The sequence below is a fragment of the Vanellus vanellus genome, assembly GCF_965231255.1.
Source record: "Vanellus vanellus genome assembly, chromosome: 2".
Lineage (NCBI taxonomy): Eukaryota > Metazoa > Chordata > Aves > Charadriiformes > Charadriidae > Vanellus > Vanellus vanellus.
Genome location: NC_138906.1, coordinates 38,276,074 through 38,414,813, shown reverse-complemented (window position 1 = coordinate 38,414,813; position 138,740 = coordinate 38,276,074). Strand labels below are relative to the sequence as shown.

The following is a 138,740-nucleotide window of genomic DNA, read 5'->3' as shown; positions in this document are numbered from 1 at the left end:
GTAAAACAAAACAGAAAAGTGAGATTGTTCGTGAGACAGAAGTCAGGATCGTTCCCATTTTCACTGTAACCACATGAAATACCTCCAGCACGTTTTCTAGAGCTGAAACAGAAAAAAATAACACAGAGTGAAGCGATCTTCTGAGACCTTGCTCCATAAAGATTATTCCGTGTCCCACACTCCGGGTGAAATCAATTACATTATTTTCGAGCACACCTTATTTATAGGAGGTGGCAGTTTGAAAGTTTGGGTAGACTGAAATAGGTAGGTCCATATGTAGTATGCGTCTGAGGATTTTTAGGACGATTTTTATTCCTGAGAGAAATACAGCATTAAGCTCTTCTCAAATCTTCTCGGACTTTTCGCCTTCTGCATTTGCTTGTACAAATTCTTCTTATTTTGTAATTATCTCTGCCCCCCCCAGCACGCAGTGGGAGGGAGAGAGTTAAGATGTCCTGCGAACCCCGCTCGTAAAGCTGCTTACTTCCATTAGAAACACATGAATATCCTGAAATACAAAGTGTCTTTAAAACGGACTCAGGAATGTTTATCTCAACCCTTGGTGCTTTAGAAATTGTGGAAGAAAACAGCGGTGACAGTACTGCTCCAAAATAACCTTCTGGCAGGTAAATTTCATTTGCTCATGAAAATCAAATTCGATTAAGGCTCTTGCTCCTGCTATCACTTTACTCCCGCGTCTTCCAAGACTCCTGGGCTCTGAAAGACGGAGATTATCATTAGTAACTAGCCCCTCCATTATCAGCTGAGATCTTTTAGCGGGTTTAGAGGGTTTTAACTCTGTGACGAACATATATTTCCAACAATCAGCCACGATGTTTTTTTTTCCCTTCATGCTCATTAATTAGCTCTAAGCAGTGGATGGAAAAGTAAGAGTGGATTTCCTTGGGCGACAGTTTTTCTTCTGTATTTGTACGATCGTGATTATTCTACAAGGAATCAGAGTAGCCCTCAGTCGGGCATTCCCGCGGCGGGGCTCCGGAGGGTGCGTGAGTGTGTTATCGCACAAAGACTGGCTTGGGGGGAAAAAAAAAAAAAAAAAAAAAAAAAAAAGCCTTCTAGATCCTCTGCCGACAAACACCGTATTTGCAAAACTTGACATTCAGCTGAAAGAACTTTTGGTTTCTCTAAGAAAAAAGAAATCTTAAGGCCTCTTCAGGAAAATGAATGGCCATGTTCTTATCACATGGGGAGATTTACAAATAATTTATATTTTCTCGTTTAAGGCCAAAATCCTGCAGTCCTCACTGTGGCAAGACTATCTTTGGCTTCATGGCGTCAGGACCACACAGTGACTTGGTTCAAAACACTTGTAAAGGCCAAATTCTACACTTGCTTACACCTGCAACGTGGGTTAAATGTATCTGACCACTCTCAGTGCAGCCGAAGGAAGAAAATGCCACCGAAGGATTTTGTAATACCTGAGGTGGGCATGGCCGTGCACTGCGAGGGCTGACTGCCGCTGAATTGGAAAACCAGTTAGAAATTGCCTGGCTCTGAAAAGATTCAGCACCTTTTAAAATCCTCCTACTGATCATGGTTGTTCATCCTCTTGGTCCCTAAGGAATTAATACTCGGTTTAGAGGAAACGATTTAACAGATGTATTTCTCCCCAAGATGTTTTACACGCTATATAAACGTAAAGCAGTTCAGAGGTTTGTAACAGGTCTCTTGGAAAACGCTGAGACTTTGTCATATACTTATATTTGCTGTATCCCAACTTTGTTTCGCACAAAAAAAGAAAAGGCAAAAAAGTTTGGAAGAAGATTCGATTGGTCTACCGGTTGCATACATGGAAGCATTCAATTACCAGTTTTCAAAAATGAACCTTTTGTAGAGAAAGGCCAAATCAATCAGTGGCTTCAAGTAAACTCTTTCTTAGTTTTGGTTAATTTATCCAGCGCATCCCAAGCCTTACTTTGCGAAAAATAAAAGCTCTTCCACAATTGGTTAGGGAATGGTATATGTTCAAGGCGAGGGGATAGGCTTGGGCATATTTTATTCCTGGTGTTCCTTACAGGGTCCATGATTTTCGAAGAACATCTGTTCTGCTCGATGTCTTCAGCTCTCACGGTTCCTTTCTAATATTTAATGGCAGATACCCATTAAGGCAGGAAGGAATTATAGCTGGGGAATGAATGAAAACTGGGTACCGGGGGGTGTGCGTGTGTGTGAAATAGTTGACGATGCTTTTCTCCTCTCTCGGCGACAATAATTTATTAAAAGTCAGACAAATTCGGAAAGCAAAACAAAGGCTGAAACTCCCGGGTCCGACAATAACTGTTTTTCTGGTGCTGCATACGCACCCTGCAGATGCCATTTTGCCTATTTTGAGGAAACGGTCCTGTTCCCTGACTCCCACCCACGTAATGGCAAACGGGGGAAGGGGACAGTTGTATCACCGCTCTTATCAGCAGTGAAAAGCACGGCCCTCTTTCCTCATGATTAAATAGAGCTCTAGAGCGAGGGAGAGATGCAGAGAAGGAAGAAGAGAGCTCTTTAATCTCCCTTCTCCCTTTCGCACGCAGGACTGAACAGCCCCAAGTGGGTAAACAAAACAAAAAAACAACCACCAAAACTCAGCAGACCGGATGTCCCCCCCTTTGCTCCCCCCTCGCCCCAACCCTCCACCACTTGTACAGTTTGCACCGGGGCTGAAAGCTACGGTTTCACATGGCTTCTCCCTCCTTACGGAAAGGGGCTTGAAAAGTAGAGGCAGATAAGCGAGAAACGCTCCGCGGCTGAGGGAGAGGAGAGTCTGGAGAGGGGGGAGGGTTGGAGGGGGGGGGGGGTCAGAGAGACGAGCTGGGGAGATTAGTGTTCTCATGGATACCCGCTTTTTAACAAATCACACAGATCTTCGGGCTGTGAATGACAGTTCTCACATTGGCTAGACTGCAACTTTCAACTTGACCTTGGCCTCTAGCCGTGTCTAACCCGTATGTAAAACAGCGCTGCCCCTTCGAGCTGCCTTCCCTTCCCCCTTCCCGCCCCCCCCCCCCCTTTCGCCCCGCTGCAATGCGATTTTCAGAAGCAGCCTCGAGAAAACAGAGGGAAAGAAACCGACCCAATTCATGCCAGTCAAGCAATGTTTGGCCGGGGGAATCCACAGGTTTCAAAACTGGAGCCTGAAAGAAAAGGAAAAATATGCGGGGAATAAATATTTGCTTTTGGCCATGAGGAAGAATGCGGAAAAGAGTATGCGAAGTCAAAATGGGAACTCTTTATTGGCTACAATGAAGAAAAAAAGCGGCTAAAACTCTGCCAAATTAGCAGGGGAATGACAGCGACTTCAGGTATCCCAACCCATCGCACGGAAAAAGCACCTTAAAAAAAATCCCTGGGTGCCAAAGGGCTATTTCTCATGGCTGGCAGCTCTGCGCTAGGCAAGGAAAAGCCTGCTCGGTAACAATGTACGTCCCGGGACCGCTCTGCGCTTGTAGCCATGCGGGCAAAACAATGCTACAACGTCAATGGGAAGCACAATAGGATAATAAATACGCCGAGCTGTCAGGCGCAAAACAAAGCAACATGCAATTGCAAAAATAAATTAAAAAAAAAAAATAGTTTTCAGGATGGGAGTATTTGAGGGTGTTTTGACCACACGCGTGAGGGCTGCGAGCTGTTAACGATGAGATGAACGCTCCTTTAGGTCAAGTTTATTGATAGCTCAGGGATGGAGCGTTTTGAGTTCAAGGTTGTACGCGAATAACTGAATGCTGAGGGGAAACGCATCCACGCCGGTGGGAGATGAGGGGAATATTAAAAATGGAAATTATTTTGCCCTACGAAAAATTCTAACATTTATGATGAGAAGGGAATGCGATTTTTTTCCCTAGCTTTCGCTTGCAGAGAGGTACGACCTTCAAAAAAAAAAAAAAAAAAAAACAAAACAGAAAATTTTAAGCCAATAAACCATTTTTCCCAGTACAAAAAAGCACCATGGGCCCGTGCACACACTGTATAAGCCGAAGTGATATTTTACAGCCAAAGAAGATTCAAGCCGTATTGTAGGCCCCGGGTTTTATTATTACAGCAATAATACAGCGGAATCGCGACGGACATCCAGTTAACCCTCCCGCTCCCCGAACCCATCCTAAAAGATAAAAACAAATAAAATCGTGATTTCCTGGTCTGTTCCTCTTATCTGACTTTTGAGACTTTGTGGCGAAAGGAACGAGATGGGTCTTGGGCTTTCGACGGGAGGGAAGGAAGGAAGGAAGGAGGGAAGGAAGGAAGGAAGGAAGGAAGAAGGAAGGAAGGAAGGAAAGAAGGAAGGAAGGAAGGAGGAAAACACCCAGAAAGGACCCCGGGAGGCTCCGCTTCGAGAGCCTTATCTGGCCTGGTGTGCACCCGGGGAACGCTTCTCCGCCCGCAGCTTGCGGCGGGTTCCCCACACCGCCCGTCCGGGGCCCCGCCGGCACTCCCCGGGGAGAGGCGGCAGTTCAGACCGGGGCAGGAAGGGGGTCGAAGGGGTGCGGCTCATCTCCCCCTCGGAGTTGAGGGGAGGCCTCTGGGGCTTCCGCGGCCCTCGGGGCCGGGAGGGCCCAAGGAAACCGGCGCAGGGGCGAAATCAGGCGGGGGTGTCCGGGGGGAGCCCCGCACCTCGGGGAACGCGCCGCGGCAACAACGGGGCCAAAATGCTCACGCCTCGGTGGAGAGGGGAGGGAGGGCCGGAGGGAGGAAGGAGGGAGGAGGGAAGGAGAGAAAGAGGGAGGGAGGACGGACGGACGGACGGGCGGGCTCCCCCCCCCGCCCCCCCGCGGCGCCCGCGCCCCGCGCGGCGGCGGCAGGACCGCGCCGTGCCCGCGCCCGTGCCCGCGCCCCCGGGCCGGGACCCGGCCCCGCGCGGTTATTGCGTTATTTAATTATCTCCACTTTATTCCTTCAGATGTTTATCAGCTGCTTTGCATATCACGTGGGGGCGGGCGGCCCAATGAGGGCCGGCCTGGCGCGACACTGGCGCGTCAGCCTTGGTCAAGTCCCGGAGATTGAGTATCTCTTTTTTCAGTCTTTGGGGCTTTTAAAAAAGAGCCACTAGTCTCAATGCGGAGCGGGCTATGACAGCCTCCGTGCTCCTCCACCCCCGCTGGATCGAGCCCGTCATGTTCCTCTACGACAACAGCCTGGATGAGATCAATAAGAACATGGACGGGTTTCACGCCGGCAGCAACTTCGCGGCGGCGGCGGCGGCCAACCCCTGCCGCAACCTGATGGCTCACCCCGCGCCCCTGGCCGCCCCCAGCGCCGCCGCCTACACCTCCAGCGAGGCCCCCGCCGCCGGCATGGCCGAGCCCGCTGTCAAGCAGTGCAGCCCCTGCTCGGCCGCCGTGCAGAGCTCCTCCGGCGCCGCGCTGCCCTACGGCTACTTCGGCAGCGGCTACTACCCCTGCCGCATGACCCACCACAACGCCATCAAGTCCTGCGCCCAGCCCGCCTCCACCTTCGCCGACAAGTACATGGACACCTCCGTCTCCGGCGAGGAGTTCACGTCGCGGGCCAAGGAGTTCGCCTTCTACCAGGGCTACGCCGCCGGGCCCTACCAGCCGGTGCCCGGCTATCTGGATATGCCGGTGGTGCCCGCCATCGGCGGCCCCGGCGAGCCGCGCCACGACCCTCTGCTCCCCATGGACAGCTACCAGCCTTGGGCCATCACCAATGGGTGGAACGGGCAAGTGTACTGCCCCAAGGAGCAGAGCCAGCCGCCTCACCTCTGGAAATCCACCCTCCCGGGTAATACACCTGCATGGCTCCCCCTGCCCACCCGTCCCCCCCCGTCCCCCCGCCTTCCCCCGCTCGCCCCTCCCGGGTATCCCGCCGGCAGGGCTTCGGGATCACCCCCGGGCTGACCCTTCCCCGCCCCGCCCGCGCTCCCCGGCCCCAGCCCGCCCCAGCCCGCACATGCCCCGGCCCCGCCGGAGCGGCCCCGGTGCCGCCCCCTGCCCCCCGCCGGCGTACGGCGCATCCCGCCTCGCCCGCCCGGCCCCGCCGCCGGCACCGGGAGAGGAAACAGCTGAACAGGGCCGCGGGAAGGTCTGCGGTGTTATTTTCCATAATCCCCGCAGCACGCAGGCTGGGTAAATCGCTTCACCCCAGCGCGATTCTTCCCGGAGTCCCTCGCCGGGCTCCGTGAGGTTTGTTGTTATTATTACTTGTCTGCCTGACAGAAGCGAGCCTTTCCCTGCCTAAGAGCTGTCTGCGGCGGCCAGGAAAGAGGAATCCCAAATGCTGAGCCGGGTTTTAGTAGCTAAGCTGGAGCGGGGCAGGCGGAGGAGTGCGCTGTAACTCTAACCCCTGTACCACTTGAAGATGTCCTAAGCGGTTCGAGCGATTTTCTAACGCTTGCCTGCATCGTTTTTCTGTTCCAGACGTCGTTTCGCATCCCTCCGATGCGAACTCGTACAGACGTGGGAGAAAGAAACGAGTGCCTTACACAAAGGTCCAGTTAAAAGAACTCGAAAGGGAATATGCTACAAATAAATTCATAACCAAAGACAAACGGAGGAGGATATCGGCAACTACAAATCTGTCAGAGAGACAGGTCACAATCTGGTTCCAAAACAGAAGGGTCAAAGAGAAAAAAGTGATCAACAAATTGAAGACTACCAGTTAATGGATTAAAAATGGAGAAGCAGCAACTCAAAAGTTTCAGAACTTTTTTTTTCGTGTTCAGATTAAAATAATTATTAATAATAATTAAAAAGAGAAAAGACAATGAACCTCTTCTTTCAGAACAAGAGATCTGTATCTTTGGATTTATAGCTTTTCTTTTTTCTTTTTTTTTTTTTCCTTTTTTTTTTTTAATGTTGCTGTAGCAAAATGGTTAAAACTGACAGTTCTCCTGAAATCCCAAGCAGCCAGCCAGTATCACTGACAGACTGTAAAGCCCACGCGCCCAGCCCCGAGAGATACACTTTCAATTAAGACACAACGTTTTCTGAGAAAGTTGTAAGTACTTCTACGACCTTACTATTTGAAAAGACTCTTCGTGACCACGATGCGAGAGGTGGTTAACGTGAGGAGGTCGATGTGGACACATAAGCTGGTTTTCTTCCATTGCAATCCAAACTGTATGTTGAATGACTGCTCAGGTAAACCATAGTGAAAAAAAAAATGTACAATTACTGTATGTTTTTAAGCAATGCATTTAATGTCAAAAAAGTAATAATAAACCTTGAAGGTACTGAATAAGGATTTCAGAGACATCAGTAATGAAGGAAGCTCTGTGGAGGATCTATCTTGATAGCGAATTAAAACCATCGCAAACTAGTGGGGATAGAAAGGAAAGTATTTGCTTGGAGATGTCTTTTGGTTTTATTTTTTATTTTCAAAAGATGATTTGTCATCTGAAGTAGGGGGGAGGTTTGTTGTTTATTTTTTCTCCTGCAGACCGTAAAATAGATTCTGTTTTAAAGGACTCTGACTATTTTAAACCTAAAATAATCTTCAAGGATTAATATTCTAAGTCCCCGGAAATTTTTAAATATTGACTCTGGGTGGATACAAAAGATGCGAACATTGGCATTTCTTTACAATACAAAAAAAAACCCGCCCCACTCCCCCAAACCAAAAAAAAAAATCCCACCACCACCACCACCACCAAAACCTTCCTGGAAAAAATATCCAAGAACTATGAACTGAAATACATTTCCCCCCAGAATTATTTTGATTTATATAATCTATATTTTGATCTATAAGTAATTAGTCGTTTCTCCTTGTTTATTGTCTGTTATGAGGCCGCAGTAGAACGTTTAGGGATTCTTCTTACAGCACCTTTTAATCCAATCAGTTATTTCAACCAGCACATTATTTTGTTTTTATTCACTATAAGAAGCTATCTTGTAAATAAAAAAAAAAAATCAGCGCACTGTGAAAATGTACTTGTGCACCCTCATTTTTTTTTTTATATTTCTACTGAAAAAATGAAAACCCAAGACGTGTAGATAGGTATAGTAGTATTAATACTGTTAATAAAATAGTCACTGTAACAAAACCCGAAAGAAATACTCTTTATTTTTCGATACCTACGTGCATTTCTTAAGCAATAATATAATGTATATGTCTTGGAATTGTAATATTGTTGTCTTCCATTATGTAGCTTAAGTATATATGGTGGGCTTTTTTGTTTGGGTGTTTTTTGTTTTGTTTTGTTTTGTTTTCTGGGCAGTATTTCTCTGGGGGCAGGCACGCCTGACAACCGGCGTTCCTAAACGATAAATGTTTCGGTAATGTTAAACAGTGGTTTTCCAGCGAGGCTGGGGGCCAGGGGGAGGAAGAGCAGGATGATACCGGTGCAGCGCTGCAGCCCTCGCTGGCAAATGGAGTCTGGCGGCCGGCTCCTGGGGACGGGGGGGACGCTGCCCAGCCCGGCCATGCCTCGGCGGGAAGTTGGAGGGGAGGGAAGGGGGGGTGGGCTGCGTGGCGATGACAGGACGGGGAAGGCCTGAAACCTTGACCTTGAGGGGCAAAAAAAAAAACGATTTGTGACCTTGACTTTTGACAGCTCCCAGTGCCGGCGGCATCCGCGGGCCGACAGCGCCACCTGGTGGCCGCCGCCGCGCCCCGCCCGCACCTGGCCGCCCCTGCGCCCGCGCCCGCACCCGCGCAGCATCCTCCCCGCCGGCGGGCGCGCACACGCGTGGGACCCGCGCCGCACCGCCGCACAGCCGTACATATATGTATACAGCACGTCTTGAACTGGCAAGGCAGAGCGCGCAGCAGGTTGTGCTCCGCTTATCTCTTCTGGAGGTGGCGGGGGACCGGCGAGGCCGCGGCTGGGGGATAAAAGTCGGTGTTCAGCCGGTGCCCGGCCAGGGGATGCCGGTGCCCGGCTGGGTAGTGGCGGTACGAGGAGCCGCCGGCCGGCCGGTGCTGTGAGTGGCGGAGTGAGTTTGGTCGGGCACAAAGAGAGGTTTGCTTTTGCCGCCTGTCTCCTGCGGTGGTCTGCAGCTCTAATTAGAGCTATTGGGGGACCTTTACGGTACATTTAGAGGGTATCATATACCGCGCTAACCGTGCGCTTCTAGCCTTACATTTCTGAAATTCAAAAGGACCCACCTCTGCAGGGATCAGCGCCGAGCGCTTTCCGCTGCTCAGATCTCACTGTAACGCATTCGTGCAATAACTTACATGAAAAGTACCTGCAGGAGCAGGATCTGTTTTCCAGGAGGCTGTCGTGTCGGGGGCCTTTGCGCTCCGTGCGGGATTTTAGCCTTCCCGCGATGTGCGGGCGCGTTATCCGCCCGCCGATCGCGGCTTTCGGGGCCGCGGAGCGCTGTGATTTTTCAGGCCGCGGGTGTCACCGCGGCCGCGGAGAGTGGGAACACCGGGTGCATCCCTTCGGAGGCCGGACAGGGAGTTTCTGAGCGAGATTTCCCCCATACCGCCGCGAAAATAGCCGGGAAGAGGTATATAAATTGCAGCCGCCTTCCAGGCCGGGCGGTCGGGCTGTGCTTTGGGGTGACAGCATGTCCCCGTGAAGTGAGGGAGCCCCTATGACAAGGACGCGGCCTGCCCGCGGCCTGCGACACCGGGCGAGGGACCACGGGCAAAGACCCACGGGCGCAACACCGCCCGAGTGGGCAATAACCCGTCCCCGGCGGGCAGGGCTTTGGGCTGCCCACGGGTGAGGGGAGACGGGTGGGAACCAGCAAAGCCTCCACGATCCCCGGCAGGAACTCCACGGCCTGGGATTTTCAGCAGAGCTGGAGCAGGCAGCAAACACCCCCGCTGGGGCTGCCGGAGCCGCGGGCAGCTGCTCCTCCCGGTTGCACCCTGCGCGGAGGTCGGGGGCTGCGGGCTGGCCAAGGGGACCGCTCCCCCACCCACGGTACCTGCCGCCCGTGGGCACATACCCACCGGTTTGCCTCGGCTGCAGGCACCGGACAGCCGCCTTTCCTCTCTCTCATTGCAACGCTTTTTCCTGAAGGCGCTAAATTGCCTGCAGAAAGCCACTTGTGAATTACACTTGTTCTCGCTCTGAGTGAATAATTCAATTTATTCCGTTATATTTCGCAACCTGTATAATTATTGCATGAGGCACGCCGCAAATTACATGTATTGCAGGTCGGAGATGAGGGTGATAGGCAGGATTCGAGTCCCGTGTATCGTAGGCAGGATCTTCTATTTTCACACCGTGCCCCAGAGCGATATAATTCAGGGGCGCCTTGAAAGAAACCCACTACGAGAATATGGCCGACATTAGTAAAATAACAACTTTTTTTTTTTTTTTTAAAGGTAACTTTTAATCGGAGCTAGCGTTTGAAGATTATGTTTTCACACTGAACTACCCACCGTTCAAATCTGCTAAGCATTTCTAGACTGACCGTGGATTAGCGAATTTAAATTCCCACTACTGTTCAAATAGCTCTGCCGCATATATATTTCACAGGATAAAAAGGGGAGCGATCGCTGGCAGGAGTAAGGTAACATTTTGGATCGGACCCCTGCTACCATGTAAGTCAGCGTCGAGGCTCTCGCAGGCTTCAGCGGGAGGAGCGGGTGGCGTTTCCCGGCCCAGCGGCGATCACCGGGCGGGGGAGCAGGATCAGGCCCGCGGAGGACCGGCGGCGGAGCTCCCCCTCCCCGCCGGGGTGACCCCCCCCTCGGACACCCGGGCGTGCGGCGGCCGCTCCGGCGGCTCCGCGCCCGGTCCCGCGGGGCCGGAGGCTCCTCACGGACGGGCTGCCTCCTCCTCGGGCCCGGCTGGAAGCCCACGCTCGGAAAACGGCCCCCGGGGGCGAGTGGCTTGGTCAGGTGAGTAAAGGCCGGGAGCTCCATTACTTGCTCACCGGGGCACCCCGAAGGGGGAGCTGCGGGGACCGGCGGTGCCCGGCGGAGCCCTACGCCCGGCGGCCGTGCGGAGACTCCGGGCACCGAGACGGGGGTGGGGGATCTGCGGTTTTCCGAGTGGCGAAAGATTCCCTGTCCGCCGGGCTGGTGTGCCCACCCGCCCCCGCATCGGTCCTCCCGCGTCTCTCCCTGCCCACGGCTGCGCCCACGCAGCCCTCCGCGCCCCTCGTCCCTCCATCCCTCCGCCGGGTAGATGTGGCCTCGGAGCGCGGGGGAGAGCGGGTGTGTAGGTGTGTGTGTTCGTGTTATTTATTACCTTCATTTACCGTCCAAAAGCTGTTGGCACATACATTTTCAAGTACAAATTGCTGTTGTATTACATATTCCCCTCTCACCAATCTGCCGCCAACGTCCTAAAATACATCCCTAGTATGTTTTACAAGTAAATATATCACCAACGAAAATAATTAAGCAACGTGATACATTACTTCACGACGTCCGTTCCTGCACGCGGTTCGGAGATAATTATTATTTATATTCCCCGCGTTACCGAGAATGTTTTAAAATGGTGGTGGGGAACTTATTGTGTCTGGCTTGCTGTGTAGAGTTATAAGTGCGAGGAGTTTTATTTGCAGACGTTAAAAAAAATGTGCCGGAAGAAGGATTTCAAAGGAAAACAAACACAAAATTAAAAAACAACGCGTACATAAACAAAGTAGGGTCTCTATTTTCTCAGGTCTCCTAGAAATAAAAAAGTTAGATATAACATTTTAGCGGATGTGCAGAGGGACGCAAGGGACAGTGGGAGCAAGTTATTACTGTATATTTAAAGTATTTATTGAAACATTAATGTCAGAGCAGTATTTCATTCTCAGTGTAAAACGCAAAACATAATTAAAGACAAAAAATATTAGTTCAGTTTCACTTTAAGTAACTCTTGCGGGATCCAGCGACATATATTTTAATTCCCAGTGTCTGGATATGTTGGTTTATAATCACCGAATTCTGGGCGTCCATGGTCCTTCAGGTTTGCAATTCCCATGGACAGAAAGTGGCCTTACGTCTTTGACGCGGACGAACGGCTACTGCAAATGTTTTGTATTTTTTCTCACCAAGAGAATAATCCAGTATTTAATCTATCCCCGCCTCGAGCTCTTGGCAGTAGCAAAGATGGTTTGCTATGGGAAATAAACCTTGACAGCAGCATATTTCCGAAAAAGAATGATAAGTAGAACTGCAAAGCTATATCTTTTTCGGCCGCCTTTTGCTCAGAAAGACTCCCGCTTAAAACCCCTTGCGAGCTGAGAAGGCCTCTGAAGCAAACGGAAAAAATATGGTGCTGAATATCGAAATGCTCAGAAAAGAAAATCGCCCATTGCTTCCACAGCAGCCACTTTATTTCGTATGCGTCTGAACGAACGGGCGAGCATCTCGGCCTTTAGCCTATAAATTAAAGTTATTTTAAAAAAAAAATGGCTATGGCTTAAATAAAACCCCATTCCTGGTGCATTTCAGCATTCTCCGTGAGCAGCGTTAGCAATAAAATCAAGACAGCATTAAATAATAAAAAAAAATACTGGCAGGCGCTAAAAGGCCGTTTGTTGCCATTCATAACTTTTAGATGCGTTTTAATGCACTTTAATGGTGATTTGAAGAGATGGCCTTGCGCTTTCTCGGCCGGTAAAGGCGTCCAAAGAGAAGGGGGGGACCAGGGGGTGCCTTTTCACCGTGGACCGGTGGGTGCCGGGCCGAACAGACGCGCCCCGGCCGCGGGGGTCCGTCCGTGGGTGTTTTAACCACGCCATGAGCCCTTCCTTGCCCCCCGGGCCCCCTCCCCCTTGAATGCAGTTGATTCAGGAACGATGGTACGAAATGCAAATGTTCATTAAGTCTTTCCGACCTCCCTCCTCCCTCCGACCTCCCTCCCGCCTCCGCACCCCCTTCAAAAAAAAAAAAAAAAAAAAAGGATTTTTTTTTTGCTCCAGTAAATAGCTTCAACATGGCGTGCTGAAAGGCAGAAGCTTTGCCCGTTCCTAGATCTGAACTGCGATTAAACATCCCCAAAGAGAGCATCTCTCTTCCTCCCGCCGCTCCCCCCTCCTTTCCCTCCCCGTAGCGTAGAGGAAAGCGCCCTCTTCTACGTAGGAAAGGTCAAGTCCTACAACGCACAACCCACGGTCATTACTGTACTGTGACCCGGGGTGTACTGGGGAGGAACGGCCGGGTGTCCCGTGATCAAAAACACTGGGACTTCTTTTTTTTCTTTTTTTTTTTTTTTCCTCTTACGATGGGAATCCGTGGAATTAGACAGCATTTTAGCCTCCTGCAATCACCTTGTGTGCAAACCACCATCGGAAATCCTAGGGGACCAGGAGAGACAGAGAGGAAAAAATAAATAGCAATAATAGTAGTAATAATAACAGCAATAATCGTCATTAGCCTGTGATATTGCTGCATTTTGCCTGAAGCTGGCAGGAAGGACGATGTGCCCTAGTGGCTAGATTTCTCTGCGTCTAAAGACAGACCAACAACAACTTGAACAAACAAACAAAAAAATATAAACCCCCAAATCAACAGCAACCCAAGTCTCTGAGAGATCGAGAAGGAATGTTCTGTGGACCGGGTATATTTAATCTATAAGGGAGGAGACCAAAAAATGTGCAATCCATCCTCACTGATCTGGAGATCTGCAGCCCAGCGCGGGATCCTAGCTGTCAGTCACCGTGGGGATATATTTTTGCACAGGCGAGAGACTTCTGGATGCTGGGGTAAGATTTTCATGTTCTTCCTGGAAGCGGCTGAATGTTTCTCCTCTCCCCCTGCTCGGTGGTGAATTAAGCAAACAAGCCAACAACAAACACCCACCCGATCCCCTCCCAAAGCCCCCTGCATGACTGGAGCAAAGTCATTCGGAAGGCCTTTGTGGAGGGTTTCCCAGGCCCCCGCTCTCCCCCCCCAGCCCACCCACCCATCCCGCTCCTTTTCTCCCACGGTGTATGAGGCCGAAATGCCGCTTCTGCTGCGGGGACCTGGCTGAAGAAGGCTGTCTGGGCTGATGCTAATAGAGCCGAAGAGCCCGTTCAGAAAAGTAAGAATGCTTCGCCTAGCTTGGGCGCTGGCTCCACCTTTCCCGGAGATGCTGCTTCCCAGCCTAGCATAGGTGGAAAGCAAAGAAGGCTGTTGGCAGGAAAGTGGGCCAGGAGAACCTGGGGTCAGAGCCCAAGATGCGGGCAGACTTGCAGATAGAGCTGCTGGTTTGTTTGGCTTTGTGCTGCGCCGGGTTGTCTTGGGTCAGGCTGCATGGAAAAGCGGCTCTTGGTTTTTTATTCCCGGTTGTTTTATTCCCGTCTGTTCGCCTTTGGAATTACTTTAATCGTTCGAGAGCCGGGGAGGAGGGTGGCCGGCTCTGTGTGGAAGAAAGCAGGGGAAGGATGTTTAACCTGTCTGCTTTTCGCCATCGCTGTGTGTATCTAGAGAGAAAAAATGCCAGCCGGGCGTTGTAACCTGCCAGTTTAAATTAATCTGAACTTCGTCGTAATCGCCTTGATTTGAACGCACCGAGCAAAGTGCTTTTATTTATTCCTGATCGTATAAATCGGCCTCCCTAGTCGGCTTGGGCGAGAAGTAATGGAAAAGCAAGGTATTTTAAGTCTGGGGTTTAGCCATCGAGGTGCACTCGGGTAGGCATAAAAAAATGATGGATTTTAATACAAAGCCATCTTGGACGGGCTTTGTCTCCAGCTAGGGGTTGGTTTATGTTTAAATATGTGAAGGTTTGTAAAATTAAAATACCGTGCTGTATGGACACTTGGTGGGAAGATAAAACCGAAAGAGAAAGGACGAGTAAGCCACCCACTCCGCCTGGTCTGATTCGGGGGATTTTGCGCAAATTTTGCTGAGCTCTGCGGTGTTGATCTGACGTGCTGATGCGCCCCGATTTCTGTACGAAGTGATATTAATATCGGCGTTTGCTGAAGAGTCGGGAAATGGAAATAAGCGGGACCGTGAGCGGGTTTCCACCCCGGCGTAAGCAAGAGCAGCCATATTAGGCTTATAGGGAGAGCTATTTTTACGGGTATCTTTGCGTGACATTTGAGAGAACAGACAAGAAACCGTCCTTATAGAGCCTTCTGAGATGTACGTAGGCATATGGTTGCATCCTCAACTGCAGTGCGTATTTTAAGCTCGTGTTAGACAAATAGCTCCCTAAAAAGGTTACGCTAGTACAGGTATGTTCATTATAATGCAGTTCTGAGACTCCATCAAAATATGAAGTTGGGGCTTTGAAGTCGTTGATTTGACAGCCCCAGTATAGTGATACTTCCTGTACCCGCCCCCAGAAACAATCCTTGATGAAGAAATGTCTTTACTTCGGTGGGTTTCACGATACGTGAATAAGGATCTCCTATAAAGTTAGCAGTGTGGTACAGTAAACCCCGATGTGTTTCTTGGCGAGTTGGGCAAAATAAATAATAAAAAAAAATATTTGAAATACCTTTATAAATCACTGTTAAAATTCAATGTGCGTTAGAGAGAACCTTATATCCTATAAAACTCAATTTAGCTGGGAATCCCAGTCGATTACCTTGACTTGAATTTCTGTGGCAAAGTGTGGACCTTGGCATCACAAGAACAGTTTAGCTACGACGAGCTTGTCTCGGCGTTGAGGCATTTAACTTTCCGTAGCTTTCTGCTCTTAATCTAGAGGGCACATTATATATCTCATAACTTTGGTGTGTTGCTTGCATCCTGAATTTGTAGGCAGAAAAATACTCGTTTGTCAGAGCCAACGCAGTGGGATTTTTTTTCCTCTCACTGAATATATTTCCTGGATTAACAAATCTAAGGTCAAGTTCAAGGCATCAGTTGTAGCAATACTTTTAAATGTAAGTCGACATGGGAATGTTTTGGCGGACTTTTTTTTTTTTTTTTTTTTAATGTATTGGGTAGAGCGGCATTCCGGGCTGCGGGTGAACTTTGCATGGGAACATCGCCTGAGATGTGGCCGTCCGTAGGGATAACCGCGTCGTTTAATAGCACCGCACTTTCAAGGGATTGCTGGGGACATACACTAAAGCGGCTCTGATTAATTCCACATAAAATACGTCGGCATGAAAAAGGACTGAAACCTGCTCACTACAAACGGCGCTAGTGACCCAGTTCTTTGTGGGTCTGGGTGAGAGTCGGTGGAAAGTGCCTGGTTTTCTATATCAGATTATAATAAGGGAAATTTGCTTTCGCGCTCGTTTTAAAGCCCACCGCTTGGTCTAGAAACCACTCTCCCGCACCCTGTTTTGCCAGGAGTCTCTTGCACCTGTATCTGGATAAACCAGAGGAAAAATGAATGACTGGATGTGCGTCTTCATGTGTCGGGAAAGTCTCGCAGAGCGTTCACGGGGAGAAAAGGAGACATTTATGGTAGCATCATCAGTCAATCAATTTCTGATATACTTGGCCGTTTGAGAAAATACCTTCTTATGTACCCCTTATTGCCAAATTTGCCTCTATTCTCTTTCAGGAGCAAGGTACAAGCAATAAACATAACCAAAATTTTAGAGGGATTCGGCGTCCCGGAGCCTGGGGCGCGTAGGGCTGGAAGAAGCGGGGGGTGAGGAGAACCGGCGTTATGGGAAACTCCCCGCGCTTGCGAAGGCGCCGGGAGTCGGTTACAGCAGCAAATCCTTTGGCTGCAAAAGGGCACGAAAATAGCTGTCGAAAAAGAGAAGTTATCTGTCTGGAATAAGCCTCCTCTTTGAAAAAAAAAAAAAAAAAAATAAAGCCCTCGATATTTCGGCTTGTTGCAGCTGTGAGAGACAGCGTCTGCCTTCAGATAGAGCCCTCGGATGTTCATCAGCGCAAAGGGATGCAAAATAACATGGTTGGTCGCCAACGGTTAGATCTCTGTAGGTCCGTAGCTGTTTAATCCTAATGGTCAAACTGAACTGGAGGGTTGGGAGGAGGAAAAAACCGTCCACCCCCTGAAGCTTTTCCATCTCAGCGACTTAAATAGACAGAGAAGGTGACAGAGAAAAGGAAAGGATTTCGGTAATCGATATTAAAAAACAATCTAAAATATTCTGCGTCCACATGAGCGCAGCTTTTTGAGATGTTTAAGCCTCTGAAATAATGTAATGCGATTAAATATAACAACAACAAAAAATCAGAATAACCTTGACTTGAATCCTGTTTACATCTGTCCTTTCTCTTTACACATATTCTGCAGTTTCCTAGCAAAATCACAACCGTACTGCTTCAGGTTTTGGACAATAAATAGTCCGTCCCCATCACAGCACGGGGCTTCCACTTTGCCCATATCAAAAATCACCTATTATTTGAATTGTTTGAAAAGTCTTTGCTAACTATTGCAACACTTCCTTCTGCTACAGTGTTAAGGGAACACATGAACACATTTACTTAAAAAAAAAAAAAAAAAAAAAAAAAGAAAGGATGACTATGTATATCTCCTTTCCACAACGGACCAAAAAAAAAAAAAAAAAGGCAAAAAGAGAAGAAACGCCAGTTAAGAACTTCTGAGCCCGAAATATTTTAAATCCAAACAATATTCCTGGCAAATTTTGCGAAGAATTATCGCCTTCTGGCCTTATTTTCATTGGAAAAGATGGGAAGGGTTTGCGCTTTTCGTTGGCAACGACGTTGCAAATTCCCTAATACTACGTTTTTCTAACAAGCCTTTGTAGACTTAATCAACCCGCAAGTTTACAAAACACTGTCCTAATTCCTGAGATATTTTCTCCTGCTCGAGCCGTAACACCCCTCACCCTTCCTATGCGAGAGGAGCAGCAGCGATTGAAGCCAGCAATCGTGTAATATTTTAATTAGCTCCCCTTGACGCAAATTCCTTTTAGCACACGTTTCTCCTGTTAATTACAGGCACCCACCCTACTGGCAAGGTAAATGGTCGGCTTCAAATTTTTTTTTCAAGCAAAACAGGGTACAAAAAGGCAACAATTTAGATACTATAGAACTTGACCTTTTGGAGACAAGCGGTAGTAAGTTAAACAGTTCCCTTTGCACGCCATCTGTATATATAAAAGCTAGGCTATCGAGGCGTCCTAGCTCTGTTTATATTCCTCCAAAGAAGAGATGTAGCTTTTTTTTTTTTTTTTCTCCTCGCTTTGTTTAGCTTAGCAATGGGTAAATGTGCTCTCAGCTCTCCCCACCTCTTGGCCACGCTTGTCCTTGCAAAAACGTCCTGCAGCAGAGCTCCCAAATTCAGAGCGGTTTTACCCTCTCTAATCCGGCCGAAATACACGGGAAGGCGTAACGAATGCATTTTGCTTCTCCAAACGAAATGCCTGCCTTTGTTTATGTTGTTTTCAGTGAGGTTAGCGAGGGGAAAGCTCGATTTTCCCCCTTCCTCAACGCGGAAGTCCCAATTACTGTATTAAAAGAGCAATTCAACATTAGACCAAATAATCAACATTGATAATTGTGCTGAACACAGCAACTTAACAGCAGGCTCCCTGCAATTACCCACACATTCCGGGGCTTTAAGCGTACATTATCTCTGTTTCACTTAACAGCAAATAAAGCAGAGAACAGCCTGTGCCTTGGGTGTCTACTCGCTCCCAGACGAGCTGCACCCCTCGTAGCCTTCCCCATCACCCTCCCCGCTTGTCCTGCAGGCGGAACAGGGAGGTATTTTGGGGTCCCCTTGCCTTGCAAACCCGCATGAAAAAATAGGCTGCTTGGTTTGGGGGGGGGGGGGGGGGGGAGGACAGCACGAACGGTTCAAAAGTAGGCATCGGGGCTGCGCGTGTGCATGCTGTACAAGCACACGTATGCCCAGACACACGCACACACACTCACACCCACGCACAGGCACACACACGCCTATTTGCAGTTGCCTTCTCGCCCTTCTTGCCTTAATTTCCCTTTGTTTCCCAGAGGCAGCCCCGACCTCTGGCACGGCGGAGCCTCGCACGGCGCCGCAGCCCCGGCTGCCGAGAGGAGCGGGAAAGAGCCCCATACAAACCTGTGCCAGCTCTGCTCCCCATTTCTAGCCCCAAGGTTTGAAATTTATTGAAAGGCAAGAGGGGGGCTGCAGTGAGTCCGAGGAGGTGGCGTCCCGCGATTAAGCGTTGGGCAGCTCTGTCATGTCTGCTCTGACACAAGCTGAAGTTGACTGCCAAAGTGCTATAAAACCGCAGGTCAGTCTAGAACTGTTTTCGGTTCTCCTAGACGCGCCGTGTTCAATTATAGCCTTAAAAGCCCTAATACAAGTGCAAGAATTTGTTTGCCATCACACAGAGGCGGGGCGAGGCTCTGCAATGGTGGCGCCTTTGTTATCTCAAAGTCACTGAAATCCTTATACATTCCTTTTTGTTTGAAGGGAGGGGTGTCTGCGTGTGTGCAGGGTGTGGGGAGAGGTTTTTCGTCGACGGAATTGAAGCGGGGGGGACACAGGGAAAATAAACAGTGCCTGGATACCAAAAGAGGGCTTCCGACCCCCACCCCCCCACCCCCCCACTATACCACCCCCCTGCAAAAGCTGGGGGGGGGGGGGGGGGGGGTAAATGCGAGCAAAAGTATAGCGTTAAGGAAAAGGCCAACCAGAGCTCTTGCACCCCCCACCCCAAAATAATAATAAAAAAAGATAGTGAGGGAAAACCCCCAAACCCTTTTACAATCCCTAAACGACACTGCAGTCTTCTGCTAACGGTTTTGACGACATGCAATCTCTTTCCATCCACTTTCTAGCAAATATGTCAAGCAGGAAGATTAATTCATTAATTTCAAGTTCAGCTCGCAGACATGCAGTAGGCATAAGAAGTTCTTGCAGCAAACCAAAATAAAGAGTTCATTACAGGGATACGTCCAGAGCATTTGATTTGTGAACGGTAACCCTTGTAAAATAAGAAAAAGGCATATAAACATTAATGCTAATAAATTAGTTTACTCCACTACAAAGTAATTACTTGATAATATTGAATTTACAGCTTGAATTCAAACGCAATAGTTAACTATAATGTAGGGAAAATACATAATGAGAATATTTTCTCTGTGCACAACATGATTAGATTTGTTATTGAGTCAGTTACGATAAGCTAAGCAATAAATAAACAAATCGATGTTGACATTTAAATACCGAAGATCTCCAGAATTTACTAGAGAACTTTCTCCGGATATATAAATACTTCTACAGCACTGCAGAGGAAGAGGGGGGAAAATCCAAATATTCTTTTCCTAACATTGTCGTTTCCCTTCCATTAGCCTCCAAAGTCCACGGGGGCATGAATCTTGAACTACGTCTAATTTCCTAAGAGCACCGACTTCACAATAGCCTTTTGCCATTCTGTTTTTCTATTTTGATGAAATCCAGCCGGAACCCAAATATTTCTTTTCTGAAATCGAGCATCAGAATAGCAAGAAAATATTTTTTCCGAGAGCCTAGGGATGTCCGTGCCTCAAAAGGTGCTGTATTCTTTGGCGTATTTCTCTGTTTTCTTTGGCTCTGCTCATTCGGTGGGGTGTGCATTTTTATTGGCAGAGAAGTACTTTTTAGTCTCTGCCCTGTACAATCCGCTTTCTATATCATCCCTTTCATGCAACAATAGTAAAAGTTTAACCACGTTTTTAAAATAGGTCTCCCTGGGTCTCAGCCTTCAGCGACGGTACGAAGCAAAAAGTATCTCGGTACGGCGAGTTTGTTCCTAGGGGTTAACAGTATGTCAAATAATTTTAACTAGGCTTCTGGCAATTAAACTCGGAGTATTTGTCAAGCCGGAGTAGCCCAACATCCACTGGTTTTCCAAGTATTTAGCGGCAGCGTTGAGGCGGAGACATCAGCAAACACTCTTTAGCTCCGTGGTCTGCGATCTAAAGGGTTTTCTGGCGTCGCGTCTAAGGCAAGGGACGGTTTGGAGGGGGGTGAGGAGAGGGAACCTGCGTCCTGGGAACCCGACATTGTTAACTACCTCCAGCAAAGCTTGGCTGAAGCCGCGCGGGGTATTTGAGGTTAATATGTAAGTAAGGGAAGGAAGACACTAAGCGCTTCGGAAGTGAACATGAATGCAAGCATGTAATCTATTCACCATGAAAATCAGTACAGACTTGACCCTGGCACATTCTTCCTAGTAACGTTTCTAGAAAAACCCTGCGGGGCGAGGGCTTTTTCTTTTTTTTTTTTTCTTTTCTTTCTTTTTTTCAAGGGAGGGGGGAAGCCCAAACCGAACCAAAACAAACTAAAAAAAAAAAAAAAAAAAAAAAAAAAGAAAAAGAAAAGGAAAAAAAAAAGCCCGGCCGATTTCTTCAGGAGCGTTTCCTGCTCGGAAGCAGCTTTCCAGAAGAAACCGTGCCTGCACCTCTCCTGTGCCCTCCTTCTCGGAGCCTGCCAGCGAGCCGCCGACCGCCGCAGCAAGCACACAGACAAACAGAAAGGTCTCACCTAACCCTGGGGGGATTGCTAAGCCTCTCTGCTCCAGAGCCGGCGGGTGCCATGGGCCGGGCGGCTCGGTCTGGGGCAGTGGCAAGGCGGCTTTGTGTCCTCTAAGGCTACCCCCCGGCCAACCTGCGCTCGGCTCGCCCTTAGGCGCTGGCGACGAGCTGTTGCTTCCCCCCGCGATGGCCACAAAGGGAGCGGGGCCCGGACCCGCCGCTCGTCAATGTCAACGTCGGGCCACGTGACCGCACCTCCCTGCCGCCGCCGGGGAGAGCTTTCCACGTCAGCTTACGTCTCCCCATCTCTTACTTCACGGATCTGCTTCAAAGAGGCAGCTGCGTTAGAGAATCATGTTAAGCTCAGCTAATGCGGAGAAGCCGAGGTAGCCCTAATGATGGATTTTGATGAGCGTGTTCCTTGTTCCTCTAACATGTATTTGCCAAGTTGTACTTACTACGTCTCGGGTCCTGATTTTTCCAGCCTCCCTTCTTTTTTGCCCCAGACCCCGTCTTCTCGCCCTATGACATACTCCTACTCCTCCAACCTACCCCAGGTCCAACCTGTGAGAGAAGTTACCTTCAGGGAATATGCCATTGATCCCTCCAGTAAATGGCACCCCAGGAACAATCTGCCCCACTGCTACTCCGCAGAGGAGATCATGCACAGAGACTGCTTGCCTGCCACCAACACTGCTAGCATGGGCGAGATGTTCGGCAAAAACACAGCTAACGTCTACCACCCCAGCACCAACGTCTCCTCCAATTTCTATAGCACGGTGGGCAGGAACGGGGTCCTACCCCAGGCTTTCGACCAGTTTTTCGAGACGGCTTATGGCACGGCGGAAAACCTGGCCTCGGCGGACTACCCGGTAGACAAGAGTGGCGAGAAGGCGCCCGCGGCCGCCGGGGCGGCGGCGGCGGCGGCAACTTCAAGTTCGGAGGGAGGCTGCGGCAGGGCGGCGGCGGCGGCGGCGGCGGCGGCGGAGAAGGAGAGGCGGAGGCGGCCGGAGAGCAGCAGCAGCCCCGAGTCATCTTCCGGCAACAATGAGGAGAAATCCGGCAGCTCCAGTACGTATAAAGGCAGCGCCCGAGCGCTTTTAGGAAAGGCAGCTTGAAATCTAGCGCACCGCCGCTGTTAAATTTTTATATGCTGTTTTATAAGCATATAAGGTTTATGAAGGGCCTTTAGATTTCCCCCAACAAAACTTTGTTATAAAAGGCGAGATCACGTGTTTAGTGCTGAAATTGGCCGTGAAATACCCACCGGGCAATGGATGACTTAAAAAAAATTTTCTTTCTCCTTCCTCTTTTTCTTCTTCTTTTTTTTTTTTTTTTAATAATAATAAAAAAGAGCTCTGTGGTCAACTCTCGAAAATATAATAAGGTACGTTCGGTGCCTGTAAATTCGGCAAAAAAAGGAGATCCCGACTCCTTTGATATCAATGTAATCCAGTGATTTTATAAAAGCCATGTGTTGCACCAGGAGTCTAGTTAGGAGCTGAATTCAAAGCCTTCGCCGTTTTAACGATTGTACTAGAATAGCGTTTAACAGATAAAGTAGCCGCCTGAACTGTAGCAATATATTAAAAGAAACAAATTAACCTAAAGCTGGCCTTTTTGTCTAAAGGAAGCCATTTTACTAAGGCACTGTGGCAATTACGTGTTGCCTTCTGTCCAACAGTTTGTTACTTACAATTGTTATTCAATCTGTCAAAGTCTGATTTTTTTATGTGGGCTTTTTAAAAGGCAAAGCTAGTATACGGCTCGGGGAAAAAATACCTCGACAATGAACTGTACCAGAAAAGGAAGTTTTTAAAAGGATAGCAGCTACGTTTAATGTAAAGAGCTCCTGAACCTTGAAACCTTTTATATTCTGCTTAATGAACTTTAAAACCGTAATGGCTAATCGAGAGGAGAATACCTCGATGCGGTGGCGAGCGTGCTTTAAAAAAGCCGTCTGGGGGAGAGTGAGGCGCCTTAGCCCTGGGCTCTGGGGCTTTTTTCCTCTGCTGGAGACGTAGAGCCGGGAATAGTCTGGGGAATGAGGGCGAGATCCGAGCGGGTCCGGGCTCGGGGAGGGCTGGGCGCGGGGTCCCCCTGCCCGATGCCGCGCTGCCTTGCTGCAGGCAGCCAGGTGATGGGCTGCTCCCGGGGCAAGCTCCCTGTGCCTGGCGCCCGGCGGAGCTGCTTACAAAGGCTTTCCTCCAGCTCGTGAAATCCGCAGGAACCCCCCGCCACCACCCCTTCCTCCGGCCGCCCTCCCCGCAGAGGCAGCGAGGCCGGATCCCCGCGTCTCGGCGGGGGTTTCGCCCTGCCCGCTGCCCCGGGGCCGCGGCGGGTCCCGGCGGGTCCCGGTCCCGAGCTGCCCGCGCCCGCCAAGGCGGAGGATTGGCGCCCAGCCTCGGACCTGCCAACGGAGGCCGGAGCGGGCTAAACGCGTCTTTTCCATATTAATGTTTTGCCTGAGTGTGTGTCCCACACACACACACACACACCCTCCCCAGCCCCCGCCGGGTCTCAAACGCCTCTGCCTTTTCTCACTCCACAGGTGGACAACGTACCCGTAAAAAGAGATGCCCATACACCAAATATCAGATTAGAGAGTTAGAAAGGGAATTCTTCTTCAGTGTCTACATAAACAAAGAGAAACGCCTCCAGCTCTCCCGAATGCTCAATCTGACCGACCGCCAAGTGAAAATATGGTTTCAGAACAGAAGAATGAAAGAAAAAAAAATTAACAGGGACCGATTACAATATTACTCAGCTAATCCACTACTTTAAAACTCATAGCGTTTTTCAAGACGAGATTAAATTCAGATTTCGCCCTTGACAAGGTCAAGCCACGGGGTTACGTGGAGGAAGGAGGTGTGTATCTGACGGGACTAGAAGAATCCAAGGTTTTACATACATGTAAATCTACTCTGGAACTTCAATGATGATTTTTATATATATATATTTACATATCAACTGGAATCGATTTGATTTTGACACACATGGCATCCATTTCTAAAACGTGCACGTCACCTCTGAGTGCAAAATCCATACCTCTTACCTTTCCAGGCACTGCGGCTCACCCTGCTACCGCTTTCGGCAGGCACAGGCGGGGACGGCACCCCTCCGTCCCCCGACTCGCCCACCCCCGGCCCTCCCTCGCCCCTGTGCCGCTGCGGAACAGCTGTCTGGAGATTGCCAGGTCGAGATCACGCAACCAGGACCACTGCAGAATATAAACTCTGAGAGATAATCTTTTGTTCTTCCTGAGCGGAAAATGTCTAGGTTAGAGGCAGTGCTCCATTTCCCATGGGTTTGAAAGCAGAATTTAACCGGGGGGTTGGGGGTGGGGGTTAGGGTATACACACAAAAATAAAGGGGGGGGAGATGACATGGCTACACCTTCACGAGGCCAACCGCGAGCAGCTGTAATATGGATATAGTGATGGGTATAATAGTGTTTCCTTTGGGGGTGTTGGGGAGGGAGGAGGTAGGGGGAAGAAAGAAGTAAATGAAAGACTTAATTATTTACTAAAAAAATCAGGTATAAATTCGCCATATATCGTAAAGAAACAATCACTGAGAGAAAAAAAAGATTTAGCAAATTTTAACTAGCTCGCATTTTATTTATGACAACTGACTATGCGTTGCCATCTTTTCGGAGACAAATCATATTTAAATACTAAAAATAAAACAGCAAAAAAGTGTGAATTTCAGCTTTTTAAAAGAAACAACTCCATAAAGGAAACTAACCTTCTGGCTTCTGGCTCACAAACTTTCTTCAGGAAATACCTGTGGAGAACGACAGTTTAGCAAATACCACACAACACTTAATTGAAACTTGGAGTTGTGCAATGCACTAACATGGGATCATTAAAATAACTCGATTGCATGTTCGTTTAAAGGTGACTAGTGAGGAGTTTAAACAGAAGCCAAACAATGTAAATATGGTAATTTTGTTGTTGTCTACTTTAAATGTCACGAGCTCTACTTCGTCGCCCAGTCGACATATGCAAAGAATGGAGAGTTGTTCGGAGTTATTTTAAATATCTATAAATATATATATTTCCCTGCAGGAACCAAAGCGTGAAGAAAAGAGCAATTTAGAAAAATAAAAAGATTAAAAAAAAAAAAAAAGAAAATATTTAAAATTCTATATCAGTTTACAAAGGATACGGTGTTCTATCGTTGAGGTAATTTGCTGTTGAGAATATCTGAATGTATATTTCATACAGGAACGGTGTTTTACAAGACTTGTAAATAATAAAAAAAAAAAGAACCCATGACCTATTTTGTTCGAATGCCTTTTTTTTTTTTTTTTTGTTCCTTTGGGGCTAAAGGGTGTGGGATTTCTTTACATGTGCAACAAAGTGGTGATAAGAATGTTTTTTGATTAATAAATTTAGCAAATGGATGTAATTTCTTTGTCACGGTTCACAAAATGCAATATCTTTATATGACATCACTGTTTTCAGTATGTATCATCTATATGTATATACAGTTTTCTTTTAATATGCGAAAGTATTTGGTTGCATGTATACAGTGGAACAGCGCACAAGGAAAATAAAAAAATGGAAACTTTATATTTTTACTCTGGTGTTACGTTACTGCATGTTCTTTTATCCGATGTAACTCTGGGACCCGAAATTCCTCATGAACTTGTTCAGTCATTTGGGGCGAATTACTCTTCTTTTGTGAACTTCGCCGTTAGATCTTATACTCCGCAGTTAACAAGTGAACCTAGGCGTGTTCAAGCATCGTTTCAGCGGGTCTCAGGGAAATGAAGTATGTTCATAGCCCACTACGTGTTAGGCCTTTTCCTTATCCTGCCAACGCGGGCAGGGCAAGGTCCTATGCTTGAGGGTTTGATGTGACATTGCTGTTTGCTCCCCGCCACATGTGTCCAGGAGAACTGCTCCGGAAATATTTGCGGTGCCGGTAGCGTTTGGGGCGGTTTTTATAAGCCCGGCACCAAAGGGAAGGTCCAAGCCAACCGATGGATGTGGCCAGAAGCCTGAGAGCCCTAAGAAAATTGTTGTCTTTGAAAAAAAAAAAAAAAATATCCGCATGGCAGTGTGTTGGAAATGGACTGTTTGAAATTGTCCTTGATCTCCAAGGAAGGGAGGGGGTGGGCTGAGGGGGGTGTGTGGGGGGTGGGGTGGGGGAAGGCGACGGGGAGAAGGGCTGGAGGGAGAAAGTTGAGGACGGGGGGATGGGGGAGAAAACCCCAAACCCCAAACGATATCTGAGATAGGAATGTGTTTTGGGAAGAGTGTTTGAATCTTTCATGTTGACCCTAATCTTACTCAGCAAAAGAAAGTACATTCTGTTTTCGCATTGTTTACTGGCTTTGAACTTCTGTATTGCTTGGACATCACCCATAACCTTGAGGTGAAGGACCTACTGACTTTGGGCCTTTGTTGACAACCGCCACCCAGCCAGACATCGTCTACCCAAAGGAAATGTTAAAAAGTGAGGGGGGAAAAGGAGACTTTGTTTGTTTGTTTGTTTGTCTAGCATGCAAGGGGGAATGCCAGTTAAAAGGAGACGGACAGATGGACGGGCGGTGGGAGAGGGACAGAGGGACGGATGGAGAGCTGAATGGCAATGAAAGTTAAGCCAGCAAGCTTCCTTTCCTGGTTAAAAATTAACTGGCATTCATAGCCAATCCCAGAGACAGTTAAACCAGGGAGGTTTCTCTGGTCGGGGTTTTGATTTCCTTAGCCCAATAAAATCGCATCCTCTGTGTTGCTGTGACAATGTGGCCATAAAAAGTGTCCGTGACTTGTCCGCTCGACTCTACGAAATACATCGCTATAAAGGCACCGGGAGGTGAACGGACGCTACCCTCCGCCGCCTCCGCCGCCGCCGTCCGCCCGCCCGTCCGCCCGCCCGCCCGCCGTCCTGCCGCGGCCGCGGCAGGACGGCGGGCGGACGGCGGCGGCGGTTTAGGGCCTGCTTTGCCACAAGATGGCGATCTTCAGATCAATGTCAAAGCCGCCTGGGGCGAGGGGAGCAGCCCTGGAAGGAAAAAAAAAAAAAAAATCTTGGCCTTTGTTCATTTTGCATCCCTGGAGCCGCAAGGGTAATTATTGCACTTACCGGGGCTCCGCGTTTACAAAAAGCCGCTCGGGATGGCGGGGTGGGGAGCCGCTGGGGCTTCTCGGTGCGGTTAAAGTTTCCTAAAAATTAGGAAAAGCGCGAAGGTAAGTGTTTTGATACATCTAGCCTGCGTGGAGAAGGGCGAGGAGTGTGCGGTAATCGGAGTGGTACCTTTGCGAGTTGGGGTGGCCCCTGTCCCGACCACTGAGCACCGCGGAAAAGAGACGTAAGGAGGGGAAGCGATGCAAAAAGTTGGTGATTACGATGTGAAATGGTATAGAAGGGACTTTCTAAGTTGCCGTTGACCTTTTATTTTCTCTTCGTAAAGTTTTGGACAGCCGCGTGGAAAATCCACGTTATCTGGAAATATTTTTTCAGAATAACTTGTAGCTTTCTTCCAGTTATAAAAAAAATTGTAGCACTGGAAATATTATGAAACTTGACATTTATGTGTGGAACAGTAGGTGTCTTCAATCAAATAGATCTATGGCAACACAGACTGCAAATGACAGACAATTCTGACGATCTTATTGGACTTGAACTGTAGTTTAGTTAGGGTCGTTTGGTAACTTTAAAGGGTAGTCTGCTTCCTCGCAGCTAGACACAGATTGTGGTAAACAAGTTTTGACACACTTATGCTAAAAAGTATTCATGTAATTGCATATTAAGTCAATGTTCATGCAAGACCAGATTTGGATTTTCTATATCTATTTATTTAACTCTCTCTCTCTTTCTAAACCAGCACATGTGCTGTAAACAAACAATAGTCACACATTCTCATGTGCTCAGGGCTGCTCTGGGTTGTAGCTTTGAAACTCTATCCCCGCTACGAGTATCCCTAACTCCAGGTTACTTTTCTCGCCCATAAAAGTTTCACATGCTTTTGTTATGTCTCCATTTGAGAAAGGCGGGAGGGAAGGTGGTATTATACGGAGGAGATACTGGTTTGGCTACATGTGTTTCTTAGGAAAGGCTATACAATTTTTAAATATCTGTCCGAAAAAAAAATAAAGAAGGAAAACAAACAACAAAAAAAGGATGATTATGTCGTTGCTCTCGTATGTAAAGTAATGCTACTTGCTTGTAGTACTTTTCAAGAAAGAGCCCTTTGAAATTGTGTTTCCAGGGAATTCTTGCAAGTGCAGTTAAAAGCACATCCCCACTCGGCACAGAACATTTTTTGATGATTATCGGAACCTATCGATTTCATTAAAGATGTTCCATTAAAAGCTGGGGGATGTTGATCTCTTTTGACCTCCCCTCGGCAACGCCAGAACGTGAGAAGCCACGTCTCGGGAAGGAGCAGGGCGATTTGAGGGTCCCTTTGCAACATTTCATTTTATACCAGTCGAGTTAAACTCAGCATATTTGATCAAATATTTATTTTTCCCCTTGTTGTTTCCCTGCCCCATTCAATACTCGGCTGAATAAATCAAAGGGACCCCAGCAGCAGTTAAAGCGCCCTCTGGTTACGAATTGTTTACTGACGGCCGCGGTCATAGGATAATATTTAAAAAAAACAAGCTTGTTTCTTACAATAACTGTTTATTATTTCACATGATTTGGGTTTGCATGTTTTGGAGGGACGAGGCGAAGCCAACTCAGTGTCTACACTGTGTTTAATTAATCGTGTACTCAACTTCAGCGCACATACCACATCCAAACCCCTGGGAGGCTTTTTCATAAGCTCTTTGGGTTTGTGTTTTGTTGTCTTTTTTTTTTTTTTTTTTTCGTCACAATCTTTTCATTAAATGCTCTGAAATCGAAACTTCAGGGCAAACGTGTGTGTCTGAAAGCCAAGCTACACCGCAACCAAAAAAGATATTTGTATATGCATCCAGATCTTATTTAAAGGAAAGACAGCTACAAAAAGAGAAGGGATACAGTTTCAAATGCTTAATACAGCTGTGCGGCCCATCTCTCGCAATAGAAGGGGTACACTTAAAAGACGGACTTGGGTATGTAAGATTTTCCCGACACATATATAACCCGATACCGTTGTTACTTCTGCATGGTTTTTTGGGGGCTCTCCGGACAATAGAAAGCCCCGTTGTTCTCGTCAGTGCCGGAGGAATGGCGAGGAGATAAAGCCCTAATGAATTGGTTTGGCTGTATTTTGTCCTACCGCACACTAGAATTCGGAGCTCGTCAGAATTACTTGCAAAATATCTTCCTAATCCAAATGAGTAAAACGATACACATATAGTATAAAACATAGTTATAAGAACAAGCCGTCGGATGGCTGGAATAAAATTAAATATCAGCCTAATTTTTAACGGGATAATCCGCCAAAAGAAGCCAACACCCCACACCCCATACCCCTCATGAAAGAATTTCTAGTAAAGATAAAATTAGTGGGACCGTCATTTGTCACCTAACTTGGCACAGACACAGTTCCTAAACCTCCTGTTTGAAATCCGCCTTCTTTGGAGCAAATCCAGAGGGGAAAAAAAAAAAGAGAGAGAGAGAAAAATCTGCCACACACGCACGTCTACTGACAACTGACAGTTCCACTATTAAATAACTATACCCTGATAGCATTAATTTTTGGAGCTGTATGAAATGTAATCCACGGCTATATTCTCAGATAGGCGGCGCATGCACTCCTGCCACAGACTGCCAGGCCGTTTACGTTTTCACAAATTGCAGTTTGCCCGTGTCTACAAATAAAAGCATATTTTAATTAGCTCGCAATACGCGTCTCTGGATTAACAGTGCTGATCTTTTGGGTTATACGGGCCAATAATAAAAAGATAAATCACGGTTTAACACGATACGTTTTCAGATTTCCAGTCAGAGTTTGCTTAGGCTGAGCTGTCGGTTTTTATTTATTCGCTTTTTGTTTTTAATTTTAGTCCAACCAATAAAACGGCTTAACGACGCTATTAATGCATCTATTATATTTTTCTTAGATCAATAAAGTTTTATTTTGATAGTGTTGTCTATGTACGCCGTGAATTTAGATTCTCCGCGAAAGCACCTTCTCGCTGGTTTTGATATTTATCAGAATTTTATTTGCTCGGTTTTATAGACCCTCGGACAGCTTTACTCACAGAAGTAGAATTAAAAAGAAAGCATTTTTCGTCCCCTAGCGTCCACAATATTCTTTAAAATTTCTTTTAAATAGGGGTTAAGCTCCAAGGGACACATTGTTAAGCGCTGGAAATGCAGTAGCTACCCCCAGCGCATGCCAAATTAGCTCAGTTTAGTCAGAATTGACCATTATCTTTTATAGTTACGAATCAAGTGAACATTATTAGTTTTACTTCACTGGGTTTGATGATGCTGGTTACTATTTGCCTTGGCCTTGTTAGCGATTAAAGAAAGCGGAGATAATGCAACGCCGAGCTGAGTTCATGATCTAGACGGAGTCAGTGCCTTGACCATCAAACCGGCACCATTCGCGGCCATCAACACAACACACGGCCTTGCCGGACCTGACACGGGGTGCAAATGGCACAAAACCTGGGAGAGGAGGTTAAAAAAAAAAAAATTAAAGTCTTCCAAATTGTCCCTGGCTTCCGTGCCCTTTGTCTGATTTCCCTGCAGTAGCTTCAAGAGAGGGAGAAGAAGCCAACTCGTGTTTCTTCCGATGCATTTCGAGCCGTTTTACTCGGGATGACGAGGATTGCAACGTACTTTTATAGGCCTTTCCCTCCCTTTAATCCAATTTTTAAAAGGGAGCTGCTTATTTTAAAAACAGCTTTGGAAGGATTTCAAGTGTTGCTCCTCGGTTCCGTATGGCTTTTAGGTTTGCAATCCATTTCTATTTAATTTGGCAAATGCAAAATAAACATACCGCAAGAGCGGACTTCCCCGGAGTAATTTTTATACCTGACTTGTGTGGAGAAATGTATTTGGAAGGCGGCGTTGGGGCTCAAGTTTCATTTTATTTAGATCTGTATTTATAACGCTAAGCCTATTGATAATAGCCTTCCTGTATACCAGCCAATAAACCGGTGCCTTATATGGTATTAATTTTGTTAGCAGTGATATGGCCCTCATAGGAATCTGATAAGGGTTTGTCCATCGCACATTAACACATCGCGAGGTTAGTCGTGTTGGGGAAATACAAACAATATTACAGGAGACAATTCGGGGGGGGGGGGGGGGGGAATGTGGGGAGGGGTGTGTGAAACACAACAACTACAAAAAAACCCAACCAAAACCCAAAACAAAACTTGAAGGGCTTTTTATATAGGCTGTGGGATCTACCCCTGTCACCTCATCCCACGGGTCGGTCAGAAGGAAGCCGCGCTGCGATGCTCGCCCCATCATACTGGAAAAATCAGACGCCTTTCCATAAAGGTTTTATGGGTATCGCGAAGTTGTAGCAGCCTTTGCCGGCCCCGGCGCTTCCCGCGGTCGCGGAGGGAGGCTGGGAAGGGCCCCTCCGGCTGGGCTCGCCCGCGGGAAGGGACACTCGCCTCCTGCCGCACGGAGGGACTCCTCGGGGGGAACGTCACGCTGTGGAAAAAGCATTTCCTCGTGGCAAGCAGACACCGCGGGACGAGACCACGTGGGGCTTGACAGATCCGTGGGGCGGGGGGCAACGTGTCGCCCCAGCCCCTGCCCCGCGCTGCTTCCCGGGGTGGTTTGAACGCCGAGGGTAGGCGCCGGGGGTATGAGGGGTCCCGGAGGATGTGGGGTGTCGGGGAATGTGGGGTGCCGGGCCACGCGGGGTGCTAGGGGATGCGGGTGCCGGGTGATGAGAGGTGCCAGGGGACGCGGGGCGCCGGGGGATGCGGGGCGCCGCGTCCGTCCCGACGCCGCCCCGCCGGCAGGCAGCAGCCCCGACGCCGCCGCCAGCGCCCTCCCGGGCACGGCAGCCGGGTGCCAGGCAGCGGCTGCGGCCGGGGACGGCGCTGAAGCCCGGCCGGCCGGCCGGCAGCCACTTTCCTCTCGCCACCCCGGTGGAAGGGGAGCCCGGTCGGCCGCTGCTTCCCCGGGCAGCGTGCGGGAAAGAGGAGCGAGCCCTGCTCCTCAGGGATGTGCAGGGAGCACTGGGCAGCCCCAGACTCCCCTTGCCTAAAGAGCCCTTAGTTCCGCGGGCCAGGCAGTGAGGCGACTTCAAAATGGCATAAGCGAGAGATGATGGAAGTGAAAGCAAGCCATCATTAAGCGATTCATTAGAAAATCTATCTGTCTCCCTGTCTGAGTCCCTGTCTGTCTGCTATCTGTCTGCTACCTCCGCCACAATTACATCTTGACTGGACAGGGCTGTCTAATATCTCAGGATTCATCTGCTTGCTCTTCTTTCTATTATTTAGTACAGTGCTTGTGAAAGAGACGGTACTTTTGAAGAAGCGAAAAGTGAATGACCCAAATGGCGGGGGGGCAGGGGGAGCGAGATGTAAAAATGATCGCCCAAATATAAACACATCAATAAACAGGGTGCGCAGCATCCTGCGAGGATCCATTTGAACTGCTCGCGTCTGGATTCTTTCTGTGGCATATGTCTGGCTTTATATTTTAAATGGTAATCAGACCTCGGGAAGAATCCAGCGTTAACTAAAACATTAGGAGCTGCAACCGCACAATCAATCCTCCCACAGTGGCATTGCTCCCTAAGAGATTCTTCAGCGCAGCAGCGAGCATTTTATCTCCAGGAAATTTAAGCCCAGCCTGGCGGTGATGTTAGGCTGGAAGCAGCCCCCTTCCTCAGGAGTTTAACGCGAGAGGCACCAGGCCCCTTTATGGTTTCCAGTGATCCGTGATAAACAATAACACGTCTTTTATTTCTTAAAAAAACGAGACAATCAAATAAAATGAGCAGAGCCTGAGCATAAAACACCGGGCGAGCCGTGGTTTTATTAATTTCGCGAGACACGTAGGCTGTGCAGGGAGGTGAGCAGACATCGCCGCCGGAAAGCCCAACCGCGGGGAGAGAGGAGTGATAGTAAAAGCTTCATCTGGACACCGCTTCAGCCTAGGTATAATAAACATCAGGACCGCCGGGCTATTTTATAGCGGTGCGTGTGATAAGAGGGGAGCAAAACTTGGAGCCAGTACCGGCAAAGCTCGCTCCTTCCCCTTCCCTTTTCCCCTTCCCGGGAGCGCGGCTCCCGCCCAGGCGCAGGCACTCGCCCATGTGGGCGAAGCGTGCGCGCCTGTGTGTATGGAAATCCATATTACACATTAATATACATCTATCTCCCAAATTCAGAGGTCGACCTGAGAGCAGCTCGGTGCATACGAAACCAGACGGGGAGGGGTTGTTGGGGAGGCCCGGGCTTCCATTGGCTGCAAGCGACTGCCGTGGTGCGGGGGTATCTCTAATCATATTCAGCATGTTTTGCACAAGAAATGTCAGCCAGAAAGGGCTATCTGCTCCCTTCGCCAAATTATTCCACAACAATGTCATGCTCCGAGAGCCCGGCTGCAAACTCTTTTTTGGTAGACTCCTTGATCAGCTCGGGCAGAGGGGAAGCGGCGGGAGCAGGAGGCGGAGGCGGAGGCGGCTACTACCCCAACAGTGGTATCTACCTGCCACAAGCGTCCGATCTGTCCTACGGGCTGCAAAGCTGCGGACTTTTCCCCGTTTTGAGCAAACGCAATGAAGGTACTTCTCAAAGCATGGTCCCCACCTCGCACCCCTACGTGTCAGGGATGGAAGTGTGGCTAGACCCCCCCCGGTCCTGTCGCATGGAAGAGCCGGACAGCCAGCAGGCCACCTCGTGCTCCTTCGCTCCAAGCATTAAGGAGGAGAGCTCCTACTGCCTCTATGACTCAGAGAAATGCCCCAAGGGCTCGGCCGCCACAGACCTCGCTCCCTTCCCCCGGCTGAGCGCCGAGGCCAGCCCGGCCGGCGGCGGCGGCGGCGGCGGTGGTGGGGTCCCGGTCCCGGGCTACTTCCGCCTTTCCCAGGCTTATGGCACCTCCAAGAGCTACGGCGCGGGGCCGGCCGGGGCTGCCCCTTTCCCTCCGCAGCCCCCCGGCCGCTTCCAGACGCCTCCATCTTTGCCTCCCGTCCCGGACGCGGGGAGGAAGGAGGACGAGGAGCGCTCCCCCAGCCCCTTGGCGTGTGTCTCCCAGAGGGAGGACGAGACTCAGGCTTCATCTTCCACCGCAGAGGAGCTCTCTCCAGCTCCGTCGGAGAGCAGCAAAGCCTCTCCCGAGAAAGAGCCCGTAGGTAAGCGAATGATGATGGTGATGGTGGTGGTGATGATTAAAAAAAAAAAAAAAAAAAAAGAAAAAAATATATAAAAGCGGTTGAGGATCATAGTGGCATCGCGATGAGAAAGGAGGATCCCAGCTGCCCCGCGGGGCTGCCAAGAAGCGCTGCTCAGACTGACCTTCTGAACTTTGTAATATTCGGGCATGGGGTTGCCGTAAAAATTAATGTCCATCCTATAGTTTAAAACCCTTAGAGCCTCCGCTCTGGGCAACTTTAGCCCGCATGCTGCTTAAACATATAGAAAAACAAGATCAATCTTTCCCCTGTGATGTGAAGGTGCCTACCAGATAACAGAGATGTTTGTAAAGCATCCAAAATAAGCAATAGGCAGTGCCAATAAATAAACCTATTAACGCGGTAAGTTATATTTTACGATCCAGAATGCTTTTCGGAATAACAGCCGCGCTGAAATGTGCCATCTATGAACTGCTATCAAATTAGACTGATGAATGCACCGCGAATATCCTTCAGCGTCTACACGAGATAACAGGGTTGTTATTTATTCATTTGCTTATTTATTTCCCTTTCGGGTCCCCATAGCAAAAAAAAAAAAAAAAAATAAAATTCTCCCCTTCCCTGGGCGGCAGACTTTTCAGGCGCTTCTCTCCGGCCGCATTTCAGACGCCCTGTTATTCCTTCAGGCGCCCCGTTGGAAAATAATAAGATCAAAACAAAAAAAGAAAGCTGAAAACTACTAGAGAGCCACCCCCAAGCCACGAACCACTCCGAGCCATCGAGGGATCGGTGTTACCTCTTTCCCAGCCGGTTCCACCGATAGGAATAAACACCCTGCGACGGGAGATTTTTTTTTTTTTCCCCGAAATGGTTGGAAAAGAGCGGGCCGGGGCTCCCCGGGAAGGCAGGGGCTGGAGGCAGGGAGGCTCCGGCTCCACAGCTCACCTTGTTTTCCGCCTCCAGAGCACAATTACAAAGTTCAGACCCGCAGGCTTTGGGGTTTTTTTTGGAAGCAGGTGCCTAGCGGGTGAAAATCGACCCCAGGCCATTCCCCAAGCCGTCCCTCAGTAACAGTGGGCTCAGAGCGGCCGAGGGGGAGAGGGCAAAAGCCTGTTTTGGGGGGTCGGAGATGAGCTGCCCAGCGGGATATGCTGCCCTGCCGGAGGCTGCCCGGAGCTTTTGGAGCAGAAGCAGATTTTCACGGGCGGATCCAGGACCTTTGGGAAACCTCTTGGAAGCTCTCGGTTCCCACAAGGACACCCCACGTTCCAACACCCCGCAGCTGGCGGAGCGAACTCCCCCGCACATACACGCACACACACAGATGCTCTATCCACCCTCTCTCCCTCCCCAGGTCTTTGCCTCCTACCCGCTGGTAACGTCCCTTTTTTACTTTCTCAAAACTAGGCAATTCAAAAGGAGAAAATGCAGCAAACTGGCTCACGGCAAAAAGTGGCAGAAAGAAACGGTGCCCCTATACCAAGCATCAAACTCTCGAGCTGGAAAAGGAGTTTCTATTCAATATGTACCTGACTCGTGAGCGTCGCCTAGAGATCAGCCGCACAGTCCACCTCACAGACAGACAAGTTAAAATCTGGTTTCAGAACCGCAGAATGAAACTGAAGAAAATGAACAGAGAGAATAGGATTCGGGAGCTCACAGCCAACTTTAATTTCTCTTGATGAACCTATAAACACATCTTTATGGTTTAAAGAGCCAGTATCATTTTCCTAGGCTGTAGTCATCCGCACCTGTATGGATTAACAATTTTTAGGCGTTCTCAATATGTCCTTAACCTCTTATCAGCTACTTTGGGGTGGGGGGTGGGGGCGGACTAAACCCACGCTGATGCACAAAATGCCGTGCGTGAACATCCCCGCTTCCTTCAGCCTTCCCCGGGGCCGATTTGTTCCTTTAAGCTTTGAAACACAGAAATACCATTTCAGGAGCCGAAAATATCTTTTCCCTCATATCTTTCTCTGAAAAGTAAATAAGCTCGGTTAAAGGCGCATTCTTTTAAATTATATAAGCGGTGTAACTTGGACTGTACATAGCTGCAGAATGAAGAATTTAAACCTTGCCACATTTCTATATATTAGGAGCTTTTCCCCCCTTCGTTTTCCTTTTCTCCCCCCTCCCCCCCTTTTTCCTTCGAAAAACAGGACTTACAATAATGAAATGCAGGCATCCTTTAAAAGGGCTTAATGGGAACGGGTGTTAAGAGCAATTCATTTTTTGCTTTACCTTAAAAGTCAATATTACAGCTTTAAAATTGGCCAGGAAAATGAAATCTCTTCTCTTTAAAGGTATAAAAGAGTTTGTGTTGCTCATGGACTAAATTATGACACTTACCTCTGAATTTCTCTCGCTCTTTCTGGTTGTAGATATTTACTTAATGTAGTTTTGCTTAAATATGTGGAATTAGTGATTTTTTTTGTCTATAAATAACGTTACCGTTGGTAACGCGTGACAAGCACACATAAATTCCCCCTTGAGAAGAAAGTAGTCACTTTTTCCTCACTAATTTCACTGAAAAGTATATATCCTGAACATCAGAAGGACTTCCTGAGCCAGAGTCTGAGATTGCGAGGGAGAATGTGTTCGTCTTCCTTTATACTGTGAAGTTACATGCATTAAAGGGTCAAACATATAGGTGAAAAAAATTTAAAAAGAGAAAAAAAAAAAGAAAGAAGGGGAAAAACTATAAATACAGATATGTATAAATGTCTATTATTATTAAAATGCCGGTACTGTTTAAGCAAATGCATTCTATCGTTATTATAAATGTTAGTTCTAGCTATATCTAGTTCTTACCTTAAATCGGAATAAATTAATATTGTAATGCTGCTGTGCGTGAAAAAGACGATGTTTATGTTCTCATAGAAGAATAAAAAAAACGTGGAATGAATCCTTTTAATTTTACCTCTTTTTGTGACTGTTTATCCTCAGGTTCTACTTTATGTCTTCGAGAACTTTTACAACAGGAATAGTTGCCTAAACCCCCTGCAATTACTTTAGGAATCTATTTAAATATTACCTAGACGGTCGTAATTTGTCTGGGCCATATAGCGATGGTGCTCTAAGGTTTGTCGGCTTTTGTTCAGTTTTATGACTTGCTAGTATATCTGGATTGTTGCTGTCTTGAACGAGTGGTTTCAGTTGACTGAGGAGCTGCATAGACTGAGGAAGCAAATTACTATTTCTTGAGGGTAGGGAAACGTTTTTGCTTTTTTTTTTTTTTTTCTTAAATCAAACACCTACAAGTGTGCGGAGATCTTTAACTCCAGAGGACGGTGACAAAATTCTAGCTTTATCTCAGGGCTGAGAAGAAATCGTAAAGGTGAGCGCATGGGGAGGGGGGGGACCCCAGCCTCGCCTCCCTGCCAGCGGGCCCCTCCAGACAAGACTATTCCCTACCTGGCTGCATGTGGAAGAGCTTATTTCACCCAGGCTGCTTTGTTGTTGTGTTTTTTTGGTTTTGTTTTTGTTTTTTGGGGGGGTTGTTGGTGGTGGTTTTTTTTTTTGTTTTTTTTTTTTTTTTTTTTTGCATCCTCCCTTCTTTGCTGCATGTTTGGCTAATAGAGTCTTGCACAAAAGGAAGGCAAAAGGAGGGCTGGGAGAAGAGCGACAGCTAATGCTTCCTCGCAGGGTATGTGTATGCCGGGAGGAGGGGGGACAGACTTTGAACCCGGGCTTACTGGGAGCCGTTAGCTTTTCATGATGTAACATTGTCGTGCACGGCCTCTTTCTTCCCGATTGCATCTGCATGGAGAGGCGAAATCTGCCAGGGGGTGGGGGTGTTATTATATTTCTCTCTTGTTTTCATTAACCCACCCGAGGCTGGCCGGGGGGCGCGGAGGGGCGCCGGCGGGGCGGGCGGGCGGGCGAGAGGGATGTTTTAGTCACGTTTCTGGTTTTATTTTCGTAGCGGGATCCTTGCGTTAAAGACCACGGCAATGGGGAAAGTAATAATTAGCGCCTGAGAACTGCTCTGTGGTTTAGGTAGTTTCATGTTGTTGGGGCTCCACCTTTCTCTCTACAGCACGAAACTGCCTTAATTACTTCAGTTGATATCATCACCAGGTATGCTTGGTGCGAGGGTCCTTTCTGCCCGAAGAAATCTTAGCGCTGAAGTGATCTGTAGGCGTCAAGTCCCAATGCCATTGTTCCCCATCTGCAACGGAGCCTCCTTTGATTCCTCAGATAAACACGGCAGCCGAGGGGGGAAGCTTGACAAGTTCTTCAAGGTTAGCTAGCTCCTAAGCGAGTCCCTGCCTGCTTGCGGGATTTTAATATATCTCGTAGGCTGCATTCAAGGTCAGGTGCGTTTTTGCATCCTGCTCGGCATGGGTCGAGCTCGGGGCGGGAGGGGGGAGGGCGGGGGGGGGTGTGCGCGCTGGTTTTATTTTTCTGTCTGGATTTATTAAAAAACAGAGAACCCAGAAGCCTGTCTGGGGGAGGGGGTGGGGAGAGATCAAGTCTGCCGGCCCCGCTCCGCGCACCGTCACAAACAAGGCCCCGGAGCGCAGTGCCTACGGCCGGGCGGACCCCACTCGCGGCGGGGGTGCCCGGCCCCACCGGCGGCTCTCCCCTTTTCCCCCACCGTGGGGGGTAGTTGGTGCCCGCCGGGGCCCGTGGCAGATCTCCGCCAGCCCCGCGTCGCCGCCCGTCGGGCCCGCGCCCCCGGGGCCGCCCCGCAAGGCCTCGGTTATGATCACGATTGCGGCGCGGGCGCGGCCGCTCTCCGCGGCGGCGGAACGGGCAACAGCGACCTCTCCGGGCCCGCCGCCACCGCCGCCGCCGCCTTTTGTGTCCGCAGCGCGACCGCGGGCAGGGGCGGCCTCCCGCCGGGCCCTCCGCCCGGCAGCCAGCTCCGGCACGGCAGCCGAAAGGCAGGCAGGGGAAAGGACAGAAAAATCCCTCGTTGGGGGCTTTGTGTCTGTTTATTCTTTTAATGACTGTGATTATTTTTCCCTAAAAAAATATAATTAAAAAAAAAAACCACCAAACTTTTTCGAAACTCCAGGCTGGGCTACAGAAGCTCAGAGGAGTTCGGATAGCGGATTTTAGCTAGACCCATCCTCGCCGGTTCCTTAGGGAAGGAGACGTCCTCGGCTGTGGCAGGAGCAGAGCTCTACGGTGCAGTCAAATTTAAGTGCTTGTGGCTGCCTCCACACACACTGCGCGCCTGACGGGCTGTCTGCTGGGTCTGTGTACATACGGGGAGTGTATTTACAGTGTATATGTCTGTGCGTGCCTGTATGGTGTTTGTACATAGGTTTGCCTCTGCCCTTTATTTCCTATTTGAATCACATCATTTTGATTTTGGACCGCTTCCCCCAAATTCTGAATCATTTTTTCTCTCCGCTCTGCCGAAACACCTCCGTGCATTCGTAGCACCGGCGATTCCGTGAGAGTGTATGCAGTGGCAGGAAACCCTGGGAAAAGGCGATCCTGAACTTCCCGTTCAGGAAAGACCGCCAACGCCCGCGATTCCTACCCCGCGCCCGCGTACACTCCGCGGTGCGTGGCTAACGAAGCAGGGCTTGCAGAAGCCCCCGCTTAAAAACTGAGGGGGTCCTTCCTGTGGTAGCCGGGGATAAGAGCTAGCGGAATGGGAGCTCTACTAATTTGGTTATATCGGGGTGAAGGGCAGGGAGTATTTTAATTCAGGCACCATCGCTCCAGCGGTGCTTCGTTCCTGGGAATTCCGATTTCATATCGCGATTTGATATGAAGGTCTGTTTCTGCCCTTTTTGGGGGTCTTTTGCCTCCGAGGGTGTAAGTCACTAAAACCTTAAGTAATTTGCAACGCAAATTGTACAAGCCCGCGCTGCCCCAACTCGTGGCTCGTATGCAAAATGTACTTTGGGGAAAAATGGGTGCAAAAGGACGAAAAGAGAGGCGAATGCTCCAACGTTGTTAACAGCAATGTGACCGCGTGAAAAATGTCTGTAATTATTTACTATATTTTATCTCTTGCTTTCTGTACACCCTCTCCTGCCGCTGGGATGCCAGCAGTGAACAAATGCAGAATTTTACAGGGAAATAAAAATGCAGGCGCGTTCTCTTAAACGTTATTGTTATTGTTATTCATTTGCTATTATTTTTGGTGAAGAACCAAAAAAATGAAACCCGCTGCAAGTTGAGAACCCAAATTCGAATATAAACATCCAGGACTCCTGCAGCTAAGATTATTTTTTCTGAATGGAAAAAGGAAGTTCTACAATCACATTTCACCACAGCTGACTCTTAATAATAAATACAAATGACGTCGAGTTCCGTCTTTCCAGGAAAGAAATACAATTATTTTTTTCTATTACGGCGTGTCTATACAATGGCCACAAAAAATACCAGAGGAGAGCTTTATTTGCATTTTTTAAATTGTTGGAAAATAACGAGCTCCTTGTTTGTGGAGATCTTGCAACTGTTCCTTAATTTTCAAACTCTAATGGGGGATAATAGTTTCATTATGGGCCTGTGTAATCCTGAATGAGGGGAGAGAGCGTTGTTAAAATGGGATCTCTGTAAGATTTCGGATTAAACTGTTGGGAAGACATGAAAAGAAAAAGAAAGGGGGGGGGGGAGACAGAGAGAGGGAGCGAGGCAGCCCACATAGCGATGTAAAACTAATTAGAACCACACTTTCGCATGCACAATATTTACACGTGATTTTAATTATTACTCAGTCGTCCCTACCATTTGCTGGGCTCTATTTTCAATAAAAGATATTTCGAGTAAATTGAGCCTCTCGCGGAGATTTTTTGTGCCCCCTGCATCCCTTTGACCGCGCTCCTTCGCCAGCCACGGGGATAAACAGCGTGAGCGTCCGCCGGAGAGAATTCAGGGAGTCACAGGCATATTGCAAAGCGCTCAGCCACGACTTTAATTCCTAACACTGGACTTGGATCTGGCCGCCTCTTACTTTCCCCCCGCGCACCCTCCCCTCCTTCTGCGGAGGACTGTAACCCTCCGCTCGGTTTCCGATGCCGCTAGCGCGCGTCCTGCAGTCAAAGGAGGTGCCAGCAAATAAATAACTATATTTGCACATAAATTTGATTCATCAGGATGCGGGACGGCCGACTGCGAGCGCCCCTTTGATAGCCGCTCGGAGAAGCGGGGTGCCTTTCGGCAGCGGGGAGACGGGGCTTATTCTCCCCTTTCCCCCCGCTGCTTGTCTTGCGTAGTTAAAGAATTAATCGTCGTGATAAATACCGCCGCCCGGTTCTGCCCGCTCTCCGTCCCTCCCGGCCAGGACGGCGGCTTCGTTCCGCTCCGAAGCTCCGGCCGCCGCCGCGCCTCCCAGCCCCGGCCCCGGCTCCTCTCCCCGGCCTGGCGAGGGGGGTCCCCGGCCGCCGCGGCCCCGTCCAAGGGCAGGGGCGGGCGGGCGGTGCGGGGAGAACGAGGAGGGTGTTTCGGTCACTGCCGCGCTCTGCCCGGCGGGGTGGGGTGATGAAGTGCAGTTTGGTGCGGGCCAGGATAAATACGGAGCCAGAGCCTGCCCCGGTCCTCCTCCGGCCGGGCGGGGAGGGCCGGGCTCGGCGGCGCGGGTTCGGAAGGGGGATACGTTGAATTTGACTTTCCGCTGCCAGCTCTGAGCCGAACACAACGGTATTATTTACAGTGAGTTCCCAAACTAAACACAATAGTATAATTTAACCTTTCCGAGCACTCGTAAATTTTTACGGCTGTGAAACACCGCGATGCAAATGAGCGCGCTCATAGTTACTGACTTAATAACAACCCCGTGGCTCCCGAAACAATAACTCCTTATGAAATATAATAAATATATATTTAAATACAGTATACCGCAACTGCTATTTTGCCTTTTTTATTGCTTCAATTATTGTATAATTTTATGTGAAGGTCTCCGATCACAAGGGTGGTGGGTTTTGGTTGGGTTTTTGGTTGTTTTTTTTTTTTTCGCGGGGAACACGACCCACTGATGGGATGATTAATTATGATATAAAATAGTCCGCTTAAACGAGGAAAAAAAAAAAAAAGGAGAGAGAGAGAGAAAGAGGGAAGGGGGGGCTGTAATACGGAATCTGATCTTTTAATCTCAGTTGGCCGCAATTAAAACAAACCCCGCCGTATAACTCCAATATCCCTTTGCATAAAAACATATGGCCTCGCTATAAAAATTATGGCTGGAAAACACTGACCCATTAATAGCCCGCGGACTGATTTATACTTTATTGTTCTGCTCCCCCGCCACGTGACCGGGGCAGCCAATGGGCGCCCGGGCTGCCCTCAACTTATTACTGACTCTACTTCTCCGCCAGCACCAAGTTGTTACGTGAAACCCGCAGCCCCGAACCGCGGCGGGTCCGCCGCCCGCGCCCGCCATGTCGGCTCCCGGGACCCTCAGCAATTACTACGTGGACTCCTTCCTGGTGGCGGAGGGGGACGAGCTGGCGGCGCCCCGCTACGCCCCCGCCCCGCTGGGGCCGCCGCCGCCGCCGCGGCCGGCGGGGCTGGCCGAGCACCCCGAGCTGGCCCCCTGCAGCTTCCAGCCCAAGGCGCCCGTCTTCGGCCCCCCCTGGAGCCCCGCGCACCCCGCCGGCGCCAGCGGCGTCCCCGCTGTCTACCACCACCCCTACGCGCACCACCAGGCACCGCCCGACGGCAGGTACATGCGTTCGTGGCTTGAGCCTGTGCCGGGCTCCTTGTCTTTCCCCGGGTTACCTACCGGCAGGCATTACGGCATTAAACCTGAACCGCTGGCGGCCAGGAGGGCTGACTGTACCACGTTTGACACTCACACTTTGTCTCTCTCTGATTATGCTTGTGGTTCTCCTCCAGTTGATAGGGATAAGCAAAGCCACGAAGGCGCATTCTCTGAAAGCAATGGAGAAAGTGAGGCAAACGGAGAGAAACCGCAGATCGATCCAAGTAAGTGGGACTGCGGGGGTAATGGACTTCAGGGCGCTGCGCCGGCGGCGGGGAGGTGTCGAGGCGCTGGGGCTAATTACGCGGCCGAGCACCGGCTGCTGCTGCTGCCGCCGCTGCCGTCGCCGCCGCTGCTCCAGCTCGCCGAGCTCTGCCATCTGCAAAAGCCAGCGCTGCCTTTTCGCAGGCTCCAACGGGATCTAGGATGGCTCGGGCTTTCCAGGCTGAAAGGAAAACAAAAACCCACCCTACAACTGCAACTTAAAAAAAAAAAAAAAAAAAAAAAAGAAAGAAAGGCCAAAAAAGTGCCCACCCCCGCCCCAGCCACCCCAGCAAACACCGCAGGACGTGCTCGCATCCTCCTGCCCCGCCGCGCTCCCAGGCGTGGGCAAAGGCCGGGGAGAGAGAGACTGCCTAGAAAGCGTTGGATGGGAATCTGATCTTTTTTTTTTTTTTTTTTTTTTGGTGACGGCTCGCAGGCCGGGGGCGGCTGTTGCGGGGCTAAGAGCAGAAACCTCGCCGTTGACTTGGTGTCTTCCCCCCCCGGTCCCCCCCTCCCCCCTTCGTCTCCTTGGTGGAAAACCCCGCGCTGGATGCTCCCAGCGCTGCGGGACTGGTGGCAGAGCGCCTCGGGATTACTATCGCGATTAACGCCGTGCGAATAAGGGTCCTAAACGGGCGAGGCTTTAATTCTGCCAGCTGTAGACTGACTCGCCAGCTCCCTGGGTCTTGCCAGTGATGACACGGGAGAAGGTCGAAATTAAAAAGTGAAACAATCTCGATGACATGTTGGTCTGGCTGGTCACTCCCCGGTCTGGCAGTTTGGGGGGAGTGGGGGTGGGGTGGGGTGCGTGGGGAGGCCAGGAAGGAGGGAGGGAGCTAGCAGAGAGCGAGAGAGAGGAGGAGAAAGAGTATTTTAAAATTGCATCCTACAAACAATAAAAAAAAACAAGGGGAGGCGGGGGCCGCGGGGCTTTGCCGCGTGTGGTTGCGTGTGACCTCTCCATGTGTCTGTATTTTGGAGTCCATTGTGCCTCACCATCCTCCGTTCCTGGGGAAATGAGAGCCACCTCCTAAACACCAATATCGGGACACCTACGCGGCTGGTCCTGCGTGGGTCTCCTTCCCCAGTCCCCCTCCCCCCCCCCCGCCCCAAGCCTGAACTTCTCCTGTTGTTTTTGTTGTAGATAATCCAGCTGCAAACTGGCTCCACGCAAGGTCCACCAGGAAAAAGCGATGCCCTTACACCAAGCATCAGACGCTGGAACTGGAGAAGGAGTTTCTGTTCAATATGTATCTCACTAGGGACCGTAGATACGAGGTGGCCAGACTCCTCAATTTAACTGAGAGACAAGTGAAAATCTGGTTTCAGAACAGAAGGATGAAAATGAAGAAAATCAACAAGGATCGAGCGAAGGACGAATGATGGCGACACGCGGGTTAAATTGAAAATGCATAAAGTTTAAAAAAAAAGAAAAAAGTTAAAAACAAAACAAAAAAATCCTCCCCTCGAGCCCTGCCATGCAATGCGTCTGGGTCCAGGCCTCATTTTTTTCCCTTGGCAAATTCTGATAATGATTGTACCTTGATTGTCTCAGAGGCCAGTTTGCCAAGAGAGGTACAGTAAGACTTTTCATTTTCTAATAGGAAAGAAAAAGGGGGCATTAGCACGAAAAGGCTGTTTAGCTGGCTTGTATAAATCTACCTGTTTCTTCACTTACGGAAAGAAAAAAAAAGAAAAAAAAAAAGAAAAAAACTACCTTTTCATAATGCACAACTATTTACGGACTGTATAGTTTAGTCTACGTAGTTAATTTTATTCGCTCTTTGCGCGGCGGAGAGATCTCTGCTCTAATACTTGAACACTGTGTTTTATTGTGGTAATTATGTTTGTGACTCAATTTATGTGCTTGGGTGCTGTACCGGATGTAATGGTGTAAGCTAGAATTCAATTTGAACTCAGGTTGTTTATTATAAAAATTGCATAGAGTATAGCTCTGTAGTGTATTAAGTCTTTTCTGTATAATTAGACAGTTAACCTTTGATTGTAAAGTATATATTATATATATCCCAACGCAAAAAAAAAAAAAAAAAAGTGTAGAAAAAAAGTTCGTCCGGGATGTCTGGGAATTACGGTTCTCAAAATATTGAAGCAAGTCATTTTAGTATGCACAGTTGATATATATATAGTACTGTCTTTGTCAGTTGTATATATAAACTATATATTAAAAAAAAAGTAAATAAACAGACTAGCTTAAATATTGTTTTTGCACCAGTGAGCAGTTATCAGATTTCGGAGCTATACGTATATGTGAAAAAGGTAACTACCTATGGTTTACGTTTTAATTTTAATCGAATGATTTGATGGTTATTGTAATGAAGGTTAATTTTATTGATAATAAATTATACGCTATAAAAACCTACATTTGGTTATTGTAAATTTGTATTGATTTAAAAGAATAAATCTGGGAAGTTATGTTGATGCAGAACGTACACTGTCTATTTTGAAATAGTTACCTCATGGCCTACTGACCAAATCGTTGTGTTGAAATGATATTTAACTTTTTGCCAAATAAAATATATTGATTCTTTTATATTTTGTGATGTTTTAAGCTTACTAGGGAGGGGTTCTTCCACGGCACACCGAATGTCCCCAGCAGCCGTGGCAGGGCTGGGGCAGCTGCGGAGGCCGGGCGAGTAGTGCTGTTATTTCCGAGCCAAAGCAAACCCACGGTTCTATAAACGCAGCCCCCAGGTGTTGAAAATTTGGGCTTATTTCGGTCCGAAACGGGCAGATTCGGGTCCTAAACGCCATCGCTTCGCTGAGAGGAGGCACTGTTCCCCCCTCCCGGGTAGAATTTGGGAAGCTGGGGCTTGCAGTGCGAGGAGGGAGCCCCTTCGGATGGCAGCGGGGACACGCTCCCCGGTTAACGCGGTTTTAATAAATTCGCCCGGCGGGGCGGGGGGATTTAGGACCAAACCAAAATGTCCGACGTTCTTTAGTGCGGACAATAATGTAAATCAGCTCAGACAGCGACATTTAAGTTGAGATGGTTAATTAGCCTCCACCAGAAAATGTCCAGCACTGAGTGTGCTTCAACAATCTCTGTGAGAAGGCTCGCCTTAGCAGAGCGTTCATTTTAAATTCCCTTCCAGAGATAATTGCCAATGCAAAATATGTTATTTCAAAAGCCGCCCATTTTTTTCCTTCCCTTGCCTTCACGTTCGGGATTTTTTTTTCTCTTTAAATGTCCCGTGGCAAATAAAAACAACCCCTTGCATTTTACTAGCGCCTCGGATTATATATGTATGTATAGATAGATATAGATACAGATAAAATTTTACTGACAATTATGGTAGAATTTATGGTGTCAATTTTACTCTCTGATTTAGCCGAAGGAAAGAGCTGGGCTGGCAGCAGGCTGGAGCAAAGAAGACAAAATAGGATTTATTTTTAAAAACAGAAAGAAGGTTTCTTTGGAGTGGAAGATTTCCACACACACCCCCGTTGCACCCACCCCTCCCCCGCCGCCCCAAGCCAAACCAAGCTCAGCAACAAAAGAAAATAGCGAAGTCTGTGAGCTTGCTGAAATTTACCCTTGTTTTGGGCGGACATCTTACTGCTCAGAGTAGATATCCTCCATAATATGAACCGCAGCACACTTCTGCACCACACCGCCCCTTGTTTGCAAATATGTCGAATAACACTAAAAGCCGCCTTGTTTTACGGAGGTACGCTTACATACATATACGTATTTAAAGCAAAGTAAGACGGAACACGGTTATGGTCTTGGCAGAAGTTGTTGTTAGGAAAATTCAGAGCCATACAGCGCAATAAAAGAAAATGACTGCTGTAACCGTTTATGGGGTGTAAAACGCTGCAGGGCTGAAGACAAAACTTAGGGAGCCGACAAGAAGTTTACAGATGTGCAGAACTGCGGGCGGAAAAAAAAAATGCTTTCGGCTTCACCTTGAAAAAAAAAAAAAAAAAAGAAAGAAAGAAATCCGGGGTAAGATTTGATGAGTTCTAATTAGCAAAAGGGAGCTCGTTCTGGTGTGCACACACACAAAAAGCCCCTAATTGATCCCTGAGCCAGTATTTGGGGATGCTGGGACGCCCTCTGTTGTTGCAGACAGAGGCAACTTCAAAGAATCAGCATTAAGAGTGTGTAATAAATGACGGGTCTGCAAACTGTCTGGAATTCGGCTCTTAATGAGTTTACAACTGTCCAGCCACAATTAAGATTTTCTACAAAAGCCTTTTCATTTGTTTTGTCTGGCTGTTTTAGATAAAGCGGGCGAGCGGAAATAACAACCTTTTATTGGCCTTCCCCTGCTTAAATCCAGGCTGGGAGGTGGACATTTATCTTCCCGTGGGCTGGCGGGCAGAGGCGCTGGCTCCGCGGGGCCGGCGCGGCGGGGCGGCGGGGCGGCGGGCGGCGGCGGCGGGCGGGCGGCGGCGGCGGCGGTGGCGGGTGGGCGCCAGCAGGTGGCGCTGTGAGCCCGTGAAAGAGCGCCCGCCCGCCCGCCCGCCATCAAGCGCTCGGCCGCCTCCCCGAAAGCTCCTAAAATGTCGACTTTATGGGAGCATAACTGGCGTTGGAACCGCTGGTTTGGTTTTAACAAAGGCCGATAGGTCTGCGGGTTCCCCCCCACCTCCCCTTATCCCGGGAGTACGGTGAGGGACGCCCCCGCTGCGCGACCACCGGGCGCCGTTGGGGTGGCATTTACCGCCTGGCCAGGCTCGGTGCACTCGTGGCAAAAGTAAAGCTCGCTCTGCACCAAGGACATACCCGGCATTTATTATTCTCAAAACACCATTGCCTGATAGCGAACAGGGACGCCTGGAGCCCTGGCACAGAACTGCCGGCTCCTCTTTCCCTCGCCCCAAATCTTCGCCCTTCTCTCTGGCGAAGCTCTGAGCCTGAAGACGGGGTGTCCTGGTCTCCCGAAGGGCTGGGGAGAAATGAAACATTTGGAGAAAGGGGGAACTGAAGGGTTCGGGCAAGATGGAAGAGGGGATCAGCCCGGGAGGAGAGCCCTCGAAGAGCTTCACCCCGAAGAGCGGGGGGCGAAGCGACGGATTTCCCGATGCCCTTCTCCGCCCCACGTAGCCGGAGACACAGCCGTGCCTGGAAACGGCAACGCCGCAAACCTCTCGTTAGAAAATTATTTACCGGCGAGAGAAATTCCTCAACAGCTGTATTTGATACAAATGAAAAGCCCTGCTTGTGTCCCCAGCACAAAAATGTGGGACCCGTTGTAATTATACGATACAGATGCGAGCAGGCTGATGCTCTGTAAACTTGACGTGTCTCTCAAAGTCATTCCTAACTTCTCCTCGCCTTCTATTTTGATTTCCTCGAGTCGTTTTCGTATTTTTTTTTTTTTCTGTTTTGCTTTTGTTGGCTTTCGCGTCTTGAGAAGGAGGCTTAGTCGGGAATTGTGGAGTATTTTCAGATGGCAGTTGCCAAAAGAGAGGGGGAAAAAGTAATTGGAAGGAAAATAAAGGCAGGAGGAAAGGAAGCATAAAATGTGGGCTGTAGTAAGAACGTTGTATTTTTCAAGTTAAAGCCAGACAAGTAAACAAATTGCTGCATAGTACTCCGTAACAGAACTACTTTCTCTGCGTTTTATTTACATTTCCTTAAATCAAAGCCAATCTCTTTATATCGAAATTCAGCATCGGGAAGGAATGTGAGCACTGAGCTATTTTTTCCCCGCACTGTTTCAAAGATTTAATTCTTTCTAGGGATAAAGACTAACAGCCACTCCCTGCTTTCTAACAAGAGCCTTCCTATCAAATGCTTGTCTACAATGGCATTGCTAAACTTATTATGATTAATTATTTTTTTTTCCTTGGGCAGTAAAATTATATTGAAATTAAAAAGTGTTTATGCATCGTCATACTAAGTAATAACTTGGCACAGTACGCTCCATTATAATCGTGGATAAATTACGGCGAGAACAGATTCCAAATCAACAAAATCCTTCCTACTATGAACCACATCAAGATACTGTTTAATACACAAGCCATAATCATGTAGTGCTCCCAGGTCGCTTATAACTTATGAGCACCATTTTATCACTACCTTTTACTTCCCGGAAAAGCTCAGAAGGCAAAGAGAGGTAGTCCAGAGCTCACAAGAAAAAAATAAATACAGTTAATCTCGCCTAGAAGATTATTTGTAAAGCATGTGAGAATATTGCGGTGACCGAAATCTTTCAATCTGCCCTCGTTCGCCGTTTCCTAGACAAGAAAAACAAAACAAAACAAAACAAAACATTCAAATGAAAAGTGCGTTTTCAGGCGCGGGGATACAGCCATGTGCGACAAATCGAGAGATTTCAGAGGCAGCGTTATGCCTCAGACACAGAGCGGGGGGGAAATAAATAAGGCGGCGGGGACCCAGGTCTAGGAGTCCTTTTAAGATTTATTCAGTGAAGAATTTTGGATAAACCTTAAGAGCAGAAAAAGCTGGAAGCGAAATATATATATATATATATATATATATATATATAAGGTGGCGGCAGTAAACACAAACACGCAAAGAAAAATAGCTAAACGTGCAAATTGTACAGAACCAGAGAGCTCGAAATACAACCACACAGCTAATCTATTCGGTCCTACGTTATCCATATTTAAGTCTAGACATTGGTTATATTTGCTGTTTCTTTCTTCTTGAATCTTGGTATGTTGTCACCAGAGGAGCAATTTATTGGTCTAATGTCATCTACTTCAGCCTCTTTGATCTTCTTAGTCGTCGTCTTGTTTGCTTCGCATTCGTTTAACTTCTTGGGCCTTTATTCCTTTCCAGCCGCCTCTTCTGACGGCGTGTTCCCACATCGCGATTGCGACCGCAGGGATATTGTCTAATATTGGCGAATTGGAAGAAATAACCGAAGGGGGTTCTTTCGCCAGCTTCTCCCTTACGCCTGCGAATAATAACTGCGTTTTCACGTACTTAACGCTTGGCAAATATCTACATACAGCCGCCACATTTGCATGCTCTGAAGCACCAATATCTCAGGGATCTGGCTTTAGAGAATTTACTTGCTTCTGTCAGTAACCTGTATTCATGGGGCTGCAATAACCGCGCATAAAGAGTCCCAAAGGGTGCGCGCGTGTGTGTGTGTGCGTGTGTGTTGGAGGTGAAGGGGGGGGGGGGGGAGAGAGTGTCCCACGTTTACCAAACGTAAAGTTTAGGGTCCGTGCGAAATATCGCCAAGAACAATTTTAACTGGTGAGAAAGTCTTTGTACACGGGGCACCAAACTATAATTGAAAGGAGAATTTCCGGGGTAATTCCATTGTGCTCCTTCCAGTTTATGATGTGCAATACAGGCAGGCAGTAAAAGCTGTCTTTACCAGGACTCCCTGTCTGAGGGAAGGAAACTCATTTTACGATCCGTTTAAAGGAAGGGCACGGTGCAGCATCCTCAATGGAGAGCCATTCGCATTGTTGGGGAGCCCAGTGCTTAGAAAAGCAGCAACGCTCCCCATCATCTCAGGGTACCGCTGCCACCTCTCGCGTAGGACTAGTCGTAAGGTAGGTAGGCAGGAAAGGTAAAAGGGGCATTAAACAGGCGGCTGAGATGTGAAGCCATTTGTAGGCGATTTCTTCAACTCTGGGGGTTTTGGTTTATTTTGGCTGATTCCTCCCCCCCCCTCCCCCCCTTTTAACGGGGTTCAGACAGTTGAGTTCTGGCATTTTTTAATTTTTTTTTTTTTTCTTTTCCGGGGGGTGACGGTGTTTTTTTCCTAGGGGGCGAACCAGCGGGGCTCGTTCAAGGGGGGGGGGGGGGATCTCGATTTCCAGAGCTCGGGCAGCCCCCCGGTGCCGCCGTCGGCGCGGCGGGGCCAGGGGGCCGGGGGGGGTACCCCCATAAACGCCGCTGCGGGGTTACCCTCCCCGCCCTTATTTTCCTTGCGGAAAAGCAAAGCGAGGGTGACGAGCAGCCTCTTTTAAAGTTTATATTTTATTTAATTTGATTAATTTTTCGCGGCACCCCCCAGGTCGGTCTAAAGGACTATATGATGTGTGGGGGGCACACACACATACACACTCCCGGCGGCGCCGTCGGGGGGCGAGGGGGCGGCGGCGGCGGCTGGAGGGCGCTGCCGGGCGCGGCGGCGGCGGCGGCGGTGGCGGCGGCGGCGGCGGCGTCCCCGGCCCGTCCATGGCCGGGCACCGGCGGGCCGCGGCCGGCACCACCTGTGAGGCGGGCGGGGATTGGCGGGCGGCGTCATATGACCGGTCACGTGCTCCAGGCAGCTCAGTCCAAAAGAAAATGGGGTTTGGTGTAAATCTGGGGGTGTAATGTTATCATATATCACGCTACCTCGTAAAACCGACACTGAAGCCTGCCGGACAACAAATCACAGGTCAAAATTATGAGCTCTTCGTATTATGTGAATGCGCTTTTTAGCAAATATACGGCGGGGGCTTCTCTTTTCCAAAATGCAGAGCCTACTTCTTGCTCCTTTGCAAGCAACTCCCAGAGAAGCGGCTATGGACCAGGCGCGGGTGCCTTCGCCTCCTCCATGCCCGGCTTGTACAATGTGAACAGTACCATATATCAAAGCCCGTTCTCTTCCGGATACAGCCTGGGCTCTGATGCCTACAACCTGCATTGTTCCTCTTTTGATCAGAACATTCCCGTCCTCTGCAATGAGCTAACCAAACCCAGCTGTGAGAAAGCGGAGGAAAGCAACCTGCACAACCAGGCTGAGCCTAATTTCCGGATATACCCCTGGATGAGGTCTTCAGGTAGGGGCGAGCGGAGAGGGCTCGGAGCCGTGGCAGCCAGGCAAAGCGTGTCGCCAGAATTACTGTCAGCACAGCCTTTATGGTTTTAATTATAGCCGAGGCGCCATTGCGTAGAAAGCCCGTGGCATTGTATGTAAATGAGTATCATAAAACTTTTTATTGCCCAATTAATGGGTTCTAGCCTCGTAAATTTATTTAACTCCATTTGCTATGGAATTTTAGCATTGAGCTGATTTGCGCTGTTTGCTATAGAAATGTGGAGAGTTGGCTGCGGGCTCCCAGAGCCCCCACGGGTAAGCGTCTCCCCTGCCCTCTGCCGAAGTTGGGCAAAAAAATCCCGCTCGCTGGGGAAGGCGGAGGGGAGAGGGGCGTTCAGGAGCGGGGGACGGGCTGCTGAGGACTTTGCCAGCCCACGTTGCCGAGACGTGCCACTCTCGTCCCCCCTGCCCTTTCCACGGAGATAAGGATCTATAGAAATGTACTAAACAGGAAAACGGGGCGGGGGGGGTGGGGTGGGGGGAGAGAGGCTGGGGGCGAGAGTGTGTGAAAAAGGAGAGCTCTCTTCTGGAGCTAAATGCGATGTATTGTTTACGATCCAGGCGGGGTGGGGTGGGGTGGGGGGTGGAGGGAGCCCCCGACATTAAAATAAAATAAATACAGCCCAGCCTTCCAGCTTTTTATTTCCCCTTGCGAAACGCGAAGGTCTGGAAGGTTTTAGGGAAATACATGGCCTGGGGGGAAAGTTCCTCCTCCCAAAAGCAATTTCCTCCCTCACCTCCTCTCCTGAATGCTTTCTCTCCACTTTTTCTAGGTCTCGAGCAACTTAATTTTTGCCCTGCCTGAGCAGGGCAGGTCGTGTGGCCGAAATGTCTTTGTTAGGGCAAAGTGGGGAGGCGGGTGGAAGTGAGAGAAGGGGATCATTCACTCTCGCTCGGCCGCTTTTTGTTTGTTTGTTTATTTATTTATTTAAAAATTAATAATAATAAGGAAAAAAAAACTCCCAAAACTAAAAAGGGAAAACTTTCCACATTTCTTCTTGCCTGACTCCGGGCCGTGTGTGTCTGCTTTCAGGTCCAGATAGGAAGCGAGGGCGCCAGACCTACACCCGCTACCAGACCCTGGAGCTGGAGAAGGAATTCCACTTCAATCGTTATCTGACTCGGCGGCGGAGGATAGAGATCGCCCATGCTCTCTGCCTGACGGAGAGGCAGATCAAAATCTGGTTCCAGAACCGGAGGATGAAGTGGAAGAAGGAGCACAAGGAAGAGAGCTCCAGCACCCCGGCTCCCAACGAGCCCACGTCAGCAGCAGCCTCTGTTGAGAAAGTGGAAGAAGACGAAGAGGAGGAGGACTAAGGAGTCCCACTCGAGGAAGCGATCTCTCAGTATAATGTATGCACATGACAGTTGGAAAAGCTCCCTTTAACGGGGGGGGAAAAAAAAAAAAAAAAAGAGAGACTCACTGTTTTTATTTAAAAAAAAAAAAATCTGTTCCCTTAAATAATCATCTTGCAAGCGAGCGTTTGCAAACATGAAAACGTTTCTTGGGGTGGTTTTCCAGCCTTCTCTCCACTCGCCCGTACTCCCCAAACCTGCCCTGTACCGAACCTTTCGGTAATATCTCATAAGAGCATCCTACAATCATTTGATTTTTCGTTCACCTAAACCTGGGTGGGTTTGTCCAGGGGACATTTCAGTGGGAGAACTGCTGCTTGCACAGATAGTAAACCGTGACCTTCCGAAGTAACTACCTGACTCAATAGTCCCAATCATGTATGAGGGGAAAAGTGCATTAGGCTCATGTCAAGAAAAACTACCTAATTTTGAATAAGTAGCTCTGCACTTCTCTTTTTTCTTTCTTTTTTTTTTTTTTTTAATTATTGTTAGAAAAGTATCATAACTAACAGCTACACTAACAAAAGGTTAAACAGCAAGTAAGGGGGAGGGGGGAAAGATGTTCCACAAACCACTACAATCTACAGCAATGATTTGTACTACCTATTTTCCAGACTACCTATATATCTTGCTCCGCCTACCTATCTTCGAAAGTATACTGTATTTTAGTAGTCAAAAGAAGATAACATTACTAATGTGAATCGCAAAATGCTTTTAGCAATGTAAGTGTAGTCGTTCGAAAAGCACGCATCAATAGCTTTGGTATAGAATTTGGTACCGAAAATGCTGAATATATTTAAATTTAAAATAATATATTTATTCCAAAGCAATTATAAATGAAAACCATATGCTGCAATATATCTTTGTTCTCGATTATTTGCTATTCCGAGTGAGGAAGCAAACACGCCAATATTGTACAAAGCGGTTTAATATCTGACGTTGGCTTCTACCTTCGGCTGTCTCTGCTAAAGGCCGTTTTCTTAGTCTAGGTTGATCTTACTTAATATAGCGGAAAGTGTTATTTCAAAAGTGAATTTAAATGACCATGTAACCACCTTAAAAAAAAAAAAAGCAACCTGTAAAACTGTTTGTCCTGATTATCCGAACGTGTTAATATGTAATACCGTGAATTTTCCTACAATAGCAGATACTGTATATTTGAACGATTTTTTTTTTTTGTCATTTATATTCGTCTTGGAGCTCATTTGTAAGATCATGTCATAAATTGGGAAGTATGTAATTAATTTGGAAACTTTGTAGCATGATGTATTGTTAAGAACTCTGTATAAATCCGTCTTGAAGGTTTGGCTAAAGTTTATTCAAAAATTGTATGTTACAATGTGTTTCGATGTGTTCGTTGTGAACATTTGGATATGCCGTGTAAGTATTGGAAGTGGAAAAAAAAATAATGTCTGTGAACTCTCTTTGGAAGTGATACCGTGTTCAAGTATCTCCCACGATAAATGTGTTTTATGTTACACAGAAAATAAATATGCTTGTTGACAATGAATTGTGTTTCTTTATTAGGGAAACAGTTCGAAGAAAGCATCAAAAATAATTTACACAGACAAATAAAGAAATTAGACCATATAAATCTTTTTTTTTTCATAATCAGAAGGAAAAAAAATCCAAGGTGATGAATTGATAGGAATCAGTCAATTTCTCTACCTCGACTTCGTGTTTTTTTTTTTCCCCCTAGCGCAGTTGATTAATAAAGCGGAAAGCCTTCTTTATGGGAGGGCTTCCTTCCACCGTGTTCCCGTGTCCTCTTGCAATCATAACCCCAGTCCAGTCGGCCGGGACCAAGCCGAAATAACATGCAGCGAAATAATATTTTGTAATGAACAGAAAGTGCGATGCGAAACTTCCAAGTGTAAATGATCTGGTCGGGTCCGTGTGTGCCTTGTGCGTGCGGCTTTCGGGGGTCGGGGGCAACAGGGTGGCATTAAAAAGGGGAAAAATCCTCCTGCTTTAGAAAATTTATCATTTTTGCCAGGTACCACGTAATGTCAACGAGATCTAATATTTTCAATCTTTGTGAAAAATTAAAAAAAAAAAAAAGAAAAAAAGATCGCTCGAAAAGTCCCTTTATTCAGCCGTGTAAATGCAGGTAGAACCAGAGCATCATTTGCGCAGAAGTTCCCTTTTTCTACTACGCTCCGTTCCCGGTCAACGTATTAATTGTAATTTTAATAAAATTAGTACAAACTCCAGGTCTTTTAAAAAACTCCAGGGCTGCCTCTGTGGTAAGATGGCGCCTCTCTAAGACCTGCCTCTTCTTAGTGATGAGGAAAAGGCCATAAATCCGTTGTTGTTTATGAAAATTTACAACTTTGCAATACAACTTTATGAGTTGTTCGGTTTTTCCATTGGTCGTTGTCGGTCATGTGGATAGTAACCGTGAACATGAACTTTTTTATAATTTCCCTTGCGAGAATAGAGCCGCATTCTTTTGCTGAGCTCTGTCCTGCTTCGGATCTCTCTGGCTTTCAATCCCCATTTCATTTGTTCTTTGTAAGGCAATAGTGAACAAAGTGTGCGGAGGTTCGGCATAAGCAGCCGCCTAGAACACAGATCCGGGATGGCAATTTCCAGTTCCCCCGCTGGAAGGTGTGGCATATTGGATTCAAAGCACTGGCGTGGCAGATTTTCAACTTGCAACCTGGCTAATTTCCTGCTTCTTCTGGCACCAAAAGGAGGGCGATTCGTCTCCTGTGCAGCCAAAGCGACAGCTGTCAAAGTCGCAGGGGCTCCTGTGAGCCAGAACCTAAAAGGTGAGAAATGTATATGACACTACCGTAAGCAGGGAAACATGGTTTAATACGTTTAAATATTAGACATGTGCAATTAAACCAAATGGAAATGTTGCCGGCCAAAATTAGAGGTGGCTGCAGCTCAGTTGATTTTGACTTAGCCAGTGCATGCAAAAATATGCCTAAATAAAATGTTTACTTTGTATTATTTAGCAAAGCCGTGGATTTATTTTTTTTTTCACGAAGTTTATTTCTGTTTGCATTTGCCAGCGGGTTGCTGTGACATTCAGTTTATTTTCTAACAATTCAGGTTTACAGCATTAATCCGAGGGGATTTTTTTTTTCCCAGCACGAGGGAAAAAAAAAATAACCCCCCAATACATTATTATTATTATTATTAATTTCACAGCATTAACTTACAGTTCAAATGCGGCAGCTGAAATTTAGATGTAATTTATTTTTGACTATTTCAGAAAAAAAAAAAAACAACAACCACGAGCCAGCACAATATCTCCTAGCTCCCCTGGCATGTCCAGGAGAAAGGTTATTGGGGGGGGGGGGGGGGGGGGAGGGGAAGAAACGGCGCGGATGTGTCTTTGATTTTCTTTATCAGATCAAGCGCTGCCTGCAAACCCCCGTGCCCCGCCGTGGGTCCGTGGGAGCGGCGTTCCCGGCGCTTTCCGGCGTGGGTCGCTTGCGTGCCTCGGCTGCGCGGCGCGGGCTTTGCAGCGGCTAAACCGATTTCAGCGCCGGAGACGGAGCTTTTTGCCTTTTTTTTTTTTTTTTCCTCCTTTTTCCCCCCTCTTTCTCTCCTTGTTGTGACTGTTACGGTGCGGCGCTGGGGCGGGGGGAGGGAGGTAGGGGGAGCGGCGGCTCGGCGGGCCGAGTGCCCCGCGGTGTGTGTCGGCGGGGGGGAGCGGGGCCCCGGGGTTGGCGCCCCCGAGACCCCCCGCCGCCGCCGCCCCGGCTCCGCTCCCGCCTCCTCATGGCGAAGGAGCGGCTCGGAGTGCTTTAAGTGTTGGTTGGCCCCGGCTCTGGTTGTGTTGCCGGGCTGATAAAGCATTGCATTTGCATTGCATTGCGGTATCCGCCGGACTGGAGCTGCAGTGAGAGCCGGATTATTTATTGCGGGGTGCTCAGTGCTGCCACGGCGTGGCGGAACGGCGGAGGCGGGAGCGGAGCGGCCCCCGCAGCCCCTGGGAGCCTGCGCTGCTCGGGGGGGGGGGGTAACCCAAATAAAAATCAAATTAAAAAAAAAAAAAAAGAAAAGAAAAGAAAGAAATCCGGCCTACCTTTCCAAGGGGAACATCGGAGCTCGCCCCCGGGCAAGATATTCCGGCAGGGCCGGCTCTGCCTCCTCCCCTTTCCCTCCGCTTGTACCTCGGTGCAGTGTCAACTGTAAAATATCACAGTGGGAACTGGCTGGGGAGGACCCGCCCGCGTCCCCCCGGCCAGGCTCCCCGTACCCCGCCAGTCTAAACAACGCTTTGCCTTGCCCAAACTGTTTGGATTAGGAGCTATTAGGTACAGGTTGGTTTTGGTGACGCTGCCGAAGCACGCGAGAAGGATGTGTAAGTGGTTTTATATACGAGGAGAAGGAGGCTTTTAAGCTTAAGAGGGTAACTGCCCCCGCACCTGTATGTGCGAGGGCGGCTGGGGTTGCCGGCCGGGTTTTCGGCGGGAGGAGGAAGGCGAAGCGTTTGGCGGAGGAGGTGCGGGGAATTCCGAAAACAAATAAAAGGCGGATGAAATACACGGGTATCGCAAAGTGTGACTTTGTTGCGGTGGCGAAATGCAGAGGCTGGCTTTCTGCTTTCCTGAGGGGAAATGGTGAGGGGAAACTGCTGCGAAATGTGTCCGGGCAGGATATTTCCCCGGCGGAGCTGGGGGGTAACAGATTCTTGTAATTCGGGGTTTTCAGGGGGTAGGGGGAGGAGCGGAGAGGACGCTTGAATGTGACTGAAGCGGAGATTGCAGTGCAGATTGTTTAGCTGTCACTGTAACTACTCTAACACGACCCAGCCAGACAAACGTGCACATTTCATTCCTTTTAATATTGTGGGGTCAACGAAGAAATTATTTCGCTGCCTGCGGTCGGATTTCCGACAGTTTGATTTGGACGCAAACAATAACTTAAAAAAGAGAAAAGAAAGAAAAAGAAAAAAAAAAGAGGAAAAAAAATCAGTCTGTAACCGATGCTATAAAATGTAAATATAACTCAGCCTGGAGCGATTTTTTTTTTTTTTATTTTGGTCTCTGTGTGATGGATTCAAGCAAAAGACTGTCTGGCCACAACTTTTTAAAGTAGGGTCGGTGGGTTTCGCGTGTCCCGAGCGTTCATTTTTCACGGTGTGTTTTCGTTCTAACGTATGTTGGCGAAAATCTGCTCTTCTAAAAACCTCTTTGTATTTAGTGTACTGTGTGCTTGTTTGCTGGTGCTCCCTTCTTTTTTAGCTCTATTCGCACTAAGTAAAAAAACTTTTTCTGGAGAAGGCTGGCTTTCAGGAAATACACGTTTCTAAGATGACCTCCCAAAGCATGCAGCGAGTGAGCTGTAATTCTACCAGGTGTGTTTATGGGTTAGCCGGACTGAAGAGGTTAAGGAAGTTGGGGAAAAAAAAAATTGGAGGCAATCAACATCTGAATGTGAAAGTCCAGCTGAGACTGTGAACAATACAAACTATTGTGGAGCGATGTTTTAACTCACTACTGTTTTATAGGTATCGTAATCTGCCCCCGGAAATGAGACAAATAGTCTCCCAACAACAACAAAACTCTCCTTTGAAAGCTACTTTAGGAAACGGGGCTCGTACGAATGTCACTTTCCGTCAGAGCGCGTTTAAAATTAGGCTATTCAATCTGTTGTAATAGGCACGGATTATGAGTAAACACAGCTTGGAATGAACAAGCTCATGTTATCTCCAGGAACTGCAGGGTTACGGCCGAATTAAAAGCGCCTCAGCGAATTTCATCAGCACTGTTACTGTCCCTGCCCTGGGCCAAGAATTATATTTCCGCTATGGGGTAACTGCCATGTTGAAAAATGAAGGTGGAAATGTTTGTTTCATGTATTTTTTTTTTCCCTCTTAAAGACACGCATCCGCATTTAATTATTCGGAGCAACAACGAAAGCGATTGGCTTCTGCTGACTCATTAGCGGGGCTGTATTAATTAGGAATAGTCCTACTGGCTCGTTTTTGAATTTGAATGTTTGATTCCCTCGGCTCGACTCTGGCGGGGGGGACTCGGGGAGAAGAGACACGTGGAACTTTATCTGGGCTGCTAGGGGGGTTCCGGGAGCCCGCTCAGCCCTTCCCGGGGCCTTTTCGGGCACATGGTGCAAACCAAAAAATTCCCCTCCCCAGAAGGTCACCGTTCCCTGCCCCAGTCACAACCTCCGTGTTAATTATGGGGATGTTCATTTAGATACGAGACCTCTTCCTCGCAGGACGCTTTAGCCTCTCTCACAAAAGCGGGGTTCGGCGCTGAGGTGGGCTCCCCGAGCTCCGAAGGGAAGCCTCAGCGGAGGGGCGATCTCCGGAAGGAAAAAAAAAAAAAAAAAAAGAAAAAAAAATCGCCTAAAAACTCCGGGATGCGATGCGGCTGTGGCATCGCTGTGGGAAAACGGAGAGAGGCCGGGCCGACCTCCTCCCCCCCCCCCCCCCCCTCCACGCTGCGCGGCGCCCCGCTCCCCCTTTCACGTGTTCCCTCCGCTCCAAACTTTCCCCCCGCCGCATCGCCCTCGGCCGGAGAGCCGGGGGGCGGCTCGCCCACCCTGCCCGCGGGGCTGCGCGGCTCCCTCGGGGGCGACGCGCCGGTCGTGGGGCCGCCAACTTTTCAGGGCGCCCCCCCACCCCCTCCAGCCGCCGAGGAGGGGGGGGGCGGCGAGGGGGTTTGTCCCCGTCGGCCGCTGTTACACTGCCCGCGCCGCCTGCTCCTTGCCGGGAATCTATTATTATGACTATTATTATTATTATTATTCCTATCGGGATATTTTTCCACCGAAGGGGCGGTACCGCCCCGGGGGCGCGGCCGGTCCCCGCGGGGCTGCGCGGGACTGCGCGGGGCGGCGCGGCGGGGCCGGGGGCTGCCGGTAAGTTGGCGGCGCGGTGGCGGCGGCCCCGGGGGAGCGGGCGCCGCGCGCGCTCCCATTGGCCGCCCCGCCGTCAGCTGCTCCTATTTTCTGCTGTCGCTTTTGGCGCTCGGCCATCCAGAAACAAACCACTTCGATGACTCCTAATAGTTATCGCCAGATGTACTAATACACAACAAATCACGGTCCGGGAGAGGGGGAGAGCAAATGAGTTCCTATTTCGTGAATCCCACTTTCCCGGGGAGCCTGCCCGGGGGCCAGGACTCTTTCCTCGGGCAGATCCCCCTTTACCCGGCGGGTTATGATGCTCTCAGGCATTTTCCGGCTTCGTACGGGGCAAGCAGCCTGCAGGACAAGACTTACACCTCACCTTGTTTCTACCAACAGTCCAACACCGTCATTGCTTGCAATCGGGCTTCCTATGAGTACGGAGCCTCTTGTTTTTATTCGGACAAGGAAATTAGTAGCGCCTCTCCCTCCGGCAGTGGCAAACAGAGGGGGCCCGGGGACTACCTGCACTTTTCTCCCGACCAACAGTACAAAGCCAGCGGCGTCCAAGCCAAAATTGTAAATGACGAAGGCACCGACCGGAAGTACACGAGCCCTGTTTACCCCTGGATGCAGCGGATGAACTCCTGCGCTGGTAAGGCATTTCGATGCAATCAAGGAGGGGGGGGGGGGGGATGTGGAGGGGGGGAGGAAGGAAAAGTTTCTTTCCCCAAGAATTTTTTTTTTTTTTTTTTTTTTTTTTTTGGTTCTTAGATAAAGTCCAGACTGCTGGAGAGACACGAGTCCTGCAGGGCAATGTGTAACATGAAACCTTCCCCAGGTTATTTTAGACCTGGCACGTTGGCACCCTGGGAACGGTGGCCGAGAGCCCAGCTTATGGGTTGACTGGTGAAAGTGACTGGGGAATCCTTAGGAAGCAGGCAAAAAAAAAAAAAAAAAAAAAAAAAAAAGCACAGAGCAGCTTTACCACTCTCCTAAAGCCACCCCAAAGCCCCTGTTCCGCTCCTTCATTGTCAGAGAGCGATGCAGGGAATATGCCCTCTGTACTGAGGATCCAATGCATTTGTGGCACATTCCTCCTCGCCCCCCTCCCCCAGCTCATTAGCCTCTAAGTAGTGGATACTGGGAGCACGTTTCTGGGGCCGTGGGCGCACTTCCACGGCATCGCGGATTTTCTCTGACTTACAAGTGAACTTCACATAATTTAACTACTCTGTCCAGGAGTGATGCTGTGGGGGGAGGGTTGTGTTGGGGTGACACTTATTTTTGATAATCCCACGTTAAGACGTTTGCTTGCAGTAGTTGCTAATGACTCCCCTCCTCTCCCCTCCTCCGGAGTTTATGTTTGCTGGACTGTGGGTCGCATTTCTTTTCTGGAAAGTTAAACTTTTAGCAAGACCATTCTGATGCTGCTTTGCATTCGAGGGCAATAAATTCCGGAGCAAATGGCACAGGTTCTTCTATGATCTTTAGCTGTTGTCTATAATTATACTTGAATTACAGACCCTCTGTAGTCACAGCCATGGCAATAGAGTGTGTTTGTGTAAACACACTCGCGTATGCGTACACACACACACACACACACACATGCGTGCAGCTCCCTGGATCGCACGCGTGTGCGTGTATGTGTGTGTGTGCGTGTGCGCGCAGAGGCTCTCACCACGCAGAGGGTAGACACTGCTCAGCGATTCACACGGGTGCTACCAACTTCGCTTTCCCTAGGTCCACCTTAAAGCCTCTTTGTATCCCAGTTACCACACCACTGTAAGCACGCTGCACATCCGCATTTACAGCTGGTCAGGCAGGAGAAAAGGAAGAGAAGCAAAAAAAAAAAAAAAAAAAAAAAAAAAAAGCCTCCAGGAAACCAGAGCACCCCCACCCCCCGACCCCCGTGATTGTGCCTGCAAAAGGAGACAGAATATACTAACAGCTCTTTCTGGTCTGAAATCACTGGGCCCTGTCCAATGCGATCGTTTTGTCTTTACTTCTACAGGTACAGTATATGGAACTCATGGGAGACGAGGGAGGCAAACTTACACCAGATACCAAACGCTAGAGTTAGAAAAGGAATTTCATTTTAACAGATACTTAACCCGAAGACGACGTATTGAGATTGCAAACGCTCTCTGCCTTACTGAACGCCAGATTAAAATATGGTTTCAAAACAGGCGGATGAAATGGAAAAAGGAAAACAAATTCATAAATTCCACACAGCCCAGCAGCGAAGAAACAGAGGAAAAGTCAGGGGAGTAGAATCACGTTTAATAAATGCTACCAGGCCTTTCCTTAGCGCTTACTATTACTATTATTATTTAGCTTGTGTTCCTTCTGCTACTAAAATCCTATAGGTTTGTCACAGTCTATTAATTCCCAAAAGGCTTGGTTAAAAGATGTACACTTGCAATCATCTGTGACTTTCTTTAATATATGTGGAAGTCCGAGCTTTCGAGCTACAGGCGTGTTTGTATATAACCACCTTGCCAAAGCGAAGGTGGCGTTGCTTAAAGTATTAGAGAAATGGCCCAGATTTTTAGATATTTGAGGTGAGCATTTGTGTGTGGGTGAGTGTCCCTGGCGTGCCTGCTTGAGAAGAGATAAGCGAGTAATTTTTTTTTTTTTTAATTAGAAATGTTCATATTATAGAAATATGAGAGATTTTAGAAAATCTTGAGTTTATGTTTTTGCTAACTCCCGCTACGTCGGGCCGTCTCGTTATGCTGTGTTCGGGAGCTTATGGTCTGCAGGGGAGATAAAAAAGTTTTACGCGTGTAAGATATTTAAATAGCAAAAAGAAGAAAAACCCTTTAAAAAAATCGTTGTATAAAACCCTGGGTATAAACTTGCAGTTAAAGCGAAGATGAATTGCAGGGAGATTTTTAAAATGCCGCTAAACTGCCTAGACTGCACTACTCGTATTAAAGTAAAAACTCGCCGTTAAACTTCAGGGGAAGCGAGGGAAGGGGTTTTGAGGCGGGCGAATTTCTGTGGTTCCCGTTGAGCTTACACTGAGGTTTCGGTGAGCTCAGCTCTACACTGGAGGGGCTTTGAATTATGGACTACATTTCTTGGGGCTTCGTGGGCTTGGGTCGATCTTTCTTTCTTTTTTTTTTTTTTTTTATAATTTTATTAAAAGAAAAGTGTCTGTCATATTAACTTGGGTATCTTCTTCCCCGCTTTTGTGGTATCTTAATTCACATTCGCATTTCTTAGCACTGGAAAAAATAAATAGATACTCTAAAGAAAAATAGCTGCCATAAAATGCTTCCACTTAGAGTTATGTATAAGTAAAATATGCGCAGCGAAAATATTGATAATATATACGTTATATCTCTATATATTGTATTGTGTGTGCGTGAGTGTGCGTGTGAAGCTGTGTACAAATACACTTGTATGCGCATCAAGGCTCTTTTGTTTGGAAGGCAGCGCTATTTGGGCTACCGCTCTAAATATTTTAAAAGCCAAACCTGGAAAATACTAATGCAAAATGGCTACCGCCGCATTTAGAGGCTGGGTTTTTTTTGGTTGTTTGGTTTTGGGTTTGGTTTGATTTTTGCTTTTGCTTTTGCTTTTTTTTTTTTTTTTTTTTTTTTCCGAGAGGCGGAAAAATAACGGCGGCCGTAAAGCCGCTTGGAATTTGACCCCCTAGTTGGAAAAACGCTGCGCGATATTTGTCTTTCATAGGTACCTGCCATTTCTCATCGGCAGGACCCGGGTGCCTCTTGAAACCTCTGGCACGGGAAAAGGGGGGAAAAAAATACATATATATATATATATATATATACACACACACATAGAAGGAACATAAGCGTTGCCAGCATCCGAGGACGGATCGTATAGGATTTGTGAACTGGTGTGCATAAGCCTCGCACGGAGGAGACAACAGGCACAAAGCGGAGCCCTCTCTGTACGCAAGGCGCTCCGGCGGCCGGGACAGGGGACCCGGCCCCGCCGGTCCCGCAGCCCCCGCCGCCCGTTCCCGCCGCCGCAGCCGGCGGCGGTGGCGGTGGCGGCGCGCCCCGCTCGGCTCCGCGCCTCTCCGCTCGGCTCCGCGCCGCCGTCGGGGGCCGTCACCCCGGGCCGACCCCGCGGAGCCGCCGCCATCCCCCGCGCCGCCAGCGGGTGGCGCCGGAGGCCGGCGGACCGGCGGGCGGCGGCGGCGGCGGCGCGCGGCGGCGGCGCGCCCCGGGCCGCCCGCGCCCTCCCAGCTCCCCCACCAGTGCACGAGTTTACCTCTAGAGGTCATCAGCCAGGATTTACGACTGGACAACAAAAGCACGTGATGTGAAGCCGTACCCCATATTTGGGTGCCTACGTAGGAGGGAACCAAGTACATGTCCCAGTCATTTCCATAATTCATCATAAATTGTGCAAGGGTGCTATAGACGCACAAAACGACCAAGAGCCACAAATCAAGCACACATATCAAAAAACAAATGAGCTCTTATTTTGTAAACTCATTTTGCGGTCGCTATCCAAATGGCCCGGACTACCAGTTACATAATTATGGAGATCACAGCTCGGTGAGCGAGCAATACAGGGACTCCGCCAGCATGCACTCCGGCAGGTACGGATACGGCTACAATGGCATGGACCTCAGCGTCGGGCGCTCTGCTTCCACCCACTTTGGTGCCAATGAGAGACCCCGCAGTTACCCGGCCAACACCACCTCTGCCTCGACAGAGCCCAGGTACAACCAGCCCGCGGCGGCTTCCCACTCGCCTCCCCCTGACCCTCTGCCCTGCACCGCCGTGGCCGGTTCGCCTGTCAGCGAGAGTCACCACGGGGTGAAAAACTCCCTCGCCAACTCCACCAGCACTTCGTCCAATTCCAGCAGCAACACGCACATCAGCAGAGACGGGGTTGGCACCTCGTCTGGGACTGAGGAAGACACTCCAGCAAGCAGCGAGCAGGCAAGTGCCCCGACCGACCAAAGCACAGCCCAGCCTTCACAGCCCCAGATCTACCCCTGGATGCGAAAACTGCACATAAGTCATGGTAAAGCAAATACCCTCTTCTTTCTTTATTTCTCTGGAGGAAAAGGAGGATTTAATGTAAACCGGGTGGCTGCGCCGAGCAAGGTCGGGGAGAGGGGGAGAGGAGGGCGTGAGAGCGGGCAGCCTCCGCGCACAGCACAACTCTGCTCGCAGGGAAACACGCTCCTTTCTCTGGGCGAGTCCCCCCAAAAAGAAAAGAAAAGGAAAAAAAAAATCCCAACCAAACGTCCGGTCCCAAAAACACAGCCCGCCCGGCTCCCAGCGCGGGCAGCGGGGGAGCAGAAAAGCGCTTTCCCGAAGGGGGGATCGGGAGCAGAGGCTGCTCCCGGCTCTCCTTTGGAAGGGGGATCCTCCAGTGGGAACGGCGCGGCTGACCCCATTTATTTCGCCGAGCCGTATTAAAAAGAGAATAGGAGAGGGCGAGGAGGGCAGTTTTCACTGCTGGGAAGCCGTGGGGGAGGGGGGGGGGCGAGTAGCCCCAAACTCCGGGGAGAGGGTTTGAGGGGCGCGGGGAAGCGGTGCAACTTTCAGCCCCGGGTACCTGCCCTGCCCTCGCTGCCGGGGGAGCAGCCGGGGGCTCGCTGCCTCCCAGAGCCTTCCCCAGCTCAGCCGTGGGAAAGGGCTGCACGCTTCAGCTTTGCTCTCCCAGCCCTGAAAAACACAGCTAGCAGCAGAGGCATCCTCCAAACCAGCTTATCTGGGGGAGGCGGGTGTGTGTGCGTGTGTAGGGGAGGGGGGGGATTAGCCTTCAAAAATACAGAATAGAAATCAATTTTTAAAAATATCGAACCCCAAATCCAAGCGAAAACTTACCGACACCACCAAATCCCCCTCCCCCAAGCCTTTCCTAAAAGGGGCTGGAGGGGGAAACTTGTTGAGCCTTTATCCAAGCCAGAAACAAAACCAAGCAGGACTGAGAATAACGGTCCTGGTCGCTGGTAGCTGCTATAAGACACGAAGGCTCCGAGTGGCTGCTGAGAATCTAAATCATGTACTTTTCTCTTCCAGACAACATAGGGGGACCAGAAGGGAAAAGGGCTCGGACTGCTTACACCCGCTATCAGACCTTGGAGCTGGAAAAGGAATTTCACTTCAATAGATACCTGACCCGCAGAAGAAGGATTGAAATAGCACATGCTCTTTGCCTCTCAGAGAGACAAATAAAGATCTGGTTCCAAAACAGGAGAATGAAATGGAAAAAGGATAATAAGCTGAAAAGTATGAGCATGGCAGCTGCAGGAGGGGCATTCCGTCCCTAAGCGTTTGATCAATTAAAAGTACTGAGCAGTATTAGCTGACCCTGCGTCTCATGTCAGTACTAAGTTGACTTTCTAAAACTTCCTTGTGTTACTTCTGTGAAGAAACCCTGTTCTTGTCGCCCTTATTCATCTTTTAATCATGAGCCTGTTTATTACCATTCTCTCGCGTGTATAAGTAGATCTGCTTTTATCGTACATTTCTTTGTCTTGAATGGCTTTGTCTTGAAAAAATAATAGATGTTTTAACTTATTTATATGAAGCGAGCTGTGTTACTTGAAGTAACTGTTAAAACAAAACTAAACTAAACAAAAAAGAACAAAAAAAAAGAACGTAAAAAAAAAAAAAAAGGAGAGAGAGAAAGAAACCCTCCCCCGGTTTAGTACAAATGTTATGTGTTGCACTCAACCTGCTTAACTGTGCATGTGTGGTCAAGTGTTAATGTCTGTATAGCTCCAAGCTGTTAAAAATATTTTTATTCAAACTACCTATATAATTCCTGTGTAATTAATGCTGTTGTAGAGGTGAAATGATGAAATCAACTGAACTTGTCCTACGTGTAGTGAATAGTGAATCTGTGACGAAAACTGTGATTCCAAGCAGTATGTCCTTGCTGTGCCTTTGTATATGACTCTTTGCACGAACTCTTAGAAGTGGCTCTTATTAAGCGCAGCTTCTGTGATGTATGTTTTTTGTGAACAAAGTTACAAATATAGTCAAAGTCTGGCTGTTTGAGCAAACTGTGATCAGCTTTTTTTTTTTTTTGTATTTGTTTTTAAAAAAAAACTGACTGGAAATCAACAAAAAAAAATAAACTTTCTATTGTAAAGTTTTCGTGATCTGGTTTATGCAAAGCAAGAAGTTGTGCTTCCTGATTTGCCTCTGAAAAAAAAAAAAAAATTAACCCGTGCAGAGTTTGTAATAATATTTTACCTGGCTCCTGCTGCACGTTGCAAATGGTAGACGCTGCGGTTGTCCGCTACCAGAATTTTTAATTGAAAGTTTGACCATAAGTTCCTCCTTACTAGTTTCTCACTAGGTGGAAAGCTGCATCGCAGGACCACAATCAACACCCTTTGTGGGTGAATCAACTGTTAGCTGTTTGCTGATGGTTGAAAAAAAACATCACATGTGCTTTGTTAAAACACGCTGCTAACTCCAAGACGTGTTTGCATCGCTCTAGAATTTCTCCTGTGGTTTCATTAAGTATATTTGCAGGACAGCCACATCCGAGCCTCTGCGTCTATTAGTAACCCTCGCTAGCCACATTCCCACTTTTCACCCTTTAAAGATTTTTGGTTTTCTTCGCTACAATTAGTTTGCTATAAACGTAATGTTACTTACCCCATCAGAGCTTGAATGGTTAACTCTTCTGAGCTTCTAAGAGCAACTAAAGATTTGCACATTTACTGACTGGTTACATTGATGCCTTCCCTTAAAAGTTATAAAACAGTAAACTTTATAAGCCCCAGTTCCGGCTATATGACATTTGGGTGCCAAATGAATAGGGTTTTGTCTATGAATTAGATCGTAAAATCATCCATAGCACAGACAGATAGGCTCACTGGCTATAAAAAGTCACGTGGTGCCATTAAAGTAAGTTTTATGGTTTTGGGGAGTTGACATCCAACATTATATACCACATAACATATAATCTCACTGACGCTGGACTTCATTTGACTCTTTTGCAGGCTACGTGTGCCTCCTGGCCATTCAAATTGTCAGGTTTAGGGACAGAAGTATCCAAACCACAAGTTCTCAATACTGTATGAAAAATGGCTCCTTACAAGTCAAAGGTAAGTTTTGTGCACAAGTTCCTTAAAGTTTATTTGTACAGGGGGGAAGCCGAGATCCCCCTTGCTCTCGCTGCCTCTCGCCTCTCTCTTTCTTTCTCTTTCTCTTTCCCTTCCTCTCCGCCTGGAGCCTTTCAGGACGGTCCCACCGAGCCCGAGAGGCAGGATCAACCACTAATGATCCAGGTTGCGCTGCAAATCCCCCCCATCCCTTCACTCGCAGCAGCTAGCTCGCTATTTTAACGATCAAATCAAAGTAAACCACAATAAGCGACTTTGGCAGAGATGGATTTTGGGGCCTAGCTTTAATCACTTTGACTACCGCAGAAGATAATTACTTCCTTTGCTCCAATAGACTATCCAAGTTTGGAGAGGTTTTGTTTAGCAAAGAGTAGTTACTGCAGGCGATTAAGAAAAAGGGAAAACAAAATAGATAGGGCTTGATATTATCTGGGCAGTGTCTTATGTAGGCATGATAGAGTTGGAGGCGTGCTGATATGGTAATAATCTTTGGATTGGTGAAATATGTTGCACATCAGAGCTGGTATTAAAATGGCACGGACTGTGCTGGAGCGCTTAAGATTCCTATTTTCTGCATTGGGTCGTGCAGAATGCTTTAGCTATGTATATATGTCCATCTGCGAGCGCGTAGCGTCTTTTGGGGATGTGCATTTATAACATTGCTGTAACTTTTTCCAGATCCTATATGTAATTTCATAAATATAAAAATATTAAAATTATGTGCTTGTGTGCATGCATGTACAAATCAATGTATATGCCTGTATAAAAAACCGTGCACATGCATATCTGTGTTAAATATCGGTGTGTTTATCTATACAAAGGGTGTGTACGCATGTATACATATATACGTTCCTGTGACTTTTTTTTTTTTTTTAAAGCGAACCAATTGACTGTAACTTGTAGCATTTATACAAGAGACTACAGGTCATTAGAGTGCTGCAAATTATGAAATACAGGCTTGGTTTATTGAAGATTGTAAATATCCCCCCAGCTCTGCGCTCTCCCTCTCTGCCTTATATTGCTGGCTGCCATTGTGGGGTAGGCCCCAGCTGCGTGTTTACTTCAACATTCTTTTTATTTAAGTGGACTGTTCTCACTAGAGTGTGATTACTCAGCAATAAACTTTATGGCCGGATTTAACTTTAGTCTTTGAATTTCCAGGACTTGAATGAAAGGGTGAAAGGAACTCTGTCTTTCTCTGGGTAACATTAAGGCCTGATCCTTATCCTCAGAGCTGTTGTTCAAGCGAGTGATCTGGGGGTGGGGTGGGGGGTGCAGACCAACTAGTCGGGGACTGGGGAAGAGATTTGGGAATTGCCTCCAAAATATATATAAACACACACATATATATCGAAACCAGCTGTGATTATCTCTTTCTCTGCTCAGGTTTGGAGTAGCAGGGATTCAGCAGATTGCATTGTTTTCCTCCATGTGTCATAAATTCGGGTTTGCAAAAGAACAGGGTGGTTTGATGTGAGCTGGGAGATGGGCTTTGTTTTATTTCGCTAGTGCTATCCCGTTTGAATATTGTGGTTTAGGCTGTATCTGCTACTGCGAGCAAAAGTGAGAGAAAGGCACAGGGGTACAGGAGAGCAAGGTTCCTGTGTACCTCTGCAAGGTACATTGCCGACTGATTCCTATTTTTAATTTATTTGCCTTTAACGTTAAAGAAACGGTAATATACAAGGTTGGCTCAGCTCAAAGATCTCAGAGTTTTACAAATATTTAATATTTAGGGTTAACCCCCTGTGTAAGATAAATGGAGCCAGAAGCCTTTGTGTCTGTGTATCTTCCTATGAACACCAAACAAACACATATGCATATACTTTATATTAAAAAAAAAAAAAAAAAGGAAAGGCTTTAAAAGTGCATATCCAAATGTACATTTGAAAATAACTTCCATAATAAACAGCTGGAGATTTTATAGTACACTAGCTGTCACATTTTCATCAATAGGAATACCGGAAAGTTATGTGTGATAGGCGTGTATTATATTATATGCCATAAAATTTTATAGTTCGAGGGAAAGGCATGAAAACCCTTTAAAAGTTTGGGCTTCATTTATGTTCGAGTCCTTTTCCGAGGAAAATCCTTCGCTTGTAAACGGGAATGATACTAGAAACAAACCGTTCACGATTACTCAATATTCAACCACAATGCGTTATTTGAATTATCTGGTGAATACAAAAACAAACAGTCACACCCGTTCGCCTAATATTTTAGGAACCTGGATATCATCGCTGATTGTAAATTTTCATTCTCTAGAGTGAAAAGATTCGCTACTACATATTTTCACATTTCCGAATGTGGCTTCTAGAGCATATTTCACGTAAAACAGTGTACAGAGATTCAAGAACTACGGAAAAGAAAAATATCCCCAATTCCCCAAGCATATAAACCCGCCCATACTGCAAGAAACTCTTTAACAACAAAAGAAAGTTAGATAGAAATGACAACTTCTCCATATTTCTGGCCCTGCCCTGTCCTAAGCAGGACAGTTGAAGCCATTCAAATCCAGAAACGCATTAAGATTTTCTAATCCGCTTTGAAATTTGTAATTCAAACAACCCCAGACTGCCGAACTCTACCAAAATATTCTCAGGTCCTAATTGTTTTCCGAGGGAAAATGTCATGGAGAATAATCGCTGGGAATCAGGAGAGAGGTCTTATCTGCGCACATTATTTTTCTGCTGTGTTTGGGGGATTAATGCGTGCGAGTTTGTTTTACTTTAGGCATGGCAAGTGGCGTTCTGCGATTTGAAATATAGTTTACCTAATCCTTTGAAAGAAATACTTGAGTGTAGTGTGTCATGTCTAAGCGTAAGGCCAATTAAAGATTAGGCAACTCTCTTAATGTGTGTAACTAGTGACTGTGCAAGGCATAACTTTCTCTAAACCAGAAGTATAACAATCCGATGGAAAGTCATCCGTAAATTACAGCTCTGCAGCCTTGTCTAAGTCCTGCAAACGCCCTAATTGCAGAACATTACGGGGAAATTATTATTCTGCCATTTCCTTACATTTAATAAGTGTGTATCTGTGGAAGGGTGACAATAGAGGGGTTTGCAATCTGCTCCATGGGAAATTGAATGGAACAGATCATGAGGGGCGGATCAGGAGGTTTCGATTTCAAACCCTGGATACTCGAGTAATGCCTTTTCCCTCCCCGCAAATAGAGATTTAACGCATTAAATGCAGACATAAGTAAATCTTCTGACCAAGTTAAGACATCGCTTTGCTTTCTTAGCTCATTCTCTTTTCTGCCCTTAAAATTCCCCGGTTTTTTTTTGCCAGAGTTGCTAGCCAGAGCGCAAAAATACAGCTCCCACAGCCGCCTGGTCATCTTTGAAAATATTATCCCTTTCAAATTAAAGCATCCTCACTAATGTCTCTCTGGAAGGCAAATGCTCATGGACCATCGCAGTCACATGTTCCTGTAGCTACACGCACAAACAATATCAAATCTGACATAGAGAGCGTGTAAAATTTGCAAGGATTTCGCCTTATAGCACGCATAAGGAATCTTTCCTATATCCCCTCCCCAAAAAAATGTCTTTTCAATAATAATATTTGCTATGAAGGTTATTGGGTAATTATTGCAATTTTGTGGAACAGTCCTTGCTTGAGGTGAAGTCTGTCTCTGGATAACAAATGGCAGCCCGTGCAGTTCACTGCCAGGTTAAGTAAATGCAGAAAAGATAAATCTGCACACCCTAGGAATCACCAGCAGAGCTCGCTTTAGACCAAGTTCACAGTCAACTCGTTTGCCTAGACAAGGCTTCGCAAACAATTAGAGTTGTTTCTTTATGTTTAAATCAAGGAGAAATGACTAAGACCCTCGCAGCAGAGAGCTGCAGCTTTTCCCCCAACGCTCGTCGCTACATTCCTTCCAACCTCACGCCCAGAACTTACCCAGCATTTCACCTGCAATTGTAACCATATAGCGCCTTTGAGTAAGAGGCTTCCCTCCAACGCTGCCGAAAGGCTGTGCAAACTGATTTAACAGCACTTTACAAAGCTGCGAAATTAAAGAAAAAAAAAAAAAAAAGAAGCAATAATTAAAAATGCAAAAGTATCCGATTTCTCAACAGCAAGAAGAAGGAAAAAGGAAAAAGAAAAAGCCCTTAGAAAGCTGGGGGAAACGGCAGAACTATTGAAACAAACAGTGCGAGTCTCTTACTCCTAAAAGAAGCTGCATAGCTTTTGTATATCTTTGTGGTTAAGGGCGTTACAACTGCAGGTCAAAAAGTTGAGGGTCAAAAGTTTACGTTTTGCACCACTCTTAGTCATTCGCCCAGACAGAGTTTGATGTCAATGTTATAGCCGAGATCTTGACTATCAGCACAAAAGATAAAATAGCTTTGAGTTACGTGTGTATCACAGTATGGACTCCAGGTGAACCCTACTGGCTGAATGACCTCAATTACCGAGGAAAGGATAGAAAATTCCTCTTTTCAAGAGTAATACACGTTGTATTTCATCTTGAATTATCGGCCACATTTGTGTCTGAATATCTCGGGTTCAGCCGCGGCAGGTAAACACGCGTGTTACCCCCACAGCAGCCGCTGATGCTGCCTCCTCCGAGAGTCAGGTAGCAAAATGTTTCGCCCTTGTTTATTATATAATAACCTGCTTTAAGAGGTTTAATGTTAAGCCTTCTCACTTTCCAAAATGGCAGGAAGATAAGATAGGAGCGAAGCTATTAACGCGTGTATCGATCCTAGCCGTGCCTTTGTTTTTGCCCTCATTTCTGTAGCGACCGCTAAACTGTGGTTAAACAGGACATGCTGGAGATAATAAGGGTTATATGTTTGGTCCGAAGGAGCTCGTTTAAAATGCGGAGCGGTGGGGCCATGGTGTGCTACCGATGGAAAATGTCGCGGAGAAGCTGGCGCCCTGCGCCGCTCCGTGATTTGGAGGGATCTCACAGCCTTCTGGAATTACCCGAGGCAGCGGTTCCCAGCGAAATGGGGAGCAGGGAGGGTTGTTTTCCTTCCCTCCACCACCTCGCCGTCCTGCTCCCACTCGCCAGCCCCCCAAAGAAAAAGTTTAGTGGAATTTCTTTGCGCAGAGAGTTATTCCCACATTGCTGGGATTTTTTGTTCCTCGGTGTTGAAGATTTAGCTCCTCGGTAAGGCGTGTCTGTAGGGAGAACTGTCCAATATCGCATAGGGAATTTCATTCTGGGGGAGATCACAGCGAACCGCATTCAGCCTCAAACGATGAGGATGAGGATGAGGAAGAGGGAAAGGATATTCCCAACTATTCATAAGCAGAAATGAAAGGTGTGGACGAGGGGACAGGGCGACGAGGAAGTCCGAGAAAGAGCGCACCTCACCCCCACCCGTACTTTGCTGCCTTTCCAACCCCATGGCAGGAGGCTACACCGGCCTCTGTGTGGCTGGTACGCGTGGATTATTTGCCAGAAGCACAGCTGGATCGTGGCAGTCGAGCGCTATTTCTTGGGAACAAATATGCGAGGGGTTAGGTTTCAGATTAGCCAAAGTGATTATTGGAGATTTTGCCTAAAGTACCTGCTGAAGCTCGGAAAGTATATAATGTGTGTGCTCGGCGTGCAGACGCTGTTCACAAGTTGTTGCTGTTGCTCACTTGTAGCGAGCCCTGGCACTGCACGTTTGGGGAGCCTGCCCTCGCTGGAGATAGTCTATAACCTTTCACATCCAGAGTATTTATTTGGTGTAAGAGCGAAGCCCGATAACAAGCTAAAAACCGTAGCCAAATATCTATTTTGTTAGAGAATAGCAGGCGGATTGTTTCCAAGAATAACAATGCGTCTTTGATATACCCAGAACGAAAGCTGTTACTATAAGCGGCTTACTCGAGAGTAGGTGACCGAAATCCATTTGCTTCCTCACCAAAACAATTAGTGGCTCGGATTCCATATTTTCAATCTGGTTTAGAATAAAAATATCAACGAGAATGTTTTTAAAGAAGTCGAAACTGTGACTTCTATAAATATCGACTGTTCTGAATTGTTGTTGAAATTATTCCTTAAAAAAAAAAAAAAAAAAAAAAAAGCAACAACCTGGAGCAGAGCAGTTAATAATTTGAGAGGAACTCTTTCTGTCTTTTCACTCTCTGCATTCAGCACGCTGGTCTCTGGCGTGGAAGGTCTGCTCAAAAGACCATTCATTTAAAATCCGGGCACAAATCACATTTTACGTGTGTTTATTTAACTGCGCCAGAACAGAGCGAGCAAATCCCGCCAACCATCCCGTTGTTAAGAGGAGCCCCAGTACCAGGGAAGTCACTTTTACCGAATGCTGAACTTGGGGCAAAACCGCGAGCATTGCCCCGGCAGCGACCATAGGAAAGGAGCGCTCCCGCCCGCGGAGGCAGAAGCAGCCTCGGGGGCTGTATCAGTCCCAGGAACAAAGGAGGGAATACAGTCGATACATTCCATAACGTTTACATTTTCCCGCGATTTTTTCTTAATTTTCCCTTAGAAGTAGTGACCTGGGCAAAGCACCCCGCTATCTAAAAGACACTGTTATAGACCTTTTAGAAAAACTAAGTCCAAGGCCGAGGTGAACTTCAGGTCACCGCGTCTAACAAATATGAAAATGTCGCCTGGTGAAGGGCACGCCTTGTTATTTAACAAAGACTGTCAATGTGTAAGATTAATAAGAAACAAAATGCACACGGTGTCACTTTTCGGTCACTTTGAAACTTGGGACAGCCTCGCATTCAAGAGGGGAAAGCTGGGGCTAAATATATTCAAAATGGTTCAAATCAAATTCAAACCAGGCTGCTAGTGAGATTCTTCCTCCTCCTACCGCTCTCGGTGGAGGATGCCCGGGCACGGCGAAAGGTTGACTTGAATTACTATTATTATTATTATTATTATTATTATTATTATTATTACTACTACTACTGCTGCTGCTGCTGCTGCTGCTACTATTACTATTCTTGTTGTTGTTATTATTTTCTCTGTCGGGGAAATTACCTTTTAGCCGCGCATGTGGAGGGTAGCAGGAGGGCTTGCCTGTTTCACAAGAAAAAGGGGGATTCCCCTTTTCCCCCTCTTTCGGTATGTATGAGGTTGTCTCTTCTTGGTGCATGAAAATTGACTCTCTCCCTCTCCACTTAATTCCGGTGGGGTCCCCATCTCCTCCTCGGCCAGCCTCGGCCAGGAAACTCTCGCTCCTTTATTAACTGATTAAAGTCTCCTTCACCAGTGAAATCAAGCCTTAAGTCCTTCTGGAAAAATAAGGGAGATGGCCTATTTTTTCCTCTCCTTTTCTTTCTTTGAGAGCTTAGGATGATGCTACAAGTTTGTTAAAGGGAAATACAGGGGAAAAAAAGGATTTCTGAGATTGTTTATTACAGCCATAAATCTTGCAGTAAAATGTCGAAATGGCCGTGTGCAAGATAACACTTGGTGGTCTTGGCTGGGTTCTTGTTTATGATAACAAAACCACAAAGACATGGAACAGGCCTTTTGGAGGTCCTGCCTCAGCACATCTTCGCAGACTAATAGAACCACACGAAAAAAACCAGAGTTCAGCTGAGCAACTCAGGTCACCTTGCAGATTTACAGTCATATACAAAATTGCATCCTTCTCCCTGTAATCGAGCGCCAGAGCCCCACGGTAGAAAGAGGTGCAGTGAAAGAAGTATACTTTGAGATCTAATCACGGTAAATAATACGAAACAGAGCCCGGTCAGCTCTCCCAGTATAGCGCTGGGCTTACAAAGCGAGACACCACTTTTCGTTGTGTTTTACCGTGGCTTGGGAGCACGGCAGCCTGCTGTACTGCTCTGGCCATAGTGCCTCAGGACTTGTGCCGAGGATACTATTTACGATAACCCAGTGTAATTCATCTGGTGCTGGCCGGCAGGTATTTGTACGTATGTCTGTGTATGTGTGCATGTATCTCTCTACGCCGGGAAAATGCTCTCTGCTCGTGGCGGACTTTGGCAATTTTTTATTTTTTACAGTCACGGAGGTGGGAGTTTTATTCTATTACAACATGGGTTGCTGTTGTTTTTTGGTTTTGGGTTGTTTTTTTTTTTTGGTTGTTGAGATTTTTTTTTTTTAAATACAAATAAAACAATCTCCCCTTTCCTGTCAAATGTGTGCTGTTGAACAGTTGCGGCTGTCTCTGTGTGCGTATGTGTAACCGCATTTCCTCTCCGTGCATAGTAAATAGAGAAACTTATCTATTACCCCAGTTAAAGAGTTCCATAGATGTGCTGTTGGAAATGAGTAAGTAAATGTGTTTTAACTCTCTTTACAAATTAGACATTCGATAGGAGGAGGAAATGAGTGATTGTTTAGATAAGTACCCCAGTATAGCCAAGTGTTGGAAATGTTCTAACATATTACAAGCCGCCTGCAATGTGGGTGCGTGCGTGTGTGTGTGTATAAAATATAAATCGATACGATGTGTGTCTTGTTAGATAGAATATATATTCAAATAGAATTTTATTGCATGTATCCATTATCTATAAAACTGCAAAAGACAATAATCTGAATTTAAACCATGGTAACTGTTAATGTAATATCTTTAGGAGGGCAAGATCTAAAACGTATCGTATTTACGCTTGATATATTGGATGTATTTTCCCATGCCAGCAGATGAGATTACCCACTCAGCAATTATATTCTCGAAGGGTGCGGTAAATATTTCTATGTGTTTATACGCCTTCCTCTAAAGGAGAAAAAAAAAATCCGAAAACTTAGCTACTCACTCCGAATGTACCAGACTAGCAGACGTTCAATAAGTATTTTTTTTTCCCCTTAGAATAAGAGCGTAATTAGTTTAACCATCACATTTCAATTACCTAAGGTCAGGGCTGTTGCCTCTTTTCCCTCTGAGCTGAAAATATCGTTAACAGTCTCAGTTTTAGCAACGCAGCAGTGCCCGAGTGCCCTCTCCCTCCTACGCCAAGGTTTGCGAGTTACTTCTGCGAAGGCTCTAGCGATTTCTGGTGGAATGGTGGAATTGAAAATTAAGAAATAAACCCGAGACGAGGCATACCAAACCGACAGACTTAAATTCGTAGTTTGGAAACCGCTTCTCCGCGGGGGGGGGGGGGGAGATGCTCGCAGTGAGCCCTGCGGTCGCCGGTAGGAAGTATTTGAGACCGTCGAGTCCGCCTTCCCCTCTCTCCCTTCCCCCTCTCCTCCCCGTTATTTTCAGGCTCCCTATAGCCCTCACACCCCGCAAGCCACTCGAGGACTCTCCTCGGCCTCCCCGCCACCTTCGTACTAACTTTTTTGCATCTATTCCTCCAGTTAGCAGGGCTCCAGAGGTGCAAAGGGCTGCCAGCCCCGGAGCTCCCGGCCGCCCGCGGTCCGCAGCGGCGGGGCTCTTGGGGGCAAACCCCGCAGGGCTGCCGGTGGCCTGTGCCCGGGCAGCCGCTGCCGCCCTCTGCCTGCGCGCAGCCCCAGCTCCAGGCATTTGGAGATGGGGCTTGTTTAAAGTGATTGTGCAACGCCTTGTGCAATGCCTGCCTCCCTCTGGATCAGGCAGCTTGGGCTGCGCTCCGCTCCCTACGCTATCCCGCGGGGGAACGGAGAAACAAAAAAGTGCTGGGGGGGCGGGTGAGGGGGGGTGGGGAGGGAAGACGACTGTCAGAGCTGGATTAGTTTTATCGCGCTTGACACCGCGACTGCCGGACGCGGCCCGGGTCGGCGGACGGGAGGAACCGGGAATGCTGTTGAGGAGCGGCCGAGGGGGTCCGGCAGCCCCCGGCCGGGCGCTCTCCTCGGCGAGAAGCCGCCGCCCGGGGAGGAGGCGCGGCAGCGGCGGCGGCCCCCGGGAGCGGCCCCCGCGCGGTGGGTCCGCGGGCGCGGAGCTGCCCCGCGGCCGCTCGCCTTCCTTCCATTTCCTGATCCGGGGTCCGCGGCCCCGCGCGGTAATTGGCGCTGGCGGTCAGGTGGTGATGGGGTGGCGGGGGGTGCGGGGGTGTGTGTGTGTGTGTTGTGTGTGTTGTAGGCGCTCCAGGGGTGGGAAGAGAGGAAGGGAGGGGAGTGCGGCGGGGAAAGGCGGGGGGGGGGGGGGGGAAGCTGGAGGCCCAAACTTTGGCAGCGGCGAGCACTTGACAGCAGCGGGAGGGGGAGAGGGAGGGAGGGGAGGGAGGGGGGGGGGAAGGGGAGGGGCCTCGCCGAGCCCAGAAAAACGACAACGCGAGAAAAATTAGTATTTTTGCACTTCACAAATTAATGACCATGAGTTCGTTTTTGATAAACTCCAACTACATCGAGCCCAAATTCCCTCCCTGCGAGGAGTACACGCAGCACAGCGGCAGCGCCGGCAGCTCCGCCAGCTACCACCCGCACCACCCGCACCCGCACGCCCCGCCGCCGCCGCCGCCGCCGCCGCCGCCGCACCTGCACGCCGCGCACCCGGGCCCGGCGCTGCCCGAGTACTTCCCGCGGCCGCGCCGGGAACCGGGCTACCAGGCTCCCGCGGCGCCGCCGGGGCCGCCGGGACCGCCTCCCGAGGCTCTTTACCCGGCGCAGGCACCCTCCTACCCTCAGGCGCCCTACAGCTACAGCAGCGCCGGCAGCGCCGCCCCGGGCCCCGAGCAGCCGCCCCCGGGCGCCTCGCCGCCGCCGCCGCCGCCCGCCAAGGGCCACCCCGGCCCGCCCCAGCCCCTGCTCCCAGGCCATGCCCTGCAGCGCCGCTGCGAAGCGGCCCCCGCCGCCGGGGCCGGCACCGGGCCCGGCTGCCCGCTACTGCCCGACAAGAGTCTGCCCGGGCTGAAGGGGAAGGAGCCGGTGGTCTACCCCTGGATGAAGAAGATCCATGTGAGCACGGGTGAGTTGCCCTTGCCAGGGGGAGGTGGGGATGCGCCTGCAGAGGAGGGAAGGGGGGAGGGTGCTCCCGGGGCCGGGATGGGTCGTTGCGTGTGTGGCTTTTTTTTTTCCCCTCCTTCTCCCTCCGCGTTTCCTAATAAAAAAAAAAAAAAAAAGAAAAAAAAAAAAAGAGTGAGAAACCTTTTGTATCCGGGGTCCTTTATCAAAAGATTTACGAGACGCCAAACTGTTAGGGCAGTAATTATAGCCCCCATAAATTTAATTGCCCTGCAGTGGCTCTGGGCCATGTGTCTTTGAAGCTTTTCTTCTAACCCAAATGCCCATCACCATTTTTTATTGCTCCTCGATTGTCCCCACTGTCGATAGGCTGTGAAACAATTTTTCTTGCCGTTTATGTATCTTATGTGAACCTGGTGTCAAGTTATTATATAATGATTATGTTCCATCGCTTCCCCCCCACTCTTCTCCCTTTCTTTCCCCTCCGCGTGTGTGTGTGCCTGTGTGTGCACGTTTCAGTCAACCCCAACTACAACGGAGGGGAACCCAAGAGGTCTCGCACTGCCTACACCAGACAGCAGGTCCTGGAGCTGGAGAAGGAGTTCCACTTCAACCGCTACCTGACCAGGAGGCGACGCATCGAGATCGCGCACACCCTCTGCCTCTCCGAGCGCCAGGTCAAGATCTGGTTCCAGAACAGGCGCATGAAGTGGAAGAAAGACCATAAACTGCCTAACACAAAGATGCGCTCCTCAAACCAGTCCACACTGAGCCAGCAGTCCAAAGCACAGACACAGGGCCACCCCCATCCGCTCGATGGGGCTACACCCAACGCAGCCGCGCTATAAATACGGTTATTATTTTTTTTTAATATATATATATTTACCTATCTATTGGGGTTTTCCAGCTGCCCCGTGGTGGAGGCTGGCCGTTTGGACCAAACAACTGTGTAAAATAAAACAGGAGCAGGAAAGGAAGACGAGACGTGCCCAAGAACGGGCACATGTTTAAACCAAAACCCGGACGATTGTCTACATTGTATATAGATAATGGTTCCATGCCCATCATTTTTTTTCTATTTATGGAAACGCTCTCTTGCCCTCGGTGTAAGAGAGGGCTGGATGCTGTCACGGACAAATTCTCCGTACCTAAGACGGACTCTTTTTTTTTTTTTTTTTTTTTTTTTTTAGAGAACGCTTTAAAAATAAAAGACAGTTAAAACAAAGCAAAGACCTCGTGAAACACTTGTGTAAGGCATTGACTTGAATAGCGCTGTTTCGTGGCGTGTTCGTGGATTTCCCTGTGCCCGCGTGTGAGTGTATGAGGGTGCACATGCACGTATGCACACACACCAACACGGGCGAGAGAACGAACACGTCTACGGGAAGTTAAAGACTTACGAAAAATGTCCCCTTACGTTGTCTAAAGGAAACTGTTTTATGTATCAAAGGTAACTTAACTGGTTTTAAGTGTAGCCCCCGCAGTAGCTGTGATCTATTAGTTTTTCTCCACATTCCCTATTGCATTTATTTAAAGAAATATTGCTATAAAGTCTGTTGCTGTCTTCATATTTGGCACCGTCTAAATCGTTTTGGGTCCATGTACAATTTGTGGATTTTTGATGTAATGTATCACAGTGCCAAATGCTGGTAATAAAGATTATTCTGTACAAAAGAATTAAACGCTTGAAACACAAGTCCACTCAGTGCTGTTTCATCCACCTTGTGCTTGGCTGGTGCTGGCACCAGGAATGGAAAACAACGGTTTAACGTATTGTTTTAACTTGGATTCATCTTGTCAATAAGGTAATGGTTGCTTTAAATATAGTGAAAAACGTCCTGACTCCTAATTGCCTGTCTGGGAAAAAGAGCGCTGTAGGACGAGGAAAGGTCTTGCTTCATTGTATAGGTGAGTGGTATTCTCTTCAGCGGACTTATGGCAGAATTAGTCCCGCTCTCCATCGCTGTCTGTACGACTATTTTCAGCTGTGTTACAGAGAAACTGTGCTTCTGCTGGGAGCCAATATACTCCCATGCGGGTTTTGCTGGAGGAGAAGTGACACATGCTCCCCATGATAACACTTTAAATCTTTAGCCAGTCGTGATTTATTCGTTCATTTTCGCCCGATTATGATTTCTCAGTTGGCTAACACTTTTGAAGGGGAATACATGGGCGGTAACTTAAAGTCTCTCCAGCTGCCTTTTCTGTTTCCTTTTATTTTCTTTTTAAGACTATTTCGAAATATGTTGAGAAAGCCTCGGCAGAAACATGAATTTGCATACAACTCAGGAGGTTTATTTGACCGAGATTGTCGAAATGACTGTGGGAAAATGGGGTTCAAGTGGTTCCAGCTCAGGCTGCGCATCTCGCTGCTTGTAGGCAGCTAAGGAGTGCAGGCAAAAGCGGAGCTGCTGACCGGGAGCCTTGCCCAGGGCTTCCAAAACAGGGAGTAACACTGAGCTGGGTAGGAAAAGCCATGGGAAGGAACTCAAGTGCTAGTAAATCTTCCAGGGAAGGCCTGAAGGCCAAGACTTATTTACTTACCCAAGTACATCCGAGAGGGATTTTTGGAATCAGTGCTTCTCTTTGCTTAAGTGGGGCCGCCAGCACTGCGTGCATCATCACCCCCTGGGTGAGGTAGCACCAGGCCCCAACAATATTACCAGCATCCCTGCCTGGCCAAGGAACACGGATTGTCCCCGAGAAAAATGAAATGTGCCACCGGCAGAACACGTTCAGCCAGTGAGAGGTGGCAGCTGTAAATACCCTCAGCAAACAGCGCTGTCTCCAAACCTGACCAAGGAGCAGGCCTGGAAAGTGTGCTCCTGCTCACATATTGCTGTTTACTAAATCCTGAATTGCCAGCTGCCTCCTTATTAAAGGCGGGGAAAATATAGCTGTTAAGTGAGGTAAATACTATCCACAAGCGTGTAACTCTTCATTTTGTTTATTGCTTGAGAATCCCTCAATATATTTGGAGCCAAAATTAGCACAACCGAGCAAAATTCCATCTGAAATATATTAACTGACAATGCAGGATTTCTTTAGTGTGCAGCCTATGCGTATAAACCTGGTTTGCTCCCATTGTAAAGAGAAATGAAATCACGCTGCAAATAGCAATTTTAGTGAGAATCATTAATCACCTCCTACAATAAATACTTCTTTGTAATTCAACAGCGGTTCTGAAAGGCATTCTCTTGGAAGTCTGTGAAGACGCAAAGGATTTTCCTGGAAAAAAAAAAAAAAAAAAAGTGGTCATATGTAAAGACACAGCATCTTGGCTGTCTGCTAAAAAAATGTACACTCTCTTGCTGGAGATTGAACCGCGGACTGCAAAATACCCCATGGCAGAGTACCGTCGCTTAAGGTAATTTTTCCTTCCCCCCCCCCCCCGCCCCTTCCCCCTCTGCCTGTGCTGGGAGCGGGGCGCTGCTCCCGGGTTGGGAGCCCTCTGCTCCCCGTCCGATACCTCCCGTCTTTACAATAACTTCGAAAATTACATCGTCCAGTTTAAATTCTCGCATTGTGTTCCCTTTGCTAAGGCAACCGGGAGTTCACCGAGAGGACAAATTTTCTATCCCATTAATTGTTTTTTTTAGAGGAGCAGACTGACCCTTCAAACCCTTGACCTTTAAAGACAGTATTCTTTTTAATCCGGCACTTGGACCTAAATGTCTCTTTCTTCCCCTCCCTCTCTCCCGCTCTCCCGGTGTCCCTCACACACGGATTTATCTGCTCTGGCCACAAAGGCGAGTGCGGCCCAAAACGCTGGAAGTGGAAGTTTGTCAATATTTCAAAGAAAGACCAAATCACCTCGGAGTCAATTTGCCGGCCGCAGGGAACGCCACGCCGTTAACCCCGGTACCCACCTCCCCTCCACCCACCAAGAGAAAGGCTTCTTTTCCCAGGTCCCCCTCCTCGTTTCTCCTGCAAGCTCTTGCTATACCTGGTGTTTTATTACACGGAGAACTCGGCTGTGACAAGCGCCTTGTGGTGTTTAATAACTAGAGCCATCCCGCATTGGAGGATTACCCAATGCTGAGACTTTTTTTCCTTTTCCTTTTCTTTTCTTTTTTTTTTTTTTTTTTTTTTTTTCCCTTCCCTTCAGGGTCCCTGCCGTCCCGTGGCCTTCTTTCCCAGTGTTTGTAAACGAGGAAGGGGTGGGGGGAGCCCTCACCCAGGCAGAGATCTTGACAGGCTTGCCATGAAACTCCGGCCCCCTCTCCCCCCCCCCCCCCCCCCCCCGCCCCTGCTCCGCTCTGGGGCCCGATCCGGGAGGCCCCGGGCCCGCCCGCCGTTCCCACACCTCCGCCGGAGCCGGCCAGGCGGCTCAGCCCTGGGGGCCCCCGCACGTCGCGGCCCCGGGGAGGCGGAGGCTCTTGCCGGGTGCGGAGCTTGACGGCTTGACCGGGCCGCGGCGGGGTGGGCCCCCCCTTGGGTGTCGCCCCGGGGCCGTCGCCTCGGGCGCGGCTCTGCGCGGGCTCCCAAGCCCGGCCCACGCGGGTCCCGGAGGGACCGGGGAACTCCGCGTGGGCCGGGGAAGGTCCACGGCCACCTCCCCCCGGCTCCGGGCAGCCCTCCTGGCTCCGCCCGGGCCCGCGGACCGGCAGTGCTGACCCGCGAAGGGCAGCCCGGGGGATTGCCGCCCCTGATGCTCCCCTGTCCCCCTGCCAGCAGCGATCTGAGCTCCCCCCTCCCCCGCTGCAGACAATGAGGACCTGGGTTCAAGTGGCTAATTTGGGGTGCTGGGTGGGTACAAAGCTGCCCCATCTCGCTGTACAGAGCGGGACAAATCCGTGTTATTAATGCCCACGCGCTCTCCCTAGAAATTGAAGAGCTGTCAAAGCCAGCAGAGATTAGGGGACCCAAGTACGAGGATCCCTGCGCTCGCAGATAAAGGTGTTGCGTCTGTTCTGGGGGAGATATTGAAATTTTAATCTTTAGGGTCACGTGACTCATTAAATAATTAATGCAGATAGTCAGGAATGGATCTGTGGCCGTCAGTCCTCACTAGGAGTGATTCTCTCAGAAGTGAAACTCAACTCCTTATTACTGGAGTTTGTTTTTCTTTCTTTCTTTCTTTCTTTTTTTTTTTCCTTAAAAAAAAAAAAACCACCTGATTTATCTTGAAAGATTCTAAACTTCTTAAGCAAGCAGTAGGGTCTGTGTTGGTAAGTAGGTAGTGTGTATTTCTAGCTTGATGACTTTAATTGTTTGTGCTTGCTTTGTCTGCTGAGCATTTGCTTAACAAGTTTAATATTTAGAAATGTTAAATCTTTGTTTTAGCTGCCTTGTGGTCACATTACGGCTTTTGGTGATTAAGTGTTACCGAGGCAAACACATTTGATAATGTTCTAATTCACACTGTGGAAGGCTGGGTGCCACAGTGCAGGAGGACCTGCTTTGTTCAATTTTCCTGGCGTTAATAAATCACCGGCTCCTAATGCAGGGCCAAAAAAGCAATGGAAAGGCAGTGAGCATTGTAAAGGAAAAGTCATGGGCGAATTTCTCTATGACTCATTAGTCTGAACGATTTATGTACGAACTTAAAGTGCTGCAATGAATATTAGAGTTTGGGATAACAACAAATTAAAAAAAAAATGTCATAGCGTTTGTAAAGTGCTTTATTGCTACTTAGCAACTCTTTCAAGAAGCAGCATAGTTTAAAGGACTGTGGCAGTGTAAAATATGGTGGCGTGACTTAATAGCTCCAAAATAAATAACAGAAAGTCGCTGGCACCATTTTCAGATACACGCTCCATATTTAACACGAGTGGGGCAACCCAGTCAGGACACGCTTGATCGATGATTATTGCCGTTTGTAACATGACTATTGATTAGGGCTCAAAACGGCTAAGGTATGAGTTTGATCTTAAAATGCCAGGGGGTTCCCCCTGTGCTGGAGCCGAGTGGAGCGAAAGGTAGAGCTAAGAATAACTCCAGGCAGCAGCGCTCGGGCTCTGCGATTGCAGATTGAACTTTCTATTTTCTTTTGTGTTTGCCAGTAGATTTTAGCAGTCAGCGCACTCAAATTTATGAGAAGGCAATAAACAGCTTAGTAGGCTATTATTGCATGATTTTATGTAGACTGGAGTTCAACACCAAATTTAAAATTATTAGAGTAATTATGGGACTACTAAATTACCAAAGGAAAGTCTCTGCTCGAAAAGTTCTCCCAAGACAGACTTAATATTTCCAGGGCTCAGATGACACCCTTCCGCAAGAACTGTGTTATTTAATTATTAGCATTTACATTTACTGACAATTTTAAAATGCGTTAGATGGCTTTTATTAGCAAGAATGAATACGGGGGGCACATTATTATATCTGACAAATTCATATGTAAACGTGATTCAGTAAGTGGCATGCGAATAATCTGGCTATTGTTTTTCTGTATTGTGCAATATTGTTGATTTTAGGGGAAGAGAAGTCGTCCAGGTTTTTTTCCCTCCTTCAGTGGTTTTCAGTGTGGTTTGGTTTTGTGGTTTTTTTTTTTTGTTTTTTTTTTTTTTTTTTAAGAAGGCTTTGGGCCCGATCCTGGTTCAGTGATGTCAATTGTTAGTCTCGCATTGCGCTAGTGGTGGCAGGATCGGGCCCCGGCTAACCGTTTGAATAAAAGCCCAACCACAATACGACCCGCATGTAAACTGGAACCCTTTCCGCGTTTTATTCAGCAGAGATGAACACCACGAGTTGTGTTTAATGCCTGTTCTTGATTAAATGATCCTAAACAAAGGTTTCCCAGAGGAAAATAAAGCAGACATTCATGTAACAAGAGTTTGGAATGACAATATTTCCAAACACTTGGAGACAGAAGGCATAGCTGTCTACGGGGAAAAAAAAAAAAAAAAAAAAAAAAAAGAACAACACAACCCACAACCGCACGCTTTTATTTCTCAGCTCCCCGTGGTCTTCACCCGGGTGGGAACCCACGCTCCGCGCCGGGAGCCCGCGCCCGCTCCATCCCTGCCCGCCCCGCTCCGGGGCTCTCCCAGCGCACCCGGCAAACCCCGTATTGCCTATGAAGAAGCAAAATACCTCCCCCCGCACTCCCCGGTAAGGCACTGTTTGTTGCTTGTTTACAGGGAGCCCCCCCCCCCCCAAAAAAAAAGCCGCTCGGCCGGGGCGGTGGAAGCCGGGAACGCGTCAGCCCAACTCTGCGCAGCTGGAGGAGGTAAGAGCCGGGAAGCGGCTGGTTTTGCGCCGATCGCAGCTGTAAGAAAGCCATTTGCCTGGTACCTGCATGCAGAACAAGGCTGCTGGAAGGAGATATTTTGTTCTTGTTGTTGTTGTTGTGATAAATATTTAACCTAGCGGGGATTTTTTTTTTTTTCTGGATTGGCTCTATTCATCTTCCGTGGGTGGTGAATGCGCGTGTCTGGGCAGACAAAGAAGTGTACGGGACCTGAGTGATCGCCATCCTTATAAAGGCATTGGGGACAGGAAGGATGCAAAGTCATTTGAAGAGCGAAAGAGGTTGGGAATTTCTTTGTCCCTTCTTAGTTCCTTCCCAAATCAAAGGGGTAAGGCGAGGAAGAGCGGGTTGGAGCCATTTCGGTGTTGAACGGCTTATCGCGGCTGGTTTGTTTGCCTCCTCCTCGAGGAGTTCCGCGGCCAGTCCTGCAAACGTGGAGTTCATGTGGAGCTGTTAGAAAACATGAGTTTTTGTCTGAGCGCATGCACCAGAATGGATCGCGAATAAGTTTCGGGTATTTCGTCTGTCCTGGCCTGCTTTGCGCCGGGCGGAGGTCGGTGTTTGGTGGTTCAGAGTTGCTGGAAGTCCTTCATGCGCTTGGTCCTTTGGCAGGAGAAACGTAATGCTTTTCATAGTGATCATTTTCTTATGCCGGCCGCCGAGAGGGGAGGATTACATAGAATTAGCTCAAATTCCTGCTAGATTTACCTGCTTATTTTTGGACGCTGATGTACAATTAGTATATTTTACTACCTTTTAAAAGCGGCCATAAATTACAGGACTACAAGGGCTCTTTGTGTTGGCTTAATGGGCTGCTTAAATCTTAACTACAAAAAGGCGCTGCAAATGTCTGTTCACGCTTGTGTTAGGAAATGAAAAGCGAAAATACGCTACGGAGGAACCTTCCTCCGGTGGCATGTACCCACAGCATTGCGTGCAGAGATATTTGGGATTCCTTAACGGACCCAACATTGGCAGGCTTAGCTGACTCTGAGCAGAACTTCTTCCACAAGGGCACAGGAGATAGCTCTATTCTTTTTATCTGCTTAGAAATGATCAAAGACCGACTTTATCTGTATCAGACGCACAGACGTAGGTAAACAGCTCTGCGTCCCAGCAGATTTCAGATCTTTCGAGGAAGCGAGGAAATAAATACTTTCATCGTACGGTGATTCCCATGTCGTCTCCACATGGGAGTGATAGGCTTACCTCTTAACGACTGGCATAAGAGTAAACTTGAAAGATAGTAAAAATTCCAAATCTAATAATATTGGAGGTAACTTTAAATAGCATTAATGCTAAGAGTGGCTATTAATGCCAGAGCTGGCACAATGGGTGTCTCTTAATGAAGGCACGTTATGAACTCAGATGTTTGTTGTTACTGAGCCTGGAATTTCAGCTCAGCTCGAAGCCATGTGTATAAAGCACAGAAAAATCAGTAGCAGACCTACTGATAAACTCCACATTTTTCTGCTAGGAACCGTGTTTCAGGTCTCCAAATCATCGAGGTAATAAAACACAATGTTGAATGTCCAACAACAGGAACAAAGCAATATATGGGGTGGCGGGAGAAATCTAGCGTCTGCGACTCGCAAGGCCATTTGAATTTGTATTCGAAAACTCGTAATCACGATACTGCAGCAAAAAAAGCTTTCTCCAAAACCGGCGGAAGGGAATAATTTTCAGCTGCGATCCAGGACAGCATAAAGTTAGGCAGACTCCCCCTTCCGCCCTCCCAAAGTACACCCTGTGGAAGGTATTCACACGTCAAGAAGTTACTTTTCTTAAGAATTAATTAGTTTCCCCACTACATACACGAAGTTAATTGTTAAACAGTAGTTTTAGCATTAACTTGACCATTAATACTAATAAAGATGTTCATAGAAACAGGGTTTTAAAGCCAATAGCCATAGCTAGCGTTAAGGCATTTAAGCTGACTTATGATGGTGATTTATTGCTTTTGTAGTTTCTATTTGCTCAGGACTGTAACTTCTAAAGCCATCTTTCTGCTTTTGACGCAAAGCAGTCGATAACTTTTTACAACAGCCCCAAGAAAGACTTGCTCTGCTTTTTTCAACATCTCCTCCATTCCCCATTAATTTCAGTTTCATTGTTGCAGAAGAACTTCTCTGTGTGTTTCTTTTATGGGTTCTAAAGGCACCGTATTTAAAAGAGCCGTGAATCCATCTCGAGTAAATATCAGCCGTGGTTTACGTTAAGTACGAGAGCTGCGGAGTTACCAGTCGTGCTGATAGTTACAGACTTGGCCATGTCGTGTGTGGCTAGGTATATAGTTTTTATTCCAGTCCTTAGTGAGGGATGATATATGTATACCCTGCTACTAGCTTAGTCACTTCCGTGTGAAAAATTGCAAATTCTTCCTCTGTTGTAATGTCACGCTGACTTTGCTGCAATGTCCACTGCTATACACTATTACTGACGGGTTTCAGTTCCACTGGCCCACTTTTACAGTTGCCCATAACACTAAAAATCACCTTTGAAAAGAAATCTCCTTCCATTCTGTTCAATGAAGTGCAGGTGAAACAGTAAGAGGGGATATACAGTTAGCTGAAAGTTTTCTCCGAGCTCATGGGGGGTGGTGGAAAGGTTTAGGCAAGGATGCAAAATGCTGAAGTCACAAACTGGACTAGGAACAAGTTAAAAGCGTGAACTGTCTGATTTTCTTTGACTCTTTCCAGAAAAGTTATGTGAGTTGAGGGTTTCTTTTGTTTGTTTAGCTTATTGTGTCAACAGCACAAGTTAAACAATCTTACAGGGAAGATGTGGTGTGTTCGCACACAGGCGAAGCTGCCTGGCTTGGGGGCCGCATACAACTTTGCTCTTTTCTTTTTTTCATATTTTTTTTTTTCCCCTAAGGCAGAGAGCTCCCCCTCCCCATTTTTTTTTTTTTTTTCATCGTTAGAAACCTATAATTTTGTGCATCACTCAAACTAGCTGTATAGGAAATGCGTAAGCACAGGTTTAACAGCAAGGTCCCAAAAGATTTTGCAAAATTCAGAGCCACGCCAGTGAAGAAAGGTGTATTCTTCATAGTGTGTTACAAGGACAAAAATCAACTAGCCTCTTAGAAGAGACTCTTTTTTGCCTTTGTCAGGTAATTATAGGTCTTTTTAGTTTCTACAGGAGCCCTGATGTAGCGTGTGGGAGTTGAGCAAGCCCTGTACAATGGCAGGGTAGAGGCGGCTGGGGGTGGGGGGAAGGCTGGTAAGCGTCCCATTTAGAAGGGGGCTGGAAATAATGGTATTGAGATTGGGGCTTTCTTCGGGGGTTGCAAAGGACATGCGAGGTGGAGCAGAGTGGCGGGCCTGGGGAGCAAATGCCGGTTAATTAGGCTAAGTATCAAAGTGCAGCGTAATCACATATTATAAGAATTCCTCTTACCTTCCAATGGGCTTTGTGTAAAGAAATATTGGTGTGGGAGGAAAAAGAATCAAACCAATCTCCCCCCCCTTAGTCATCTGCATTTCTTGGATTTTTTTTTTTTTTTCCCCTCCCTTAAAACTCTTCTTTAACATACTGGGTTAAGGCTTTAAAAAGCAAAGGCTCGCGCTAAGAAACCCTGTTCCTTCAATGATTCCCTATTTCAAATAAAAGGATTTAAGTTGACGTATGACCACGTGAGCACATAATACAGCGCATTATTGTGGCATTTGGAGTGGAGACCCGGTCTGGCTCCGTCTGCGATTACGCTTTTCCAGTTTCTGTTCAGAGCAAGCACTGCTTTCTATTATTTTTTTTTTTTTTCTCCTCCTGCCCCCATCACCGTCCCCGCAAGAGCTGGCCATTTCGCTGACAGCTTTCGTTCCTTATGGAAAGGTTATTGTCGAGCCGAGAGGACGAAATGCTTCGTTAGAAAGGATGGATTTTATTTTAAGGTATTTCCGTTGATTGTTCATTTATGTGGTGAGTTATTGCTGTTCGAGGCAAAGGTCAGTGGCAGAGGCTGGAGTGAGTGCGTGTGTGTGCGTGCGGGTGTGTGTGCACCCGGAGCCAGGCTGCTTCCCCCTTTGTTTCAATTTGCTGCGGTAAATATTCAACTCTCCCCTCGCAGCGAGCAGAGCAGGGAGAGTTTGCTTCTTTATTTATTTTTCTCCATAGAGATCCCACACTGCTGTTGATGGCCAGCTGCCTCAGCTCCAGCCCCTCGATTGCCATCTTATCATTATTTATGATCGGCTAGAGATGGGAAGCCTCTTTTATTGTCGTGTTTGGATTTTTTCCCCCACCTTAATTTTATTTTATTATTTTATTTTATTTGTGTGTTTGTTTATTTATGTATTTGGGGAAGTCGGAGAAAACGATACGGAGGAGGGGTTGGGGTGGGTGGGTGGGTGGGAAGGGATGCTCCTCGGTCGGGGTCGTGCTCGAGTGTGTGGCGGCGGCGGCGGTTGTTGTTTTATGGGTGTTTGTTCGGCCGCCGCCGCTCCGTAAATCGATGAGTATGCGATCGTGCTGCCATTTTATTTATGATGCTTTAGCGGTACTTTGTTTCCCGGGCGCGGAGGGCTGCATGGGCGCTCAGCTCTGTGGCAAAGCTTCCCCTTCCCAAATGAGCCAAGGGGCTCCTCTTTATTTCTCCGTGGTGAGAAGGAGCTGAACCAAGAGCCGACCATGGCTTCTAACAATAAATCAGCCTTGGAAATGTGGGCTGTTTTTTTTTTTTTCCTCTTTCTCTGAAAGGGGATCTGGAAAGCGAGAATAAAAAGGGGAGGAGTGGGAATTATCTTGTAGGAGAACGTATAGTAGTCCTAAATTCATATCTATACCGTCGTTTACATAAATACAGGTATATCCATACGTATAATTATGCATGTATTTGCATACACTTATAAATACGTGTGCGTAGCTATACATAAAGAATGCACTTTAAAAGGCGAAAATGAAAGATTACTTGGCTACCCAAGGAGGGCAAAATGCTATTTAAAACGACATTTCCCCGGTGTGTCCCAGTTTTGGGAATGGTCGGAGCGCTGGGGCTCTCTTTCCTCCGGTTCTCTCCGCGTCCCTCGCCTATTCCTGCTGTACCATTTTGTGCCCAGTTACCGGGTGCGTGTAATTACTCATCTTCTAAAGGATCAGAAGGAGAGGGAGAGAGGTAGAAGAGCGAACTATGATAAAAAGTCCGTTGAAAACGAAAAAAATAAATAATGGTTATTTCACTCGGAGCTATTCGCGGCCGTTCTGCAGAGACCCTGCAGGGAGGAGGTGTTGGGGCTGTTTTCTCGCTTTCCTGCTCTTTAAGCCGCTCTCAGAGCAGAACTGACCCAAAGAAATGCTATTTCCCCTTCTTGCCATACTGAAGCACGTTGTCCTTTCTTAGACCCGGCGTCTCCCTTTCTTCGGAGAGGGGAGGAGAGCTGTTTCGCTCCCAGCTGTGCGTCTAAAAGCCAAGGTTGGATTTGCCGTATTTTGAAATGGGCCAAAACGCGCCTCAGAAATAAAGCGCAAGCTTTAATTGCAGCTCAATTACTTGGCAGCCTTTCCTCTGATTTATGACCCAGTTCTGATGCATATTGACCCAGTTAAAACACTCATAAATAATACAGTCCCGGTCTAGAGCAAAAGAAAGGAAGAAGAGTTTTGGAGGAGAGGGGGATTTCGGCGAGTTATGTAAATAACCTCAGTCTGCTGGGCAAATAGCAAAGAGTCCGTTGCCATTCTTTAGTGTTAAAGAATATAAACAATAATCCAGATTAACCGCTGTTTGCTTCTATAGTCCTGTCCTTCTCTAAGGCGGCTAATGTCCCCTCCTAACATTTTAACGACTTGGACAGGCACCACTTCTAGAATTGGTCCCCTTCTCCAGCAACTCCCCGCCTTGCTATTTCATCCCTAAGAGATCCCCACAAATCAGCCTTGAATTATGGTGCTGCCTGCTTCCATTTCGGAGCATCCAAGGACAAAGCGCTTTACAGGCATTATTTTATTCGGCAACTAAGAGTAATCTTACGAAAGGCGGGGGGGTGGGGGAGTTCCGCGAAGTGGGACCTTTCGGGAAGAAAAAGCAGCCCTTTCGTGTCCCGGGAATCAGCCCGAAATGCTGTCCGTCCCTCCCCGAGCTGAGCCCTATCCGCTCTCCGCGGAATGGAGCAGAAAGAAAATATTCGGCCTCTGGGACGGAAAGATAGATAAAAGCAGCGGGGATCTGCGCGTTGGGACACTTATCCCGACATCATAGGAGACATTAAAAAAAATAATCATCTTCTCATGTTTAAAATGACCTCTTTGGGGAGAGAGGGGGCGTGGGGAAACGGGACTAACAGGCGAAATCTCGCAAAATACTCTTTACAGGCAGTAAGACGAATGGAGGAAACACTTCAGTGTTCCAATGAACCACTTCGGTTCTCTCGATTAAAGTGTCTTGCAAATCCCTTCAGTTTTAGAAAGACACCCACCCTACCCGCCGCCCTCCCTCCCCCCCCGTCCCCGCTCTTAGATACAGACATGTAGTCAGAATATCCCGCTGAAGATCCCTCCAAACTTTAAACGCGCTCCTAGGAAAAGACGGCCCAGGCTTTCGGCAGGGCTCCCCAAACCGGCAGGCTCCCCGGCGTCCGCAGGTTCCTGCAGTCCCCTGCTCGCTCTCCCTTGCCAAATCCTCCTCTCCAGTCCGGGGGGGCTCCGTCGGGGCGCAGCGCTGCCTCTCGCTATTTGGTCGGGCAAGAGGGCGAATGGCAGATCAGCAGTTTCAGAAGAAAGTGTGGGGTTGATTATTGACTAAAAAGACTTTTTTTTTTTTTTTTTTTCCTTCCGATGCAACATTCAAGGGTTTGTTTGAAGCAAAACGCATACGCGGGATTTTTCCCTCTCCTCTCCTCCTACGCTGCCCGCTTCCCCTTTCATGTGGTGCCTTCTCACTTATGCCATAAGGAGCAAGTGTTTTCTGTTTTAGTGCTCTGTTTACAGCTTTGGTGCATGAAGTCATAAATCTTGCATAGCCATAAATGACAAAAACCATTGGTATGCGTAAGAGGCCACCCCAGCCTTATAGTGCTTTTTATTTCTCGCTTCCCCCTCGCTTTGTTTGTGCTTTAAGATGACGCCGGGCTCCCTCGTGCTTTAAACGGACTAGTTATATTTTTAATGCCTTAATTAACGAAGTAACGTCAAATTTACACCTAGGCATTTTTCGGAGCCTCCGTTTATTGCACGGAGCCCATAGTCCAGCTACCGGGGGCTGCAACTTTATTTAAGTTCTCGTTTGTACGGTCGCTGCCGTGGTTCTGTTGCAGGGAAAGGGGGGGAACACCACCCCCCAAAAAACCCAGGGCACTGGAGAAAGAGGCGAGCGCCTTCCTCAGCGCTGCCGGGGAGCCGGAGGTGAAGGCGAGCTGTGCGGCGCCGGGCCCGCGTCCACGCGGGGGGCTGCGGGCACCCCGACCCGCCTGTGCAGCACATGTGTGCGTGTTTGAGCGCCTCTGTGCCCGTCCCGGGCGCTGGGGATATTTGGGAGGCGGGGGGGTGTCTGTGTGTACATCTGTGTGTGTGTGCGCTCACGCATGCATGAGTTAATAATTAGTAACTCTAATGATTTCCAGCGTGGCTCTGAAAGCATTGCCCAGAGCGGGGATCCTGGTGGGCTTCTGTCGGCTCTCCGGACCCAGCCCCAGCTCGCCGGCCTTTGGTCCCCTCCCTGGGACTCAGCCAGGGCTTTGCGGGGCTCCCGGCGGCGGGGAGAGGCAGAGGGGCTATTCCGCAGTCACCTCCCAAGCCCACCGGTAAGAGGGACAAACCCAGCCCCCCCCCCCCTCAGCAGCACCCCCGGAGGCTGGTGAGAGCGACCCTTTGTGAGCGCCGTTTGTCTTCATTAGCATAATTTTCCTGGACTTTGGTGACGCCCGGGTGCGGGGGGGGGGCCGCACTCCTTCACTGCCGCGGTCCTCCGCTCCCTCCCCAGCCCCCACCCTGCCCCAGGCTTCCCCAGGCGGCCGCCTTTCTTTCTTCCTATTTTTTTTTTTTCTTTTTCCTTCTCTTTTTTTTTTTCTTTTTTCTTTTTTTCCCCTCCACTCCCCCCCTCCCTCCTTTCTCCTTTCCTCTCTCTCCATCCCTTCCCACAGCAGCCCTGGGAAACATCCTCGTCCTCCGTGCCCCGCGCAGGAGGAGCCCGGCACGCCGGGGACCGGCTCGGGGCAGGGTGGGCAGCCTGAAACGGGAGGGGAGCGGGGAAGGCGGGTGTCCGGAGGCACCGTCCCCATCCCGTGCGGGGCAGGGCTCACCCCTCCCGGCCGGGGGATATCGGCTGCGGAGGAGCTGAGCCGGTGCCCACCCCCACGGCCGCAGGGACCGGGCTGGGGCAGACACAGCTCCTGCTCCTTGGGCTGTATCGCCTCCAAAAAAAAAAAAAAAAAAAAAAAAAAGAGAGAGAGAGAGAGCATGCTGGCTTCCGCCTCAGTCGTCAGAAGTTAAGGTAAGCAGGCCACAAATACGCTGCTATCAGTCGTGAATGGCGGAGTTTATGTCCCAGTGATTTATGACCGTAGACTTAAATGTCGGTTCAAGAAGAGTTCACAAGCTGGGGCTTCCTTCCAGGCAGTGACTGATACCCTTACACTTCGTGTTCAGGCAGCTCTCTCTCCTCTCCCCCCCCTCCCCCCCCCCTCCCTTACCCCCCCTACCTTCTCTCAACTTTGTCTTTATCTTTCAGGAAATCTTTCGGGGGGTGCCTGGTTTTGCGTCCTAGAGCCATAGTTTGGGGCTCGGCTGGGAGTTACAGGGCAAAGATTTGGTGTGCTTGGGAAGGGGGGAGGCGGAGGGAAGGAGAGGGTAGAGGAGAGCTGAAGTGGGGAGTGGGGGAAACGGGGGGGGACTTGCTTCCCCCAAGCAGCCTTCATCTGCTGTCTCCGGGCTGTCTGAGTGTGGGGAGAGAAGTTGGTAAAAGACAGAGAGGTGTATTGCACAAATGGAGACGGTGCCGATTAAACGGGCACTGGAAAAATTGGGGGCCCATCTGTGTTTGTGAGACCTGGCCTTTTGTCTCCGAGGGGGAGAGGAGAGCTCTTCCCATCCCAGGCACTGGCTGGGGTGGCAAACTTCTCTCCCCCCCCACCCCCCCCGCCGACCCCTCCGTGATCGTTGTCGCTCTTAATCCCGCTATTCCCGCTTTCGCCAGGAATGGCCGAGCTCTCCTCAGGTTACCCCCTCTTCTCTATAACTTTGTAGGAAGTGATTAACTTGGCGAAGCCAAAGGCGGGAGCTGATTTTTTTTTTTTTTCCCCTTTTCCTTGCTGGCAGGCGGCCGAAGCTTCAATAATATTTTGCCTTCCGAGTAAAGTTGCCTATTGTCTGCGGGCAGGCGGCTGCGGGAGCAGCGGGCTCCGCATCCCGGCTCAGCCGCTGCCCGTCCTGCCTGCGCCAGCAAACTTCCGAGCGGCCAGGGGAAGGCGAAATATTTGATGTCGCGATCATGAAAGGCGGGTGCCTCTCTAAAATCACCGCTGGCTCGTTATTTCCTCTTTCTCCTCTGGTAGTGGTGTCTATATTCTCTCTTTCAAAGGAATTGAGAAAAATCACACCAGGCCTCGATAGCATCAGGAAGGAGAGGCGAGGAGCTGGAAATTGTGTGCGCGCCTCAGATCTCAATTGGCTTATTAGCTTAATAACATCCAAAGACGCTTGATTAGTGCAATAACAGGGTAGCCGCCCTGCTGTAGGTGTGTTACCTTCATTTTGTTACGATCTAACAAAGGCAATACTGTTTTCTAAGAACTTGTATAACTTGAAAGGCGTAGAATGAGCTCGTTTGGTGCATGTGTTGTGTAAGGCTTTTCGCCCCTAAGCATTTGTCCTCGTTAGATGTTTGGGGGGAAAATATCCAGCTGCTTAAGTACAGGGAAAGTGGCAAAAGAAACGAGAGCTCTTCTGATCCAAAAAGATGTGGTTGTGTGGTTGTTTGTCAGCAAGGGAGTAGGGGGACCGTGAGGAAAACACTTTAATTTCTGAGAACAATGTGAATGCGGGTGGAAAGAGGTCCTAGATCGGAGATTAAGCACAGGTCTCCGCTCTCATTAATGCGGGCGATTCTTTAACTGGTTGTTTTCAGGCAGGTAACCAGCAAACCTTAATCTGGGGGGAAAAAAAATCCAAGGAAGAAAGGACAGGGGACAAAAAGAAAGGGGGGAGAAAGGGATTCGCCCGGGCAGGAGAAGCATTCTCTGGGTTTGTGTCCACCCTCTCCCCAGCCAAGTGACCCTCATACATCAAATTACATAGCAGTTTCCAAGACAGAACCTATTATCGCTAAGTTGGAAGGAAAGTTCAAGCCGTGGTCATGGAGATGAACGCTGGTTTTTCAGGTTCCTGGTGTGTTTTTTTCCCCCAATCCATCATGTTTTAACAGGTAGGATCTGGCTGATTCCACGAAAAGTTAGTGTCTTGAAAATAACTGCTGAAAAAAACAAACTAACAACCGCCAAAGCGCCCGACTTGCCTCTGCTGGCCTCCCTCAAGGGGCTTCGCGCGGCGCCGGGCGCAGCCGAGGCTGCGGACGCGTTCGCGGGTGGAAGGCGGGCGTGGGGGGTGCGTGGGGCGGCCCCGGTTGCGCTGCGGGGGCCGAGCGGGAGCCGCTGCGGGCAGCTGCCGGCGCTCGCCCGGGCAGAAACCGCTGCTGCCGGGGTGCGTGACCTGGGCGGCTCGGGGTGATGTGCGAGCACGGAGGGGAGAAGGCGCTGGCTTTGTTTATTTTCCTATCGGGCATTTCATAGACAAGCCAAAATCCGTCGCTTGGGATCAGGGTGTGTAAATATCCCTGGCTAGGAAACCCTTCCACCCCGCTCCTGCCCCCTGCCACACGTAGACAGGAACAATCTCATGTATTTCTTTGAAGTTGTATGCAGAGCTGTAACCTGGAGAGAAAGGCTAAAAATAAAACGACGCTGGTTACAGGAAAGGGTTTGATCCTGGAGCTGGAATGAAGGAACAGCCCAGCCCCTTCGCATTACTGATTCCTCGATCACCCTTATCTCAGAGACTGGTATTAAAACAGCCTCTTGGTGATAAACGATCAACCCCCTTGCAGTGTGGTGCCCTGCTCTGTTTCTTAAAAAGAAAGAAAGAAAAAATCCTAGAAAGCCCCTATCCCGGTGCAGTAAAGCACATATTTGTAGCTGCCAGTAAACCCAGGCAGCTTTTATATCGAAATGCTCTGCGCCTGAGGCCAAGTCATGCTGCTAAATATTGCTGACCACTTTTTCTTTTATGGCTTTCATGTCACTTAGCTATTGAAAGTAAGATGGATTTGTACCATTTCTTCACCCTGCTCTGCTCTCCCCACACCCCAGGTCTGCCCGGAGAGGCCATTGGAGGAAGAGCGCCACGTGACAGAGGGGTGCCAATGTTATTCTCCAAGGGTGTCAAGACCCTGTCAGTTTGCGAAATAAATATTGGGAAACAACGAAATGCAAAAAGCGACCTACTACGACAGCTCTGCAATCTATGGTGCCTACCCCTACCAAGGAGCAAATGGTTTCACTTATAATACGAGTCAGCAGCAATATCCTCCATCTTCATCACTTGTGGAAACTGAGTACCACCGCCCTGCCTGCTCCCTCCAGTCCCCCGGCAGCTCCGTGTCCCACCACAAGGCCAATGACATCAGTGAGAGTTGCATGAGGACCCTCCCCAGCCAGCCTCTCCAGCCCCCCGGCCTCGCCGACCCGCAGGCCCCGCCGCAACCGCCTCCGGCCCAGCAGGCACAACCTCCACCTCCGTCCTCCGCCTCACCATCTCAAAATGCCAGCAGCAACCCTGCCCCGGCCAACCCCACCAAGAGCCCGGCTCTTAACTCGCCCACCATGTCCAAACAAATATTCCCGTGGATGAAAGAGTCTCGGCAAAACACAAAGCAGAAAAACAGCAGTTCCAGTTCAGGTATGAAACATGCTCTCCCCTCTCTCTGGGTACCCCTGGGCTGGCCACGCATCTGGGAGAAGGGCAGGGCACCCACCTTCACTTCGGGGCGGGGAGGGAGGGGGCTCTTTTCCTCTCCAAGCTGACTCCCTTGAACCGTTGGAAAGGAGTTCCCACTGCTTCCAAGGGGAGCTCAGGGAACAAACCGCCTCCTGCAAAACTTTCCCAGCCTTGCAGGATGGGTCCGAAGTGATTTTGTTTCCTAGTGGCTAAGCCACTTGTGCCCTCCTGCATCTATCACATTTCCTAGGTAATCCCCCCTCCAGTAAATCATGTCAGTGTGGAGCAGCCCAGGCCTTAAGCCAGAGGCCTGTCCCGAGTACTTTGTTGGCACAGTGCTGTTAGATTAATAAGACAGTGACCTATCTCTGCTGAAGTGTAACAGGAATAAAATAGCTCATAATCACGTGCAGGCAGGATCAATGCCCTGCATGCAGTCAGAACCTCTTTCTATTTTAACAAGTTGATTGGCAAAGTTACAAGCCTGGTAAACAAAAATCATTCTCGAGTGCCATAAACTTCAGCCCATAAAATATTATTTGAGGGGTGGAAGTGTATATTAACACTTTTATTACTCAAGGAAACCCAAATTGATAACACCAGTGCTAGCTCCAATGCCCAGGAGTTGGGCTTATATTAACCTCTTCCTCTTTATCTCTTAAATGTGCTTTGGAAATAGAGTCCAAAACTTTAGCAAATGTCTTCACCGGTCTGCTTTTTAAAGCCCTAGTAACGTTGCTGTTTACAGCCTTCTGTATCACGACACTTTTTTTTTTTTTTATTAAAAAGCAGTAACATATAAATATGTCTGTATGCCTATATGCAAGCCTAGCTACCGTATGTTGTTCTTATGTATATTATACTTCCCAATCACTACCGCATGTTTATGCTATATGCTAGATGTGATAGAAACACTATCCTGTCAATTCTATGCTTATATGTTATAATGTTATATTGTAGATACCTAACTTTTGGGCATCTCTAGATGATGCGTATATATCAGGTTTTTTGGAAGAAGAGGGCTGCAGGTCTTTAGAGCAATGGAGAACAGCTAGTTCTTGAAGACCCAGACCCCACTATGTTAGCAGATCCATAGGTTCACCTTCAGAGTTTCTAAACCCCGCTGTGTTGCCCTGAACCTTTCTTATTCCTTTATGCAAAGCTCAAAATATGTTGTATGCTGTCATTCTTAAGGGAAGGAAGTATAGTCATATAGTGCTGCTAATGAGCTGGAGGAAACTATCAAGACTTATAGGTTGGCATGACTGAGCTAGTGCCATGGAGGAGTACTCGTTGCACATGTGGGTGTCCATCTCACATCCGAGAGATGGACTCTCCAGGTGCTGGTGTTGCCGGCTGTTGTCTCTGGTTGTGTGTTTGGGTTCACCATGCTGATTGTGTTCTTTGTGTGATTTACATAGGTGAGAGTTGTGCTGGTGATAAAAGCCCCCCGGGGCAAGCCTCCTCTAAGCGAGCCCGTACAGCTTACACAAGTGCCCAGCTGGTAGAACTGGAAAAGGAGTTCCACTTCAATAGGTACCTTTGCAGGCCACGAAGGGTAGAGATGGCTAATTTGCTCAATCTCACAGAAAGACAGATCAAAATCTGGTTCCAGAACCGCAGAATGAAATACAAAAAGGATCAAAAGGGCAAGGGCATGATGACCTCTTCAGGAGGACAGTCCCCAAGCAGAAGCCCTGTCCCTCCAGCTGCTGGGGGATACCTAAACTCTATGCATTCTTTAGTAAACAGTGTCCCCTATGAGCCCCAGTCGCCTCCGCCATTTAATAAGCCTCATCAAAACACCTATGGCATCCCTGCATCGTACACCGCTCCTCTTAATAATTGCCCACCTCCTCAAAAGAGATACACGGGGACGGCAGCTGTGACACCTGAATATGATACTCATCCTCTTCAAGGCAACGGTTATGGGAATCCACATATACAGGGAAGCCCCGTCTATGTAGGGGGCAACTACGTGGAGACCATGACCAATTCTGGGCCGTCCATCTTTGGTCTAACTCATCTCCCTCATCCTCCCTCTGCCAACATGGACTACAGTGGGGCTGGGCCGATGGCCAACAATCACCACCATGGACCTTGCGATCCACACCCAACATACACAGACCTTACCGCTCACCATCCTTCTCAGGGAAGAATTCAGGAAGCGCCCAAACTCACCCATCTGTAAGAGACAGGAGTCACTAAGTGGAACACCAAGCCCCCAACTTTTGGAAAGTACTCACCCCTTCCCTTCTCTCTCTCTCCTCCTCCCATGTGCCCTCTCCTCCCCTTCCTGTTTCTTTTGTTTGTTTTGGTTTGTTTTGTTTCCTTTGGTAAAAGCGTTTTCTAGTTTATGTGACGTAGCAATATTTGTTGCTTGAATTGCTCTATAGTTTCACTAGTGGATATTTATCTTCTTGAACTGTAGCCTTGTGTCTCACTTTGGGAGTATGCAGAGGCTTTATACTTTACCTTCTACACTTTTATCAAAACAGGGTATATGAACAAATTTTCTATAAAAGGAATTCTTAAATGTGAATTTGTTCATACATGATTGATCCCACGGGGAAGCAATTTTTTTTATTGCACTTCTTTTAAATAGCGAGAAAGACATCAAAAGCGCTTGGACAGGGACTCCCTGGACAATTATTAATACGTGTAAGTCTTTCAATGTGTGTATGCTGGTGAACATTCAGATTTATTTATATTTTTTTTTTGCAAACATTGAATAATCTAAGTGTTTAAAATTTTATTTATCCCCATTTGTTCATATTTATATATATATAAAAAATCTGTACCCTGAATATTCAGGAGGTATTTACCTGGCCATATGTTAGATGGCGTATCGGCACGCATAGGAAATATCATTTGAAAGGAAACTATAACTCCGTTTATTAAAAATGGTAATAACGATGATGATGACGATGCAATAAAATCTGGGAAAAAAGATCACAGTTTGAATACTTTATGCTTGTAACATCCAGCTAGGCGGAAAGCGTGTGAAGCTGAAAAGGCTAGATTTGTTTTGAAAGTTATACATTCCTTGCTGCTCACGTACTGAAATAAAAAAAAAAAAAAGAAATAAAGTTTTTATTCTGAATAATAAAGAGTTAAGAACATGTTCTTCGCAGCGCAGGGGAAGGGAGAGCCCTTCATGACGTGGGGAGTTGGGAAACTCGTCTGTAAACTCACACGAGGATCTGCTCGCCCACTCGAAGGGCCCCGGGACGCCTTTTCAGCATTTCATAGGCAGGAAGAGGGATTTTTTGGTTTTTTTTTGTTTGTTTGGTTGGTTGGTTTGGTTTGTTGGTGGCTTTCGCCCCCCCTCCCTCCCTCCCCCCGGAGGGTTTTCACGGCCCGCGGCCCGGCCGCCTCCTCCTGCCCCCGCTGCGCGGTGCCCGCCCGGTGCGGAGGACAGGCGGGCGCGGATCGCCCCCTCCCCGCCCCGGGGCTCCGGTGGGGGACCGGTGGCGGAGCAGCGCGGGGACCGTCCCCTGCCTCCCTGGGCAGGCCAGCCGTGTGTGTGTGTGAAGCACATGCGAGCAGAGCTGAGGATAAAGCCCCGCGTGGGTGTGGGTGCGGGCGTGGGCGCGGGCGCGAGGGGGCCGCCCCGTCCCCGGGGTCCCCCGCTGGGGAAGGAGGGGAGCTGAGCCCCAGCGGAGCTTGGGAGCAAGGGGTGGTGGAGCAGGGCCCCGGCCAAACCCCAGAGGCGGCTGGAGGGGGGGGATGCCGAGCACTGCTGCCTCCGGACACGGCTCCATCCACCCGCCACTGTTTTTTCGCTTTTCCTTAAAGAAGTAGATTTGATTTTTCCCTTTTTCTTCTTCTTCTTTTTTTTTTTTTTTAATTAATACTATTATTTACTTACTATTTTTTATTTTATTTTAGGGTTGTTTCATTTTTGCTGAGCCGCCTTCCCTCCCCACCGCAGCCTGAAGCTGTGGGGGAGGGGAGCCTTGCTCTCCCTCTCTTCCCGCGGGGGTGTGGATGTATGTGTGTGTTGCGGGGAGGGTGGGGGTGTGTGTGCGGGTCGGGGGGGGGCACGGTACTGCAGAAGGGGCGACTGTCCCGGAACCAAACGGAAACCCGCAGGGGTCTCCGGTCCGAATCGGCTCGAGCTGGAAGGCAGAAACCCGCAAACGTGTGCTTAAATCCGATTTTTCTGCCTTTCAGGCGAAATGTCCGTAGTTTTTAGATTGAAACTTGAAAGATAAATCAAAATGGACCTTAATAGACTAGGTAAAATATACCCCTGCACGTTTATAAAGACATATTCCTATGCTGCGTAGATAATAACGCACGCTGTTCACCATCTGTATCTTTTAGAGCACAGAAAAAAATGTCGCCATTTTGGTCTCATGCTGAAATATTATTAATCTTTGGGCTTTATCTTGTTCCCAGAACCATCCTTGCCTGATGCTGAAACACTGTCATGCATCCATGAATCTATATAGAGCTTTTCTGCATAAATAGATAAAGCTTGCTCAGTCAAAGAAAGGGATTGCAAATATATTTATACTGTGCTGTTTAATGTATATATAGATATGTAACCGTGGAAGGAAAGGTTATGTAGTGTGATATTTTTCATTGAAACCTTATTGCTACCCAATACAGACCAACGACTGATTATTATTTTCTAGGCGAAGGAAGCAATTTTTTTGCAACATTGCAAGATATTGCTCGTTTCAACTGAGCGCCGGTATAAAATTCAAGCCCCCCACACCCCTCGGATCAGTTAGGTTAGATACAACAAAAGGTAACGGTACAGTCGGTAATTCTTACTGTGTGGCTCCTTTAGCATCACAAATTACATTTAGGAAGATGTTCAAAGAGAATGAATTTGGCGTTTCACCCCCCTTCCCACTCCGAAGAAAAAAAAATACAGGCGATTATACCCCCTTCTTTCCAGAAACCGTACGCAACCCCTTCTTCGGAGCCTGTAGGTTGCAAATAAGAATTTGTATTTTTGCATTTAAGATCCGCCCGATTAAAAGATCCCTCTGGAGGCAGAAGTAATTGATTTGCCCAAGAATTTCGCATCCCCTCTCCAAAGGTTTTGTTCCAGGTGGTTTTTGTATTAGACCGACCACAAGAAACAAATGTGCAGAATAGAGACACCCACACAGGTTTTACTCACAAAGCCTGGTTAAAGTCCAAACCTCTCTCTTTATTATTTGTCATCCTGCTGTTAATCCCAATATTTTCCGGGGAGGAGGGGGGAATTAAAGAAAAGAAAAAGAAAAGCCCGACCCCACGGTAGGCACTGAGAAGCAAAATAAAACCGGACTTTTCCCACAAGCAGCCCAGTCCTCTGCCAGCATATTTTAAAAGCAGCTTTTTTCCTTGTTTACTTGCGTTTCTTGCTCTGCCTCTTTTCTCGGCCACATTTGATCTTGGAAAGAGCAAGAAGCTTTAAATGTGTTCTTAAGGGCCAGTAGCTGTCAAACCTTTTGGCGGCCAAGATTGATCGCGCGCAGACACCACCAGAGCTTTGTTTGGACTAAAAGCAAGAAAATTAAACCCCTTGCATTTTCCAACAGCATCGATATTTGTAAGGCATCCCTTTTGAGGGATTAAATGACAAGTCTCGTTCTATATTTTATTTAAACAAGCAACCACCAAAAAGCCCATTTAAAGCCTCCCAGCCCCTCCCCTCCCCCTCTCTCCAATGCCTTCGCAGATATGCTACATCTTGTGGGTGCATTAACTTAAACCCGATTTTTTAAATGCACTTCGTGCAGTCTGGACGCAGACTGATCCGTGAGTGCTCGGGGTCTTGTTTTCCTTTTTTTTTTTTTTCTCCCCCTTTTTCTTCCCCCCCCTTTTTTTTTTTTTTTTTTTAATTACGAAGACGCTTGCCGACCCCTTTTTGGCAACTCCGAAAATAAAACGAGACGGCACGGCATCGCACTGGCGATGGTCCCCGGCTCCTCGAGGACGCGGAGAGCGGCTGGGAAGCGCCTTTTACCCCCCGGCTCACCCCACCCCGCCGGGCACCCCGGGCTCCGCGGGAAGGCAAACCCCGTCCAGGCTGCCCAGGGCGGCTGTGACCATAGGATTCATCGGGCTGTTGATTGTGGCCATCATTGTCATCGCTCTCCCTCTCGCCTCGTTCTGGTTGGAAAATTGTGCCCAAAGCATCCAAATTCGGGACTTGCAGGGGCGACTGGAGACGGCGGCGGCGAGAGCCAAGCGTCGGAGGCGAGTGCCGTCTCTCAAGTCATAACCCCGCAGCATTTGCGCTCTGCCTGGCCCCGTGAAAACAAACCCGCTACCAGCCCATATATTTCCTGGTAATCGAAAATACTCACCAGACCCAGCCTACTACGGTTATTAAGCAAATTATGCCAGCAGACGGGAGTATCGTTTGCAAGCTAAGGCAGAGGATTTGGGTTTTTTTTTAAAGAGGCAACAGCCAGACGCGTTTGCAGCCTCGCGATTTGGCTCGCCCAGAGAGGTACTCCTAGGGTTATGTTTTACGGTCCAATCCCGGGAAGCCAACTGGAGAGGGAAGTCATGAAGCACAAGGGCTGCTGCCTATGTGACTCTTCCCCTAGAAGCAAGGTTGCTGAGGAAGATCCTGTTAAACAATGGCTCGGCACCGGCGGCCAATTGTTCTCCGTACTGTACACCCGATAACCACCACCAAAAAAAAAAAAAAAACCCAAAAAAAAAAGGAAAAAAGGTGGGGAAAAAAGAAAAAAAAAAAGAAAGGAAAAAAAGAATGGAAAAAGAAAAAAAGAAACAAGAAAAAAAAAGGAAAGAAAAAGGACCCCTTCGAGGCTGAGTCGGGAAGGAGAAACTAGTTTTGGAGGAAGTGCTATTCCTACGAAAAAATCAAGACCCTCTGCTTCAGACTCCTGCTTGGGTGCAACTTCTTATGCGGGGGCCTGGCGGTGTCAAAACTTTGAAGATTAATGGATTACTTTGTTAATGACTCAAGGCGTCAGATTGAGGTGCTTAAATGATTTGTGAGGTGCAAAGCGTTTTCCTGACAGTCCCAAACAATGAGAGAAGAGTGTGCGGGTGGAGGCGAGGGAGGCAGCAGGCTGCAGGACAAGCAGCCACACACACACACTCACACACTCTCGCACACACACACACGCACACACACTCGCAGCCTCTCACACAAACATATCCACGCACCCGCACCCTCCCCCCCCCCCGATCATTTCAGATTAGGACGCTAAGGGGATAGATACTCGAGATATCATTTCCCTCTTTAAAAAAAGTGTAAATAAAGCCTTTCTGGCCCCCAATGAGGCGTTCCTTCCCGACTTTTTTGGATCAATCAAACAGACAGTGGCTTCTTTTGATTAAAGCCCAAATTGTCATTGGGCAGAGGCAATCATGTGACAGCCAATTCGGTCCAATTTCAACCTTGTCTCCATGAATTCAATAGTTTAATAGTAGCACGGTCCCCATACGGCTGTAATCAGTGAATTAGAAAAAAAACACCCCACCAGCGATCTTCTATGCTATATTTTTTTCTCCACTCTCTCCTTTTTCCTGGGCCTTCCCCCCCCGAGCCCCCTGAATCCGAGGGAACTTTTTCTCCGCGGGGGCTGCCAGTTGAAGGCCATGAATTTCGCATTTGAGCGAGAGATCGGTTTTATCAATAGCCAGCCATCGCTTGCTGAGTGCCTGACATCTTTTCCCCCTGTCGGTGATACATTTCAAAGTTCATCAATCAAGAACTCGACGCTTTCACACTCGACACTGATTCCTCCTCCTTTCGAGCAGACCATCCCCAGCCTGAACCCCGGCAGCCACCCTCGCCACAGCGGCGGCGGTCGCCCCAAGGCGAGCCCCCGCGGCCGCAGCGGCAGCCCGGGCCCCGCCGGCGCCCCGCCGCCCCCGGAGTACCCCTGGATGAAAGAGAAAAAGGCGTCCAAGCGATCCGCGCTGCCGCCCGCCTCGGCCTCCGCCTCAGCCGCTGGACCTGCCTGCCTCAGCCACAAAGGTCAGTCCAAAGACTCGCCGCCGGCCCCGCCGGGCCGCTTTTTTGGCTCCCCCGCATCCCCCCGGCTTCGCGGGGGGACGAGGCGGAGGGGCGGGCGGGCGGGGAGGACGGAGCTGGCCGGGCTCTCTGGAAAGCCAAACTTTCCCCCAACTTGCTTAATGCGGGATGATTTATTTGAGTTGGAGCTGACCTCTCTTGTCTCGCCGTCCTAGAGTTAGGATATTTGACAGTAATGAAGAGTGATAGATTGCTCCCGCTCAGCTAAGCAGCTGATGCATTAATTATAAATTGCGGTATGGCTAATATAAAGTTTGCTCTGGTGTGGGGAGGTTGGGGAGCTGGAGGCAGTAATTTGGCGGAGGTGGCCGAGGGGCAGGCAGCGCCGGGCGCTCAGCGGTGCAACACAATGGGTTTACTGCATCCAAAGGCGGCCATTTTGTTGCAGTTGCTGTTTTATGCTATATGGACATATAGATATAGACACATACGTGCGGAGAGAGCACTCCCCCCCCCCCCCACCTCCACCCTCCCCCCCGGGATGCGATGTGCTCGGGTGCTGAAATTCAATCCGTGCATTTATCTGTTTTGTATGTGCGTGCGTGTGTTTTTGCTTTCGCTCTTCTGGCGGTGGTGCTTTGGGGTGCGTGTGGTTGGTGGGTGTTTTTCTTTTTCTTTTTTTTTTTTTTTTTCTTTTTTAACAGACCCCCTTGAAATCCCCGATAGTGGTAGCGGTGGATCTAGGCGGCTGAGGACGGCTTACACCAACACCCAGCTTTTGGAGCTAGAGAAAGAATTTCATTTCAACAAGTATCTCTGTAGACCAAGGAGGGTTGAGATTGCAGCCTTGCTGGATCTGACTGAGAGACAAGTCAAAGTCTGGTTCCAGAACAGGAGGATGAAGCACAAGAGACAGACCCAGTGCAAGGAGAACCAAAACAGCGAGGGGAAATTTAAGAGCCTAGAGGACCCCGAGAAAGCGGCGGAGGAGGAGGAGGAGGAGGAGAAATCCCTCTTCGAGCAAGCCCTCAGCAACGTCTCCGGCGCTCTCTTGGAGCGGGAAGGCTACGCTTTCCAGCAGAATGCCCTCTCCCAGCAGCAGGCGCAGAATGCGCACAATGGCGAGTCCCAAATTTTCCCCGTTTCGCCTTTAACAAGCAATGAGAAAAATCTGAAACATTTTCAACACCAGTCACCCACTGTTCAAAACTGCCTCTCAACAATGGCCCAGAACTGTGCAGCTGGCCTGAACAATGACAGTCCTGAGGCCCTAGATGTCCCTTCTTTACAGGACTTTAACGTTTTCTCCACAGATTCCTGCCTACAGCTTTCAGATGCAGTTTCCCCCAGTTTGCCAGGATCTCTGGACAGTCCTGTAGATATTTCTGCTGACAGTTTTGACTTTTTTACAGACACACTCACCACAATTGACTTGCAGCATCTGAATTACTGAGAAATTAAAAACGTCCTCTCCAAGGGTCCTGCTTTCTCCTCCTTATTCTTCTTCTTTATTTTTCCCGTGAATTAATTTTATTTTTTCCCTCCCTTTTCCTGGTCAGTATTTTCTGTTTATTACCTCCCTCTGCTGTGCCACTTTGCCGTTTCTTACGAAGTTTTAGTTGTGTTCAATTTTAACCTAGTCACATTCTAGGTCCTTCTATGAAAGCAATATATGAGGTCTGTAAGAAAGTGATCATATAGGAATTGTATCTTCACTTTCTTTTTATTTTTGTATTGCATTAGGATGCGTTGTCATAAGTATTTTTGGTAGAATAAATTCTTGTTTGCTACAAGGAGCTTTCTCTTTTTTTCTTTCTCTTTCTCCCTCTCTCTCTCTCCTTTCAAGACTGATAACACGATGGGTATTTCTCCCCATCCCTTCTACTCTTAATTTACTAATAATCAAAATCCAACATTCTGACTATGAGCTCTCCCCTTTTGGCAATTTAGGACATTTATTAGAGAGGAAAACACGTTCAAATTCTTTATTGCAAGGGTTTTAACAAGGGGAAAAAAACAAACCAAACAAACTAAAACCATTCACAGCTTTGACGGAGATCTCTTCCTTTTAATGTATGAATGTAGCATCTTATCTCTGTGAGGATACAAAGCTTGGAAATGCTGAGCTGTAACAAAAGCATGAACGAGCACTTTCTCTCTTACAGGCAAAACATGAGGGATTCAGTAGGATAAGCATCTCCTGCAGAAACTAGCCTGTTACATACACGAAAGGCTTTTTTTTTTTTTTTTTAAATAATCCTGTTTTTTTTCTAGAAAGTAGTGCTTAGCAGCCAGCAAGTTTTTTCGGGAAACGTATCTTAAAAAAATATCAGAGCTCACAGAGAGTGCGCTTGGTTACTTCTCATGTGCTGAGCGATCCACGAAATCAGCCCTAAAAGGAGAGGAAATGGAGAAGTTAATGCCTGCAAAATCAAAAGGGTGGCACGAACGCTGGGGAAAAAAGAGCATTCAGGGAGGAATCAGTCCCTCCACCGGGTCATTTTGAAGGTGGGTGCGGGGGTACAGCCGAAGATATTTTTTTTCTGTTTAAACCTTTTTGCGGGGCGAAGGACTGATAACGAAAAGGGGAAACTCTGACTTTAAAAGTTACGATTTCCTCGGGGCTCCCCACTCTCCGCTTGCGGCAGCAAAGATGGGCTTTCAGAAGTCTCCACCAAATTGCCTGCCACCCGGCTAGCGGCGTTGCCGGTCCCCAAACCGGAGGGTGAGCCCCGTCCTTCGGGCTAAAACCGAGCAACAGATGCCAGCGGGGCTCTGCCGCTCAGGGGCCAGGGGATCCCGGGTGGGTGCGATCGCGGCTCCCGGTGGGTGGGTGGGTGCGTGTGAACGTGTGGTTACATTGTACAGGAGAGTGGGGCTTGAGCGGGGGGGTTGTGGCCGGGGGTCCGCTGCCCGTCCATGCGAGGGGTGTTGTCTCCCAGCCCTGCAACACGTTGTGGAGCTGGGATGCGTGGGTTATAGCTGGAAGGGCTGAACGCAATTCTTCCGAAAGTCATAAATCAAACTCTTTCTATGAATGAGAATGTCATCAAAGAGATCAATTGCAGGAACACATGCACAAATAAAAATCCTCTTACGTATTTGCCGGGGCTGGGGATCCCCGTCTAAAACCATTAAGTGAGAAGGCGTTTAGTCATAATTCATTTTTATTGCTCTTTTAAAACAACAGCTTGGCTGAGCTGCGGACGCGGCGAAACCTCGGCCCTGCTTCTTGTCCTTCTCTCTGCTCCAGCCCTGTCCCTGCGGAAAGCGAGCAGCCTCACCAGCATTTTAACTCCTCTGCCACTGGGTTAAATTGGACTGCAACGTGCACGTACGGGTTGGATTTTTTTTTTTTTTTTTTTTTTGGTACCCTGATTTCTGGATGCTGACAAGGCTTTTTAAAAAAAAAAAAAAAAGAAAATACGCTACATGATTTAAACTTCTCGCAAACTCCACTTAAATAAATGGGGGGGGGGGGGGGGTTCAGCGAGCAGGAGTCGCCTCCGAATCTCCCGGTGAGCCCTGGGGCCACAGCGGAGGCACACTCCCACGTAAAAGCCTAAAGAACCGGGATCGCCCCCTCGGCCCCAGTCCCGGGGCAGGAAACGTGGAGCGGAGCCGCGGAGGGGCCGGGCTGGCCTGCGGGCAGGGGGAAGGGGCGGCAACTCCCCCTCGCCCGGCCGCGGAAGGCGGTGGTGGTGGTGTGTCCCCCCTCTGCTCCGGCCCTTCTCATGGTGTTGCCCCCACGCACAGTACAGACAGCAAAGCCCGGCCAGACAGACAATGCAACAAAAGAGACAATGGCACGAAAAAGGGAGAGGAAAAAGGATTTCAGGATGCTAGAGACTGTAAGAGAGGTGGTGTGATTCGACGGAATTTACGGGTAAACCGGATCTATTTATAGTAAAATATACATGTTTTTTTTTTTCTTGGCCGGCTGTTTTGAAAAAGCACTGAAAAGGTGCCAGCCCTTTTATTAGTAATCAGTCCCAGCGGCCTGCTTTTTTTTTTTTTTTCTCTGCCTTATGCAGTATTTATCACAAGTGGTTTACGAGAATGAAATAAATGTGTTTACAGCCGTAACCATAGCCAAAATTGGTGCAGTATAATGCTATAAATGCCTCCGGAGTGTTGTTGCACTTGTCCTCCACCCCGCCCCTCCTGGAGTTTAAGAAACTGAACCTTCCCAGAGAGCCCTTAGCCATCCATGCCTTAGCAGTAAATCAGAACAAATAGAAATACTGAGGGCATAGAGCAGCCCTTCGGTTTTGGCAGGCAGTAAAAAGGCCATGGCGGTGGCACGGGATAAGGGCTGTCCTAATAGCAGTAGGAGAGGTTTGCACCTAGGAGAGGATGTTGTAGTTCATGTGGGAGGGCGGAGCTTGCGGGTTTGTGTGTGTGTGTGTGTGTGTGTTCGTGAGCAGGGAGAGGTGGCGGGGTAGAAGAACCTTTTTGGATTTCAAAACAAGCAAGAACAGAGCGTGAGAACAGAGACACGTAGGAGCCGGCTAGAAATGCACCTGCAGAAACAGAGGAGCCAGCCCCTCCTGAGGCTGGTGGCAAGGGACATGACTTTCCATCCATCTATCTCCGAGGTTAACGTTTCGCAGGATGCCTCTGTGAAGTCTGTTGGTGCCGTCCTCTCTCCCTGCAGACGGCTGGTTGCCCCGGGACGGACAGACGCTCGGTCTTTATCTCCCCTTTCCTTTTCCGCATACGTAAACCTCATATGAGGTCGCAACCCACATCCCACCGCCCTCCTTCCGTCTCTATCCACGGAGCCTTTTTTTTCTTTTTTTTTTTTTTTTTTTTTTTCCGTTGGGGGTGGGGAGGGGAAGGTTTGTGTCGATGCTCAGCGCGGTTCCCAAGGGTCCTGGGGCCGCCTCTGCCACTGGCCATCTGCCACCTCCCACCACTGCCGGCCCGGGTGGCGGAGCTCAGGGACAAAGGGGCCGGGGCGGCGGGCCCTGCACCTCCCGCCGCTCTTCTGCCCCTGCCCCGGGCCGCCTCCCCGGGCCGCCGGGATGCGAGCCGCGGCACCCCTGGCAGCCTTCCCCCCCGCCCGGTCCCAGGGCGGCAGCGGCGCCGCGGGTACCCAGCAGATGGGTTGCGGAGCCCGCGGGCCCCCGCCCCATCATCCGTCTCCCTGCCCCCGGCTCCTCCTCCCTACCCCAGCCCCGAGCTGGCGTGGGTGAGCCCGGCAGAGGTGTGGGGGGAGCAGGGATGCGGGCCAGGGGGAGGCCGGTGGGCCTGGGAGAGCACAATGGCCGTCAGTCCCAAAAGCGGCTCATTTCCATGCTAATGTCCGCGGCTGCCTGGTGATGCGGCTGGACAAGCCCCTTTAACTCTTGGCGTCGCGTCGCGCTGGGACTGCGGCGGGGCAGGAGCAACGAGATCCCTCGGCCTCGTCCCCTTCCCCATCCCAACACCACCTCCATCCCGTCCCCATGATATCACCACTTCCATTCCATCTCCATCCCCATCCCCATCTCCATCCCCATCTCCATCTCCATCTCCATCTCCATCTCCATCTCCATCTCCATCTCCATCTCCATCCCCATCTCCATCTCCATCTCCATCCCCATCTCCATCTCCATCCCCATCCCCATCTCCATCCCCATCCCCATCTCCATCCCCATCTCCATCCCCATCTCCATCCCCATCTCCATCCCCATCCCTACCCCATCTCCATCTCCATCGCATCCCTATCCACATCCATACCCTCGGCCCCATTCCTATTCTCCGCCTTATCCTCATCCCCGTCCCGATCTCCATCACCGTTCCCATAGCAGTCCCCAACCATATCCACGGTTCCATCCTCATCCCCGTCTGATGCTCTCAGCACTGCCGCCGCTGCCCGTCCCCCCCCGCCCCGTACCGCGGATCCAGCCGCCACCCCCCCCGGCCCCGGCCGGGGGATGGGGGGGGCTGTGGGCGGCGGAGGTGCCCAGCGCCGGCCTGACAGCGCCGACAGCAGGGGAGGCGCCGGGGCACCCTCGCTGCAGCAGCACTCACCCTGGAGGGGACGGCCGATGGGATCCTCCGGGTGTCTCCTGCCTTCCCCTCTCAGCGGGCGGTTGGGACCCCGGCAGCAGCAGCGGCGGCGGCGGCGGGGCGACAGCCCAGCCCAGCCCGTCCCGACCCCCCCCGCCCCCCGCCCCCTCCCCCGGGGGGCCGCCGCCGCCCTGCCCCGCGGTGCCGCGCCGCGCCGTGCCGCGCCGTCGGAGCGCTCGGCGTTTAAATGCCCCCGTCGCGGCGATCTATCAGCGGCAGGAGCCGGGAAAGTCCCGCAGGCGCCGCAGCCATTGGCTGCCGCCCCCCACGTGCCTGCCCGCTGCCTGTACCTTCGTGTCATTTTCCTGCCGGCCCCATGGAGGAAGTGGGAAAGTTGGCGCGGCCCCGCCGGACGCTGAAGACCCGGTGGCGGCGTGACAGAGGGACGCGGCGAGGATGAGCTCCTTCCTCGAGTACCCCGTCCTCGGCGGCGAGGCGGGGGGCTGCGCCGCCCGCGCCTACCACCCCGACCACGGGATTACAACTTTCCAGCCCTGCGCCGTCAGCGCCGGCAGCTGCAGCGGGGAGGACCGCTTTCTCGCGGGCCGCGGGGTGCCCATCAGCCCCCACCGCCACCATCACCACCACCATCCCCCGGCCCAGCCCACCGCCTACCAGCACCACGGCGGCCTGGGGGTGTCCTACGCCCACCCCGGCTGCGGCCCGACCTACGGGGCGCAGGGCTTCGGACCGGCGTACGGCCCCTACCCCCTCGGGCAGGACGCGGAGCTGGGCGGCGGCTTCCCCCCCTGCGCCCCCGCCGTCTACTCGGGGAGCATCTCCTCCTCCGCCGCCGCCGCGCAGCACCCGCACCAGGGCTACGCGGGGGGGCCCGCTCAGTACGTGCCTCCCCCCTACGGGCAGGAGCAGCAGAGCCTGCCCCTGGGCACCTACAACCATGCCCTGTCTCCCCTCCACGCCGGCCACCGGGAAAACGCCCGCTCCCCCTCCGCCGAGACCTCGCCGCCGGCGCAAACCTTCGACTGGATGAAAGTGAAAAGAAACCCACCCAAAACAGGTCAGTGGCCGGCGGGAGGGCCGGGGCGGGTCGCCGCTCTTCTCCCTCTCTGGCGTGGGGGTGCGGGGAAGGCGGCGCGGTGCCCCGCGGGGGCGGTGGGCAGGTAGGGCGGCCCGCACCTCTGGGAGCAGCCGCAGCCGTCTGCCCGCGGCGCTGGGAGCCAGCGCCGCTTATTCCTGACTCCCTCTCTCCGCCTCTCCCGCGGTCGTATTTCTTGTAATTCATAAACCACTTATCAAGTTTCCTCTGACACTAGAGGCTGACTCCGGTTTAGCACCTCGCACTCCATCACTCACCCTGCCGGGGCTTCCCTCTTATCCTAAGAACTTCTTGCTCCCTATCGCTTAGCCGGTGTGGACATATTGATTACGTCGCCTATAAATCATTTTGCGCTTACTTACCGCTGCATGTCCCCTCGCAGGCAAGGCTGGCGAGTACGGCTTCGTGGGGCAGCCCAACACCGTCAGAACTAACTTCACCACCAAGCAGCTCACCGAGCTGGAGAAGGAGTTTCATTTCAACAAGTACCTGACCAGGGCCAGGCGGGTGGAAATCGCCGCCTCCCTCCAGCTCAACGAGACGCAGGTGAAGATCTGGTTCCAGAACCGACGGATGAAGCAAAAGAAACGGGAGAAAGAGGGGCTGCTGCCCATCTCCCCCGCCACCCCCACGGGCTGCGAGGAGAAGGCGGAGGACTCCTCGGAGAAGTCCTGCTCGTCGCCCTGCAGCGCCTCGCCCGCCTCTTCCTCCTCGGACACGCTGGCTGCCTCCAACTGAGACCCGACGCGCCCCGACGGCCGCCCATCGCGACGCCCCCGCCAGCGCAGCTCGCGTCCGTTCACCGCGGTTATGTCGGTCCCTCGGTCGGTCTCCCCCGAGAGGTCCCGGTGCCCCCCGGCCCCGCTGCTTCCCGGTCCCAGGGGTGCCGGCTCGGCCGCTCGCTCACCTCGTAGCCGCCGGGTCCCGGCGCCCAGGTGCCAAGGGATTTCTTTTCGCCCCCCATCCCCCTCCGCCCCCCCGACCCTTTCTGCCGGAGGAGCTGTGTTGGCACATGCCAAAAGTCTCCCTCCTCCGTTGCAAGGACGCTCCTCCGAGTTTCCCTGAGTGAAAGACAGGTGATCTAGGGTACATAACCTCACGAAGAGATGCACTATTGCAAGTGTTTACACGACTTATAGGACTTTCATCCCCTTAATTTAATGTATTCTTTGTTGGTGTCTATGAGTTTGTTGCTTGTAAATACTTTGTCCGAGAGATTTATCTTTTTACAGATTTTTCTAGAAATGACGTTTCGATTATCAGGTTAAGCAGGGTGAGCACATTCGCCAAACTGGATCCACTTTTATATTGGTAAAGCTGACGACCGTATCAAGTAAACGTCTTAAGCTCAAGCAGATACCTCAAAAAAGTAGCGCTATTTCTTTAAATGTGACAAGGCTTCAATTGCACTAGGTTTTGTAAACCTTACCCGGTGTGCTTCACCTCATATCTTCCCCCGACCCCCCCCCCCCCCCCAAGCTGTGCTGGATTATACTCGACCGAAGGGTATAACAATCCAAAAGACCTCACCTCTTCCTAGTTTCACATTAACCTTCCTTTAGACTCGATGTCTTTTCAACCTACTCGTGAATGTGACGAATGGCCAAATGAATGTATAATTTCTGTGGTTGGTGTCCGGACCATTGCATGACGCACTGTGCTTTGCTGTACTGCGGGTACACTGAGTTCTATCAGTTGTCGTGTGTGAGCGAAATGTCCTCCTGATTTTCTGTACAATCATGAAAGGCTCTGGGATTCCGCCGGTGATGGAAGCCAGGGCAGGATTTACGGGTCCTTATAATGTCTGTAATAAATATATTCCACTTTCAGGTAGCCCTGGTCTGCCTACCTCTGCGTGACGTCAGCGCTGAGTCACAGGCTGGGCTCAGCAGTTTGGTTTCTCTTATTTTCTACTGCTGGGGCCTTTCCAAGGGGGAAAGGGAGCAAGAGTCTCCCAACATTACTCCTCATGCGTTGTTCTGCCGGGGTCAGAGCTCTGGCTGCCCGGCCTGACTCATAACACAAAGCTTCTTCCTTTCCTATGCTCCAATAATATTAGTTTTAAAAAATATAAGGCCCTCCTCGCCCTTCTCTGTAACTGGGAGGAATTTATGATCCCGATCTATTTCTGAAGCACAAACACGAGGACTTCCTGGGTCAAGTGCTAACCTTTTCACCTCGGGATGGATGCTGACACTTATATAAACAGAGCACCCTTCAAAAGCAGAAACTGTCTTCAACCAGTCTTTCCTCACATCGCAGGCCCCTCGCCAAGGGCTGCATATTTAATTAGCCCGAGCACTAAGCTGGTACGGCTTCTTCCCCCCCCCCCCCCCCCCATCCCCTTCCACCCCCGCCCCAGGCTGCCATCCCCAGCGGCTGATGGGTGCCAAGGTGGGAGATGGCTCCCAGGTGCTTGGCAGTGTGCTTCTCGCATTAACCCCGGCCCATTCCACCACCAACAACATTTTTTGTTTTGCTTTGTTTCGGGAAAACCAAACCAAACCAAACCAAAACAATCCCCAAACAGTTTCTCGCAGGTAAATATCTTAAGATTTCCAAGAGGTGTCAAATAAACAGCGCGTCGGGGAGGCGGGTGAGTGTGTGTGGAGAAACCGGGACGGGGCAGAGACGTGCTCAGCTGGACGGGGGGTGTCTCAAATCACTGCTGCCTCTTGAATTTCAGCGCAAACGCGCCTAACATCTCCTTCACCCTGCCCCGGCTTGCGGGGGAGCGCTCCCGGGCTTCTCCCGGGGCCGGGCTGCCCAGGCAGGCTCGGCTTTGCGGGGTCCGCAGAAAGCCAACGAAATTTTCTTCACTTCGGTGTCAAAAGAGACAAGCCCTGATTTGCAAGGCGCGGCGGCCATATCAAGAGCCGAGCTATCTGCAAGGGAGCAGAGCCGTTTCCAAAGGCTCCCGCCGATGCCTCTATTTCTTTCATTTCCCCTCCTGCCATATACTTTACCTTTTGTTTATTAGTGTAAAGCCACAAAGCAAAACAGATGGCCTTCTTCCAGAGACTTGGATGTGTTAAAGTGGCATTTGCATGCCAATGAGGGCATTTCAATATCGAAATCTGGATCTAAACATTGCTGGAATCCGGATCTGCAACCCTGCTCCCCCGGTGTTGACTTAATGTGTTAGAAAGAGCGGCCATAAATTATAGACTAAATGCGAGAGACAAGACACTTGTCAGTGCGTCGATCTGCGGCGAGCGATTCATCGGCAAAGAATCCCGTCTCCTTCCAAGCCCAAACGCCGGGTTATCTTTTTTTTTTTTTTTTTTTTTTTTTCCCCGCAGCCCTGGTCGATTTCAAGCAAAGACACCCCAAACCTCCCGATCGGAGCTCATTTTGGTAGCGTTATTATTATTTCGATACGATCAACCTTTCGGGTCAAGGGGTGTGGGGAAGAGGAATGAAAATCTTTAGCTTAGGGTTTCTACCGCAAAAATATAGCTGAAAAAAAAGCGTGCTTTGGCCTGATGGAGACACTAATTTGTCCTTCAGGTCGTAGGGCTCCTTTTGGTTTTGCACCTTTAAAAACTTTTTTTTTTTTTTTAATTTTTCTTTCTCTTTTTTCTCTAGAGTCTCAGGGGAAAAAAAAAAGAAGAAAAAAAAGCACCAAAAAATCCCCAACCAATCCGCATCCAAATGTCAAACGGAGTTTAGCATCTTCCTATCATACTTAAGGCCATTTCTGCTGTTCACCTTTAAAGTTTACTTTTGGAGGCTATTGAGATGCTTTGGTGTTTTCCTCTGGGGCAATCAGATTGAAACCGATCAATATTTACTCAGTCTGAAAGGGCTGTTGAAAAGGCAGCTAACAACAAACTGCTTAGCTGCTCTCCCCTCTTTAATCTCAGGTTCACCGAAAGTTCAAGCAGAAATGAATTCGGTGATGGGTCACTTTAGAATAAATCCCAGTGGTTAATCTCACAGCCTTGGTAAAGGCAACAATTACAGAGTCATCCCTCTCCCTCTCTCCCTCTCGCTGTCTCCCCGGCAGCGGCAACTTTCCTCTCATTTTTGCCCAGCAGTTTTTTACGAAATCTTGACCGCTTGCCGCTGTTTTGCAGAGACAGCAAAACCCCCGCGTCTCCCCCGCGCCCGCGCTGCAGCCGACACCGGCGTAAAGGCGGGTACCCCCGGCGAGAGGTACCGGGGGTGCGGGAAACAAGCCCTCCCGCAAGAGAATCCTGCATTTGCGAGGGAGGAGGGTGGGGGTTCCGGGGGCAAGGGGAAGGATGCTTGGGGCTTGCTTTCTCCCCGGCAGCGACCTGGGGGGGGGAGTAACAGGGGGGCGGTTGGAGACGCACCCGGCAGCTGGAGGCGCTGGCGGAGCCGCGGGGCGACGCTGCCCTCTCCATCCTTTATGGGAAACGAGGAGAGAGAAATCTGGGCAAAACGCGATGGACGTCGCTGCTAATTGCAGGGACTCCTCAAAGGCCAAAGTTCACGTAATCACTGCATAAATGCATGCTTAATAGGGATTTATTAGTACCTCTCTAATGGCAGCTCACGTTTGGGCTATAGAGTCCAGCGGGTTTTGACCAGCAAATTGCTTTTCAGGAGGTACCCACCTCCCGCCCAGGCGTTACCGGGGGACCTCGGGCACCAAAGGCGATGAGCTCCGGGCCGGGCCCCGGGACCGCCCGCGGGAGAGCTCGGGTGGCAGCGTTGGGACGGGGAGGCGGCCCTGGGGGGGCCGTTCCCCGCCTGCGGCACGGTGGAGGCCCTCGACGGGGAGGGGGGGGTCTGCAATTTTTTTTTGGGAAAAGAATCGTTTCGGAATGTTTTTCCCCATAAGATTGGGAGCAAAACCTTTTGTTTGTTTTCCTCTAGCAATTAGCTCTGTGAGATCGCAGTAAACTGGTAACCACAATAAGAATACAGAATTAATTAAATGTATAATATATGAACAAATAGCAGTATAATATTATTTTTAAAAATATTTTTTTAATTTTCTTTCTTTTCTTCTCTTCTTTCCGTCTTTTTCTGTGTCTGTCTTTCTCACTTTTCCTCTCTTTCTCTCCCTCTTTCTCTCTCCTTTTTCCGTTTCTCCCTTTCCAAAGCAAACATTCCTTTTCTCCCCCAGGCACACCACTTGGCCGACTTTCACTGTTAACATTATTCTTTTATGGTTTATGTGTCATAAAATATTACAGGTCACAGTTACTCCTCTTTCAGGCTCAGAAAGGCCATTGAGATCAATAGGAGCTCTAGAGAAGTCTTCCCTTGTGCCTAAAAATTTGGGGGCAAACTGTTGATTTTGATCATGCAAGGAGTCCTGTTTGCCATGTTACTTCAAAAGGATTACACATTTCAGTAATACGAGCAGAAATTGGCCCGGAAAAGTGTTTCCGAGCTATTTTTTATAGGGCAGCGACATATTTTAAGCATTTGTTCCACACAGAGCATGTTTCAGCCATTACTTTTACACTTATTTTGGCTTTCCGATCTGCTTTCCTTGAAAGTGTGTATCTCGTAAAGTTAAACCGGGATTACTGATTCTTATAAAAAGGTGGCCGAATAATAATTAACCTCTATTAAGATGAAACCATTAGCTAGTTCATGACTTTTCCGGGTGCTCGGTTTATAAATACAAACTCAACGTCTTGCAAAAATTCTCCCCGTTCAAGAAAGTAAAAGTAGAAAAAAGAAAAAGAAAACCAAATAAAACCACATACAAGCCCAAACGAGGGACAGCGAGAGGACACGAAGCCAATCTCAGCCGCAAACTCTTTTGCCCATGTTCGCATCGTTCTCAGACGTGGTGTAGCCAGCGGGAAGCGGAGAGCTTAGGAAAATACAGGGACTCATGGAGCGTTTCGCTCGCAACAGTTGTAGGAAGTGTCCGAGCGGTCGGGAGCCAGGACACCCACCCGCCTGGCCCCGGTACCTGCCCCGGTGCCTGCCCCGGTGCTTGCCCGGCTTCCCGGCGCTGCGCAGCGGTTGCTCTTTGCATCCGATACGCTTGGCTTTGCGCATAAGTATTTTTACATTTTCTAATTCTAACCTCCGCGGGGTTGTAACTCGGCGGGACACTCGCCGCCAGGAAAAAAAAAAAAAAAAAGCAATATGCTATCGATTATTAAAAAATAAAAAAGAAATAAATCCAAGGAAATATCTACTTTGATTGAACGCTTCGCTAACGCGTTTTGTAGGGATCGATTGCATTCGCAGCTGTCTTCGGGTTTGATCTTCGGGAAATGACTAATACGAGGAAAATTCGTTGTGTGCATTGTAATAACAACGAAGCGGGGCTGCGGCCGCCGGGCCGCTCCGCGCCTCTCCGCGCCTCGCCCGGGGGTGGCGGGGGGTGCCGTGCTCGGCGGCCGCGCTCCTCCGCACCCAGCTCGGCGGGTCCCTCCTTCGGACCCTCGGCTGCGGGGGGGGGGGCAAGTACAGAGCTCAGCCCGGGGGGTGCCCCGGCGGTTCCCCCCGGCTGTCTGCGGGCTGCTGGGCGGGCGGGAGGCTGCGGGCCGGCTGGCCGCGCCTGAGGTGGCATCGCAGCGCCGAGCCAGGGGGGTATCGCTTCTGATCTCTTTTGTCTATTAATACAGCCATCACCAAATCCCGGATAACCTCCCTTTTCCTTCTGTCAACACCCCTCTGCTCCAGCCCGTGCTGGGGGAAGAGGGATGGGACCTGCCATCGGGGTCCTGAAGCAAGGGGGTGCCCCTTTTAGGGGTAACTTGGTGACAGATGTTGACGTTTCTAGGGAGCTCGGTAAACAGAAAGTTGGACTGGACTTTTTCATAGCCCATGTGGTTTTCATCATTCCCTGTCAGGCTCAGACCAAAGGCAGAAGCTTCCCTCTTCACACTCCTCATCCCCTCTCATCTTCAGCAGTCACTCAGCCCCGGTGACATGGAATAAAGAGCAGAGAAAACACAGGAGACCGGGTTCGTTAAGTAATGAAAAGAGATGGGGGTGAGGATGAGGCTGGCGGTGGAAATGGGGAGCAGGGGGAGTGGGGATCTCTATTCACCGCACACCAGTGAGCCTTCAGGTGCAGAGCCCATCTGTGTAAATCACAGACTCCATCTGGGGTCTAATCAGGGGGAGCACATCGGAGGAGTCTCAGAGAATAGCCACTTGTCCAGACTTCTCACTGTCTTCATAAGAAGGCGAAGGGTCTAAACCACAGGGGTGGGGATTTCTGCACTGTTTTAATTGAAACTCCTCTGTACTGATAAGACAAATCTTTTTCTTGACTTTTGCAACAGGTCTACTACCTCAACTAACTCCTCTGCAAAACATCAGTTGCAGTGGAAATGCCATGCAAGCCTCAATTTATTTTCTTAAAGTAGTTGTAAAAATTCCTGCTAGCACCCAGCAAAGGTGGAGGCTTTAATCAGACTAGTCTATTTTGCAAGAAATAAAATCCCTGCAGCACTGCTCTGTAGTATACATAGATTTTGACACCCATGCATGGTTCTGAGGTTGATAATGCACAAAACGCATTGGTTGGGGTAGTGTTGCGTTCCTCTGGGAAAATAAAGAAAGTAAAACACTCCCCCAAATTATCTAGACACTGAAAGGTGATCCCATCTGAGCTGAGCCATCGAAGAACCAGGCACATTTCACTGTGCAAAAATATTATCTTGGAGGAACACTCCTTCCAGCAAACAGTATTAGCATGAACAATATGTTTAGACATGGAAGTGGGTATTGCAGACAGGCAGGACCCCATGGAGCTTTGCGGTTTATTACCCACCCCCCCCCCTATATTTTATTTTCAAGTCAGTTCACAAACTGAAAGGTTTGAATGTTAGCAGAGGCTTGTACCTGACCCCACATACACATTGGCTTTGAGTGGGACCTACTGTGGCTCATTGCCCAGGGAGATTCAGCTCATCTAAGACCCACAATCAAAAGATTAGGCTCATTGAACCTGGTAATACACCAGTAAAGATAACTTTTCTCTCTTCAGATCACACCTTTCTCACCCAGGGTTTGAATGGCACAGTAAAACCTATAAGGAACATCGACAAAACCCACCGAAAATTCCGATGAGGCTCCTCTAACAAAACGGTTTGATTGCAAATCAGACAAGAGACTCTAAAAATCCAGATAATCTCCATGTAATGTCCTTTTTGAACACGGTGGTGTGTTTTGAGACCGGTCAACCGTACAGGCTGACTCCCACTTTCGCTGGAGCTGAAACAGAAGATGACACACCCATTCCCCTGGGCTCTGGATCGGGCCCTAACTGCAAAATCCGTATTCAACAATGGGCAAAAATTTTCCCTCTGCTTTTCACTGAGAAGCCAGCAGGGCAGACTGTGCGCTGAAAGCGGTGGAAACCTAACAAGAAATCTTCTGGTCAGACGTTCGAGTTTTCTTTTGTATTGTATATGTGAGCAACCACAGGGGAATCCTGCTTGTGGAAGGGGAAGATGATGCATTTAAAATATTTGCTGCTGTCAGAAAGAACAATTTTGCTCACCCTATCCAGCAGGCGTGAATCAAAATAAATGCAAATCATTGAGGTTTAAAAACAAATCTTAGCTTCAACCTTAACTATGATCCCATTCAAAATACAGGAATGGAGGAGGCCCTTTAGTAACCGGCCTTAACCAGGATAAAATACAGAACACATAATGGGACCTTCTTCTGCAGACTTTTTTCATTAAAATTAGTGGAGTTTTGCCTTAGAAAATACTGCAGACAGGATTTCTTTGAGCCACTAACCATTTTTCAATGTGACATTTTACAATTCGAAATCATAAGTGAAAATTTGTTACCACAAATGCAGCATTTAAAGCAACAGTGAGCCCACGTTAACACTGATTTCTCTCTGTGTCTCCTTCTCTTTTTCTTTATAAAACTTATGTACTCCGTTGATACAATACTACCCACTTTGATAATAAATCTGTTGTTTTAAGCTAGGATGCTACTGTCTCCTTTTCCAAGTAATTTATAGTTATATTGATTCTAAAGCTGTGGTTCTCTATTTCCCCCCTGTTGTATTAAAAATGAGTTCTAATTGCAAAGCAAATGGTCTTTGGTTGAAGCACCTCACAGAGTATTTTAACTGTGGCTAAGGAGATTTAATGTGATTAATAGAGAAATGAAAGCCTTGAACATTTAAAATGATAATTTTCAGTTTAGGGAAAAAAAGAGAGACAGAGGAAAAAACGAGGTTAATGGAGCCAGGGAAAGCATTCATAGATCAGCACGAGCAGATGTTCTTTTGCTTTTCTGTCAACATTTCTGGTTTGTTGTGCATATAGAAAAACAAGCTTTTCAACTCTCACCACGATTTCAGCCTGTTGCCAGCTTTGCTTGCCTGCAGGATATCTGCTTATCTAGCACAGGAGCAGGATCAGGCCTCCTCCCCTTTGGTCTAGAAGCAAAACAACCTTTCACATGGGCTGCGAGGTTTGTCACACTCCCCCCTCCTTCGCACACACATTTTCAACCCTTAGATCTTTATTTCATAAAATTCCTTTCTTCTTAGCGACTGAAAAAAAATAAAAAATGGCCAGGAGATGAATGGAAGAGCTGAGCAATATTAACTGCATTCAGGTGTGTGTTGGCTGAGAGGAGACGAAAGGAACCCGGCCCCTTCCTCGAGGGCAGCGTGCGCGTTCAGCCACGTGGGACGGCAGTCGCTGCGCAGCTGTACGGGGTCCCCTGTATCCCTGGTGCCTGCGCTCAGGGGGACAAGGATGCTGTTACTTCATATAGGAAATTCAAGCAGCCGTTCCTCTCGGTGAAGCACCTTTGAGAGCTGCCTTGCGTGCTAAAATGTCCAAAGTGTCCATGTTGAATGAACAGAGTGATCATGGGTGTGTTCTTTAGGATTTATGAGAACAAGGCACGTTTTTTCATGTTTTTAATCCTTAAAGCAGGTCTTTTGTTTAGTGCAATTCCATATCAGTTTGGAGCAGCAGCCCTAAAGGTGATGGGGTCCAGACTGAGCCTTAAAATCAGGTTTGTTTGTCTCTAAATATTCTCCAGGGCAAGGAATATATATCAGCCTTTGGAAAAAAAAGCAACCTGCATTTAAGTGAAGATTAAATAATCTAAGATTTATCATTCACATCTCAGAGGGTAGGACTTTTATTTTTTATTGTAGTAAAACATTTAAAGTGAAAAAAAGCCAGCAGGCATCAAAAAGAAAATTTCCTTTCATCACAAAAGGTTAACTCCTGCCGTATTTGTGCTATATAAAACGCCCTCGCAGTTTCAATGGGAAGTTTCTCAGAAAAAGGAGCGGGGAAGTAGTCCCAAAAGTCACTACCCACAGGGTGAACGCTATGCGAGCTCAAAGAGAAAAGGGAGAAAGGAATGAAGTCTGTCAGCAGCCCTGTTTTGAGTCATACCTGCTTGACGTGAGTTTGTCCGAAGGCAGGCACTGCGCTCTGCTCCAGAGATGCTGTCAGCTAGATCTGAAGGACATTCTTTGAGCTGTCACGTGTGAACATCCCTTTAATTGCGAGTAGGAGTATGTGTGCTTAGCCAGAATGCCACTACTGAAAATACTGCTTTTTCTTGACCAGCAAAATGAATTCTGGATGCACTAGAAAGGGGAACACCTGCAAAAGTTCTTATTAGGAAAATGGGGGGAAGGAATTCCTCCTTGCATACAATTTACTCTCTTATTTAAAAGAATTTAAAAAATGAAGCTTTATCTAGATGTTTCCCAGATGCTTATCCACACCTATGAGACAAGCTCTTCAGGATCTCTTTCCTGGTTCTCCAAGCCTTTCCAGTTTTCCAGACCTCTCCAGCCCCTGGTACAGCCCTTCCATTGCTTTAATCCAGATTAAGATGATGGTGGTCAACAAGGATGTGAGGTCACAGGTCAACAGGCTGATGTGAGGAAAGAACAGGGACAACCACAACTGTGCGCAGGCTCTGCTGGTCATTGCTGCCACTGTCCCCAAAGACATTTGCTATAGGGCACTGGGGTAGATGGAAGGAGAGATTGCTGCCCAGGCAGGGCAGAAGCAGCAGGACAGCATAAAGAAGAGAGACTTTGGTGGTGATATCTCTTACTTTCCAAAGGACAATGTGAAATTGTTATAACGCATGGAGAGGTATTCCAAGTTGCATTTGACATGACCATCCAACAGGGTTGCCTTTCCTTAATGTATTTTATAATTCCTCTAGGTCCTTTCTTCCAGGCTTCTGCACTGTTTACTCTAGTTTGGATCCCATCACGCATGGTTTTGTGCTTCTGGGTGTAGCACAAAAGTTTGCTCTTCTTTAAAAGTTACGTGGGTCACGTGATAGAAAATGAATGACTCAAAGATTTTTTTATCCATGTTTTACAAAATCAAACACGTCCTTCGTTCATTCATTCATTTGTTCCTTCCTTCCTTCCTTCCTTCCTTCCTTTTTCCCTTCCTCCCTTCCTCCCACCCTTCCTTCCTTCCTCTCTTCTTCCCTCCCTCCCTCTAGACAATCTGAAAATATTACCCTTGTCAGCCAGGTGTGACTGTAATATATATGTACCTCCATTTCCTTTCTGGAGTGCCCCACAAGATTTGTACTGGGGTGTGTGGGAAGGAAAGGAGGATGTATGGTTTCCCCAGATTTCTATCTGCCTTTTCAGTGTGAGGTTTTAAAGTGAGGCTTTGATCTGAACAACGATAACTCTGCTGAGGGTAAGGATGGTATTTTACTCTCATTTGATATTCATTTGTGGTTTGCTGTTGATTTCAAGTTTTCCCCCAGTTTCTTCAGTCTGGAATTCACAGACTCAGACTTCTGCTGCAGGGAAAACGTGGAAATTGTTTTTTCCCTTGCCACAAAGTGTTTTCTAATAGTTGCCTCCTTTTCTTGCTGTCTTTTCTTCTGCTTTAATATCTTTAATAAGTGCTACCATCTGCTTGGGTGCCTGGTATTACACATTGTGAACAAGGCCAAGAGTTTCCATGGGGCTGGGACGGTGGTGTTTACTATTAGGCATAATGAAGATTGTTGTCTTTGCCTGGGGCAGGTGGGCTGGGGCTGGAGCACACATAGAAATGCAGAACATGTGCTGGGTTTGAGCTATCTACAGTTCTCTTAAAAGGAGGTTTTGATGTCTAGCTAGCGATGCGTACTTAGTATGCAGTGGCTCTTTCTCCTGCCATTCTCTGGCCCTTAACATGCTTAACCTCAGAGAGAAAGGCGCAACATATTGTGATGCTACTAACTGGTCGAAAGGCACTATCAATTTTAGACGGGATAGGTACATGTCAGAATCAGCATAATTAACTGGAATGACAATCCTGTTAAATGTGTTCATGCCATTGCACCGGCAATAAAGCATGTGTAAATTCACAATTAAGGCCTGTCTTTCTTCTATGCCTTGGAGACTACTGACAAACATTAAGAAGTTGTATAGCATCAGGAGCTGAAGGGAGGTATTTATCACAATAAAAGCATCAGGTGATGCATTTCCCAGATCATCTGCCCTTCTTATGCAAATATTCTTTTTGCTGGAAATTTCAGGCTAAGTAATAATTATATTTCTGATCTGAAAGGTGATATTTCACCCTCTGAATTTTTGTTTTCATTTGCAAGATGGATGAGAACCATGCTGTTTAGCTACCTTGCATAAAGGTATTTGAAATAGTTCTCATTTCATGTTATACATCAAACTGCATTTTCTTTATATTGGGTACATTGCACATCGCATATGCACGGAAAAAAATTCAGGGATGCTGCGAGATATTTCCCTACATTGTACATAGATGCTACAGCTCCTGCTACAGCGATGGCTGGAAAGCATCAGCACAAGTAAGATAAAGGTGATTTAAAGTGCGTCTGTGAGTCAGGCAGTGAAGTGACAGCCATCTTTAACCAGCCTGACCCTGGGATGACCCTGAGCTCAGCTGGTTGTGAGATAGTTGGGTCTATTATGGGACAAAGGATCATATGTCTGACAGGATGCAGAGAACACATTATAGGATCACAGCTGAGTAACAGTGCACGACATAATGTACATTTATTTGATGAACAACACAAGCAAATCTTGCCAAGAAAATTTAATTTCAACTATTTTGTTTATTTCGAGTCAATCTCTTTCTGCTGCCTATTTCAAGAAATTCGTATTTGCTAGCTTTTTCTCTTCTAGGAATGAAACAGATCATCATGCTAGTGAAATTTATAAAGCATGCAGAATGTACACTGATAAATTCATATAATGGAGTTGCACATTTCTATTGTATTTCCTGCTTCCCATGTGGGTTCAATCTGCATCTATTCGACATTAAATTTCTAACATCTTCGCCTAAACCCACATCTAATTTGGTCAAGTGAGGCTGGAAATGTCAGAACAAGCTCAGCAGTGGTGAGAGAGAAAGCCATGGGCTTGAAACTGCATACAGTCTTGTATGTGAGTAACTGCACTCATGTGAGCAGCGCCAGGAGACCTAAATTTCGTGTGACAGTGTTCTGAAGAAGGGAGGGAAATACCTGAGTACCTTTCCGGGCTGAACTACCTTCACATCTAATCTTAGGGATAACACTGAGGTTCTCGTATCCTCAATTTCAGCACAGGGAAAAAGGCTGTTGGAGATGTGGGTAATCTGTATAACCTTGTGCATCAAAAATGCTCTCCTCCGCAGAGCTCCTCGTGTGCCATGGAAGGGAATGGTTGCCAGGCTGAAGACATGGAAGCTGAGGCTGGGGAAGGAAGGGGCTTGCCTGAGCCGCTTGGCCACCAGCCTCCGTGCCCTGACCCTGCTGTTGACCACACTGGGTCTCTGATGTGGAGGAGAGGGAGGATGGGTGTCTCATCGCCCCAGAGGCATAGCTCAGCACCGAGGGGGAGTGCAGTGCTGCACGGTCCCCGCCAAGTCCTTCGGTCAGACCCAGGAGCTCTGGCACTGGTGAGAAACCCCTTGCAGGCAAGGGAATGGTCCTGTTGGCCTCAATGGGCTTGACATCACGTTGTGTCTTCTGAAAAAAAACCCAACACCTAAACCCCAAACCAGAGTGGTTAGTAATGCTGCCCCCAGCCTTCAGCGGTTAAGCTGCTGGTGTGGTGGGCAAGAGAGGTGGAGAGGTGGGCAAGGGGGGCCACGTCTGTCAGAGGACAAGTGTCTTGTCCCCCTGCAAGGGAGGCAGGACCACATCTGCCACAGCTGCTGGCAGTGCCATGCCCCGATTCCTCTGCTACCCCGAAGCTGCCACGGGGTCCAGCATTGCTGAGCAGGAGGCAGAGGCTTCAATCGGCAGAAGGCAAATTGAGAGTTAACCCCCCGCCTTCCCTGCCGCCCCCACAGCCGATGTGGCGGGGTGATGAGAGAGGCGGGGGGAAGCACGGCACCACAGGCAAAGCCGAGAGCAGCGCTTTACCTCAGCCAGCTTTCGAGGGGACGGGGGGTTAATCTGCTTCCCAGGCCCTGTTGTCAGTAGCCGCATGTCCTATTGCTCCGGGCAAGCTTGGATCTGGCTCCGAGTCCTATACAAACAGCTCACTCTTTACAGAGCTACTGCGCTGGATGACCTCTTCTAATGTATTACTGGTTTAGATTTGGGCTGATTGCTTCCAAAGGGGAAATGACACGAAGTGAATCAGTGTGACCTCATTAACATGGCTCACACTGGTAAATGGATGACCACCATTAGGAAGGCTCTGTTGTGGCAGTGCTTCCATCGTGTTACCTGTGGATAGTACCATCATCTCGCTATAACCTGCTGCAAAGATTTATGCACTATGCTAACTTGCGGACTACAGCTGCTTTCTGTCTTATAAATATTGACTTCTGTGCCAGAAACAACAACTTGGTACAACAGGAATTAATCTTCTACTTGACTGATGCATCTTTACAGACCAGTTTGTCTTTAGAAAATAGAGCTCAAGAGAGTTTTATGATTTAGAAAAATACTTTATAAGTTGATCTAAAATATAGGCTGTGATAAGCAGAGGCATCATTAAAGTGACATGGGGGCTATATTTTGCCTTCTAGATTTTCCTAACTGGGCCATCTGTTTGTCATCTCGACTTGTGTGAAAATTTAAAGAAATTGCCAGACTCTGGGTCCTGAATATTTTCTGTATGTTGCAGTTTCTCTGATAATTTATCTATCATGCTATCCAAATGGTTTTAATTAATTTGATTTTTTTTAAATAAAAAAAACCCAACACTTTAGGTGATCTGATTTATCAAAACACTTGCAGATGTTATACTTTTTGTCCTCAGCTATAGCATTACAATGCCAGGGAAGCAAAGTGCATCCCCCACCTGGCGCTAGACACTCAGATGAATTCACAACATTGCAGGATTCTGGAGCTGACAGTAAATAACAACATAGAGAGCCAAGGTGCTAAAAAGATTAAAAGACAGAACTTCAGCTCATCTTAACCAAGATCCTTCTAGGAAGACTTGTGCACTATAATGCCTAAACAAAGATATTTTCCTGTGCAAAGGAACCATTTAGGATATCAGATTTAAAGATGAACTTACAGTATTTTGACAATTGCCCTTTATTGAAGTTATTGAAGTTCAGGTGTTCAGGGCTCCGGTTACAGACATTTTTTGTAAGCCTGTCCATACTATGCATGAGAGTGAGAGAAAATGAGTACTCCCTGCTGTGATGGATTTTTTGACTCGACTATGCTCTTACGGATCATGTAAAAATTAGGAAAGTGATATGGTTTAGGACAATATTGACTCAGATATCTTATCACGTATTATGGTCTTATACTCTACAGGCCAGATCCGACTGACTCGCAACTGAATTTTTGTTTGGATTGAGACTCCAGTGCAGGTTCTTTAATGATTTCAATGGAGCTCATGTCTATGTATTCCTTTATAGGCAGGCTGGTGGCAGGACTTCCACTCCTGGGGTGAAATTTGCGCCTCTGAAATGGAGCCAGTGACTGGGTTTTCTCACAGTCCCCACCCAGGCAGCAGTTTGGTTTGTGCAATGCCATGACAATGTGTTCAGAGCCACTAGCTCATACTCTTCCCACTGAAAGTCTCCCTTAGATCACTAAAATCTGTGGCCGTATACCAATAATCACTATGGGATAGAATCACGGATGGAGACAGCTGATCTGGCTGATCCGGCTCATCTCATACCCCACAGTGTGAGGTTTGAGAAATCCTAGATCACAGCCCCTGTGAAGGCTGAAGGAATTGGAATGGCTCATGTTAGTTATTCCATACCACTGGTTAATGTTGCCATAAGTATAAGGTTTCTATATCTCAGAAAAAAAAGAACAATTACAGAGAAAGAAAAAAGGTACATAATATGAATGGATTAATAGCCTTTCTAAAAAAGAGCTAACCTGCTATGTAGTGAAATTAAGTATTTGGGTTTTACACTTGATAAACCATTAGCTTTCATTTTTTATAGTTGATTTGCATGCTTGCTTTGTGCTTAAGAATCCAAGCAACTAGATGTTTGAGCTCAGAAGGCTGAGCTGTATGGCAGTCTCAGAAATCGAATTTTACAATTTTCTGATGTCTTATCCACAGGAGTTGGATATGCCCATGCATTTATAATTATGGTGCCGAGTGTCTTCAAACAAGGGTTGTTTTTCTCTCTTTAGAGGGGACAGCTAGGCAAAGCAAACCAACACTGAATTTTAAGCTTCATCCCTGTATAGGTCCTAGTAATGCAAATATTCTCATATGGGAAAAGAGTATTTATTTTGTGGTCAATCCTCTAAAAAAACAACTGAACTGATTAAAATCACTTTCAATCAATAGGAATCGTAATCAGTTGGAATCTTCATCAATAGGACTCTGAAAATGTTAACTGAAAATTCAATTTCTGTTGTGATTATAAGGTCTACAGCTATTTAATTACTTCAGGTGCAATGTTATTAGAAAAAGGTTCATTCATAGTGAAATGCACATAAGTGAGGCATTTTTAATATATAGTTCCAAATAGTAGCAGTGATTAGTTTACCAAAAAAAAAAAAAAAAGAAAAGAAATTACATGGCTGGAATCCTTAAGCGGGTCACAGCCAGATACACATCTTCTGCAACCGCCTGATAAACTGTACATCTAATTATAAATATGCCAAAGCACAGCTGTGATCTTCAGTAAATACATGTTCATACAGCACATTAATGGATTCATATTAAGCAAATGAACATATTTTGAACTCTAGGAATGATTAATGTATGGAAAGTAACATGAGCTGTAGTTTAGGTGTGTTATGTTCCAGACTTCGGATTGCAAGGTAGGAAACCTTATGACAGCTTAGTCTTAATTCTGAATTCAAACCGATACAGCAAAGGCTCATCAGTTCTTTTTTCAACATCTTCCCCATATGGGATGCTGATGAACACCACAGTAAAACAATTGCTATTGTTTTTCATTTACAGAAAGCGAAACCAGACACTGGCACTTCTATAGTATTCCTGATCTGTGGTATAGGGGTCATCATCAGGAGCTGTGACTGAAGGCTCAGAACCGGCCAGATTCGGGTGACTCCTCACCTCGCCTACAAAAGCTGCCTGCTCTCAGTGTAGCTGTCTGTGCTCCCGTGGGGTGGGTTGCCCTGACACTTTACGGAATTTCAAGAAACTGTGACTTCATTACATACTGGGCAGGATAATCTCTTTGTTTCTGAGAAAGTGAAGGTTTTGTGGAAAGGGATTTCTCCCTTATCCAGCTTTAATCTTGAGATCTTTATCAAACAAGCAGATCACAGCCAGTGATATACGGACAATGTTTTGGGTTTTCATGGCTCTCTTGAGGCATGGTCCACTAATACTTCAATCCCTGACAGCACTGGGAAATGATTTTTGGTGTGCTACCTGATGTTACTGACTTGCTTAGGCTCTGGCATTGCATGCACTTGTGATCCTGTCCCAGATGTATAAAGCTAAGCATAGGCATTACTCTGGATTTCTAGGATCAGAGCAAAGCTATGAATAGTCATCCTGCTGCTTCAGTGCCAGCTGAGTCCTCAGGTGGCAGCTGAGCCCATCTCCGGGCCAGCATGACAGCAAGATAAAAAGACTTCAGACAGAGACCATGTGCATGGGGTGTTGTGAACCCTTCAAGTTTCTTGAAAAATCCCCTTGGACTATGAGTTGTCCCTCAGAGTGGATGAGATGAGCATTCCTGGGTTGGAGGTTCAGCACGGCCATTCACTTACATTTAGGAAAGGAAGGCGAGATCGCTCTTTTCCCCATGTCTCCTTCCTTGCTTTCCCTCTCTTGTATTAAGGTATTAAGGTGAACCTGAATGAGACAGCTAGGAAAAGCCAGCGAAAAGTGGAAGATCTCGCCTTGAGTCCTACTCATGTTGCTCTGAAAAAGTTGAATTTTGATTTAACCAGAGGCCACGGCAGGAAAAGAGGCAGGAACCGCATTTCCCCAGGTGTCAGGGAAGTCACTCTTGGCATGTCTGTTTTTTTTTTTTTTCCTCAATTTCAAATACTTGTAAATTCCTCCCAAGCTTCTTTAGGGCTGAAAGCTTTGATGCTTGATCTCAGCTCATAAAAGATCTTCTTTTCTGCTGAAGTTCTGAGGCAAATTCTTTGATCCAACTTTGAGTCACAGAGGAGTGAGACAATGAACCTTCCTACAGGCTACAACTTAAAAGCAAGCAAGGAAACAAACAAAAATACCCCAGAGAAAATGATACCTAATTTTGATGTCTGAATGTTCTTCTGTAAAGGCCAATGTCCCAGCCCAGCAGTAGTCCCACAAAATTCAAGGAATGACATGCACAGAAGACTCCTGGGTAAAATCTCAAGTTTGCAAAAGAGAGTGTTGAGAAACAATTTTTAAGTGTGCATAGGAAAAATGCTCCTTTGAGAAATACAAACAAAAGAAAACCCTCCAGGGTGACAACCTGGGAAGTGGAGAAGAGCTGTCTATTCCGTTTGGCTGGAATGTCACACTGGGGGCCAGGCTGCTGTGGGAGATTTGGAAATACCTTCAGATGTCCCTATCTCAGTATAGTGAGGACTTGCCCATGCCATGCAACGCAACTACCAGCCTCTTTGAAAACCAGTTCAACACTGAATTTTAATAACTGTCTTATGCACTCAAAATGTTTTGAGCAATGCATTTGCTACTGATGTTTGTAACATTTAAACAGCAAGTTTGCAGCAAATATCCTACTGTTGCGTTTCATGTTTATTTTGAAATATGTTGATAATGGCCTTGAAATCAGTTTAAATCTTCTAACAAGTTAAAGAATGAAGAGGTGGTGGGAGTATATCTAAATTGCCAAAGTGGATTCGTAGACACAGATGGCTTTGGGCTTTACAGTGGTAATCACCCCTCTCCAATGCAGTAGTGAGTGGATGCCTGTTTAACTGGACTACAGGATGTCCAAGCACATAGATGTGCTGTTAGCCACTACACTCCCTTGTGTGCTATTGGCTGTTGAAATTTAACCTTTTTCATCTGATGGGCCATCTAGACCTGGGCAGATATTGTTGTGATACACAGATTCTGTTTGAAATTCAAGTACTTATCCTTCATAAATCATCGAGATTTTTTTTTTTTTTTTTTTTTTTAAGCTGCAAAGTGCTAAGCATGTTCTTTTGGCCTGATTCCGTATGATGACAAATAAAAGCCTGTAAAATAGCTGATGCCATGAAATAATACCAGCAGGAATAGGTAATGAAAGCAAAGTAATAGTGTTTACAAAATCAAGGCTTATCATGCTGTGTAAAGCAAGGCTCTTATTTCAGCTGCATTCAAATCTGGGCTCTTCTCACTGGTTTTGTGTTAATAACAAGCACACATCTCATACTGGCAAATAGAGCAATCCCTATTGAGAATAATATGCCCATTGCTGTCAGAATGGATCTCCATTGACACATTTAACAGCTTGAAGGTATACACTTTAGACACTATAACTTACACTAATTAATCTTTATTACATCATTAATGCCTTGTAAAAAAAAAAAAGCAGAACCTCTGCAAGAACATGTCATTTACATTAATGAATATGCCTGACGTTAGTAAAATTAAAGATAAATTTTATTTTGAAACAGAGATGCTTTAAGAACCTTACTCAAACAGTTAGTGGATAAACCCAGCCAGCGGAAACTCTGTTCTCCATTACTGTAGACTATAACTGCAGCATATTCTTATCTGGTGATGAGTTACGGGTTTCTGTGTTTAGAATTCAGAGGATTACTAAAGAGATTATCTGATCTGTCAATCAAACTGATATCTTGATGGCTTGGAATACTGCTACAGATTTAGCAAAGTGTCTTTGCTCTAATGCTTATTCTGGGTGTCATGGTTAACCAACATCTTAATTACATGTAATGAATAATCTCTCCAATGGCTTATTATTGTAGTACAAGTCTTAGTAGCATCACATAAGCAGAGTCCATAGCTGGGAGTCACCTAGAGCTTCAGGGTCCCACTGAAGGACTGCTGTAATAAAGAATTCAGTAAGTCTTACCCATACTGAGTTGAATGAATTTGATTCTGGCCTGCTTTGGAAACTAAGCACCCTGAGGACTGTCCAGGGGACTCAGATGACCGTATAGAAAAGGACCAGAAAGTCCAGGTGCAGCAAGCACAAGCTTCATCATGGTCAAACATCTGACCACAGAAACTAAATAACTGAAATTGAAATATTCCAGTCATATCTACTGCTGCTACTACACTGATGCCTATGGTGAAGAGAAGAAGCCCCAGCGCAGTCAGCTGAAAACAACTTTTCTCATTAAGTAACGACCTGCATTCAGGTGTCTAGTATGGCCTCGAGGCTTTGCAATACTCTGGCCTGCGGGCAGATAGACCAATGCATTGGCGAGTTCACCCGCCTTCTTTACCTCACCCTCTCTGCTTTCCAAGATCAACTTTTTGTTCTCATCCCTCCATCCATCTGCTTATCTCACGCAAGAGGAGGGACACTTCCTTTGGTGAGGAAGAGAGGGTTTCCCAGGTAGCGATGGACACACAGCTGCATGCTACCTGAGGAGTCATGGTGTGCAATAAACGGCCTTTTGCACTAACAGCTGTGTAAGATTGATTGAAAATAAGGGCAGGGGGGCAGACAGGTAACAATGCCACACACCAGAGAAGGGATGCACAGATACTCCCCAAATTCCAGTAAAAAAACCCCTGATAAGCAGGAATGGTTTCAGCACAGCATTTCTTCACTTACCCGCCTTAGATTTCTCCTGCATGTTATCAGTGCTGTTCAGGCAACACTGGGTATAAAACTGCTGAAAGATCTAACATGATCGAAACATAAAAGCTTACCCTGGCAGCAGCTGCCAGGGCTGGCTGTTTTCCATCACAGCCTAAAGTGGAATTGCAGCAGGAAAGCGATGGTGGGCTATCACTGCCCCCTCATAACTCTGCAGAGGAAGGGAATGTAGCTAACACAGCTGGATCCTTTAAAATAGGGCATTGCTGAAGGAAGTTGGTTTCACTGAAAATTGTTATTATAGGATACAGCTACGTATACAAGCTTTTGTCATTATAGAAGGCCAGGGATGTGTTTCAAAGGGACGCTCTAAAATGGCTGAGTGCTCATTCGCACAATGATGCAAACTCACCCGTGTTGTGCAGTGCACCCTCATCTAAAATGTAGATACGTAAAAATCAATGCCATTAATTCTCTGTCTGGGTACCGAAAACAAATACAACGGTTATAGTGGTTAATATATTTGACACAATCCCCTGATCTGCAGATGAACACAAAGCAGTTAAGTATTGGACATATCTTCTGTGACTTTCTGCCATAGCTGAACACAGACAGTACAAAAAGGATCGGATTCTCAGCTGATATAGTGCCCCGAACTCGCAGCTAGGATAGCTGATGGGAGATAAAACATTTCTTTCAAGAAGACCTAGGAAAAGAGCTGAAAGGACTAACAAATGTGAATTCCAGTAACTACATTTTCTTTACCATGCTCAGGCTCTATTTATAGCCATTTTCCATGGAAGTTCTTGTGTTCCTGTCCCTAAATACAGCTACACATATGAAGTACGCTTGAGTATTTGCTTCAAGATTGCTCACATGCTTATCCCAATAGGAAATGGAAATAATCTGAAATGATCAGCTACAACAAAGCTGCATGGACTAAGTCGTAGCCAGGCAATGGAAAAGTTGATAAGTGATTAGCTGAATAAGATTTAGAAGGAAATATAGCCAAATTATTCACAGTTGGAATGAAACTAAATTTTTGGTGCATTGTTATAGGCTATCTTAATGTCTGTCTAATTGAGCTCCTGCCAGCTGTGCCTGGTATGGGTAACAGGTCCTTTGTAACTGAGACAGAAAGCAATGATCTGCAAATATTAACTGTGCCCTGTAGCAGTTATGACTTAAACGCAAGGAACAGAGGGGAGAGCTAGGAAGTTTGTTGTACCTCATTGATGCATTCCTGGCATAGGAAAATGACTGGTGAAATCTGCATGATTCCCACTGATCTTTATGGTGGGGTGGGCTTCCTTGTTTTACCATTTGCACATTGGGAGAGATTTATTGCTGCCATAGCGTCATTGAGTTCCACGTATCAAATGACAATCAACTGGAGAGGAAAAAATCCCCCATGTTTCTTACTTTGGGCTTGATAGCATCAAATGAACAAAGTGACCTTGCATACGCATTATCCGAAATGATGTGCATGCCGTGTTGTTCCCAGTTCAAAGAAACAGCACTTTGCTTTAAAAAGAAAATGGTAGAAATTGGTAATTTAACGGCATGTAGCAAGCAGTTTTCAGCTTTCCCTGCTGTGAATCAAGTCCATGGCTCCCTGTCTTAATCAGGATTTTATTTAAATAAGTTTCATTGTACCACAAGAAACAAAATTGCCAGCGCATTCCTTGTGATGAGCTCCGTTGTCCGCAGGACTGGCTCAAAGCTTCTCAGCAGTGTTGGCAAGATTGAATTTTGCAGCCCTAAGTTGGAGGACTGGGCTCGTCCTGCTGCTGGATGGGGAAGGACGAAGGAAGGGCTGGAATGGAGGTGAGTCCTGGAGAGCCAGGCTTGCTACTCCTGGGCCACTGGGGTGGGACATCTGCCACATCCCCTTACTTGACTTTCCAAGGACTCTGCTGGTAGGTAACACAAAAGCTATTTTGCCGCTCCTACCAGTCATCTGCTTGAGGTAACTGCTGACTTCGCCAGCGGCAGTGCCAGCTGTGGTTTAGTTTGTCACGTTGAATGCAATGTGGAAGGCAGAGCGAATACTGGGGCCACTCTGAGCCGCAGTGGGAGCGGGGTTTCGGTTGGCAATGCGCCTGTAAAATTGCCCTTCCCCCAGTAAAAGGCTGGCTGTTCTTGTTTACTACTTTATGCAGGTATTATTTCCACCTCCTGCAGCACCACTGTGAAATGTGTGCCTTGCCTTTGAACTCAAAGATTGGGATAAATTCTCCCCTTCACCAGAGTTTGAATTAGGTTGAGCAGGGTGAAAGGGAGAGAGGCAGCCTTAGTTTGATCCTGGACGTAATTTAGATTTATTGAGAAATGTTAAACCCTGGGTTTGTTCTGCCTTCTCCTTGACAATCAGCATTCCTACTGCGCAAACGCCAGCCCTGCCTCCTCCACTTCTGCTGTGCCTGTAGGACTCTCCCTTCTTGGAGGGAACTCTCCGTTGCCCACTGCTCGCTGTCAGTGCTGTGGTCTGATTGAAGCAAAGAGTTTGAATTCAAGGAGTTACCTAATTTACCCAAATTCGAGGAACGTGGGATTGTGTAATCTTTTATTTGCTCTAACTCTTGCAGCTTGGTGTTTTCAGATGAGAGGAACAAAAACCTGTCCTGGTCCTAAATAGGTCAAAGGGGCTTTGTTAGGATAGGACTACATTGGCTTAACAAACAAGATGGCCTAATCTTAAATTGAATTACAGTTTTCAGCTGGAATACAGAAACTGCAGTAACTTTGGGGCCAGGTGTGCCTGCGTTACCAGAGAGGGGTAACATTTCTTCCTTGGGGCCAACATAGCCTGCATACACAGGTGCAGTCTTCTGGTGGCTTCTGTGGCACCTCCCGTGGGAGAGGTTTTGAGTGCTTCAGATGAATCTCTGCCCTCCAACTATCCCATCAGCTCTGCCTGGAGTGATTTAGGGCAAGAAAGAAGACTCAAGATCGGTCTTGCACATGGATCCTTCCTAAAAGATCTGATATCACTTGCGATCAGCACAGGCAAGATGCAGGCTGCCTACCCTTAGGCTAAAGAGTGCTGTGCCTTAGGAGCAAACTGGGGGTCAAAGCCTTTTTGGGAGCACCCTTTCTAGTGTTGCTGCTGCTCTGGGGACAGTCAGCTGGGAACCGCTGGTCCTTCCTCCCTGAACACTTCTCCAGCTCATAAGGTATCCTATGATGGACATTTGAAACAATCGGTTATGGCCTTAAACACTTGGGTTAAAGCAGTAATTGTAGCTAATCACTGAAGGTAATAATAAGAGACTTCTAGATATCAGATGACCATAATACAGTAATACCTGTCTTGTCATGTTTTATTGTCTAGCGACATGATGAAGGTTTTGAAGATAATTGAATGGCAGGCATTCACGAGTGCAGTCGGTGATTAAAGGAGCAAATAGCCTAACAAGCATGGTCAGGTACCGTGTGCGTTTCAGCTGTTCATTTTGCTGAAGGCCAACAATTTATGCTACACCCAGTGGCTACTGACTCTCTTCAGGCCAGATACATGCAATAAAACTGGAATGTTAATTGGGGCCAACTGCAAGGCCTTAAAGGGACAATGTCCTTGCAGGTACTAGGGATACCTTATTCTAAGTTGTTTCACTCTTGAATTTTAATTTAAACCGTGGTTGTTGAAATGCTTATGGGAAGGAATTAATAGAAGAGGCAACATGTTTTGACACATATTGGACATCCTCATTTCAAAGTGAAATCCAGTGCTCATTTTTTTCCTGCAGGTGAGATGACATAGCAAACGTTTTAAGTAATGCCTGTGGTACATGAGAGAGGCACTGTGCTAATAAATGTGGAAAAATGCCAGTGTTGTGGAAGTATTGATAGGCCTGATATAAAATTCACTTTGTCCAATACCATTCCAGCTAAACAGAATGAATGGGGTATTAGACTCTCAGGGTCTGTGGCTGCAGGTATATCACTCACTAAGCAGCTTCCCAGCTATGCAGTTAAGAGGAAAAGCCAATGTTCTGCATAAAAGTACAAGCTTGCCAGTACTTTTTCTACAGCAGGTAGCTGTCTTTCTGCTTGCAGGATGATTGACTCACTACATAAATACTGTTATAATCTGCTTCCCCCTTCCCCCCCCCCCCCCCCCCCCCCAGCTTTATAACTGAAGTAGGGATCCTTGAAACAAGAAGTAACTCCCCAACAAATTGCTTAAATGTCAGCTGTCTAGGCTCAGTTTCCCAAAGGTATTTAAGGTCTAACTCTCCAGTGGATAAATTCCCACCAAGGCCACAGGGAAGTTAAATATGTCTATAGGATTTAGGTTTT

At 48.2% G+C, this 138,740-nt stretch overlaps 11 protein-coding genes across 15 annotated transcripts; all 11 read left to right on the top strand.

The window, feature by feature from the left end:
- Nucleotides 1-5,078: 5,078 nt before the first annotated feature.
- Nucleotides 5,079-6,631, top strand: HOXA13 (homeobox A13; the record flags this gene model as incomplete). Its single annotated transcript, XM_082479572.1, has 2 exons — nucleotides 5,079-5,751; nucleotides 6,387-6,631. 2 exons carry the CDS (start codon nucleotides 5,079-5,081, stop codon nucleotides 6,629-6,631), a joined length of 918 nt encoding a protein of 305 aa, XP_082335698.1.
- A 14,937-nt stretch (nucleotides 6,632-21,568) lies between these two features.
- Nucleotides 21,569-24,522, top strand: HOXA11 (homeobox A11). The gene is made up of 2 exons (XM_082499043.1): nucleotides 21,569-22,278; nucleotides 23,759-24,522. The coding sequence occupies exons 1-2, from the start codon at nucleotides 21,603-21,605 to the stop codon at nucleotides 23,989-23,991; spliced, it is 909 nt and encodes a 302-aa protein (XP_082355169.1). The 5' UTR covers nucleotides 21,569-21,602; the 3' UTR covers nucleotides 23,992-24,522.
- A 9,087-nt stretch (nucleotides 24,523-33,609) lies between these two features.
- Nucleotides 33,610-36,175, top strand: HOXA10 (homeobox A10; the record flags this gene model as incomplete). The annotated part of the gene is made up of 2 exons (XM_082479465.1): nucleotides 33,610-34,435; nucleotides 35,843-36,175. The coding sequence occupies 2 exons, from the start codon at nucleotides 33,610-33,612 to the stop codon at nucleotides 36,115-36,117; spliced, it is 1,101 nt and encodes a 366-aa protein (XP_082335591.1). The 3' UTR covers nucleotides 36,118-36,175.
- A 6,564-nt stretch (nucleotides 36,176-42,739) lies between these two features.
- On the top strand, nucleotides 42,740-45,899 carry HOXA9 (homeobox A9). Its single transcript, XM_082479821.1, has 2 exons — nucleotides 42,740-43,330; nucleotides 44,515-45,899. Exons 1-2 carry the CDS (start codon nucleotides 42,784-42,786, stop codon nucleotides 44,751-44,753), a joined length of 786 nt encoding a protein of 261 aa, XP_082335947.1. The 5' UTR covers nucleotides 42,740-42,783; the 3' UTR covers nucleotides 44,754-45,899.
- A 5,800-nt stretch (nucleotides 45,900-51,699) lies between these two features.
- HOXA7 (homeobox A7) lies at nucleotides 51,700-54,997 on the top strand. Its single transcript, XM_082480034.1, has 2 exons — nucleotides 51,700-52,097; nucleotides 53,169-54,997. The coding sequence occupies exons 1-2, from the start codon at nucleotides 51,722-51,724 to the stop codon at nucleotides 53,450-53,452; spliced, it is 660 nt and encodes a 219-aa protein (XP_082336160.1). The 5' UTR covers nucleotides 51,700-51,721; the 3' UTR covers nucleotides 53,453-54,997.
- A 664-nt stretch (nucleotides 54,998-55,661) lies between these two features.
- HOXA6 (homeobox A6) lies at nucleotides 55,662-63,585 on the top strand. Of its 2 annotated transcripts, XM_082498935.1 has the most exons (3): nucleotides 55,662-56,265; nucleotides 60,723-60,980; nucleotides 62,340-63,585. In XM_082498935.1, the coding sequence occupies exons 1-3, from the start codon at nucleotides 56,073-56,075 to the stop codon at nucleotides 62,597-62,599; spliced, it is 711 nt and encodes a 236-aa protein (XP_082355061.1). In that variant the 5' UTR covers nucleotides 55,662-56,072; the 3' UTR covers nucleotides 62,600-63,585. The 2 variants fall into 2 exon arrangements, with proteins under 2 accessions (XP_082355061.1, XP_082355060.1); XM_082498934.1 differs by lacking the exon at nucleotides 55,662-56,265 and having other exon boundaries at nucleotides 60,493-60,980.
- Nucleotides 63,586-64,723: 1,138 nt separating this feature from the next.
- HOXA5 (homeobox A5) lies at nucleotides 64,724-68,359 on the top strand. 2 transcript variants are annotated; one of them, XR_014270528.1, is made up of 3 exons: nucleotides 64,724-65,341; nucleotides 66,349-66,651; nucleotides 68,289-68,359. XR_014270528.1 is itself a non-coding variant. In XM_082498933.1 (2 exons), the coding sequence occupies exons 1-2, from the start codon at nucleotides 64,780-64,782 to the stop codon at nucleotides 66,597-66,599; spliced, it is 813 nt and encodes a 270-aa protein (XP_082355059.1). In that variant the 5' UTR covers nucleotides 64,724-64,779; the 3' UTR covers nucleotides 66,600-67,857. The 2 variants fall into 2 exon arrangements, 1 of the variants encoding a protein (XP_082355059.1); XM_082498933.1 differs by lacking the exon at nucleotides 68,289-68,359 and having other exon boundaries at nucleotides 66,349-67,857.
- Nucleotides 68,360-78,527: 10,168 nt separating this feature from the next.
- HOXA4 (homeobox A4) lies at nucleotides 78,528-80,893 on the top strand. Its single transcript, XM_082479668.1, has 2 exons — nucleotides 78,528-79,201; nucleotides 79,717-80,893. Exons 1-2 carry the CDS (start codon nucleotides 78,604-78,606, stop codon nucleotides 80,043-80,045), a joined length of 927 nt encoding a protein of 308 aa, XP_082335794.1. The 5' UTR covers nucleotides 78,528-78,603; the 3' UTR covers nucleotides 80,046-80,893.
- A 1,172-nt stretch (nucleotides 80,894-82,065) lies between these two features.
- Nucleotides 82,066-101,497, top strand: HOXA3 (homeobox A3). 3 transcript variants are annotated; one of them, XM_082498930.1, is made up of 3 exons: nucleotides 82,066-82,564; nucleotides 97,690-98,278; nucleotides 99,739-101,497. In XM_082498930.1, the coding sequence occupies exons 2-3, from the start codon at nucleotides 97,807-97,809 to the stop codon at nucleotides 100,506-100,508; spliced, it is 1,242 nt and encodes a 413-aa protein (XP_082355056.1). In that variant the 5' UTR covers nucleotides 82,066-82,564; nucleotides 97,690-97,806; the 3' UTR covers nucleotides 100,509-101,497. The 3 variants fall into 3 exon arrangements, with proteins under 3 accessions (XP_082355056.1, XP_082355057.1, XP_082355058.1); XM_082498931.1 differs by lacking the exon at nucleotides 82,066-82,564 and adding an exon at nucleotides 86,287-86,371; XM_082498932.1 differs by lacking the exon at nucleotides 82,066-82,564 and adding an exon at nucleotides 90,237-90,288.
- A 4,255-nt stretch (nucleotides 101,498-105,752) lies between these two features.
- HOXA2 (homeobox A2) lies at nucleotides 105,753-107,804 on the top strand. Its single transcript, XM_082498936.1, has 2 exons — nucleotides 105,753-106,283; nucleotides 106,985-107,804. The coding sequence occupies exons 1-2, from the start codon at nucleotides 105,902-105,904 to the stop codon at nucleotides 107,731-107,733; spliced, it is 1,131 nt and encodes a 376-aa protein (XP_082355062.1). The 5' UTR covers nucleotides 105,753-105,901; the 3' UTR covers nucleotides 107,734-107,804.
- A 4,867-nt stretch (nucleotides 107,805-112,671) lies between these two features.
- On the top strand, nucleotides 112,672-114,132 carry HOXA1 (homeobox A1; the record flags this gene model as incomplete). The annotated part of the gene is made up of 2 exons (XM_082479382.1): nucleotides 112,672-113,355; nucleotides 113,777-114,132. The coding sequence occupies exons 1-2, from the start codon at nucleotides 112,734-112,736 to the stop codon at nucleotides 114,130-114,132; spliced, it is 978 nt and encodes a 325-aa protein (XP_082335508.1). The 5' UTR covers nucleotides 112,672-112,733.
- Nucleotides 114,133-138,740: the final 24,608 nt, after the last annotated feature.

Bases quoted from the DNA above. Each gene is read 5' to 3' on its own strand.
- HOXA11 (XM_082499043.1), top strand. From the start codon at position 21,603: ATGATGGATTTTGATGAGCGTGTTCCTTGTTCCTCTAACATGTATTTG. The intron at 22,279-23,758 runs GTACGTATAAAG...CTCACTCCACAG, and splicing joins GGAGAAATCCGGCAGCTCCA to GTGGACAACGTACCCGTAAA.
- HOXA9 (XM_082479821.1), top strand. From the start codon at position 42,784: ATGTCGGCTCCCGGGACCCTCAGCAATTACTACGTGGACTCCTTCCTG. The intron at 43,331-44,514 runs GTAAGTGGGACT...TTTTTGTTGTAG, and splicing joins GAAACCGCAGATCGATCCAA to ATAATCCAGCTGCAAACTGG.
- HOXA7 (XM_082480034.1), top strand. From the start codon at position 51,722: ATGAGCTCTTCGTATTATGTGAATGCGCTTTTTAGCAAATATACGGCG. The intron at 52,098-53,168 runs GTAGGGGCGAGC...GTCTGCTTTCAG, and splicing joins CCCCTGGATGAGGTCTTCAG to GTCCAGATAGGAAGCGAGGG.
- HOXA6 (XM_082498935.1), top strand. From the start codon at position 56,073: ATGGCAATTTCCAGTTCCCCCGCTGGAAGGTGTGGCATATTGGATTCA. The intron at 56,266-60,722 runs GTGAGAAATGTA...GTTTCTACCAAC, and splicing joins TGTGAGCCAGAACCTAAAAG to AGTCCAACACCGTCATTGCT. The intron at 60,981-62,339 runs GTAAGGCATTTC...TTACTTCTACAG, and splicing joins GCGGATGAACTCCTGCGCTG to GTACAGTATATGGAACTCAT.
- HOXA5 (XM_082498933.1), top strand. From the start codon at position 64,780: ATGAGCTCTTATTTTGTAAACTCATTTTGCGGTCGCTATCCAAATGGC. The intron at 65,342-66,348 runs GTAAAGCAAATA...TTTCTCTTCCAG, and splicing joins AAAACTGCACATAAGTCATG to ACAACATAGGGGGACCAGAA.
- HOXA4 (XM_082479668.1), top strand. From the start codon at position 78,604: ATGACCATGAGTTCGTTTTTGATAAACTCCAACTACATCGAGCCCAAA. The intron at 79,202-79,716 runs GTGAGTTGCCCT...TGCACGTTTCAG, and splicing joins GAAGATCCATGTGAGCACGG to TCAACCCCAACTACAACGGA.
- HOXA3 (XM_082498930.1), top strand. From the start codon at position 97,807: ATGCAAAAAGCGACCTACTACGACAGCTCTGCAATCTATGGTGCCTAC. The intron at 98,279-99,738 runs GTATGAAACATG...TGATTTACATAG, and splicing joins AAACAGCAGTTCCAGTTCAG to GTGAGAGTTGTGCTGGTGAT.
- HOXA2 (XM_082498936.1), top strand. From the start codon at position 105,902: ATGAATTTCGCATTTGAGCGAGAGATCGGTTTTATCAATAGCCAGCCA. The intron at 106,284-106,984 runs GTCAGTCCAAAG...CTTTTTTAACAG, and splicing joins TGCCTGCCTCAGCCACAAAG to ACCCCCTTGAAATCCCCGAT.